The sequence below is a fragment of the Myotis nattereri genome (assembly GCF_964212035.1).
Source record: "Myotis nattereri genome assembly, chromosome: 6".
Taxonomy (NCBI): domain Eukaryota; kingdom Metazoa; phylum Chordata; class Mammalia; order Chiroptera; family Vespertilionidae; genus Myotis; species Myotis nattereri.
Genome location: NC_138081.1, coordinates 16,252,679 through 16,391,264, shown reverse-complemented (window position 1 = coordinate 16,391,264; position 138,586 = coordinate 16,252,679). Strand labels below are relative to the sequence as shown.

At 55.4% G+C, this 138,586-nt stretch overlaps 5 protein-coding genes across 10 annotated transcripts; 1 reads left to right on the top strand and 4 right to left on the bottom strand.

The window, feature by feature from the left end:
* Window positions 1-6,189: 6,189 nt before the first annotated feature.
* Window positions 6,190-16,295, bottom strand: SLC29A1 (solute carrier family 29 member 1 (Augustine blood group)). The gene is made up of 14 exons (XM_081093618.1): window positions 16,225-16,295; window positions 13,693-13,792; window positions 12,553-12,697; window positions 10,585-10,666; window positions 10,267-10,469; window positions 10,036-10,175; window positions 9,583-9,717; window positions 9,397-9,494; window positions 9,175-9,253; window positions 8,651-8,748; window positions 8,081-8,189; window positions 7,788-7,873; window positions 7,219-7,418; window positions 6,190-6,863 (listed from the first exon to the last, which is right to left on the bottom strand). Exons 3-14 carry the CDS (start codon window positions 12,579-12,581, stop codon window positions 6,752-6,754), a joined length of 1,371 nt encoding a protein of 456 aa, XP_080949744.1. The 5' UTR covers window positions 12,582-12,697; window positions 13,693-13,792; window positions 16,225-16,295; the 3' UTR covers window positions 6,190-6,751.
* Window positions 16,296-20,567: 4,272 nt separating this feature from the next.
* MYMX (myomixer, myoblast fusion factor) lies at window positions 20,568-20,822 on the bottom strand (the record flags this gene model as incomplete). The annotated part of the gene is made up of 1 exon (XM_081093591.1): window positions 20,568-20,822. The coding sequence occupies one exon, from the start codon at window positions 20,820-20,822 to the stop codon at window positions 20,568-20,570; it is 255 nt and encodes an 84-aa protein (XP_080949717.1).
* Window positions 20,823-43,759: 22,937 nt separating this feature from the next.
* CAPN11 (calpain 11) lies at window positions 43,760-56,574 on the bottom strand (the record flags this gene model as incomplete). The annotated part of the gene is made up of 21 exons (XM_081094641.1): window positions 43,760-43,877; window positions 43,989-44,047; window positions 44,490-44,606; window positions 44,699-44,777; window positions 45,172-45,240; window positions 45,529-45,593; window positions 45,712-45,769; window positions 45,836-45,901; window positions 46,254-46,293; window positions 46,828-47,039; window positions 47,334-47,345; window positions 48,776-48,945; window positions 49,184-49,344; window positions 49,496-49,570; window positions 49,795-49,880; window positions 49,976-50,059; window positions 52,121-52,289; window positions 52,483-52,616; window positions 53,470-53,588; window positions 55,918-55,987; window positions 56,347-56,574. 21 exons carry the CDS (start codon window positions 56,572-56,574, stop codon window positions 43,851-43,853), a joined length of 2,100 nt encoding a protein of 699 aa, XP_080950767.1. The 3' UTR covers window positions 43,760-43,850.
* Window positions 56,575-69,271: 12,697 nt separating this feature from the next.
* TMEM63B (transmembrane protein 63B) lies at window positions 69,272-92,807 on the bottom strand. Of its 2 annotated transcripts, XM_081093828.1 has the most exons (24): window positions 92,694-92,807; window positions 86,441-86,623; window positions 86,084-86,163; window positions 85,806-85,844; window positions 84,792-84,882; window positions 83,408-83,445; window positions 82,356-82,498; window positions 82,211-82,262; window positions 81,632-81,740; window positions 80,981-81,051; window positions 77,810-77,890; window positions 76,905-77,028; window positions 76,170-76,303; window positions 75,891-76,028; window positions 75,604-75,757; window positions 74,584-74,690; window positions 74,262-74,348; window positions 74,007-74,072; window positions 72,672-72,834; window positions 72,014-72,119; window positions 70,910-71,077; window positions 70,557-70,672; window positions 70,306-70,386; window positions 69,272-70,063 (listed from the first exon to the last, which is right to left on the bottom strand). In XM_081093828.1, the coding sequence occupies exons 2-24, from the start codon at window positions 86,597-86,599 to the stop codon at window positions 69,872-69,874; spliced, it is 2,499 nt and encodes an 832-aa protein (XP_080949954.1). In that variant the 5' UTR covers window positions 86,600-86,623; window positions 92,694-92,807; the 3' UTR covers window positions 69,272-69,871. The 2 variants fall into 2 exon arrangements, with proteins under 2 accessions (XP_080949954.1, XP_080949953.1); XM_081093827.1 differs by lacking the exon at window positions 85,806-85,844.
* Window positions 92,808-92,921: 114 nt separating this feature from the next.
* MRPL14 (mitochondrial ribosomal protein L14) lies at window positions 92,922-105,575 on the top strand. Of its 5 annotated transcripts, none has more exons than XM_081093823.1 (3): window positions 92,922-93,022; window positions 102,571-102,662; window positions 105,077-105,575. In XM_081093823.1, the coding sequence occupies exons 2-3, from the start codon at window positions 102,592-102,594 to the stop codon at window positions 105,441-105,443; spliced, it is 438 nt and encodes a 145-aa protein (XP_080949949.1). In that variant the 5' UTR covers window positions 92,922-93,022; window positions 102,571-102,591; the 3' UTR covers window positions 105,444-105,575. The 5 variants fall into 5 exon arrangements, with proteins under 5 accessions (XP_080949949.1, XP_080949950.1, XP_080949948.1 ...); XM_081093824.1 differs by lacking the exon at window positions 92,922-93,022 and adding an exon at window positions 93,031-93,146; XM_081093822.1 differs by lacking the exon at window positions 92,922-93,022 and adding an exon at window positions 96,829-96,847.
* The last annotated feature ends 33,011 nt before the right edge of the window (window positions 105,576-138,586 follow it).

Here is a 138,586-nt window from a genome sequence, read left to right as displayed (position 1 = left end):
TCAATTGGCTGCCTTCTGTACGTGCTCTGATTGGGGGGGTCGAACCTGTAACCCAGGTATATGCACTGACCAGGAATCAAACTGGCAACCTTTTGGTGTACAGGGCGACGCTCAACCAACTGAGCCACTCCAGCTGGGCTCCCCTTCTTAAAGGCCTTTTAAGAATTGTTATAATACTGGTTCGGTGGTAATGAACTCCTTTAGTTTCTTCTTGTCTGGTAATTTACATTTTTTATTTACTTATTTTTAAAATTTCTGCCATTTTATTTCTACTTTCTTTGGGTCAACCTGTTCTTTTTCTACTTTCTTAATTTTAATACTTAGCATACTCAGCCTTTCCCTTTTTCCAATATAAGGAATTAAGGCTGCAAATTTCTCAATTACTATTTTAGCTATATCCCACAAGTTTCAATTTATAATGTTTTTATTATAATTCTGCTTTAAGGATTTTCTAATTCTCCTATGTTATCTTCTTGATCACTTGAAAGTGTTTTACACTTTTACAGACCCCTGATCTAGCTAAAGCTTAGAGGTCTTGGAGGGAGTAGAGACTCAACCTGGGCAGAGGCCTCCCGCTGCTTCTCAGACTGAGAATTTTCAAATTTTTAAATATTATCCTTTAATTGTGTTGTAGACATACAATGTGGGGTGCATAATACTGGCTCTTTTGTGTTTGAGACTGTTTTTGTAAGCTAGAATGTGGAAAATAGTTATAAATGCCCTATGCATGCTTGAGAACAATATATATTATTTTATTGGGTAAAGGTCTAAATATGTTAAATCTATTAAGTCAAACCAGATAATTGTGCTGTTCAAAACAAACAAAAAACCACTTAGAGACTCCATGGGCATAGCGTGGAGAAAGGAGAGTCTGAAGTGGGGGAGATCGGACACGGTGGGGAGGAGGGGTGGGATAGAATGATAGAATGTGGGGGCTGAGAGGAGGGAAGGGGTGCCACTCTAGGTTGGAGGGGTCAGGAAGTCTGTTTTGGGGCACCTTGTGGGGCACCAAGGAGAGAAGTCCAGGAGGCAGAGGCTGATGGCTAAAGTCATGGGCACTCAAGGAAGTGTGGTGAGGCTAGAGATTGTGATCTAAACCATTCTGGAATTATAAATGGAGTGTCTTTGGTTTGCTCTATTAATACACATATGACTGTGCCTTGACTTTTCAAGGGTGTAGTATCAGTGGCCTAAGGAGTGTGTGACTCAGTCCTGCCCCTGTCAGCCCAGCCCCAGTGTCTGTCCTCTCCCTGCCATCATGCCCATCAGCCCAGCCCCAGTGTCTGTCCTCTCCCTGCCATCATGCCCACCAGCCCAGCCCCAGTGTCTGTCCTCTCCCTGCCATCATGCCCACCAGCCCAGCCCCAGTGTCTGTCCTCTCCCTGCCATCATGCCCACCAGGGTCCCTTTTTGTCTTGGGTGTTGTTCGGTGTTCCAGGCCCCCTTCGATGAAGAGAGTAAAACTTAACCCCAAATCGGTTCAGCCCAGAGCAGATTCTAGGCAGGGGAAGGTGCAGGAGGCACCACAAACAACCCTGACCCACTTAACTGCTCTCTCTGCCACCTGTTCAGCACTACACAAGTCACTCCTCCACGTGCAGGTCTAAACTGACTGGATTTCTGAGTCATTCCCTGGGCCCGGTGCCTGCCTGCCACCTGCACCCAGATAAGGGTCTAGCAGTGCTACTGGGAGGGACTGAGGTTAGGTGTCAGGAAGGACTTTGCTGGTCTCACCTGGGAAGGATGACATGGAGTTCAGGATTCTCGTTGGCTTGGGATCCCTGGGGAGGTGAAGAGACGATGCTTCCGGAAGGTTTTGGAGGCAGCGGGGAAAGTGCAGCAAGCCTACTTTGCCTGCCACAGGATCACATGAGGCCTGTGTCTTTCCACCTCCCCACTGCCTGGGAACTCTCCCACGTGTGTGTGTGTGTGTGTGTGTGTGTGTGTAAGAGAGATTAAGAGACATATTTATTTGGTGCTTTGCAGTTTACAAGGCATTTTTCCATCTTTAACCTATTCAGCCTCGATTTTCTGGAGTAAAATGGGCATAGCAATAGTCGGCATTTCAGAGGGTTGATAGACTCTAGGAGATAAGGTAGGAGTAAGACACAGGTGGCAGGTGAAAGTTATTATGTGAAAGGCGTTTCTCACCGGAGCGGGAGTGTGACTACCCTGCTTTGCGGATGGGTGTAGGCGCCTGGCTCACGGCCGCTGGGATTTGAGGGGCAGTGAATGGAGGGGGCCGGTGACACCGGCTGGTCTGCTTGGCCCGGGGTCAGGTGCGGCGGGCCGCGTGGGTGGGGACCGAGCTCCGCCAGGGGCGCGCAGACCGGTGACGCCACCCTCCCCCTCCCCGCGGGGCCGGGCCGAGCGGGACCCCGGCATCCAGCCCGGCTCGGCCCAGCTGTCCCGCGCCAGCCCGGGACCCAAGTGCGGCAGGGGAAATGAGGCCTGGTTCTGGAAGCTTCCTGGAGCTGGAGGTGCGGGGTTGCAGGACCCACGGCGCGTGGGGAGGCGCAGGGAGCCGCTTAGGTGGGCGGCGTGTCTCCGGGGCCCTCGCTGTGTCCGGCCTCTCCCGCAGCCTCCCTGAGTCCCCTTAGCAAGTCCACGGCACGTCGCCCCGTCTTAAATGCTTTTACATTGATTTTAGAGAGGAAGGGAGAGGGACGGAAACTGAATCCTGCTGCCTCCTGCGCGCCCCCTCCTGGCGATGAAGCCACAACCGGCCTGTGCCCTGACCTGGAATCAAACTGAACTGTTGGTTCATGGGTCCACGCTCAGCCAGAGCCACACGGGAGGTGGCGAGGGGGCGGGGGCTGTCACCCCCTTTTAAGAACAAGGAGCTGGGGCACAGCTGGTACCTAGACTGGGAAGGCGAACCACCCCACCACCCTTGGAAGGCCGGGGAGAAGGCAGCTGCCACGGGCAGAGGCTCCACATTGCGGGGTCCTGCTGACTCATTTAGCACTCGCCCTGCAGTCCGGAGCCCGAATGCCAGCTGGCTCATCGACAGGGGCACCGGGACTGCCAAGGCTGCAGAGGGCTCTGAGCGAGCACATCCTCTCAGAGGGGACCCAGGAGTGAGCCAGGTCACTGGAGACGGCGCCCAGCTAGGGCACAGACCACTGATGGGTTGGGGGGTGGGCATGAGTGCTGCCTGTCTGAGGTGCCCGTTGCCACACTCGCTGCCAACTTGCCTCGGGGACCAGACGGGCCCCGCTGCCAGCCGGGCCTCCCTGTCAGATCTGCTGTCTGGCTGACCTCCCCCAGACCTCCACTCTCCCCATGTGGAGATGTTTCTTTCAGGCAGGGCCTGCTGGCCAGGGAGCAGGGCTCTCTTTAAAGTGACCGCATTTCTCTACTTACACCCATTTTGGATCACTGTCATAGTTTAACGTTCTAATGATTTATTCCCAGTAATTATTTTCCTGTCAAGCCCGCCCCCCCCCCCCCCACCTCATTATACGGCCCTCACCACCCTCTTTCCATATTCACTTCAAAGAATAGATACGCAGATACATCCATCAGTTATACTTGAGGCTGACTGCTCATTTTACTGGGAGTCCTGGCTTTTTAAAAGCTTAAAGCCCCCCTCCCTCCCCAATTCACCATGTAAGCTTAAACTAGAGGAAAATTTCTGTGTTGGAACGGCAGCCACCCCAGGGAGGACAGCAGCTGAATACAGACTGATACTTCTGGCAGACATGCCACCTAGAAGGTGAGGACCAGCACAAGTCATGGCGGAACCAGGAATACCTGGCAGATTCTCACGCCCCAACCTCCCCACCTCACAGGAAGCAAAGTTCGAGGAGGAAAGTGATGAGGCCCAATAAAGTCCCACAGGTGGGGCAGGAGCGGGAGGAGGAGAGGGAAATCTGTAATACTTTCAACAACAAAGATAATAAATTAAAAAGAAATTTTTTAAAAATCCCACACAGTGTTGCGTGCAGAGCGCCTACTTGTGGTAGGAGCCATCCCCGCAGTGGCGCAGGCAGGAGGCCTGGGAGTTGCTTTTTCTAATTCCTACTCCTGTTGGTCAGGTGAAAACACGCAGGTCAGGAGAATGGAAATGAGTGGCCATGCAAACTTCTTGTCATTTGCATTAGAAAACCTCTGCCCTCCTGGGAGGAGTCTGAGACGGTATTTTTTTGGAAAAATATTCTAGTAATTTTCTTCAACATCAACATAAGTGCCTGAAGAGGGGAATGGCTCACCTAAAGGTCTTTTCCTCCTTCAAACCACTGCTGGGCTTGAGGAGCCTGCTTAACACCCAGCTCTACCCCCTGGGCACAGGCAGTGAAATGAGCGCGACCCCAGCTGGAGTCAGGTGTGTGGAGACTGTGTGAGAAGAATCAGCAGATGCACGCGGCAAACATTTCTGAAAACCTCTGTTGGTATTAGGGAAAGGGGGAGAGAGAAACATCAATGATGAGAGAAATGTTAATTCTATTTTATTACCTTTCTCTCATCATTGATGTTTCTATCTCTCCCTTTCCCTTCCTCTCTGAAATCAATAATAATAATAATAATAATAATAATAAAAAAGATGTCGTAACTGGTTTGGCTCAGTGGATAGAGCATCGGCCTGCGGACTGAAAGGTCCCAGGTTCAATTCCGGTCAAGGGCATGTACCTTGGTTGCGGGCACAGCCCCAGTGAGGGGTGTGCAGGAGGCGGCTGATCAATGTTTCTCTCTCATCGACGTTTCTGACTCTCTATCCCTCTCCCTTCCTCTCTGTAAAAAATCAATCAAAAAAAAAAAAAAGATACGTTGCAAAATTACAACAGTCCTGAGGTGCAGAGGGGGAAGGAATTACATAATCTGGCTGTTGCTGGTGGCGGTGGCTGATCTGGAAATGGTTGCCATGCTCCAGGGAGAGGGACCAGCATATAACGAAACTTGTTTTCAGATTCTCCCGTGGCCACGTGTGGGAGGGGTCAGAAGGAGACCTGGGCAGGAGTCCTGAGAGGCCAGGCATGAGGTGGTGAGGGGACCCAGGGACAAACACAGCGCCCCTGAAGGGCTGATGGTGCCGAGGAAGGAGCCAATGGGACGCTCCGGTTTGGGTCAGATGGGGGAACCGGGAGAGACGGAGGGTGAGGAGAGCGCAGGTGTATCTCACCGTTGCCAAAGGGCATTGCAAAGACTGGGGAGTCCTCGGGGGAACTCCTCCCTTTTGAACCTGGTAGGAAAGAAATACCTTGTTTTCCGCCAACCTCAGATACGCTCCCTGGTTTCACATGGAGCACACGGACTCCGGTGCCCCGACAGTACAATACTTAATTGCTCTTTAATGAGGCCTGAAGCCTTCAACTCAATTAGACCGAGAAAGGAAGCCCGGGCAGAGGTGCCAACTCGGTAGCACCTGCTGGTCAGGGGTCAGTGAGCAGGCTGGGCCGTGCGGGAAGGCCTCCTGCCCTTCTGGGAAGTCTGAGACATGTGCTGAGGACCAGGGCCCGTGAGGTGGGGAAGGAGGGTCCACCGTGGCCAGAGCTCTGGCCTCACTTTGTCGGGAAGAGTCATTTTTGAGAAGGGGGACCCAGCGGGATGGCCCCCTCCACTGGGACATTCTCATGGTCCCACCCCATCCCACCCCTCCCTCCTTAGGCCAGAGTTTGAGAAGAGAAGGGGAGGGCCCAGCTCCAATGAAAGGACACATAGGCCCCTTGTTCCGCAGGAAGTCTGAGCTTTGACATCAGGGCAGGGTGCCAGGCAGGGGAGAGCCCTCAGGCGCAGCCTGTTCTTGCTGGGAGGTGTGGGAGCACAACCGGGAGCCGGGTGCGGGGAGCCTGCGGGGGGCCAGCTGGCCAGCTTTGCAGAACTCATTCCCGGGACTGAGCAGTGAGGTCAGAGTGGAGGGTGTGATAGTGAAGATAACAAAAAAGGCAGGTGCTGTCTCCATCCCGTCTTATGGAGGAAGGAATGAAGCAGCAAAGAAAAATGGCCTTTCTTGGTCTCAGCTAACAGTGTGGGTGTCCTGGCTCCAGGCCTGTCCCTCCTCTGTGGCCCCAGCAGGGGACACTGCCGCCCCTCTGAGGTTAGGAGGACTAACCCTACCCCACCCCCCAACCTTGGGCCAGGCCTGGTGTTGGCCAAGACCCAGCTGGCTCATGCTCATCCCCACAGACGCAGGCTGCCATCCCGCTACCCTCTCCAGGGCATGAAGCCATGGCTGGAGTACACAGAGCCATGAGGGATAAAAAATATTTATTTAATCAGAGAGCCTCTGAAGGCACCTGGTTTCTGTTGAGTATAAAAAAAGGCAGTAAAATAGCAACTGTACAGGATACATGATAGACACAAGGCAGGGGGAGCAGGGAGGGACAGGGAGGTTGGGGGAGGAGGTTCAGGGAGAAGAGAGGGGTGCAATATCAGACTGGACCTTAGAACAGACAGTCCTGGCCCCTAGCCACCCCTGGTACAGACAGACAAACATACAGACACATAGACACACACACACTGAGCCTAGGAGCCTCTTCTGTCTGCTCAAGTAGGAATCAGAGCCAGATGTGGGGGATTCGAGGATACGCAGGGACTGTGTCCCCTCCCTCGACGCTGACCTGCATGCCCACAATGTCCCCACTGTCCACCGAGAGGCTCCCTCCTCGGGGCGTGGACACCGGGCCCAGCACAGGCCATGAGAAAGCAGAACTCAGCTAGAAGAGAAAAGCTCCGGCTCACCCCTGCCCACCCCTGAGGGACAAGGAAGGGGCAAGAGCTGGCGGCCAGCGCAGTCCTCTGTCCATCTGGGTCACACAATTGCCCGGAACAGGAAGGAGAAGACAGCCCCTAGCGCCAGGCCCAGAGACAGAAAGAAGGCCATGATGGCTCCAGCTGTCTCAGCCTCAGCCGGCTGCACTTTCCTAAAGGAGGGAGGCAAGGCTACCTTAGGATGGCCCCTACTCCAGCCCCACCCAGGGCATCAGGGTGGGGAGACTTGCCTGAGCACCCAGTTCTGCTGACCAACCCATCCTACCCTCCCAACCCCATCTGGGGGCTGTCTTCCTCCTTCCCTGAGAGTCCCCTCCCCCACCCCCCACCTAAGTGAGCCTGGACACCCCCACCCTGCCCTCCCGACCAGGACCAGGTGCCCCTCCCTGCGTGGCCCCTCAGCCTGGAAACCTTAAGCGCCAGGATCAGGGAGTCTCCCTTGCCCTCTCCCCCTCTGTGGAGTGCCCTCCCCCCCCACTGGAGCGCTAGGCCCTGCCCGACACTCACTTGGGCCCAAAGCACATGCAGAGACTGGCGAGGTAGCCATTGGAGAAGGCGAAGGCGGCTATGAAGATGGTGTACCACGCGTCGTGCTTGAAGATCACAGCCAGGTATTTGCGGGGGTGGACGTTGCACAGCAGCAGCAGGGGCACGAACACCAGCCGGGCCACCACCAGGCTTGGCAGCCAGCGGCTGTCCTTCCCAGGCTGTGGGGACCAGGCAGTGCCTCAGCCGGGCCGGCTCCCAGGCACACCCCGGCCCCCAGGGGCCACTCAGGATCTGCACTGAAACCTCAAAGCCGGGTTACCCCTATGGGTACGGATGGGGAGGGGGCAGAGTGGAACCTTCTGGAATGCTGGAAATGTTCTCCAGCTTGACCTGAGTGGTGATTACACAGGGGATGTACATATAGACATTAAGCTATACACTGAAGGCTTGTACACCTCACTATACATAATGTCTTGGTTTTTAAAAAAGCCTGGTCCCCTTGTCGCCATACTTTCTTGGTGCCCTTTATGGTGTCAGGGTGGGCTCTTGCTTCTCGCCGGAGCTTGGTGCCCTCTGCTTCCACTTACCCACATGGTTATGGTGGTGAGGCTCCGCCCCAGCCAGTCGAAGACATTGAAAGTCAAGAAGCAGGACACAGGAATGAAGTAGCGTCCTGGGGAAGGAAGAATCCATTAGGGGACGGGGATTAGGTCTGGAGGCAGACTTAGCCACCTTGACCCTCCCTGGGCCTGAGTGTCCCCAGGGAAGGGCAAGAGGACCAGGAGAGACTAGCCGGGGAGAGGGCAGCCCAGGTCTCTTTCCCCACCCCCAGTCCTGCTAGAGCCCGTCCATCCCCATCTGGGAGCCCCTGTGTCCTCACCCCAGGCGCTGCTGCCTGCAATGCTGGACTTGGCATCGGAGGTAACAGCAGGAAACACCCCAATGGTGACCGTGAAGACGAAGCAGACGGAGAGAGCTGGGACTAAAATCTGGAGGAAAGGACCCAGGCCCAGTCTTCAGGGCAGCCGTGCATTACAGAAACACACACACACGCCCAGTCTTCAGGGCAGCCATGCATTACAGAAACACACGCACACACACACACACACACACACACACACACGCCCAGTCTTCAGGGCAGCCATGCATTACAGAAACACACGCACGCACGCACACGCATGTGCACACACACCCAGGCCTAGTCTTCAGGGCAGCCATGCAGTACAGAACCACACACACACACACACACACACAGGCCCAGTCTTCAGGGCAGCCATGCATTACAGAAACACACACACACACACACACACACACACACACACACGCGCGCGCGCGCGCGCGAATTTAGGAGAGTGGCCAGAAAGGGATGGGATGGACTGTGTCGGGGAGGGTGGGTGGGTGGGTGGGTGAGGAGTGAGCAGAGAAAGGGTGAGGGGTAGAGGGCACTCACATTTTTGAGGATGGCCCAGATTGAGCGGCTATTGTTGGTGGGCTGAGAATTGGGGGCTGAAACTCCAAACTCCTTTTTGCCTGCTCTTGACGCCTCTCCTGGGGTGACAGGTTGTGGAAGGATTTCCAAATTGTAGGAAAGACAGCAACAGGAAATGACGTAAACATTCCCCAAAAGGGCTGGGGTTAGGTGGGGGTGGCACCTCCTTTCACAGTGCACAGGGCACCCTAACACCTATAGCGCAGACCTCCTCACAGTGCCAGTCCCTGTGCCCTGACCTCTCCCAGGAGCCTCAGCTCAGGCTACACCTTGTCCCAAAATCCGAAATTGCTTCCCACGAGCACCCAGGACCTCCCCCTGTTGTAGTTCCCACAGCTCTTATTTCCCAGTGTCCCCTCGCCCCACCCTGATCCCTCTGCCTCATCTCTGCCAGTAAATACAGGGCACCCATTCCTGCCCTCTGTGCTCAGCTGCCCCCTGCCAGGAGGCCCTCCTCCATCCCAGCTTCCTCGGGCTCTGCAGACCTTTACTGATGAGGTCCAGCTTGGTCTCCTGCTCTCCGGGCCCTTCGAGCTTGAGCTGCTGGTAGTAGCGGTAGAATTCCTATCAAGTGAGGAAGGCAAAGGTGCACTCAGAAACGGCATCTCCAGAATCTCCGCCTCCCCCAGGTGTCAGCCTCAGAACACCCGTGGTCCAGAGCCCTGGGCTCCCCAGACCCCCAACCCCCCCTTTCTCCTTTTGCTCACCAGCCGGGGCAGTCCCAGGTAACAAATGATGGTCAAAATGATGACCCCGCAGGCTGTGATAAAATAGCCGAAGGCGCTTTCTGACAGCTCTGAGCCACCTGGGGTGGAGGGTGTCTGCAGTGAGACAGGGCCCACCGCCTTCTCATGGCACACAGACGGGCAGATAAGATAGACAGCAAGACTTACTGGCGATGGCGCAGATCATGGCCACCGAGGCGAAGATGCCTGCCAGGCCCTGGCCACTCATGATGGGGGCCGTGTAGTGGGCAGGCAGGAGGCCAGCCAGACCAAACAGGCTGCCCTGCAGGATGGCACCGAATGCTGGGGGAACAGGATGGGCATCAGCAGGGGTGCGGGCAGGGTGGGGCTCACTTCCGCTGGGGGCTGTTGGGCTCATGGGGGAAACAGGTTCCTGTAACTCCTGCTTTACTGCCCGTGGGTCTTGCTGCCCAGGGGCCCTTCTCTCCGCCCCTCACTCGAAGCCCTGTCCCTGCGGCTCAGGCGCCTGAGCCCTCACTGCCCACGGCGTCCATTTCCTCTGGGGGTCGGAATGAGCTTCTCTGGCTGGCTGTGGGTCTGAAGGAAGGGTGGGGAGACGTGGGAAGATCTCTGCCCAGGTCCCCTCCCAGCCCCGCTTACAATTAATGAGCATGATCTTGATCATGGTGATGACGAAGAAGGGCAGGGCGTCCAGGGGCACCCTCACCAGGATAGCAGTGGTCAGGAACACCAGCAGGATGGCCACCAGGCTGCCCAGGATCCGAACGGACTGGGGGATCCTGCAGGGGAGGCCGAGGTGGCGGAGAGGCGTGGCTCAGCCCAGGGTACGCAGGAGGCAGCCAGGGGGTCAGGCTGTGCCTGGGCTCTCACCTCTGATGCAAGAAGGAGTTGAGGCAGGCGAAGATCAGCATGGGTAGCATGGCACACAAGGTCATGACATTGTTGAAGATGTCACGCAGATAATTCTGATCTGGAGAGGGTTCCGTGGGGGTGGCTGAGGCCTGGACGTCCCTGCTCAGGTTAGCAGTGCCCACGGACACGTTCTGGGGCTGGCCCAGCCGGTTTTTGAAATACTGTGGGGGATCCAGGGAGGAGTGTTAGCACCTCTCTCCCTGTGCCCACGAGTACAGGTCCGGGCCCTGCCTGCCCCGTGGACATGCCCCCTGGAGCCCCGTCCCCCCGTCTCACCAGAGTGGCTGTCATGAAGAAATTCCAGGGGAGCAGGGTCCCCAGACCCAGCATGAAGAAGATAAGCCAGACGGCTTTGTACCTGGGGATGGAGAGGAAAGAGGAGCCAAGTGACCCCCCATCCCCCGCCCCTTCCCTGATCAAACCCAGGGAAGCCCGCCCTCCTGCCCCTCAGGCTCTCCAGCCATCCCCGGGCACAGGGCATCTGTGTTTGCGTCCAAGTACATGTGTCCCCCTACGAGCGTAAGTGGAGGGGGAGGTGTCCTGGGATAGGGGACAGGGCCCAGCTGTGTCCAGAGGAGGAGGGGGGGACACAAGGCTGAAGGACATGGCCACAGGACGGTGGTTCTCAGCCCCTGAAGACTCAGGGGACCCTGCAGGCTTGGGAACCAGTGTGACCCACACATCTGGAGGTGGTTTTGGAAATCCTGCTCTACAGGCTGGGGGTGGCGGGTGAGCGAGAAGCAAACAGCAGTGTCTCCCTCCCCCGCCCGCCCGCCCGCAGCTGCTGGGAGTGACCGATGCAGCCTGGCCAGGGAGCATGCGGCTACCCAAAGAGAATTCTGAGGGCACGAAACTCCCAGACCATTCTGGACCTCATGGGGCAGGCAAGGTGCCTGAGGGCAGCGGGAAATGAGGGAACTGTTCTTTCCAGGCCCAGACAGAACCGGCTTTGTAGGTCACACCACCCAGGGTAGGCCAGGAGGTATCCGGCCGCTGAACGTCACCTGGTCCCCGGAGTGTAAATAAGTGCCACCCCTGGTTTTGCCAGGCCAACCCCAAGTCCTACACCTCAGGGCCTGTCTGGGATGGGCCAGCTTCCCCCAGGCAGCCCTGGGTGCTCCCACTACGGTCTCCAGATGTGGCTGCCCTACCCTCCCAACAGCCAACAGCTGCTTTCTTCACAGAGATGGCAGGGACAAAGCCCAAGGCAGTGAGGACAGGTCTGGCCAGAGTGCAGTGCCTGGCCTCACACAGGGAGGGCCTGGGTGAGCGCCCCAACTGGGCAGGTCTGAGTCATGACAACTGCAGTCCCCAACTCCCTCATATACCCTTGAAATAGAGAGCTAAGGGCTTGGTTCAGAGACCCAGGATGAAGGGAGAAACTGCCAGTCAAGGTCACACAGGAAAGGGTGGGGGGGGGTGGGATGAGTGCAACAGGTGATGGAGATGGGAGTGGTGAGGCTGGGAAGGGGCAGGCAAGCAGCCTGGGAGTAGGGACGAGGGAGGGCACGGCCTGTACTTACTGTCTCCTTAAATTCTCGCCCATCCAAATACACCTCACCTCTATTTCACAGGTGGGAAATGGTCCCAGGGAGGTAAGTGCCCAAGGACCCACAGCCAGAAATAGTCTAGTTCTGTGGCTTTTGGCACAGGGAGGGAGACAGAACGGGAGGGAGAGGTGAAGGGGTGAAGAGCTTTGGACCTGAGGCATGACTTCATCAACTTCCCAGACTCCTTGGAGAAGTTGAGTCAAGCGACAGCCTCTTCCCCCAAAACACGTATGCGGGTCTAACTTGAGGGAGTCACAGGCTCCAGAGGTGCAGAAGGGAGAGGAAGGTCTGAGCAAGGACCGAGTGCATCAAGGCCATGTGAGAGAGACGCAGCCCTGAGGAAGGGACTGTTCTGCCAGATGTGCTCTGTCTGGAATGAGGGGTGCTGCCACATGTCTCCCCAGGATGGTGGCAGGAGGGCCGGAAGCTGCTGGCCGGCTGGAGAGCAACAGCGGAAAAACTGACAGGCCAGGGAGGAGCTGCCACTCACCCACCGTGACTCTCCCCACAGACACCCCTGTCAGCACCCAGCCAGGGCAGGCATGGCCCCCACCCCCGACGCAGACCTGTCTCACAGTGGCCTGGCTGGAAGGCCAGTCGGCAGTGACAACTCCAAATTCCAAAGGTCACGTCACCCGGCCCCCTAGAGGCCCACTTCCACACCCCTGGGTCCCCAGCCCAGGTCTCCCAGTACCTGTCCTGAGGCTGGTGACTGGTTGTCATGGTGACGACGGTCCTGGTTTTGCCTGGCTGACTGCTCTCTCCCTCTGAGGCGCGCTGGGGGCAGAAGCAGTGTGAGGCCTTGTCTCCTCCTGGTTCCCCACAGGCTTCTTCAGGCTCTTGGGGGTAGGAGAGGGGGCAGGGCAGACAGAGCTTGCAAACCCCGATCCCAGCAGGAACCCCTCCTGGCCCTGCCTCTCAGGACTGCTCAGTCTGACCCCGCTGGCCAGTCCCGCTGGGCCCCCCTGCCTGCCCAGGCTCCACCTGGCAGCAGGCCTGGCCTGGCCGCTGTCACCGCTATTTTTACCCAGCAGCAAAGCCGTGTGTAAGCTGGCAAACCGGAGGGTGGAGAGCAGGAGGGAAGGAGGAGGACGTCTGATTGAGAGGGAGGGAAGAGACAGGCAAAGGCAGGGAAGAGGATGAGAGGGGTCAGGGACAGTGACGACAATGGAAGGAGGCACAGGAGGAGGGAAACAGAAAGGAGACAGAGTGGAGAGGGGGCTCCAAACTACCATCTGCAAGGAACGGGAGAGAGGCCTGCCCTGCCACCCTCCGGGGAAGCCCCTAGATTCCCGCCTGGGGTGGCTCTGGAGGACCTGTCCCCTCCTGGAGGCGCCCCAGACTCCAGCCTCTCTGCTGGTGGCACCTGAACCTTCCTTTCCAGCCACTGCCCAGGGACTTCCTAGTTCCTGGTCAGTTTTCCAGGAAAACCCTTTCCGATGGGTGTGGGACACAGCCGTTTCCACAACCTAGCCTGACCCCGCCCCCGCCCCCCCTCCCCCCCAGTCCTGGCCCGAGTCACCCCATCCCCCGCTGGTTCCTCTCACTCCCAGGCCCCTGAACTCTTCCCCTTTCTCAGAGCAAACCTGCAGGGAAGACTGGGGGATGGGGGCACAGGCCTGGCTAACTGCTAGTCCCAAAGCGCCTACCCGGCCCTCCGTGTCCCCCTCCTGCTCCCCCTGGTGTTACTCCCTTAGCTAGGACCTCTTTGGCACCAGCAGATAAAATGTGCTGGTGCACACACACCCGCCCCCCCCCCCCCAAAAGGGAGGGCCTCACTTTAGAGCCAGGAGGGAGGACTGGCTTCCCTCGCCCGCAGGGGGCCTGCACTCACCAGGTGCCCAGGCTTGCCAGGAGGATCAGAGCCGTGGAGGCCGGGCCGTCCCTGGGAGGTGGTCCTAGCTTCCGCTCAGGCAGGCCTTGTCCATGGGTTCCTACGTCAGGGTCCAGAATGAAGACAGTGCCCCAGGGCATATGGGGAGAGAACCCCCCTGGCCTGGCTGTGAGAGGCAGCTGCCCCATTCTGAGAAGCCTCACACCCCTCCTAAACCAGGGAGATAAAAAACCACCCTGCAGCTGGGGAGATAACGACCTAACGGTCTCAGCAGGGGAGCTGAGGGAATGGGTCCACGCACAGGTATAGCCAGTGCTCCAGGTCCCAGCCCCAGACAGACACCTTCAGGGACCCCATCCTCTCCACGGGCTTTCCTCCCCATCCCAGTATGGGCTTTCCTCCCCATCCCAGTACGCCACCCGCGCCTGGGTCATAGGACAGGCAGGGGAGGAGCAGAGCGGCACATCTCCATCTGGAGGCCGAGGGCTTTTTTCGTTCACCCTTTCAACAAATATTTACCAAGGGCTTTGCAGGCTAGCCAGGCTCTGTTCTAGGCCCTGGGGCAGAGTGGTGAACAACTTTTTACATTTTCTAGAGGGATGAGGGCAAGAGGGGGGAGGAGGCAATGGACAGAGAAGGCTCAGGACTCAAGTTTTCTATAGGGACCAGGGAGGGGAAACCCCAGCTTCTCACCTCAGCAGGCCCGGTGCCCCTCTCCACCCCCTCAGGCAAGATTCCTGGCAGTGCAGTTTCAAAGCGGGCCAGAGCCCAGTTTCCTTAGTGGAACGGGCCTTCGGGCCTTCGGCTCAGAGGAGTGTTCATTTCTGCCTTCTCCTGCAGCTTCACTCCTGCTTTCTGTTCTCAGTAAACCCACCCTAGTCCTGGGTACGATTCAACTCCAGGGGCAGCCCCTCCCCCTGCCCACATCCTGACACTCAGCAGGCCAGCCCAGGTGTTTTATTGTCTGCCTTTGCCCAGCAGCAAACAGGGATTTGATACCAGCTCAGAGCATCTGGTGTACCCCTGGCCGTGCCGTGGCCTGCCCACATGGGGCCCTGAGAGCAGCCGTCAAACTCGGGTTCCCTGCACCTCTCATGCACCCCAGCTTCCAGACACACCTCTGTGGTGGCATCAAATTCTCCACTCCCCAGGATCCTGTATGGGGCCAGCCTGCAGATAGCTCCCCTTCCCTTATAACCACCACAGCTAGTTCTAGATGGTCTCCTCTGAGCAGAGCGGGGCAGCTAATGTCCAGTGAGGCTGAGTCTCCTACCTGCAGTCACAGAGCAAGTGAAGGGGCGAGCTGGAATTCAAACTCAAGGTATAAAGCCTGCTTCCCAGCTGGCCCTGTATACGGGGAGGTGGGGGTGCTCCATCCAAATAAGGGGGGACATAAAGTGGTGGCCAAGGCTGACATGAGTGTCAAGTGTAAGGCACCCCTCTTCCATTACACACACATCCTGGCGTAGAGGCGTAGAGGGGGGGGTCTAAAGCAGCGGTTCTCAACCTGTGGGTCGCCACCCCTTTGGCGGTCGAAAGACCCTTTCACAGGGGTCGCCTAAGACCATCGGAAAACACATCTATAATTACATATCGTTTTTGTGATTAATCACTATGCTTTAATTATGTTCAATTTGTAACAATGAAAATATATCCTGCATATCAGATATTTACATGACGATTCATAGCAGTAGCAAAATTACAGTTATGAAGTAGCAACGAAAATAATGTTATGGTTGGGGGTCACCACCACATGAGGAACTGTATTAAAGGGCCGAGGCACGAGGAAGGTTGAGAACCGCTGCCTTCTCCCTCAGCTACACCCCTGCTTTCTGTTCTCAGTAAACCCACCCCAGTCCTGAGTACAATTCACCCCCAGGGGCAGCCCCTCCCCTGCCCACATCCTAGACTCTAAAGGTTACCAGGGAAATGGGCAGAGGGGCCGCCCAGGAGGGGCGAGGGGCAGGATGGCGCCAGCTCTCCGCTGGGAAGGAGGCCCGGAGGTGTGCGTCCGTGTCTTTCCCCGAGGAAGGAAGGGTCCTCTCTCTGGGAGTAAATGAGGACGCACCCCGCAAGGGGACCCCAGGGACGCGAGCCGGTCAATGACAGGCGGTGGCTAAAGAGCGCGCCTCTGCCCCGCGCGCCCGCAGCCCCGCTCTCCGCCTCCGGCGTCGCCAGCGGCCCGGCGCCCCCCTCCACCCACCAGATTCATGGAGATGACCGGGGCCCGCCCGCCCTTTGCGGAGGTCAGCTCCGCGACAGCTGGCTTCAGGCCCAGGAGCCAGGTCCCCCCGCCCGGCTCGGGTCCCTCTGCCACGCGGCACCCCTTTCCTGCCTTCCGGCACCCCTCTGGATCGCCACGTGCTGCGAGGCTCGACACACGGTGCGCCTGGGGCCCCACAGGACATCCCCGCTGCTCGCCGCGGAGCTGCCAGCCCCCGCCTCCCTGCCCTCGTGGCCGGCGGACAGCGGTGCCTTCCGCTCCGCCGGTCCCCGGCCCCCCAGTTCCCGGCCCCCGGCCCCCGGCAGCACCTGCAGTTAAGGGGTCCTCCTGCGCAGAGATCCCCGCTCTCTATCGCCGCTTCCCGCGCCCGCCGCTGCGCATTCAAACCCGCCTTCCCCCGGCCCACCCCGGGCACGCCCCGCCCCGCCCCGCCCGCCCCCTCCGCCCCCCTCGCCGCTCTCCCCGCCTCGCATCTCCGCGCGGCCCCGCCCCGGACGGCCCCGGCCAGACCCGCAGAGGCTCCCGCCCCGAGACCTTCGCCCCCAGGGCCGCTGACCCACACCTCGCCTTATTCCGGGGCTAGGACCTCTCTGGCCCCGGCTGCACCAAACCCTGCCCAGCCAGGGGCACGCGGCGTTGGAGGGTGCAGCCCCACAGGGGGTCCCCTACCTCCCCGGTGCTGGGGCTACACGCATCCTACACAACTGCCCTCAGGGCTCTCCCACCGACAAACCTGCCAGACAGGCCCGGGCGCCCCCAGCTCCACACTATCGGAGTGCGCCTGGCGGTGCCCTTATCGCTCCCCAAGCCCCTCCCAGCCACTCGCATCCACACTGCACCCTTTTCCTTCCAGGACCCCTCCTTTTCAGCGCCACTTTCTTCCTTTCACACCTGACCTGGTCTTTGCTCTTCCGCCCTCGACCCCACTCAGCCCTGGGATGCCTCCGACAACATGGGCATAATCAGGGACCTGTTTTCCCCTCTAACACACACAGCCCACATCCACACAAACACGCCACCCACAGCTCTGACTCCGAGAGGGATGTGTGGCTCTGTGTGTGCGGTGATGGGTGGAGGCTGCCCTGTGGCCCCCTCATGATTCACCCTTTCTAAATTCAGATCTTTGGAAAGAGGGAGGCACAGTTGGGGATGGGAAGAGAAAAAGCCGGGAACAGCCTTACATCCTGAGGAATCCTATTTCCTGACAGAGGCAGGGGCGGAAGCTTGCTGAGACCCACATCCTCCACCACCCGGCGAAGAGGGGGTAGGCGTGCTGAGGAGTGGTCGGTTGGAGTACCTCCAAGGGAGGGGGAGGGGGTGCCCTCCAGTTTCGCAGGTTAGTAAATCGGGGGGAAGGGGAATCGCTGCCCCTACAGCAGCTCTCAGTGCTGGAGGACAATCCAAAGGCAGAGAGGTGCCGAAGAGAGAAAATCCAATGCAGTCCCCAACCTCGCCCCCTCGGCCCAAGAGGCCTGTCCGTTGGGGAAGCCACAGACACTAATTAACAATTAGGAGTACTAATATCTTAGGGATGGGAGAGTCACACCCTCTCCCCAGAGCAGACTGGGCCCCAGGGGAGGAGTAGCTTTGCCACTCAAGGATCAGTGGACACTCCCAGGCTACTCCAGAAGGGTGTTGCCAGCCTTCGAGCTGCTTGTCCCAGAGACATGACACACCATCATCCCCCAGTCTTAACCAAACAGAGGGCAGGAAGAGGGGTATTGGTGGTATTTTTCTAGGCACTGCACCCTGGCTTAATGGGGATTGACACTGCATCTCCATTCCTACCCTGTGTTTGTCCAGTCTCTCTCTCTTCCTCTCCAGGCCGGCCTCTCCCATCTTTCTTGGCCCCTGTCTCTTTCCCCACCTCTGTTGACCAGCTTTGGACCTGTTGGGGTGGCAGGGCTTAGTGGTCAGACAGATCTGCCAGGCATGGCTAGGCTGGTGGCCAATGGCTGCAGTTGTGTGCAAAGGAGGCTGGAGTTGGAAAGAAATTGGAGGGAAGTGGTGAGGGTTCTAGGCCAGACCGGGGAGGGCTGGTTCCTTTCTCCATCCCCCCACGCCCCCCCGCCCCCTCCAAGCCTGGCCTGTTCCTTAGATGGCAACAGCCAGGGCTGTTATGGCTGGACACAAGCCCATCTGGCACTCGCCCTGCCTGGGCCCCCTGCCAGCACCGGTAGCCCTCCAGAGCCATTTCTCTGGGCAGAGATGATTGCTGGATACCAAGGCCCTCTGCTGGACAGCCTCAGAGCCCAACTCACCCAGCCTGTGCCTAGAGTATTTCAAGCCCCTTTCTGGGCTCCTTCAGGTCCCTGGCTCAGGTGTGGGGTGGGACCCTATTTGAAATTGTGGCTTGTCCCAGACTCCATCCAAGCCCGCCTCACCCCAGGCGGCCTCCCTCCAGCCTTGTTTGCTGGAAATGTTGGCTGGGCCCAGCATTCTGTCCCCAGCACATGCCTCACGACTGTATGCGTTCTCAGTTGTGTTTGTGACTACACCTCCATGGCTGGGCTGGGACTAGGGCAAGGCCAGGGAGGTACTTGCCTGAGATGCAACATTTAAGGGGGGGGGGGGGGGCGGGGGGGGGGCGGAGGGGGGAGGGGAAGGGATGCTGCCAAAAAATTCAGGAATCAAGATGAATAATATTGTCATGAAATACTCTTTAAAAATCCTAGTAAATGAAAAACATCCATGAACAAAACATCAACATTTAAAATAAAGACGGGATCTGGCCCTCACAGGGTCAGACTCGCCTCACCTTCCTTGAGAGTGGACAGGGCCTGGGCGTGCCCTTCTGGCCTAATTTCTCACACCTTTGCCCCTTCCTCTGCCCTGGGTGGGCTTCTGACCTTGCGTGGTCAGTCTGTGTTTGAGGCAAAGTCCCAGAAAGGTATGCCCTCCGCCGGAAACCGCAGATTCCCACCCGTGGCTGTCCCACCTCCAGCAGGAACCTAGCGCACCCTCCGCGGGGGGGGGGGGGGGGGGAAGGGGGGAGGGGTGGGGACCCGCGCAGACCCCGCCCGCCCCGCCTCTGCTCCCCGCACACCTGCGGGTACCTGGGAGGGGCATCGGGAGTTGCGGAGGGGATGGGCAGGAAATCCTTGGGCCCGCATGACCCTGGTGGCCCTCCGGGCCTCCTCATCTCGGGAGAGGGGCCGCAGCCGGAAACCGCAGCCCGCGCCGGGTCTGGCCGGTCTCCCCCGGGGCGGGAGAAGGGCTGCGACCCGCGATCCGAGCCGCCCCAGCTCCCGGCTCTGTCCCCGCCCGCGCAGCTCGGGAGCCGGGAGCGCTCCGGGGAGGCCGGCAGCAAGGCCCGGCGCAGAAAATAGGGGGGGAGGGGAGGCTCCCGTGGCCCCGGAGGGGAACAGGTTAGGGGACAAGGGGCTCTCACCCCCTGCACCCCGCTCCTCCCCGCAGGCCGCCTGCCCGAGGGGGGCGCGCACGTGCGCTGGCTTTGGCGGACCCAGAAGGAGCCCGCAGGGCAGGAACGGGGCTCACAGCGCTGGCCTCAGGCCTCGCCCTGGCCCTGGCCCTGGCGGCTGTGGGGACACGAGGGGGTCCTGTAAGACGCCCCTATTCCTTGCTGTGCCCCTCTGGCCCCAGAGCTTGTGGAAGGAGGAGGGCGGGAGGACTCTTGCTGGAGGACCCTAAACAAACGATCCGGAGGCTGAGATGCAAATACTAGTACATCTGACAACTCTCATTTGGCCGCTGACGGAAGTCCCCTTGGGGAGGAGGAAATGAAGCGGAGCGTTCCTCGGGTCCCCCCCCCCCCCTCCCGCCGCCCCAGCAGCACCTCCTCTGCCGGCAGAGTGCCCCTCAGGAGCAGGCATTCTGCACTGCTGCCCTCAGCCAACAAACCTCCCTCTTCCGCCACCAGGAGCTGAGAACGGCTCCGAACGCAGTCAGGACATTGTCCTCCTCACAACCACACTGTCGCCAAGAGGCCAGGACTGCGGCCGGCCGGCGTGGGGCCCGCTGCAGTGAGAAGAGGAGCAGCTTCCGGGAGGCGAGGCCCCACAGGCTCCATGGAGTCGGGTGGGAGGAAGCCTGGAGCTGTTCCTCACCCTCAGCCCCGGGCCAGGTGAGACTGTCAGGCAGCACAGGCACAGGCCAGGCCGCCTGAGTGTGGCTGATAAGAATGTCAAAGGCACCCCAGGAATTCAAAAATATTTACTGAGCACCTGCTGCATGCTGGGCTTTGGGGGCGGGACTGAGTCTCTGGGGAATCAAGGTTTCATGCTCTTAAGGTAAATCCTCAGCCGGGAAGACAATCTGGGTTAAAATCTTGCCTCTCCACTAAATGGTCAGTTGTCCCTGGTTAAGCAGTGTCCCTCCCCGGACGCCATGCCCACGCTTGTCTGGGGTAAGGAGGTGGGGAGAGCCGCTCCTTGCCCTGCGGAGGCCCCGGTGATGAGGAGAGGCCCTGAGGGGTGCAGGGAGGAGGTGAAGACCAGTTTTCTGCTAGATGGGGGGCCTGGTGTCAGTCATTGCTGCTGGGGCCGGGAGGCAGGCTTGTTCAGAGCCCTGTCATGCTCAGTCCCGAACCCCGGCTAATGCCCACTGGGCAGGCCTGGGTCAGTGATGGTGCCAGGACCGCCGTACTCCACAAGAAAGCAGTGCGTCCCTGCTGCTAGCAGGACTCGTGGCCTCATTTTTGCGGGGCTAACCTCTCCCTCCTCTCAGGGCGGGCCACTCTGGAGGCCTCTCCGGTGTCTGGCTGGTGTCTCTGGCTGAGGATGAACAACAGGCAGCTCAGCAAAGCCTCACGCAAGTCCTGGGAGCCCAGGCGGCGGGCCAATCGACGCAGCAGGGGCAGGAGGTGCTGGCGGGCCAGGCGGGCGGCGGGCAGCAGCAGGCGGGACAGCAGCATTCGAAGCAGGAGCGGGAGCAGCGGGGCGGGCATGGCCGGGTCAGTGACTTTGAAGGCAATCCAGAATCTGGGCTTGCCTCTCCTGCTCCCTCCTCACCTGCAAAGACATGGGGTGCTGGGCAGAATTCCCACCCACTCCGGTTTCCACCATCACACTCCCCAGACCTCAATTCATGGGTCTCTTTTGCTTTCCTGAAGCCCTTTCTGTTGGCGAGGTAGCTGGGGCAGGAGGGTTCTCCCTGTAGGGGAAAGCGGGGACCAGGACCGATAGCCGGCCATTCCCAGCCTCCAGGGCTCCCACAGTTCCCTGCACCCCTCCCTTCCCTGGTCACCCTCTCCTCTTGCACACACTCTCTGGACAGTCTCCATTCCTTTTCCCTCAATCCAGCAGAAGTTCCTCCCCAGGCAATCTAACTTTTCTTTTGTGGGCCCTTGATCCAGCCCGACCTGACACTCTTTTTTTTTTTTTTTTAATATATATTTTATTGATTTTTCACAGAGAGGAAGAGAGAGTGATAGAGAGCTAGAAACATCGATGAGAGAGAAACATCGATTCAGCTGCCTCCTGCACACACCCCAGTGGGGATGCACCCGCAACCAAGGTACATGCCCTTGACCGGAATCGAACCTGGGATCCTTCAGTCCTCAGGCTGACGCTCTATCCACTGAGCCAAACCGGTCAGGGCCCGACCTGACACTCTTTACCCTCCCAAACCCCCACCCCAGGGGCAGCAACTCTTACCAGTCAGGACCAGTGCTCTGGCTGAATTAGCTTGTGGGGACACAGCCTCCCAGGACACTCAGTACACAGGGCTGCCCCACCCAGCTCAGCCCAACCCAGGACAACTTGCCAGGGTGGGGGGAGCAAGGAAGAGACAGCTGTGTGCTGGCACCTGGTATCTGGAGGGGAGGGGGCAGCTGGGCTGCAAGAAGTGAAAGGAACAGATGCAGGAATTCTCCTGGCTGGGTTCAGACCTCAGAGACGGAACCTAGCCTGCACTTTGTAATGATGTGGCTGTATGCATGCTGATTCTTCGGGCTCCGGTCCCCTCCTCAGTTACCTTAGTACCTGGGCGGGGGGTTGGGGGTGGGAGACGACCTGGGAGGAGTAACTGGAGCGGGACTGTGTCTGAGACCCACTTGCCCAAATCTCAGAAGCAGCAGCCCAAACACACCAGGCATGCTCAGAGTGGGCTAGAACAGGACCTCGGCAGGCACTTGTGGGCCCTCCCATGGGGCAGAGGAGTGGGGTCACCGTCCATCTCACAGCTGGGCCCAGTTGGGAAGAGCTGGGCGGCACTCCAGCTGAGGAACAGGAAGAGGAATACCCACTTCAGGACCCTCTTCTCTACCTACTCCCCCACAACCCCAAGATTAAATTAAATTCCACATGGTAGCAAGATCTAGAGATAGCCTGGGTTTGTTTTGTGTGGCTGCATGACCAAGGGCAATCCCGAGTGGGGGGGTGAAAGGATTAAGGAAAAGACAGACAAGAGAATAATAGCTGGGTCTCGGTGGGACGCTGCCTCCCTGATGAGGAGGCAACGACAGCGCCCACAAGCCGTGTCTTTATTTTATAGCAGATGCCATGAGGCAAAGTAGGGGCGTGATCACATCGTTTACAGCATTCTCGTGCGCTCCAACCTCACTCAACTACGTGCACCTGAACTCTATCACAAGGCACGTGGGGCTACGTGTTTGGACCATAGGTTCAAGCTTACAACCACAGCCGTTGGCTATAATTGTGCTGGGGGGGCCCTGCCCTCCAGCTGGGACTTGCACGTGGCAATGAGAGGTTCCTGTCGTTTCATTAGTCCGAGGCTTGGACCTGGCCAAAACACCGTAGCCACGCCCCACAGTTTTGTTTTAAAATGTGTACCTCATTCTCTGCATAAAACGGACATAATTTCTGCCTTCTTGGACTCAGGTGAGATAATAGTTTGTGAAAGTGTTTCATAAACTTTAACCTAGCCTTGGGAATATGACCATTTATCATTGCTTCACCACCAGCCTCCACTGGCAGCATCACAGTTCCAAAATCCTCAAAGACCTTGAAGAAAGAAAACTTAACCATCTAAAGGGCCGGTTCCATTTCTATCTGGAGGAAGCAGGAGCCAGAGTTTAGCTTTTTTTTTTTTTAAATATATTTTATTGATTTTTTACAGAGAGGAAGGGAGAGAGATAGAGAGTTAGAAACATCGATCAGCTGCCTCCTGCACATCTACTGGGGATGTGCCCGCAACCCAGGTACATGCCCTTGACTGGAATCGAACCTGGGACCTTTCAGTCCACAGGCCGACGCTCTATCCACTGAGCCAAACCGGTTTCGGCCAGAGTTTAGCTTTATAGGCCTTGTTTTCCTCTCCTTCCAGTGTCTTCTTGAAGATTTGTGATGGCCATGTGTCAGTCCTGGGCCAGGGGTGGGATGGGTATTGGGTACACACGTGGGCCAAGCTGTGAGTTCATGATCTCTCTCAATTCTCACCACCACTCTGCAAGGGAGCAATTATTATACTCATTGATGAAGAAACAGGTTCAGCGTGCTTAAGCAACTTACCTAGAATCACACCACGACGGATGGCTGCTCTCCCTCCCAAACCTGCCCCTCCCTAAGGCTTTTCCATCTCTATAAGTGGCAGCTGTACCTTTCTAGTTACCCTGGCCAAAATCCTCAACTTCTCTCTTCCTGTCACAGTTCACTATCCACATTCGTAAATCCAGGTGGCTCTACTTTCTTCTATTCTGGAATATAAAGGTCTTTTTATTAAAGTACTAGAGGCCTGGCGCACAAAATTCATGCATGGGTATGGTCCCTAGGCCTAGCCTGCGATCAAAGCCTCTTCCCCAGCTGCCGACAGCCTGCCTCGCCCCCCACCGCCCCCAACCCGGGTTCCCAGTTTGCCATTGGGCGATCAGAGCCTGATGGCCTAGGGGGTGGGTGGAAGGACTGAGAGGTCAGCTGGTCCTGTGCTTGTGGCCCTGCCCCCATCGTGGGTCACTCTTTGTGTGTGGGGCGACCGATAGGACGGGGGCCTTGGCCTGGCACCACCCACATCCCCTGCCACCCATCCCCCAGGTCCCTGTTTGCCATCAGGCGTTGGGAGCCTGTCAGCCGGGGAAAAGGGACTGAGAGGTGGTCAGTGCACCTCATAGTGACGGGTGAGTGGTCTGCCATTATGATCGCTGGGCTTTTATTATATAGGATAGTTGACATACCATATTATATTAATTTCAGGTGTAAATGTAGTGATTTGACATTTATATTTCTAACCAGATAGATGGTCTGGTAACCATCTGTAACCATACAAAGGTATTGAGATATTGGCTGTATTTCCCCTGCTGTATTTTACATCTCTGTGACTTATCCTATCTAATAAAAGGGTAATATGCAAATTAACCGTCATTCCGTCACAAAATGGTGGCTCCCATAGCCACAAGATGGTGGCCCTGCTGAAGTCTCCTAGTCCCGGGGGGGGGGGGGGAGGGGGCGGCTGCTGAGAGTGGGCACCATGAGTGGCCTGGCAGAATGCTTGCTTTGTTGCTGCAACCACAGAGGGCCTCTGGGCAGCAGGCACGGAGCAGCCGGAGGGGGGGCGGGGGACACTTGCGTTCTGTGCCCAGCCGCGGAATGCCTTTGGCCAGGCTGGGCGCAGAATGCTTGCGTCATTGCAGGATAGGCTGAGGGGACCCCCGCTCCCCCTCCCATGCACGAATTTTGTGCACCGGGCCTCTAGTTTATTTATAAGTTTGTACCTCTTAATCCCCTTCACCGTTTTGCCCATCTGCCCACTACTCAACCTCCTGGCAACTATCAGTTTGTTCTCTGTATTTATGAGGTTTTTGTTTGTTCATTTGTTTAGTGTGTTTTTTTTAAAAGATATTTTTATTGATTTCAGAGAGGAAGGGTGTGGGAAAGAGAGATAGAAACATCAATGATGAGAGAGAATCATCAGTTGGCTTCCTCCTACACGCCCCACACTGGGGATGGAGCCCGTAACCATGGCATGTGCCCTGATGAGGAATCAAACCATGACCTCCTGGTTCATAGGTCAACCAGTGGACCATGCTGGTCGGGCTATCCATGCAATTTAAAAGTGCACTCCTTCCTCCCCATCTTCTGTTGCCTTCTCTCCATCCCTCCCTCTGTCTCCATAACAAATCATTGTCTGACATGCTATATATTTTCTTTTACTTCCTATCGTATTGCCCTCTGCCTCCCCCACTAGGATGTACACTCCATGAGAGTAGGGACTTACATCTGTTTTGTCAGCTGCTGTGTCCCCAGTGCCTGGTAGCAAACATAAGAATAAATGTAAGAATAAATAAATAAATAAGCCCAGCTAATGTGGCTCAGTGGTTGAGCATCAACCTATGAACCAGGAGATCATGGTTCGATTCTTAGTCAGGGCATTTGCCCAGGTTGCAGGCTTGATCCTCAGGGTGGGGCATGCAGGAGATAGCCAATCAATGATTCTCTCTCATTATTGATGTTTCTCTCTCTCCCATTCCCTTCCTCTCTGAAATCAATAAAAATATATTTGGGGGGAAAAAGATTTTTAAAAAGGATAAATAAATGAAAGTTCTGTGACAGGATCAAATCCAGGCCTGCTTGCCCCAGAGCCTGTGCCTCTAAGCCCCAGAGCTACATTGATCTGAACATACTTCTAGGATATGTGTGAGACCCCTGCAGGCCACACACAGCTGGAGAGAGTGCTTGGCGAGGAGGAACTGAGCATACTGAGCCAAAAAAAGGGAAGCCAGGCCTCGAGCCTCTCAGGGAACCTCCAAATTGTGTAATTTCCAGGGTACCATGGAACCTGACCAAGCTCTGGCCCACACCTGTAGTTGCTATGATCCTGGGTAAGTCACACCCCATCCCTCCCAGCCTCGCCTCCACAGCTGTGAGGCCTTCCAGTGGTGAGAACCTTGGACCTGGCCTGGGGCCAGATGCCTGAACCATCCCTGCCCCCCTGTAAGCAGAATGAGGGGCCCCAGGGACCTGGCAGGGTGAGGCGAGTGAAGGAGACAGCATGTTGTCTCTGGTAACAACGGGGAGCCCTGGAGGAGGTGGGGGCAGCGGCTGGCCCATGACAGGGATCTAGTCATAGTTTACTCTCCACCCCACCCCCTCCTGAGATGAACTCCCCTTTTCACCTCCTTTCCACCCTCAGCTGAGATAACCCTTACCCCCTGCCGCCCCCCCATGCCCCCCCCTTCCCAGCCTGCCCCATTTTCTCCAAAACAGAAAACCAAGGGCTCTGCTAAAGAGCCCCTCAGCTTTCCTGGAAAGACAACCGTTCTCTCTGGCAACCAAGTGGCCAGAGGCGGCTCCTTCTAGTTCCTGATTTTGCCTTGTCTAATGTGTCTGGCCCCACTGCCCTGACCTTTACCCCTCATCTTCTGCTGCCAGGCAACTTTGAGGAAATTGACCAACCCTCTTGTTTTTACAAGTCAATGAAAAAGGCTCTGGCCCCAGGTGACAAGTAGGTCATGCCCATACACCAGAGGTTTGCAGGTTTGATTCTCAGTCAGGGCACATACAAAGGTTGTGGGTTTGATCCCTGATCAGGGAGCTTGCAGGAGGCAACCGATTGATGTTTCTCTCTCTCTCTCTCTCTCTCTCTCTCTCTCTCTCTCTCTCTCTCTCTCTCTCTCTCCCTCTCTCTCTCTCTCTCGTCAATGAACATATCCCCTCAGATGAGGATAAAACATGTATCTGGGTGCCAGCTTGTGAAGTGGAGGCCGTGGGCTGGGCAGAATCTGGCCCCTGGGATCCTCCTCCCTCGTCCCCTCCCCCAGATCCGCAGGGTCATTTAGAAACATCCTGTCCCCCCCCCCCCCCCCATACATAGACGTCAGTTAATTGGGCCATTCATGTCAACAATAAGCACTGAGTGCCTACTGTGTGCCAGGCCTGCACAAGGTGCCAAGGGCCCAGCACAGACACACCAGGAGTCAGCAGAGAGACAGACCAGCGATGGGGAAATCCGGATGGGGTGGTGAGAGTTGTGATAGAGCTAATGGGTTCTTTCAAGACCTGGGAGTACTGGGCCTCCCGCTCTTAGCCCCTTCTGGCTGGTCCCCATCTAGGGGTCCGAACCACGCTACAAGCTGGCCACCACCTCTGCCACCGCCTGCACTGGGAGGCTGAGGGCGCTATGGGCCTTTCACTCAGGTCTGGACTCACCTGCTGGCTGGGGACCCTGTCTCAGGGCTGCTCTGGCTGCCTGAGCAGACTGTACGCCGCACAACCCAATGTGGGAACGGCCCTCTGGGGCTGTGCTGTGCGAGGCCCTCTTCCCTAAAAGGCAATGATCGTAACACCTGCCTCGGACAGCACCAAGGATGGGAGAACAGCAGGTCCAGAGCGCGGCTCCCAGAAGGTGTCCAATAAGCAAGCGTTTCCTTCCTTCCATCCTTTTGGGGTTTCCCTCCCAGTATACTCTCGGTCTGAGGCCAGCCCAGAGGCTGCTCCTTGAAGGCCTCCAGGCGGCATCCTGACCTCCTGAGGAGCCATGGAGAGTGGACACTGGGCTCAGCTAATGCTTCAAGGATCAGCGGAGCCTGGGTCCCCTCGAGGCCTGGCCCCTGGCTCTGCCATGTCTCACGTCCTGTTGTCCCCGCCAGGGCACCCTCACTGGCCTGAGCCCTTCCTGGTTGTGGGAGGTTGAGGGCAGCGCTGACCCCCAAAGAAGGAGTTCTGGAAAAGTGCGGGGAGGCTCCATGGAGGCAGGGAGTGCTGAGAAGCACAGGTGCCCAGGAGGAGGTGTGGAGGCCGGTCAGGTACGAAGGAAGGGTCAGGGAGAAGAGCAGAATAGCAGCTGGAATGGGAGGTCAGCCCTGCCGCTGCGACAGCGCTTCCCCGCCTGCGACAGAAGTTCTGAAACCGTCTACCTGAGTGGGGCTGTTGGGAGGATCTGAGGCCCAAATGGGTGACAGCTGCGGGAACACTGTGTGAACTCCAGCTCCTCAAGGGAAGGGGTTATGTGCGCGGGAGGGATGGTCCCTTACTCATGACCACCGCTCCTCTACCTGTTGTGGGTGGTGGGACCAGCACCAGGTGTTAGACCCGCAGGGTCAGACCTGACCTGGGTTCAGCAACGTCAGTATTTGAGTGCTGGCTAGGAAAGAATTCTGAGCCAAGACTCAAGCTACAAGAGAACGTTTATTTCGAAAATCACAGAGGTAGAAGGATTAATTTGCTGACAAAGTGGGCTGAGGAAACAAAATACGGAGAGAGGCAATGGAAGGGCCCTAGGAGCGTGGGAGTGAGGAAGGTAACCTAACATTTGTTGGGGGGGACGGGGGAGGGGAGAGGCGCTGGCCTGCTCCAGGGAGGGACAGCTCACTGGGTCCTCTCTCCTAAGGGTTTTAAGGAAGACATTCCAAGGGAAGATCTCAACAGAATATCCAGCAGCTTTCCAGCTGTGTCCTTTCAGCAGCTAGGTCAGCAGTCGCCAACCTTTCAGACCTCACGGACCACCAGAGGTCGGACCACTGGTTGGTGACCGCTGGTCTAGGTCACTACTGATCGATTGGTCAATGCAGGACGGGGGTCATTATTCAGTGCAGCTGGTCCTGAGGTCAGCCTTCGTCGTGGCATGCTTGTCTGGTTTTGCTGCTTTTCTGGGCCTGGAGCTGAAATACAACTGAGGCCTAAATGTTATCCCTGGGGAAAAAGGTAAGGGGTCCAAACCACATGACCATCGATATGCTGGTGGGGGTGAGGTCCCACCCTAAAATCGTCCTTTGCTAGGCACCTGGGGCTTTCCACCCTGGTGACCTGGCCCATCGTCCTTGCTCTGCTCACGTCTATCTAACTGCCTACCCCAGACCCACCTATGCAATGATAGGCCCATGAACAGGCAACTGGGCAGCATGACATGCGTCAGACATCTGGTAAGACACAGAGAAAGTGGGTCAGGGACTTAGATGTTGCCCGAAAGCGTCACAGAGCTGACAGGTGGGCTGACCCTATCCATAGGAACAGTTGCTGTGGCCAGAGAGGGAGCTGTATAGAATGCGGTCCATTGTGCCCATGAAACAACTGTCCCTCTCCCCACACTCAGCTGACACGACACAAGGTGGGAGTGTGTGCCCAGCCCTTCTGGCAAGGCCGCTCAGGGACAGTCAGCTGTGGGAGTGAGACAGCTGCTCCCTGGACAGTGCGAGGGAGGGGCATGGGCCGAGGGGCTGGAGTGGCAGTAAGGAAGGACATGCCTGGCATATTTGATGGGGGGAGGGCGAGCAGCAAAACCCACAGGCCCTGGGAATAAACCTAACGAAGATTGAGCAAGACCCTCGTGGAGGAAACAAACAAAATGTTTACAGAAAAGAAGACCTAAATGTTGGACGGATGTGCCCAAGTGATGGTCAGGAAAGCATCAGGTTATAAAGATGTTCGCTTTCCCCTCAAATTAATCTGGAAATTCAATGAGATTCCAGTTAAGAACCCAACAGTTGGTTCCCTTCCCTTCTGGAATTGGGTAAACTGAGCACAGAATTTATGTGGAAGGAAAAAAGGACCAAGACTTGGCTCAGTCGGTCTGAAGAAGAAAAAGAAGAGGGACAGGAATCTGGCTCCACAGACATCAATCTGGTGAGTCTGGTCATAAGGGAAGGAAAGCATGTGGCAAGCTGCAAGAATAGACATAGTGACGAAGGAATAAAATAGGGTTAGAAACAAATGCAAGAACATACGGGGCACGGGTGGAATTCCTGGTTCGAGGAGAGAGCACACACGGGATGAGACATGGGGCTGGGACAGCTGGCCACCCACGAGGGGAAGATACGATCCTCTGACAGACCAACTACAGGAATAAATTCCAGCGGCGTTAGAGATCCAAGTTTGGAAAGTAAAACTGTGAAATATAGGAGCCGAACTTTAGGAATGTGGGATAGTAGAGAATTATTTGTTTTATAAATTTCTACAACTTTTCGTTATGGTAATTTTCAAAAGTACACAAAAATAAAGATAATGGTATAACGAGCCCCCATGTATCAATCGCTCACCTGCAATAATTCCTCAAAAACTTTCAATTGACAAAAAGATACTACAAATGAAAAAAGAGTCCCTCACAGACTGGGAGAAGATATTTGCAATCCATATAACTGAAAAAGATACAGTACCAATCATAAATAACGTATTTTTATAATCAATAAGGACAACAAAAAAAACCCCCCAAAATTAATGAACCATATGAACAGGTTACCTCTTAAGGAGAATACAGGAGTGGCCCATAAATGTGCAAAGTTAGTCATCCACACTAACGCATGGGGAAGTATGTACAATGTCTAGAAAGAGCTACCGTTGCCCGACTGGTGTGGCTCAGCAGCTCAGGGGTTGAGTGTTGACCCAGGAACCAGGAGGTCACAGGTTTGATTCCCGGTGAGGGCACATGCCCGAGTTGCAGGTTCAGTCCCTAGTAGGGGGTGTGCAGGAGGCAGCTAATCCATGGTTCTCAGTCATTGATGTTTCTCTCTCTCTCCCTTCCTCTCTCTCTCTCAGATCAATAAAAACATCTTTTTTAAAAAGTCATGATGTTGAGTAACATATAATTAAGTGGCAAAAGAATATGAGCCAAATGATACTCTTTCTGTACAAAGGTAAAACACATGCACAATAGTACATATACCTGTGGATGCCTACCCACGTAGTGAAAGAAGAGACACGGATGTGACTTCAGACAATGACTTCCTGTAAGGGAGAAACACAGAGGAAATGAAGGTTCACCGGTGGGGGAGGGGATCATAGCTGTGTCTGTACTGTAGTACCCCGTTAAAGAAAATGAAGAAAGCTAAAGGAAATACGGCAAAATATTAACACTGTTTAATCTTGGTGGTGAATACATGGCAGTATTGTTATATCATTTCCTGCCTTTCTTTGTATTTTATTATTATTGTGCACATGATTCTTTAATAGTTGAATATGTGTTGGTCTCCCTGACCTCTTACCCTTTTCCTCTGGACTTTCCTAACTCTCTGTCATCTTTCCCTTCCTGCCTCCCACAAGTGTCTGACCCCCAGCAGTAAAGGCAGTGTGGTCTGGCAGGTAGGGAGTGTGGTGCTGGGAGGCAGGCTTCTTGCTTCTAGTTATCTCTTGGGGAACACCCTCCTTTCTATCCTCAGTCTCTCCTTGGGTGTCCAGAGCTAGCCTCCTTCTGCCCACCCTCCCTTCTCCCACCCCATAGGCAGAGTTGGTGCTTTGTGCCAGGATAAGGCTGGCGTCAGGGGAGTGGGAGCAGGACAGGCCAAGATGGGAGGGCGGGGGACTCTGCTTATGTAAAGGTGACTTTGCCACAGGGGGTCACAGGCTGCTCCCTGAGCCACAGGCCAGGAGGTGCCCTTCAAACCTCCACTTATCTCTCTTCTCCTGCCCTTTGTGAACCCAAGTGGAGACCCCACCCAGGCTGTCCTCGTCCCCTTCCCCTCACCCCGTCTCTCTCTTGTGAGGAAATTCTGAAAATGAGAGGGAAGGGGCTGGACACCTCATCCTAAGAGTATTTGGAGGACCTGGTGGGTTTGGGGAACACACATCCATCAAGACCACTGACCATAAGTCCCTGTCAATTTATAACAAAACAGACGCTGTTAAACTTCTCTGTTTAGTTCAACTGATGAGCATCCTCTTTGAATCTCACAATGTAAGTGTTGAATAACAGAAAATGTAGGCATGGTTCTTTCTAAAGAGCTACAATTTGAACACATCTTCATTCTTGGGATAAATAAATGGTCGTCTACACAAACATACACCTGCAAGATTACCATTGGAGTTAGAATCATGCGGGGAGAGGTCACACAACCCAATCAATTGATCATCAATCAATCAGTGGAAGAGGGCAGCTCTCAGACCAAATACTACTTCATTTGTCCCACTGACATTTACAAAGTATGTGACTCATGTGGTCCTTATAACTCCCCCCGGAGTGTTCTCGTCTCTAGACAGATGGAAACACTGAGGCTCAGAGAGGACCTGGGTGACAGTCGGAGAGGGGGGAAGGAAGACAGCGGAGGTAGAGGAGTTTGCATATTGGACCCAAGAGGGTTCCATTTCCAGCAGGGACACTCTGGCCCTTGGGGAGGTGTTCTCGTCGGAGAGCTTTGAAGGTTCAGAGTGTGGGGAGTGTTTACATCAGCTGGGAGAGCCATTCATTTCCTCAGTCAACAAAATTAATGTTCATATGTGCGTCAGTGAGAAAGCCCAGCGCCGGTATACGGTCAGTAGGGGAGCTGGGAGCAAACAGGAAAAGACAATACAGAGATACGTGCTCTGCCAGGGAGAGGGCCTGGTACCAGGGGAGTCCCCGGGTGCCCAGCCGGCATGGGGCCCCGGGGGCTGTGTCTGTGCAGGTGTCAGAGAAGGCCTCCTGGAGGGCAGAGCTTAAGCTGAGGTCTGAGGGAGGAGTGGCCAGGAAGGCAGGAGGACTCCGAGGAAGAGGATGTGCTGGGGGCAGAGGCAGAAGGCTGTGACACACAGCTGTGGGGAGACCCGCTGCAGAATGGGGGGCAGAGTCCAGACGAGGAAGAGCAGGAATAAAAACGGGAATGAATGCAGGAACTGTTTGGTGCATGTTGGCCAAAAACAATACTGGGCGAGCCGTGGACATTCTTCCTGGCTGGTGTCACTAAAGGCAGGAAACCAGGATCATGGGGGCGGGGGTGCAGGGGGGAGATGATGAACCCAGGTTTCCAAAACAATGTGGCTCTGAAGACTTGAGACATTGAGTCTGACGTCTTGGGCAGGAGTGTGGGCTTGGAAGGGGCTGGGGGAGGAGTGGCAGGAGAAATGAGGACAGGGTCCCGGAGGGACACGGAGGCTGCTGGGGGATGGGCAGGAGGGAAAGCTTCCTGCTTGCAGCAGCACTTTGAGTTGACCTCCTGGTGGAGGCAGAAGCAGCACAGAGCCATCCAAGAGCTGGGAACGTGAAGGTACAGACTTGACCTCCAGAGGGACTGGGTACAAGTAAGAAATTTATTTTTTTAAAAACCACACACACATGCAAACACACACACACACACACGCAAACACACATAGCCATGGATAAACAAGAAGTGGTTATTCTGGGAGGTGGAATAAAAGGGTGAGGCTTGTTTTTTTTTTCTTTTTTTGTGTGTGTGCTTTTCTGTTTTTCCCCCCACATTCTAATTAGAATGTGTGACCCCTAAAATCAGACGAGGTCATAATAAATGTTATTTACACACAGGAGGAGTCCCCAGGAAGAGTGAGGAACTAGCAGGGCTTTGGGATGTCGCTTTAAGAGGGGCCAGGAGGCCTGGAGAGGGCAGTTCTCTGGAGGGAAGGGGCAGAGTTCACGTGGCAGGCATTGAAAACCTAGTGGAAGGACAAATGACAAACAAAAATATTTGCAGCTTCAATGCAAAGGTCAGATTTCCTTAAAGTATAAACAGCTTAAAAAAAAAGAAGTATAAACAGCTCCTAGAATTTTATAGGATAAAACACACAAGGCCTGTGTAAAAATGGGCCACGAATATAAAGAGAGTTCACAGGAAATGAAATGTAAGCAAAACATGAATATTTGGCCCTAGCCAATTTGGCTCAGTGGATAGGGTGTCGGCTTGTGGACCAAAGGGTCCCGGGTTTGATTCCCGTCAAGGACACATGCCTGGGTTGTGGGCTCGATCCCCAGTAGGGGGCGTGCAGGAGCCAGCTGATCAATGATTCTCTCTCATCATTGATGTTTCTATCTCTCCTCCTCTCTTCCTCTCTGAAATAAATAAAAACATATTAGAAATGAATATTTGCTCAGTTTCACTTTCAATAAGAGAAATGAAAACTACATGGACACCGAGAAAACATTTTCCTTCTCTCAGACTAGAAATATCCAAAAGTTTGACCACACACCCTACTGATGAGACTGTGGGGAAATCTGTACGCTCTGATATTGCCGGGGGGAGAATAAATTGGTACCACCTTTATGGAGGGAAATTTAATATTTATCTGAATGACTTATGTGTATACTCTTTAGCTTAATATCCCACTTTAGAAGTGTATCCTATGGAAATATTTGTCCTGTATAAAATGACACATGCATAGTGTTATTCATTACAGTATTGTTTATAGTAGTGAGAAAACTTAAAAGAACCCTCAATAACCCTAGCTGGTTTTGACCAGTGGATAGAGTGTCAGCCTGCAGACTGAAGGGTCCCAGTTGGATTCTGATCAAGGGCACATGCCCAGATTTCAGGCTCCATCCCCAGTGGGGAGCATGCAGAAGGCAGCCGATCAGTGATTCCCTGTCATCATTGATGTTTCCATCTCTCCCTCTCCCTTCCTCTCTGAAATCAATAAACATATATTTTAAAAAAAGAACCCTCAATAAATAATAAATAAATGATGAAACTTCACTACAGTGGAAAACTATACAGCTATAAAAATCATAAGGAAGCTCGCTATATACTAGTAGAAAAATATCTACAAGATATATATGTTAATTACTTATATTTTAGAATAGTTTTAGACTTACAGGAAAATTGTGACGATAGTACAGAGAATTTCTGTATACCCCATACCAAATTTTCTCTGTAATCAGCACCTTGCCGTAGTAAAGTATATTTGTTACAGTTAAGGAACCAATATTGATCCATTAGTATGAACTGAAGTCCATATGTCATTCAGATCCCCTTCATTTTCCCGTAATGTCCCTTTTCTGGCCCAGGGCTTCCTCCAGGACAACACACCACACTTAGCGCTCCATCTCCTCAGGCTCCTCTGGGCTGGGGCCATTCTCGGACTTTCCTTGTTTTTGGTGGATCTTGTCAGTTTTGAGTACTGACCAGGTGTTTTGTAAAATGTTTTTCAAGTGAAATCTGTCTCATGTTTTCCCTCAAAATAGCCTGGGGTTTTGGAGAAGGAAACCACAGAGGTAAATGCTGTACTCCCCACATCACATCAAGGGCACATTCTATCGACATGACTCATCACTATTGATGTTGATTTCTTTTTAAAGATTTTTTATTGAATGATGAGAGAGAGAGAGAGAGAGAGAGAGAGAGAGAGAGAGAGAGAGAGAGAGATTGATTTGTTGTTCTATTTACTTGCATTCATTGGTTGATTCTTATAAGTGCCCTGACCAGGGATCGAACCCCAGGCCTTGGCATTTGGGGATGACACTCTAACCCAGTTAGCTACCTGGCCAGGGCGCTTATGTTGATCTGGATCACCTGCCTGAAGTAGTGTTTGTCATGTTTCTCCACCATAAAGTGGCTTGTTCCTCCCACTTTCCATATTGTCCTCTTTGGAAGGAAGTCACTGTGCGTCTCCCACCCTCAGGGGCAGAGAATTCAAGAAGGCACTTTGTGCTATAAGGACTCTTCAGACTGTGCATGCAGGGGTCAGTTTCATAGTTTGTTACTAGAAGCACTTTTAACTTTTCTTTCTTTTTGGGACCACTTCTGGGTTTTTGCCGACTAAGTTTTAGGTTTGCAAACCCTATGACCCTTGAATATCTATTATTTATTTCTAGCCAAAGACTCCAGACCTTTATTGAGTTTGTTCGAAATACTACATCAAGCAGGATAAGGAATAAAGTATGATGGGGTTACTATGTTAGGATGGTTTGTAGTGAGCTCCCTGGCCAGTGTGGCTCAGTTGGTTGGGCGTTGACTCATGTCCTAAAAGTTTATAGGTTCCGTTCCCCGCCGGAGCACATGCCCCAGTTGCAGGCTCCATCCCCAGTAGGGGACGTGCAGGAGGCAGCTGATCAGTTTCTCACATCGATGGTTCACTTTCTCCCCCTTCCTCTCTTCTTTAATATCAATAAAAAATCCTAAAAATAAAAAAGATGGATGGTGAGAAAAGGCCCAATAGGAGAGCTGAGACCATAAGAAATGAGAGTAAGTAGCATGGAAATCTGAGAAAGAGCAAGCAGAAAGCCAGGGCTGTGCGTGGGATGTTTGAGGGACGACTAGATCTGAGTGAGAGGGAAGACGCTGACGGTGAAGTCACAGGGGAGGAGCCGGATCACAGGGGCCTGCCAGGACAGAGTAAGACCTTGGGCTTCCAGCCTCGGTGAGATGCAAACTTGTTGGAGGGTGTGCGAGAGGATGGGACTTAGATTTTGAAAGGCTTGTTCTGCCTGCAGAAGAAGGAAGACAGGACACCAGGCAAAGCAGGTAGACAGCCGTGGATGGTTCAGGGGAAAGATGACAGTAGGTTGGCTGCTGTGTGGGCTCTGAAGGTAGTGATAAGTGGTCATTGCATGGCTATATTTTGACTATAACTCTAGGTTTTATATGGCCTAGTTTTTCTGATGCATCTTACATGTATGTAGCTGGTTATATATAAACTACATCTCAGTACTATTTGATACAAGTATGTTGGGGACACTTGTGCAGGTTTTGAAAGTCAGGCCAAAGACTTTTGCAAGTTTTTGAAAAGGGGGTAAAATGATTGGGTTGTAAGGTTCAGAATTCAAAACTAGATAAAGTTCAGGCCAGTATTGACTGAAGGTAGTGACTCAATATGTGGGCCACAGTCTGGGGCAGAATTGAGAGTATTTAGGAACTTTTAAAGACATTTGACAGAATAATTTTGTATTTGTTGTATACAAAAATAATATCTCATAACCTGAAAATCTCATAATAAAAAAGTTTAAAAACTGTAAAAAAAAAAAAAAAAAAGAGGTGGAGAATTATGCTCAAGCTTGGACATACTCCCATCATTGCATTTTAGTTTTGCTATTTTTAAAGCATTTCCCTGCTTTCTGGCATGCAGGATGCCCCAGGCTCATCTTATATTTTTCCTGCCCCTAGAATCAGACATTTCTCCAAGGGCCTTTTGTTATAATTATTGGGTAACGGTATTAAAAACCAAGTGCTGCACACTAGGCACGCTTGCTGCTACAAGGGTGTTGTTGTTTTGGGGGGAGGGCGGTCTAAGGAAATGCATGCGTGTATACCAGGGTGGGCAAACTTTTTGACTCGAGGGCCACAATGGGTTCTTAAACTGGACCGGAGGGCCGGAACAAAAGCATGGATGGAGTGTTTGTGTGAACTAATATAAATTCAAAGTAAACATCATTACATAAAAGGGTACGGTCTTTTTTTTTTTTTTTTTTTAGTTTTATTCATTTCAAACGGGCCGAATCCGGCCCGCGGGCTGTAGTTTGCCCACAGCTGGTGTATACTAACCTTGTATATGCATATATCTATAACTATATTTTATGTAACCATTAAGCTACACATGAATTCATATCAATATCTCCAAATCTAATCTATTACCACATAGATCATTCTCGCCTCTTCCCCTTGCTTATCCGGAATCTCCCCAAGATATATCCTATATAATAAAAGGCTAATATGCAAATCGACTGAACAGCAGAACGACTGGTCGCTATGGTATGCACTGTCCACCAGGGGGCAGACGCTCAATACAGGAGCTGCCCCCTGGTGGTCAGTGTGCTCCCACAGTGGAGGGGGGGGGCGGGGCGCCTCTCAGCCAGAAGCCGGACATCCCCCTGAGGGCTCCCGGACTGTGAGAGGGTGCAGGCCAGGCTGAGGGACTCCTCCCCCGCACCCCCCCCGCCCCCCGCTCACCCCAAGTGCACAAATTTTGTGCACCGGGCCTCTAGTATATATATATATATATATATATAGAGAGAGAGGGTGCAGACTGATGTGTATAATATATTTCCTTTTGTGCAAACAGGGTGGAGAAATAAGAGTATATACTGAGTGGCCAGATTATTATGACCACCTGACATTTGTAGGCAAATTAGCTATAATTTTGTGCTGAAGTTGCTGGAGGGCCAGACCATTATAAATAGGGAAGCAGGTTGTTTACCATGACAGAAGTGATTTTTTTCTGAAGATATGGGTAAACAATGCAATTTAACAGCCTTTGAACATGGGATATAGATATATGTATATATATATGTATTTAGAGGCCAGTTGCATGAAGAGATTCATACAATAGGCCTTCCCTTCCCCTGGCTGCCAGCACCGGTTTTCCTCCAGCACCCGGGACCCAGGCCTTCGCTCTGGCAGGAGCCTCCAGTCTTCGCTCTGCTGCTTTGCCCCTACATATGCAAATTAACCACCATCTTTTTTGGGTTAATTTGCATATTCTCCTGATTGGCTGGTGAGTGTAGCAGAGGGATGGTTAATTTACATGTTTGTCTATTATTAGGTAAGATATATATATATATATATATATATATATATATATATATATATATACTGAGTGGCCAGATTATTATGACCACCCCATCAGTACTTCATTGGGCCACCTTTTGCCTTCAATACTGCAGCAATTCTTCTTGGCATTGACTCCACAAGATGTTGAAAGGTGATGCGAGGAATCTGACACCATGCCTGATGAATAGCACTGTCCAGTTCTGTGAGATTTGATGGTTGTGGAACCAGCTGCCTGATGGCTCTTTTAACTTCGTCCCACAAAGGCTCAATTGGATTGAGATCTGGTGATTGTGGGGGCCACCTAAGCAAGGTAAAGTCTCCCTCATGTTCTTGAAACCACTCCTGCACAATACGAGCACCGTGGCATGGCGCACTGTCTTGTTGGAAGAAGCCATCTCCATTGGGATACGCCATCAACATGATAGGATGAACTTGATCAGCATATTAGGTATGTTGTGCTATTCAGACGTTGTTCCACACGAATTAAAGGGCCCAAATCATGCCAGGAAAACATGCCCCAAACCATAACACTGCCCCCACCAGTTTGAAGGGTTGTACTCATGCATGTGGGGTGCATGCTTTCATGCTGTTTCCGCCAAATTCTCACTCTGCCAGATGCATGATGCAACTGGAAACGTGATTCATCGGACCACATGACTTTTTTCCAATGCTCGACTGTCCAATCCTTGTGTTCCTGTGCGAATTGGAGACGTTTTATCTTGGTAACTGCAGATAGCAAAGGTGTTCGAACAGGCCTTCGGCTTCCATATCCCATACGATGCAGTGTACAGCTAATTTACCTACAAACATCAGGTGGTCATAATAATCTGGCTACTCAATATATATATATATATATATATATATATATATATATATATATATATATATATCACGTTCAAAGGCTGTTAAATTGCATTGTTTACCCATATCTTCAGAAAAAAATCACTTCTACTGTTGTGGTAAACAACCTGCTTCCCTATTTATAATGGTCTGGCCCTCTAGCAACTTCAGCGCGAAATTATAGCTAATTTGCCTACAAACATCAGGTGGTCATAATAATCTGGCCACTCAGTATACATATATATTTGTATTTGCGTAGGAAAACTCTAGAAAGATGTATACAAGTCTACCAGGAGAATAAAAATTGTATGTTCCCACAAAAATTTGTACACAACTGTTCATAGCAGCATTACTCAAGTAGTGGTGGTTGTGGTTACACAACTGTGAATGTGCTAATGTCATGGAAGCATACACTTACAAATGGTTAAGATGATACCCTAGCCAGATAGCTCAGTTGGTCAGAGCGTTGTCTTCATATACCAAGGTTGCAGGTTTGATCCCCAGGCAGGACACATACAAGAATTAACCAATGAATGCATAAATAAGTGGAACAACAAAATGATGCTTCTCTCGCTCTCTCCCTTCCTCTCTCTCTAAAAATAAAAATTTTTAAATAAGGATGTTAGATGAAGAATGGTAAAAGTTACATCACTTTCACAACCACTGCCAAGCTTACAACATCTACTTTATGAATGAAGGCTTATGTTTTTACACGTTGAGGCTCAACTTCTCAAAAATAGAAATTTAGTAACGTGAGAGGGAAGGATGTATGTCTATAAAAAAGGAAAAAGCCAAGTCAGCCCAATAAACAAATTACATCAAAGCAGAGCCCAGGGGTTTCCCCTTTAGTAGTACAGTGTGCTGCCAGGAAACATGGAGTCCTTAACAGGAGTTCCTTGCTAGTCCTTTAAAATATTGTTGACATTTCTTGATCTTTGGAAACAATGTCAAGGGGCAAATCAAAACCTAATATTGAACAAGGGAAGGGAGTGCCAAGCTGATGCCAAAGTCCTTTTGGTCAGCGTGACCACACATTCGGGTGGGAGCTTTGAGAACTTGTTGGGGCCACAGCAGGATACGTTGGCCCTAGAATGCTTCCGTATTTATATGTTTTGAGAAATGATCACCACAATAAATTTAGTTACCATTCATCACCACATATAGTCACATTTTTTTTTAATCTTTCGATATGAACTGTCAATGGAAGAAACATTCAAGTCTGTGAAGAATTTTTGTGAGTTTATTTGAGCCAAAGTGTCGACAACTGCCAGGAAGCATTATCTCTGAGATAATGCTTTGGAGAATGGCAGTTTTGCACCTTGTTTTATACATTACAATACAAAGAGGAGACATAAGTGGGTTACATGAAATCCACTGGTGGTAGATTAGGGAGGCGGGAGAAAGCCAAGCTGGGGAGGGGGACCTCTGGGATTGGATGAAAAGTGAAATGATAGATGCATGCTTCTTTTACTTAGGTGGCTATGGGATAGTTAGCAATTAACTCAATAACAGTGAGCGGTGCCTGTGCTTTGAGGGGTCTGGAAAAAGGAAAATTACTTTGACATTCTAATGATATGTTATCATAGATGCAAAAAGACAATGGACAGGCTCAGTGAGGGTAAAGATTGACCTTTGTCGGGGAAAATGCTGGCCTAGGACATCACTATCCACCATCAACTGCTTTTGGTTAAAAAGTTTTAATTTCAGACCATCCTTTGTGGTTACTTTAGGTCTCTGAATTTGCAAGGCCGCCACACAGGCCTTCCCTGAGCTGGTCAGGTTAGCTTGTGGCCCCTTTTCGTCCACAGAGCTTTTAAGATCTATTCTCCTGGCAACTTTCAAATATGCAGTACAGTATTGCTAACTACAGTCACCGCGCTGGACATGACATTCCCATGACTTATAACTGGGCGTTTGTATCTTCTGGCCACATTCACCCATTTCCCTCCACCCCTGCCTCTGGCAACCACCAGTTTGTTCTGTGTGTGTGTGTTGTTTTTGTTTGGATTTCACAGATAAGGGAGAGCATACGGTATTTATTTTTGTGTCTGACTTATTTCACTCCACATTTCATCCATGTGTTGCAATGGCAAGATTTTTAGCACATCTTAGACCCCTCTTCCTCAGAGACCAGAGGATGAAGCTGTGGGTGTATTCTGCTGGACCGAGAAGGCGCGCTGAGCTGTTCCTCTGTTGTGGCCTCATCTCTGCAGAGAAATTGGAGGCTGTGGGGAGGGACCAGGAGGAAGTGGGGGCAGCAGCTGTGGAGAATGGCAGTTTGTCAGAGAAGGGATCTGGATTGCCAGGTGGCCTCGGTTGAGTCACCCCAGCGTGAGTCGGGCCAGGTGCCGTCTGAGTGGTGTCGTGCCCTCCCCCAGCAGAACTCGGCGCCATGCAGGCCTGCCTCGAGCTTGTCAGGTTTAACATGCGGCCCCTTCCCCATCCTCGGTGCCAAGCACTGAGCACGCTGCTTCACTTTCCTTACCTCAGTTGTTCCCCCCACCCCGCCCCCACCTCCGAGATAGGCATTGCCACCCTTAATTGACAGAAGAGAAAAAGGCTGGCTGCTAGAGACGGAAAAGGACCTGTCCAAGGCCATCCAGCCAGCATCTCGCCTAGGGCCAGGAACGAAGGCCAGGCTCCCCAGGACCAACAGGGACTGCCGGGGCCTCTCAGGGGCTCAGAGGACCTGCCCAAAGGATCATTGTTTCCACCAGGGCCGCTCTGTGGGAAAGGGTGGCAGATGGTGGGGGTGGGGGAAATCAGTCTTTAAGAGACTCCTTCACAGAGTGTGACCTTCTCTCTCAGACAAGACAGCAGGGGGCAGAGGGAGGGAGAGCGGTGGGGGCGGCAATGGTGGGAGGGGCAGCAGATTCGGTTTAGTCTTTGAAGTCAGTGGGGGGGGGGGTAGGGAGCGGGGGAGGGGTGGGGGGAGGCTGATGCCAGTCAGTCACCAGATCAAGGGAGATCAGAACCACACACCCCACTAAGCCTGAGAGGTGTGGGTCAGAGCCAGTGGAGCAGGAAGCCAGCTACCCCGGGAAGCTGGAAGTGAGCACCCACCAGGACGGAGGGGGGCTCATTTGGGGTTGACAGGTCCCTGATTGAAGGGAATTTGGAGGCTGTCCCTATCCAAGTGGCTACAAAGCCCTCATGCCCAGGCCCCAGGCTGGGCTGGAGAGACCAGACTCCGGAACCATGGAGAGATGGAGGACTGAAGTGCCCTGGAGGCTTCAGCGGGCAGTCTCTGTGGGCTCCCGGCAGGAGGAGGCCGGGGTGAGGGTGGGGTGGGGAGGTAGGGCATCTAGGGCAGGCTTTAACATCAAGAACTGGTGGACTTAGTGAGGGGGGAAAATAAGACATTTTGGGGGCTTGCAATCTGAATGTGTGCCAGTAACCTAATGCACATTCCTGTTAGCCTATAGCCTAGTCCAGGGGTGGGCAAACTACGGCCCGCGGGCCGGATCCCGCCTGTTTGAAATGAATAAAAGTAAAAAAAAAAAAGACCGTACCCTTTTATGTAATGATGTTTACTTTGAATTTATATTAGTTCACACAAACACTCCATCCATGCTTTTGTTCCGGCTCTCCAGTCCAGTTTAAGAACCCATTGTGGCCCTGAGTCAAAAAGTTTGCCCACCCCTGGCCTAGTCACTGCCACTTCCTTAATGATCTGATCTTGTAAGACCTGTTTACCTAAGTACTACTCCCATTTTATAGAGGCCATAAACCATGAGCAATACACAACCCCCAGACAAGGTTATCAGTCATGGTGTTATCAGTGCTGGCTCCAGGCCAGGCCTTTAGGCGTGGTCTCAGGGTCCCCATCCCAACACCAACACAAGGGGCTTTATGCAAAGCCCGTGAAAGGTCCGGAAGTGTCATCCATATTTGGGGGACAAAGAAACCAAAAGGGTATAAAGGGAGAGCTTCCTTCATATTGGTTTGCTCAGAGTTTGGAGAGAAACGGTCTCCCCTGAGTCACTGTACCGGTACATGCGACACATCTGAAAATAAATGGGTTTTTCCTGTCACTCCGGTACTCCTGTGTATACTTTGGTCGCCTGGTAAATTCGGTAACACTAGGATTTCTTGATGCTTCCCGTGAGGGCACTAGTCTGGCAGGAGCAATTTTCTAACAATAATGATGATGCGAACCTGAGCACCTTCAGGGCAGGAGTGAACTGACCTGTGGCCACACTTCTCACCCCTTCCAGCCTCCAACTCAGGGAGTCAGTTCGTTTCTGACCTGCTGGCTTTTGCCGCTGCTGGATTTTTTTTTAACCTTTGAGGCACCTGCCATGCCACCTCCTGAGATCTCAGTTTGAGGGGTGAGATGAGAGAGGAGGCTCAGGGCCCTGGGGACCCCTAAGACGAGAGAGGAGGCTCAGGGCCCCCACGCAGCTCCAGCGGGAGGCTTGGTTGGCCCCTGGCTCAGACCGCCCCTCGATGTCGCTCCCTGGTACTCACAGGCTCCATACAGTTCCCAGGGCCTGCTGTGCGGAAAGCACCCCTGGCATTGCCCTCTGGCTTTGGTGACAACCGCACATGTCAAATGCTCCCTGGAGGCGGGTGGTACCGCTCCAACTGAACGCTACCGGGGCCCCTCTTTAGTCCCTGGGGAAGTGACTCCCGCTCCCGCCAGTCTATTCCTGGCATGGAAACAGAGACAGGAAGCGGGGACCGCGTGCCGCTTACTATATTAATGCCCCTGAGCGGGAGAGAGAGGCCATGCCAGGAGGGTGGGCAGCAGGCAGGGGTGGGCAGGACAGAAAGTGTGGAGAGCCTCCCCGCCAGGAGTCCGGGGGAAGTCTCACTTAGCCTTTAATAACGGGTGCTGAGAGGGAGAGGCTGTGGGGTGAATCCAGGAGCCGGGCTGGGGAAAAACAGAAACACTGAGCTGGGCGCTGGGGGCGGAGGTGCGAGGATGGAGTAGGCAGGGCCTCGGGGACCCAGCTGCCCATCCCACCAGCAGATGGCAGAGTTGAGAGTGTGAAGAGTGCCCGCCCCTCTGGGCGATTGGTGGTGGTGGTGGTGGTGGTAGGTAGCCAGGCTCCTGCAGCCCCTCTATCCCCACATGGTGATCTGCAGCCACTGTGGGGAGAGAAGAAGCAGGTGTGAGGGTGGAGGTGGGGCAGGACAGCTGGGGAGAGCAGAGGGCAGGGGAGCCAGGGGCGGGGGTACCGGAAGATCCCTCCCATGTACCTGGTCCAGGTCCAGCTGGATATGCCCAGTTTTCTTGGGGTCCATAGTTAGAAAGTATGCTGTTGGGGGAGGGGCGAGGGGAGAGGGTTGAGCGGAGTCAGTGGCTGTATCTGAGAAACCACTGCCAACCAGGGAGGGTGCAAGCAGCTGTCCCTGCCTACCCCCCAGCCCAGCAGGGGATTCATGAAGCCAGGCCCTGTTCTGAGTGATCTCCATACATACACCAACGCATCTCATCCGTACTTTCATCCTGTGAGGGCAGGGCCATCATTACTCCCATTTTATAGGCAAGGCAATGGAGGCACAAGAGAGAAAGTGACTCGCTTAAGGCACAGAGCAGCCACGGGGGGAGCTGGGATTTGAACCCAGACTGGCTGTGCCCTGTAAGGGGGAGTGGAGGGGGGCTTTGGAACAGCTTTCCGCATGTGAGTATGTGGGAGAAGGCCAGTGGTCCCGCCTGGGGTGGGCAAGGGAGGGGGAGCGGGCAGGTGCCTGACTCACTGAACATGGCCTTCAGCCTCAGGAAACAACTGATGAAGCTGTCGAAATCCATGAGCATGTCGTCATTCGCATACCTGGCCACCAGCACCTGTGTCACCTTGTTGTTCACCTTGATGCCTGGGAGAGAGAGGGGAGCAGAGGAGAGTCCGGTCCTCTGCCCACTGCCTCCCTCCTCCCGGCCCCAAAGCCCCCTCCTGGCCCCTGGCCACCTGCTTTCTCAATTGCCAAGCGCATCTCGTAGGAGTTCAAGGTGCCCGAGTTGTCCTCGTCACATTCTTGGAAGATGTCCTGAAAGGACCCCCAGATCAGGTGGGCCGTATGCGCAGCATGGTGGTGGCAATCATTACTTCGGTGTGGTTGACTCACAGCTGCTACCCGGGACCCTCGGGGCTCCCTGCCCTGGCTCATCCCCTGAGTGCCCACGATTCCTGTCTGCTGGTGACTGCGGGGTGGATTCCAGGCCTTGCAGGGTCTTGGCACCCTGCCAGGGCTCTGCGTGTTTGACACCAACGCTTCGGCAGATCCTGGCCTGCTGAGTGTGCATGTGTGTCCACGCATGAGCGTGTGTGCATGTGTGTGTCTAGTCAGAAGCTCCCCTTCTCGCTTCATCATTATTAGTCCCCATCCCTCTTGAGGCCCTCCCTCTCTCACCCCCATGAGGTGCCCCCTCCATGCCCGTTACCGTCCATTTCTTGATTTTTCTCCACAGGATCTGGAACTCCGGAAGCCCTAGCTTGCCAGAGCCATCTTTCTGGGGGGGTGGTCAAGGATATCTGAGAAGGGAGTGTGGGGGGGCTTCCGGGGGCCAGGGAAGTGGAGAGACTCAGGGGGTAGGGGAGGCATAAGACCAGGGGAGTCCTGATGGTAAGTGTGGAAAGAGCCAGAAGAGCTGGCGTCATTTGCTACCCCAGAGCCTACTCCCCATCAGGAGGGCGGGCATGGCTGGCCCGAGAGGCGGCCACATGGGGACCAGGCTGAGGGGTAGGGGGACAGGGGCAGGAGGGCACTGGACAGGACCGCCCACGGGGCAGGGGGATACGTCCATGATGTTGATCATGCAGCGGCACACGTCCACGCCAAAGCCCTTGCACTTGAAGTTTCTGACTGTGAGGGGGGAGGGCAGGAGGGGAAGGAGTGAGTGGGGGTGTGGGGGCGCAGACAGTGGTCCAGGTGGGGCCGTGCCGTAGGGAGTGGCCGGGAGTGGCGGGGCTGGAAGACTCACGTTTGGAGACCACCTTGTTGAGCAGCCTGTGGAGCGCGTACGTGCCGATCTCCAGGTCCTAGGAAGGGGGACTGTCACCCTGTGCAGCCCACTGAGCCCCAAGCCCCCGGCCCTCAGCCCTCACCTCTCCTGCCACTCTCTCAAACAGATGCTTGAAGTCCGGGTCTATGTCACTCTCCGAGATGACCTCCTGGAGGAAGAGGAATGGGAAAGGAACCCAGTCCAGAAAGTTCCTTCACACCCGCCAGAGGCTTCCTCCGATCCCCCCACCCCAGAGCCCCCCTCATCTCTCTCTCTCCTTTTTTTAAAGATATTTTTATTGATTTCAGAGCAGAAGGGAAAGGGAGAGAGAGATAGAAGCATTCATGATAAGAGAGAATCATTGATTGGCTGCCTCCTGAACGCCCCCCACTGGGGGGTCGAGCCTGAAAACCGGGCATGTGTCCTGACCAGGAATTGAACCGTGACTTCCTGGTTCATAGGTCAGTGCTCAACCACTGAGCTACGCCGGCTGGCACCCCCCCCCCCTCCACCCCCCTCACCTCCTGGAGTATCTCGGCACAGTTGGCTTCATCTAGTTCCCTGGGCAAGAGAGAAGGAAGCTTGGGGTTACCAGGGGTCAGGGAGACAGGGGTGTCCGTGGGGGTGGGCGGTGGGAGGGGAGCCAGTCATACATCTGAAGCAATATGGAATGGGCTCGTGGCAGCTGGGTTCCAGTTCTGCTTCTGCCACTAACTGGGACTTCCCCTCCTGTGCCTCAGTCTCCCTGACTGTAAAACAGGGACAAGGTTGGGGGGACCAGATGACTGCTCCCTGAACTTGATATCTTCTCTCTCTCTCTCTCTCTTTTGGTTAATCTTAAGGATATTTTTTCATTGATCTTTAGAAAGAGTGAAAGGGAGGGAGGGAAGGGGGGCAGAGAGAGAGAGACATCAGTGTGAGAGAGACACATCAATTGATTGCCCCTCCCCACTCCCAGCCCTGGCGGGGGCCAGGGCTCGAACCCACAACCCTTGGTTCATGAGCTAGTGCCCTAACCATTGAGCGGCACCGGCCGGGGCAGCTATCTCACACTCTTGAGCAGGTGGCCTTGGAGCAGCAAGGCGGGCCCCTCACCAGGACTCGCTGTGCTTCTCCGTGAAGACCCGGAGCAGGAAGTCGGCGTCCTTGTGCTGCTCGAAGGTGGAGGGGATGATGATGTATTCCCCCGGCGGCAGCTGGAGGTGGCTGCTCACCTCCCGCGAGGTGGTGAAGATCTCCGAGAAGCCATGGTCCGGGTACTTCAGGAAGAACTCCTTCTTCAGGTGAATATCCTGGGTGTCCTGCAACTATATGTGCCCTGGAGGTGGGTACAGGGCTGGCCTGGGGGAGCTGGGGGAGCGGGGCCTCCAAGGAGAAGCCTGGCTGGGCAGGGTTTCGGGGAGACATCCCCACCGACTGACCGGTTCTGGACACCACCCACCTGGTAGTGACCCTAGTGTGACCTCTTTTTCCCCTGGCTTCCACCCAGGGCTTAAGGGGGCTGGAATCCTAACCCAGTGGCCCCCAGAGCCCTTTGCCAAACTCCACCCTTGGCCCATCCACACGCGTCCTGGCCAGGATCAAGCCCACGTCTTCTGTACCTCCTTTGGCACCTGGGAAGGGAAGAGAGCGGAGGGTCAGGTCCCCAGGATGGTGAAGGGGCTCCAGCCTGTGGAAGCCATGTGAGAGGTGTGCATAGTGTGTGTGTGTGTGTGTGTGTGTGTGTGTGCGCGCGCGCGCACCCGCACGTAGGGATGTGTTAAGGACACCAGGGACTGGTGATGGGGTGAGGCATGGGCTCTGTTAAAAGTCCCAGCCTTTAGAGCCACTCAGCTTCGGCCAGCAGAGTACAGTTCACACAGTTTGCCAAGGGGAGAGCTTTACCACTGCAGGTTGAAGACAGAATACAGCCCGCAAGAGGTGAGGTGACATGCCCCGTGCACACTGCTTAGACTTGGAAGAGCTGGGGTGAAAGTCTAGAGCAGTGGTTCTCAGCCTTCCTCCTGCTGCGGCCCTTTAACACAGCTCCTCATGGTGTGGTGACCCCCAGTTTCATTGTTACACATTGAACATAATTAAAGCATAGTGATTAATCACAAAACAATAGGTAATTATATATGTGTTTTCCGATGGTCTTAGGCGACCCCTGTGACAGGGTCGTTCGACCCCCAAAGGGGTCGCGACCCACAGGTTGAGAACTGCTGCTCAGAGAGCATTTTCTTCACCATGAGCAGCTCCGCTGTCCTGCAGCAGACCGGTGCGGGCCATGACACTGAGGGCACACCGATATGTTTGCGAAAAGGTGAGATAAACCAAGACAAACAGGCTGCTCTCCAGCAGGGACGGCCAGGACTTCGCTATGCTGATGGCGCTGTAGCCTGGTGGTGGGCGGGGAGCAGCCGTGCCCCTGGAGGACTGCCCCAAACCTTGGCAATGCCTTACTACAGGTGTGTCTGTTAACTGGACAGACTCAGCCTAGAGGACGACCTGGCTTGTGTCCTGTTTTCGTCGCCGTTGAACCACTGGAGGCTGGACTGGGGCCTGGCAGACTCGGTGAATACGTGAGTGAACAAATAAATGGCCGTTTCTAGGATTTTGCAAAGCGTGGATGGGGAGACACTTGTCAGGGATTTCTCTTGGTCGCTGGAGTCAGCGCTCCTGCTGGGGCACCTGGGGGAGGCTTGGGGGGCTCGGGCCGACGTCTCCAAGTGCCTGGGAACCGGGACACAGGTTCTGCGGCTGCTGCGTGGAGGTGTGAGCTGGGGCAAGTGGCCTCACTTCTCTGGCCCCCATACTTTCCTTCCTCTTCATAAAAGGCGCTACTATTCACAGGGGCCTTTGGAAGGATGCCTGGCACAAAGGAAGTGCTACCTCAGTGTTAGATAAAATAATCTGTCAGAAGGAAACAGCTGGCCCCGCCTCAAAACACAATGCACCGACTCCAGACAGAGGCAGGGCGCGGAGCCTGTGGGGGAGGGGCCCTCCCGGGTGAGGCCGGGGGAGGGAACAGAGTGGCCGGGAGGGTCCCCCACCGGGTGCCCACCTTGTAGAGGACGAAGCCGATGGTGAGCAGCTGGGCCCCCTGGGGCCGCGCCTGCCGCCAGTTCTTCTGCATCAGGGCGACCAGGCAGGTGCAGATGACTTCATCCTCCTCTAGGTCGTCGTCCTCGTTGAGGAGAGAGATCCTAAACTGGGGGTTGGTCCAGAATGTGTCTGTGGAGGAAGCAGGTCAGGATGGCTCTGCCCTTCCCAGGTTGCCCCGGCTTCCCAGCCACACGCCTGCCTCCTCAACAGGTCTGACGGGGCCCCTGACCTCGTGGTGGACCCTGACCCCTGGGCCCCTGGGCCCCTGACCTCGTGGTGGACCCTGACCCCTGGGCCTCTGGGCCCCTGGGCCCCAGGCGGGGCTGTGTGGTGAGTCGGTGGCCCCTCCCGGGCCCCCTGCACCCACCGAGGTGGTTCCTGCAGCCCCCCGCCGTGCTGCCCCGCCGCCAGCTGCCCTCGTAGAAGGTGGTGTGCCAACAGCTCTTGTAGTCCCCCAAGAGCGCATCGGGCATCAGGCTGCAGATCTCCAGGGAAGTGAAATTCCTCATGAAGTCTTGGTAGGACATCCTGTGGTGGAGGGGTGGATGCAAGAGCCCATCATCGGCGCACCCACACCCATGGGACCCCTCTTCCCAGGACCCCCACATCCACCACCCAGTGGGAGCCGGGGAGGAAGCGGGGGGCTCAGGGGAGGAAAAGCCCATCAGGCTGCACTGACCAGAACTCCCCGTCCTCCATCTTGTGCAGCAGCTGCTTCCGAGTGTTTGGGGACACCTCTTCCCACTCCTTGGCACTGGAGCAGGGACAGGCAGTGAGGGGGGCAGGAGGTACCTCCTTTTCTCCCGGACATGCCCTCACCCCTGAGTGCCTGCCTACTGGGGTCCTGAGCTACATGGAGAATCTAGAGGGGAGGGGTGCACCTGGGTGCGCCCGTGGGTCCCTCTGTGGCATGGCCTTGCTCATGGGCCTGCTGTGTGCTCTGCCCCTTACCGGAGAGCACTGGTCCAGGGCACCTACTTGTCACTCCAGGCTCCATTCCACTCCATTCGGCCCCAGGGATTCCGGATCCGAATGAGGGTTTCCATATTGCCGCGGTAGGAGACCTGGGTGGGGGAGTGGGTCAAGGTCAGGGGCATGGGGGCAGGAGGAAGTTGCCTCCTCACGTGCCCCCCAGGTAAGGCGCAGTGGTCGGACTCACATCCCGGAGGCCGGTCACTGAGTAGGCATGTCCTCTCACCAGCATCCTCTGGGTCACGGATTCCAGCTGGCTCTCGCTGGTGATCTGCGGCACAGAGAGGAAGGAAAGGGATTCAGGATCCGGGCAGAGGGATTGGGGGGCTGAAGACAGGAGTCCTTGAAGATTATACTTTGCATTTTCAAAGAACTGAAGATGCAGCTGTAAGACAGAACACAGATCTCGTGCGCCCGCAGCCAGTTTCCCCTGCTTGGAACCTCTCACAGAGCTACTGCTCAATGTCAAAGCCAGGACGCTGGTGTGGATGCAATTGACCACTTTTATACAGACGCCCTCATTTTTACTAGTCCTCATGTGTGCGTTCTAAATAGTTGTATCACACGTGTAGTTTCGTGTATCCACCACCAGTGGTGATAGATCTCCGTCCCCCAAACACCTCTCTTGTCCTCTATGACCTCTTCTTGCTACCCTCCTCCCTAACCTCTGACAACTGCTAATCCAGTGGTTCTCAACCTTCCTCATGCCGCGACCCTTTAATACAGTTCCTCATGCTGTGGTGACCCCCAACCATAAAATTATTTTCGTTGCTACTTCGTAACTGTAATGTTGCTACTGTTATGAATCGTCATGTAAATATCTGATTTGCAGGATGTATTTTCATTGTTACAAATTGAACATAATTAAAGCATAGTGATTAATCACAAAAACAATATGTAATTATATATGTGTTTTCCAATGGTCTTAGGTGACCCCTGTGAAAGGGTCGTTCGACCGCCAAAGGGGTGGCGACCCACAGATTGAGAACCACTGCTCTAATCTGTTCTCCATTTTTCATTTGTCATTTCAAGACTGTCGTATAAATAGAATCATACAGCATGAAACCTTTTGGGATTGTTTTTTTAAAAATATATTTTTATTGATTTCCGAAAGGAAGAGAGAGATAGAAACATCAATGATGAGAAAGAATCATGGATTAGCCTGACCGGCATAGCTCAGTGGTTGAGCATTGACCTATGAACCAGGAGGTCATGGTTTGATTCCAGGTCAGGGCATGTGCCCAGGTTGCAGGCTCAATCCCCAGTGTGGGGCGTGCAGGAGGCAGCCAATCAATGATTCTCTCTCATCATTGATGTTTCTATCTCGCTCTCCCTCTCCCTTCCTCTCTGAAATCAATAAAAAAAATACTTAAAAAAAACAAAACAGAATCATGGATCGGCTGCCTCCCGGCACTGGTGATCGAGCCCTGATCTTCTGGTTCATAGGTCGGTGCTTAACCATTGAGCCATACTGGCCAGGCAGATTGTTTTTTAATTCAACATAACTCCTTTGAGATTTGCCTAAGTTGTTCACATGCCAATAGTTCATTTTATAAAATCCTCACCTGAGGATATCTTTTTTGTTGTTGTTCTCCCTTTTAGAGGGAGAAGAAGGGAGAGAAACATCAATGTGAGAGGAACATTGATAGGTTGCCTCTCCCACGCACCCCGACCAGGGATTGAACCTGAAACCTAGGTATGTGTCCTGACCAGGAATCGAACTTACAACCTCTTGGTACATGGGACGATGCTCCAACCAACTGAGCCACCTGGCCGGGGCCAGTTCATTGTTTCTTTTTATTGCTGAGTAGTGTGCTCCATGGTATGTGCGCCACTGTTTAACTATCCACCCTTCGAAGGACATCTAGGTTGTTTCCAGGGTCTGGCTATTATAAATAAAGTTTCTATACACATTTGTGTTCAGGCTTTTGTGTGAACATGTCTTTACTTCTCCGGGGTAAGTGCACAAGAACGCAATCGCCGAGTCATACGGCAGCACTCCAGGTGCGTTTGTCCAGCTGAGCAAGTGTTGGTTGAGTAGCCATTGCATACCAAGTGCCATCCTAGGGCCCAGGATCAGGCAGTGAATGGGACCAAGAAGTCAATGCCTTCATGGAATGTGAAAACTGGGTGCAGAAGAGACCGGGGTGTGAATAAATACACAGAGCAGAATTGTGTGTTGTCATTTCAGTGGGGGCCGGGGAAGCTGCTAGATTGGGAGGCAGGAGGGCCCACCCGAGGAAGGGGCACTTGAGCTGAAGTGTGCACGCGAAGGCGCCAGCAGTGCAGGTACCCGGGGGAAGGTCGTGAGGCAGGCCCACGCATGACTTACTTCGATGGAGCAGCCCATGAGAGAAGAGCGGTCTATGGCCTTCCGCAGCATCCTCAGCAGGTTCTTCGGGGGCTGCTGCAGCTCGAAGCTGTGGGTCACGCCCCCCGTGAAGTCCTCAAAGCCCTCCATCGTGTTGCCCCCCGACAGCGCCTCGTAGGACCCGCTCAGCCTGCGGGCACAGCGAGGGCACCGTGGGCTCCGGGATAGAGCTGCGAGCTTGGACACCAGGGGGTCAGGCGAGGGGAGGGAAGGATGCCCTGCCACCCCTCCCTCTGCCTTTCCCCTTGATTCCAGCTGCCCCATCGCTGCCAGCGGGCGGGCAGGTTTGGAGCAAGCCCAGTTCCTTGGCTCAGGGCACTCACTTGGCGTACGCCTTCTCCAGGAGGGCACTCCAGAACTCAGCGCGCTCGCCCGAGTGCACAAACAACAGCTTGCCGTTCTTTGTGGGTAGCCGGTCATCCACCACCACGTTGACCCACTGCCCAAACTGCCAAATCTGTGGGCAGCAAGGTGGGCCTCAGTGGGCCATGAGGCATCTGGCTCCTGTCTGCCACCCGCTTCCGCTAAGCACAAGCACACACACACACACACACACACACACACACACACACTTGCATGGGAACTCTGTTGCACCAGCGCCTCCTGGTGGCCAGATTCAGTGACACGTCAGTGTCAAAGGTGTGACTCCCCCAGAATGGCTGAGAGAGACTGAAAGAGGATGAGAAGCCTGAATTTCACCACCAGCCTCATCTGCAGGTCCTGCCATGGCCTCCAGGGGTACCCTGGCTGGACTTTTGACCTTGGCTGGACTTTAGGACTCCTGACGTCTTAAGTCTTAAAAATTCTTGTGATTCTCAGATATGTTTGTATGACATGGTGAATTTATCCACATGTTGCTAAATCTGAAGAGCAATTGTGATGAGACTCCCAATATCATACATACACACATATATGTATATGTATGTGTGTGTATGAGGGAGGGAGAGAGGGGGAGAGAGAGAGAGAGAGAGAGAGAGAGAGAGAGAGAGAGGGAGAGAGAGAGAGAGAGAGAGACATCGATGTGAGAAACGTCAATAGGCTGCCTTCTGCACATGCCCGGAATGGGGGTCAGGATTCGAACTCGAAACCTAGTATAAGCCCTGACTGGGATCAAACTCTTGACCTTTCGGTGAATGGAACAATGCTCCACATTTATGCTGAGGCATAAATGTCATTTTTCAAAAAGAGAAGAAAAAAGGCAAACTTCAAAGCACATAGTCATTCTTTCCCTCCCTCCCTCCATACTTCCCCGCCACACACACACACCCCCGCCCCCCACAAAGCCGCTCTGCCTTCCCATCGCCCTTCACCTGAAAATGGAAGATGCCAGCATAGTTTTTCTTGAAGCTCTGCCCCTTGGGCACCACGCGGTACAGCAGCTTGGGGCACGTGGTGAGGGAGCCGATGGCAGCCAGCAGCCAGCAGTCCCCTGCAAAGGCGGGCAGGGGCTCCCCCTGAGCGCTCCCACAGTGTGGGGGTCCAAATCCGACCACTGAGGAGCAGGAGCTGGCTCTGTGGCCCCTCCCCAGCTGGCCCTCCCACTGAGGAAGCTAATGGGGGGCGGGGAGCAGGGCAGGAGGGACAGCCTGTGCGGTGCGGGGGCAGTGAGCTTCTCCCCGTTTCTTTTAGGAGAGGGATTTGCCAATGAGAGCCGCTGCTTCTGTTTTGGGATCTGGGGAGGAGGCATTTTTGGCCTCGGTGTAGCTCCTCCCTCCGGGACCTGCCTCCTTTGGGAGAGAGCCAGTCATCTCCCAGGGCCCCCACCTCTCCCCCATGGTCACACTGGTGCGGCCACGACGTCTCTCCCTGATGTCACCCACGTAATATTGGAGACCCAAGGGGCTCAGCCTGCACCCCAGGTCTCTGGGGCCAGGTGTTGGGCAGTGTGCCCGGGCTGAGGCCATCCATTGCCATCTGTCCTCTGGGATCTCAGACCCCGTGGTGGGGCTGGGGGGCAGGTGGTGCCATGTGGTGAGTACCCTGGGCCAGGTGGAGGCTGAGGGCCCTGGGCCAGCGTCTGGGATGACCCACGGCCTCCAGGCTGCGAGGTGCCGGGGAGGGAGGCAGAGGGTGGGGAAGGGAGGTTAAGGACACATCAATCCTCCGTTGCCAAAAGGGCACCCAGGGAGGAGCCAGTTTTCTTCTCCAATAGCCCGGGGCTGCTCCAGCGCATGGGCCCGAGGACTCCTCGGCCTCTGCCCTGCCCACACCCTGCTCTTCCCACAGCCACAGGTCGGAGGGAACCTGCCCTGGCCTTCTCCCTGAAGATGCCAGGAGGCGTTTGGAGGAAACCATGGATAGGACCAGGTTTAGGGAGGACAATCTCTCTCGGGACTGTGCACGGGAGCCTGTGGGAGAGGGGCCAGGGGCCACGCTCTGCACCTGAGAGGCCAACGGGGAAGCCCTGACACCTGCCGAGGCTCCAAGAGGGGACTCTCTGCCCCCAGGAGGCGGGGCCTCCTCCCTCCCCTTCAGTGTGGGCGGGACTTCGTGCTGTGTGTGTGTGTGTGAGTGTGTGTGTGTGAGTGTGTGTGTTTGTGTGAGTGTGTGTGAGTGTGTGTGTTTGTGTGTGTGTGTGAGTGTGTGTGTGTGTGTGAGTGTGTGTATGTGTGAGTGTGTGTGTGTGTGTGTGAGAGTGTGTGTGTATGTGTGAGTGTGTGTGTGTGTGAGAGTGTGTATGTGTATGTGTGTGTTGTGTGTGTTGTGTGTATGTGCGTATATGTGTTGTGTGTGCGTGTTGTATGTGCATATATGTGTTGTGTGCGTGCATATATGTGTTGTATGTATGTGTATGTGTGTTGTGTGTTGTGTGTATGTATATATATGTGTTGTGAGTGTGTGTATGCATATGTTGTGTGTATGTGTGTATATATGTGTTGTGTGTATGCGTGTATGTTGTGTGTGTGTTGTGCGTGTATGTGTGCGTTGTGTGTATGTGTGTGTGTTGTGTGTGTGTGTGTGTGTGCGTGTGTTCTCCTGGGAATAGGTGGTAAGACATCACAGCTGCCCCCTTGTCTCTCTCAGATCACTCACACCGGGGAAGCTGGCTACCATTGTGGACGCGGATCCGCCAGCCCCGTCCAACCTTCAGGTGACCGCACCCCCGACTGGCGTGCTGACCGCAGCAGCCTCCCGAGGACCCCGCGCCAGCCCCCCCGCCCCCAGCGGTGCTGCTTCTGAGCTCCTGCCCCACAGAGACTTCAGGTGACAGCACATTTCTGGCTGTAGGTCACTGAGCCTGAGGTGAGTCATTGTGTTGTGGCCAATAGCGAATATCCCCCCCCCCCCAGCCTACCCCCTGGCCCAGAGGGCGGCGGGGAGGGCGGGACCCAGGTGAGGGGCAGCAGGAAGACCACCTGGCACCCTCACTGCCATCTCCTCAGAAGGGGGTGACAGGGAAACGGAAGGTGTTGTCTGAACCTAAGGGCTCCCAGTTCCCCAGCCTCGAAAGACACTTTGGGCCCAGCCAGCATGGCTCAGTGGCTGAGCGTTGACCTATGAACCACGAGGTCACGGTTCGATTCCCAGTCAGACACACGCCTGGGTTGCGGTCTCAATCCCCAGTAGGGGGCGTGCAGGAGGCAGCCAATCCATGATTCTCTCTCATCACTGATGTTTTTCTCTCCCTCGCCCTTCCTCTCCGAAATTAATAAAAATATATATTTTTTTAAAAAGACACCTTGGCACCCCCCACCTCCACGCTCCTCCCCAATTCATCCCGCCTCCAGGGGAGACCAGCCTCCCTGCTCCCCACTCACCCAGCACCCCCTGGCAGATGTCCGTGGGGCTGACCCCATTCATAATGAAGTGAGGGTTGCTTGTGATTTCCTGCAGTGAAGAAATAAAGGTGTCAGCGAGCCCAGGACACGCCCTCCCTCCTCCCTCCCAACGACGTTCCTGGGGAAGGGTTCCCACCTCCAAGTTCTAGGGGGAAACGTGGGTAGGGGCCGGGGAGGGACAGGACCCGCTTGGCACAGTTGTAGGCTGCGATAGTGAAGGTTGGCGAGGACTCTCCCGGGGGTTACTGAGAGGTTAGGCACGTGCAGAACTGTCCCCGGCCCTGATGGAGGTGGGGCCTCGTGCCAGGGCCAGCAGAGGGCTGAGGGGGCCTGGAGAGGATCGGAGGGAAAGGGCACCACGCGCTCCGCCCCGCCCCCAGGCGCCCGTGCTCCCCTCCCGGTGCCCACACTGGGCCTCCGCCAGCTGATGTTCTGCACTTTTTTGGAGTTGGGGCCCAGGTCCTTGAAGCCCAGAGAAGTGGGTTCGGCAGGAAACGCGGGGTCCTTGAACAGTTCCCCCTTCCTCAGACAGAGCTCCCGCAGGTCCTCAAAGCTCTGGTTTCCGTAGTTGTGGGCGTTGTTGTGTTGGCCCACGCCCTTGGCCTTGAGTCTGTTGTGGCTGATGTGAGCCGCCATCCCCTTATTGATGAACTCCGAATCCACTTGATCATGAAAAGACAAATAACCCCATTAAAAACACGGACACAAGCTCTCCACAGGTATTCTTCGGAAGAAGATACGTAAGTGGCCAATAACCACATGAAAAAGATGCTCCACCTCTTTAGTCACCAGACAGCTGCACATCAATGACAGACCACCCCACCAGGATGGCTGTAAACAAAGGCTGACAATGACAAGTGTTGGCCAGGAGGTGGAGACACTGGGGCCCTCCTACACTGCTGGCGGGAAGGCAAATGGTGCTGCCACTTCCAGGAAACAGTCTGGAGCAGCGGTTCTCAACCTGTGGGTCGCGACCCCTTTGGCGGTCGAATGACCCTTTCACAGGGGTCGCCTAAGACCATCCTGCATATCAGATATTTACATGACGATTCATCACAGTAGCAACATGACAGTGATGAAGTAGCAACGAAAATAATTTTATGGTTGGGTCACAACATGAGGAACTGTGTTTAAAGGGCCAGGAGGTTGAGAACCACTGGTCTGGAGGCTCCCCAGGCAGTCAAACATAGAATCACCACAGGACCCAGCAATTTCACCCCCAGCTATATATACCCACGAGAAATAAGAACACATGTCCACTCAAAACCCTGTACACAAATGTTCCCAGCAGCAATATTTACAATAGCCAAAAAGCGGGGTGGGGGGGGGGAACCCCAAATGCCCACCAGCTGATGTGTGGAATATACCTACAATGGAATATTTTTCAACATTTACTTGGCAACAAAAATAAATGAAGCATTGACACGTGCTACAGCATGGATGAACCTTGAAACCATGATGCTCAGTGAAGAAAGCATTCACAAAGATCGCACATTGTACGGTTCCAACAATATAAAGTGCCCCAAATAGGCCAAACTATATGGAAAGAAGATGAGGGGTTGCTGAGGACTTAGGAGGATGGAGGGGTTGGGGGTTGATGGCTAAAGGGTACGGGCTTCTTCTGGGGCGGGGAGAATGAAAATGTTCTACAATTGATTGTGGTGATGGTGGTACATAAATGTACGAAAACCGTTACATTCGTGAGCTGTATGGCATGTGAATCATATTTCAATAAAGCTGTTGAAAACATGATCCCCAGCCCTGGCCGGTGTGGCTCAGTTGGTTGGGCATCGTCCTGGGCACTGAAAGCACAGGTCCAGGTTGGGGGCTCGATCCCCAGTAGGGGGCGTGCAGGAGACAGCCAATGGATGTTTCACTCTCAGACCTCCCCCTCCCCCTCCCCCTCCCCCTCCCCCTCCCCTTCTCCCTCTCCCTCTCCCTCTCCCTCTCCCTTCCTCTCTAAAAAAACCCAAAAATCAATAAGAATGTTTTTTAAAAATGAGCCCCAGAGCTTGCAGCAGACTCTGCCTCTTGAGGAGCGTGGAGATAATGGAGGGCAGAGGGCAGGGGCTGCTCCCCGGGAGGGGGAGTCCAGGCGGGCGGTGGTGCTGAGCCTCTGACGGGAAAGGTCAGGCTGGCGGCTGGGGGCCGGGACACCTGCCGCACGGCCTCCCCTGGGACCACACGCTGCTGCGTCCCTTCCTGAGGACGAGGACGGCCTCCCACCCACACGCCGGGGACTGACTCCTGCTGTCACCAGCAGCGGACCACGGACAAGAGCCGGGAGGGGGAGGGAGGGGAGGGGAGGCCACATTGCCGAGATCACTCTGGATCTCCAGTCCTACCCTGCTGGCCCCCGGGGGTCCTTCCCCTGGAACAAGGAGGAGCTTAGGGGGAAGGGAGGAAGGACGAGGCCTGAACTAAGCAGAGCCCAGCTGGGGCCAGCGTCTGAGAGATCTGAATGAGGAAAAGGAGGGGACAGCTACAGAGAGGGCTGTCCAGAGGGGAGCCTGAGCCCCCCGAGGACTAGGGTCTCAGGGGCCAGAGCCGGGGTCTCCCCTATTCTCCCTCCCTCGAGCTGACCCCCAAGAAGAGCGGGAGCAGCAGAGCTAAGGGCCCTGAGCACCTGTTCTGTGCCCCGCACACGGCCCTGAGGTAGGGCCCTGCAGACCTCTGCTGACCAGAAGGGGAGGCAGGAGCCCAGAGGTCAAGTCGCTCGCCCAAGGTCACAGAAGGAAGGCTGGGCCTGGGACTAGGCCCTGACCTTTGCCCTTACCCCGCCTCCTGGAGGTGCCTGTCCTCAGCGGGGAGGCCTGTGGAGCCAGAGCCACCTTCCTCAGCTCGGGGGCTTCCCACCCAGCAACCCATTCTCCTGCCCACGTCAGCGTCCCCTTGGGACTTCCCGGGCCCAGTAATGACCCCTGTCATCTCCTCTTGTTGGCCTGACAAGCCCAAACCTTCGGGCACGGGCCGCCTAGGCCCAGCTGCGTCGGACTGTTCCCAGCTCCGTGCCTCTCCCAGAGCCGGTGCCCAGTAAGTGGTGGGACCTGCAGAGTCCGACCCAGCACTGCCCACAGGCCAGGCCTGGGCATTGGTGAGGGCAGTGAACGGAGGTCCGGCCGCAGCCGAAGGGCCTCGCTGGGGTCCCTGGGGGGTCCCTGGGGCCTGGAGGCTCTGGGGACCCACTAAGGAAAGCTTCTTGGCCGTGAGGATTAGGGTGGGTTTGCTGAAGAAAGACTTGGGGTCCTGTCCGTGGCTCCGGAATCCACAGCGCCTGTGGCTTTGGCGGCAAGATATTAGGAATCCTCCCTCAGAAAAGTGACTGGCCTGTATCACAGTAAGCGTTAATGGTCTCTGAGGGCTCGGCACAGGCGTGGCACGGTTAAAACGTGTTACACGCATGAACTCACCGAGTCCTCGCGACACCCTTTTGGCTAGGCTTACTATTGTCTCCCCGCTGCAGAGGGAGAAACCGAGGCACAGAGTGGTCGAGGCCACACACCTGGTGGGCAGCAGAGGCAGGGCCGCACCTGGGCAGGCCCGTCCGTGCTCTCACCCAGCACACCGGCTGCTCTCCTGGACGGAGCCTGTGGAGGAGCAGGTGCTGTGCTGGAGAGAGGGCGGAGGCCCATCCCTTCCTCCATCTCACTCCAGCCTCTGGCCTGGCCCCTCAGCTGTGGGGGGCGACAGAGATGGAGAAGGTGTTGGAAAAGGGGTTGGGAGGCAGCTGATTCCGCTTGAGCAGAGCTCTGCCCTGGGCTGCTCGGCCAGAGTGAGGAGCTGTGTGACCTTGGGCAAGTTGCTTTACATCTCTGGGCCTTGGTATAAAGAGGCTACTGTATCCTTCCTTGCAGGGTGTTTCAGGGTTAAGGGATGCGACGCCCATGGAAAAGATCGGTGTTTAGTAGGTTCTCAGAGAACGCTCCTCGCCTTCTCCCCACCGCCCTGGCTGGTCAACTGGTATTGATTGAGGGCCTCCTACGAGGATCACGTGGCTCCCTGAACACCCTCCTTCTTGGGACTCATGGGCCATAGGAGAGCAGCACACGCACTCATCACGGTGGGGACGTCTGTGTTCGTCTGTCTCCATCGTTAGGTTTGAGCGCGTCTCAGCCAGCCTTTGGGAATGTGTATTCTGTTCTGGGCCTGGAGGAGTCAGAAGTGGACAGTCCCCCACATGGACTCCGAGAAGCCCCTCCCCAGGCTGTCCCTCCGCACGGTCAGCTCGCGGGCCCCAGAGACAGGGGCCAGGGAAAGAGGCCGCTCAGGCCGGGGATCATCAGGGAGGTTCTGGGGAGTGACTGCCTCCTGTCACCTGCTCTGCGCCTGGGGTGGAGGGCACCAGGAGATCCTGGCTCTGGAAGAGTCGGGGTGGGGGGGGGGCGGGGCAGAGGGCGGTGCAGCCAGGCTGGGGAGTTTTCCTCTGGCCTTCTCTCCACCTCTCTCTTCCAGGCCGGCCCTCGGGGCTTCTCTTAGAAACGGTCCGTAACTCCTTCCCGCTCCCTCAGACGGGGGGAACAGGGGTGTGCTGGCGTGTCTGTGGAATGTGTGTGTGTGTGTTTCTGAGGAGTGTGTGTCTGTGAAGTGTGTGTGCCTGTGATGTGAATGTCTATGAAATGTGAATGTGTGTGTCTGTGAAGCATGTCTGTGAAAAGTGTGTGTGCCTGTGATATGTGAGTGTGTCTATGAAATGTGAATGTGTGTATCTGTGAAGTGTGGGTGTGTCTGTGAAGTATGTGTGTGTCTGTGAGGTGTGTGTGTGTGAAGTGTGTGTGTCTGTGAGGTGTGTGTGTGAGGTGTGTGTGTGAGTGTGTATGTGAAGTGTGTGTGTGTCTGTGAGGTGTGTCTGTGAGGTGTGTGTGTGTGAAGTGTGTGTCTGTGAGGTGTGTGTGTGTGAAGTGTGTGTGTGTGTGTGAGGTGTGTGTGTGTGAAGTGTGTGTGTGTGAGGTGTGTCTGTGAGGTGTGTCTGTGAGGTGTGTGTGTGAAGTGTGTGTGTGTGAGGTGTGTCTGTGAGGTGTGTGTGTGTGTGAAGTGTGTGTGTGTGTGAAGTGTGTGTGTGTGTGTCTGTGAGGTGTGTCTGTGAGGTGTGTGTGTGTGTGAAGTGTGTGTGTGTGTGAAGTGTGTGTGTGTGTGAAGTGTGTGTGTGTGTCTGTGAGGTGTGTCTGTGAGGTGTGTGTCTGTGAGGTGTGTCTGTGAGGGGTGTGTGTGTGAAGTGTGTGTGTGTCTGGGAGGTGTGAGTGTGTGTGTGAGTGTGTGTGTGTTGGGGGACACGTGGCTCACTTCTCTGCTAGGAGCCGGGGAAGGCTGTGAGGGGAGACCTGCAGGCCCTTCCCGAGGAGGGTCCGGAGGCGGTGGAGAACCCCGAGGGGACGAGAGGAGGAGCATGGAGAACCTGTTTGCTTCGTTGCCTGGCCTATCGCTGGGCTGGCAGGGCAGGAATGACTCCTTCTCGGGCCCAGGAGCCTCCCAGGGCCGCCCACAGAAGTCAGGTGGGTCAGTGGGGTCAGTGGTTATCAACCGGGGACGATCATGCCCCCAGGGAATGCTGGGAATGCGTCAGGGCGTTTTCGGTTGGCATAGCTGGGGAGCGGGGTGGGGTGCTCCTGGCATCCTGTGGGCAGAGGCCGTGGCTGCTGCTAACCATCCTAAGTGCCCGGGGCAGCCCCGTGACCGTGATCCTGCACACGTCAGGAGTGGCGAGGGTGGCGAACCTGGGCTAAGTGAATGGCGAAGGGCACCCACATGCCAGGCGAACTGCTCTGTGCCCAGGCTGTTCCCCGGCTGTGCAGAGGCCTCCTGGGGGCCTGGAGGACCCCGGAAGGTGCTGGTGCCAAGGGAACATCGGAGGGCAGACACGGCGATGACGGTGACGCCTCTTCCCTCATCTCCCTGGAGGCCTCCGCCCCAGTCAGCACCCAGCTCAGGAGCATTCTCACCGCCCTCACTGCAAACCTTGCTTGACATCCTGGACACCTAGTCCCCGGGGCACTCAGCCTGCTGGCAGGGAGGACTCATACACACACACACACACACACACACGCACACGCACACACGCACATGCACACGCGCGTGGACACACACGCGCACGCACACATGCACGCACGCACGCACACACTCCACCCCATTATCAACAAGCCTTCCCCAGATAGGGCACTGGCCCAAGCCCTGTTAGGTGGGCTAGGTGGGGGCATGGCCAGCAGACACGGACAGGGCAGGCTCTGGGAAGGACAGGCAGCCGGCGGAGCATGAGTGGCCAGGAAGCCTCTGTTCCAGCTCATGTCCTGTTTCCCCCCTCGGACTGGGCGTCATCTCAGAGAGTGGGGGCAGGGCTGTCCCCCATCAGACAGGACGGCTGAGGACCCACAGCTGGGAGGAACGAAGATGTTGACTGGATTCCCCGTTAGGGAGCTTCTGAGGAGCCAGGGCTGGGCTGAGGTCTGCTCCTGGGGCCAGGCCCAGGTGAGGCCCGAGAGGCTGGGAGGCGGGGTCTAGGGTGTCTCTGAGGCTGGCTCCGGGGCAGGGCTGAGCCCGCACAGGCTGGGGGCTCCCGCTGGCCACTTACCTCCCACCCACAGAACAACTCAGTTCTGCCCAGCCCTTCCTCTCCCCACTGCGGTCTGCTGTGCTCCCCGCGCTCCCCAGCCCCCACCCGTACCCCCAGCCGTGAGGCCTGGTGCCTGTGAGCCTGCTCCTGGGCCGCCGAAGGACCAGCCGGCCTGCTTTCCAGGCCGAGGACAGTTCTCTCTGTCCCCCGAGCTTTATTTCTGTTGCTGGGGTTCCCTCACGCCGGCCTTGTCCCCAGGCAGCTGTCACAGTGGTGAGCAGTCCCCCCCTCGCCCCAACGTCAGCCTCTCAGTGGGACCAGGAGAAAGCTCCTGTTTCTGAACCACAGCCTGTTCTCTCCCCAAGTGTCTGAGGAAGAGGACCCTCAAGGGGACACAGCCCCTTTTCCGGGGGGAGTGGGGGGGCCGGTCTGCAGAGCACAGGCCTGGGATGTGCCCCGGATCCTACCTGGGGAGGACATCATTTTGGTGGCTAGTCTGGTGCGTGACAGTTGAAGGTTCTGGGGGGAGGGGAGGAGGACCCCACCCCCGCCCAGAACGCTCCAATTGCAGTGGGTTCTTAGGTCGGTGGCTCCTTTTAACAGCTGCCTTTCCGGTCTCTCTCCTCCCCACCGCCCCCAGGGGGCGCTCTGAGGCCCTCTCCCCGCAGGGATGGGAGACTCAGCACCCACCCCAGGGGGCCTCTGCCGGGTGGGCTGTCCTCACGTACAGGATGGAGCAGAAGTAGGCTTACAGTTGTTCCTAGGAAAATAATACAATAATTAACAATAATACAAAAATAAACTCTGCTTTGTGGACTCATAACTGTAAACCTACTTTTGTCCCACTCTGCATATCCAATCAGGACAAGTTCTAGTCCGGCTCCTTCAGCCCAGGGCTTGCCCCTGACACCCCAGCCCGATTTTTTATCCTGAAACTTCCTCATTTCCAAAAGCCACTCCCTGCCTGTCCTGTTGCTCCTCTCACAGACGCCAGGTGTATAGGATGACAGGCCACCCTACCCCAGCATGACCAAACCTTAGCCCATTCCTTCTGCAACGACCCTATTTCCAAATAAGGGCATGTGCGGAGGTCCTGAGGTAGGACTTCAACGTATCTTTTTTCGGGGGACACAACGCCACCCTTGACCTCTCCAGGGCATGGTTAGCCTGCTGGCCTGGCTGTCAGGCCTCTCCCTGGGGAAGAGGGACTCTGGCAGGCAGTGCTGCCTGTGGCACAGTTTTCTAGCACAGAATGTAGGGCCATTGAGGACAGGGACTGTTGAGGTTGCCCGGTGCTCCTCGGCCCTGCCAGGCGGTGCATCAGGCACAGGGCGAACGCTCGGGCAACTGAATGGAATCCCAGAGCCTTGTTCCAAGTGGACTGCAGGCAAGCGCTCTCTGCCTCCCTTTTAGGTCTCAATTTCCTCATCTATAAGAATATAAATGACTAGAGGCCCGGTGCATGAAATTCGTGCATGGCAGGGGGGTGTGTGTCCTTCAGCCCAGCCTGCACCTTCTCCAATCCGGGACCCCTCGGGGGATGTCTGACTGCCTCTCGCAATCCGGAACCACTGGTTCCTAACCGCTTGCCCGCCTGCCTGCCTGTGTGATTGCCCCTAACTGCTCCCCTGCCGGCCTGATTGTCCCTAACCACCTCTGCCTTGCCCTGCACCTAGGACCCAGGATTCCCTCCCACTGGCCGGCTGCAGGCACCCAGGACCCTAGCTGGCTTCACCTGGGCTGGCCGCAGCCGCAGGGGACCGTGGGGCGGGCCACTTGTCCCTATCCCAGACTGCAGCCTGGCTGGTCCCCATTCCTCTCTCACGAGCTCATTTGTGCGTGGCTCATCCCCATTCCTCTCTCCCCAGTGTTGAGTGTCTGAGCTGTTATGGCGTGAGGGTGTGATGACCATTTGCATATTAGCTCTTTATTATATAAATTATAGTTTACTAAATTCTTTGTGTGGCAAACACTGGACTAAGAACTCTTCACTTCTTGAATCCTTAAAACAGCTCAAGGCCATGGTATCATTATTCCCATTTTATTGATGAAGAAAGTGAGGTCCAGAGGTGACACAGTAAAAAATATGTATTTGGTCTCTGCCCTGGTTCCTGACATAGAGCTCCGAAATCCCTAAGAGTTTCCTGAGGGATAGGAGCACCTTTTGTTTAATGAGGTGGCTCTTGGAGCCTTCTTGATGGCCTCAGGATGGGGGCTGTCGCCAGAATGTCTAAGCCATGAACTTTCAGCCCCAACCTCCTCCTCCAGGGAGGGCAGGGGTCTGGGGACTGAGTTAATAAGCCATCATGCCTAGACACAAGACGGAAGGAAGACGAAGCAGCCAATGAAAAGCAGGAACGTACAGGAAGAAGAAGAAGTGGAGGCAACAGAGAAGGGAGCTAAACCCAGCACCTGATTCCTCCCTTTGTCTGTGATGCAGACCAGGGATCGTCAACTGCTGTGTCACAAGCATTTTAAAACATGCAATACCTGACTATTTAGTCAGGGCACTGGCCTCTTTTCCCTTAGATTGTAAACAATATGGCAACAGCCAGCACAACCATAGCCATCCTATGTGAATGAATAAAAATTACACCTATTTTTTTTTTTTGTCAGGTTGGCAAAAAATTCAATTTATTTTTTTGTGTGCCACAGAATTTTAGTAATTAGTTTATGTGCCACGCGATGAAAAAGGTTGAAAACACCGATGTAGACGACACCTGCCTGTTAGTCACGTAGTAGCCGTCGTGGTTATCGGAGAAAGAGAGACCACATTTACATAAGTTATAATTGTCCTATTTTACCTTCAGTTATGGTTGTTCATCTCTTCCTGGGCCTAATCCATACGTTAAACTTTGTTATGTATCGGAAAACACAGACTCTATAGGGCTCAGTACAATCTGCAGTTCCAGGCACCCACTGGGGCCTCGGACCATGTTCCATGGATAAGGGGACGGCTGTAGTAGAATACAGTGCACACGTTATAATGCTGTTGTCACCAGGAACCAATACTTTCATTGTAAGAGACAAAGACACGAAAAATCAAAGAAAAAAAAAAATCTACCTTTCCTCTGTGATGAAACCTCCATAAAACTTCCGGAAGTACCGGGTTTAGAGAGCGTCTGGGTGGGGGACGTATCCACCTGCTGGAGGGTGGCACCTCCCAACCCCACAGGGACAGAAGCTCCGGGGTCCCTTCTGGGGTCCCTGTACTTCCTCATCGGGCTCTCCCCTTGTACCCTTCATCATGTCCTTATATAACACACTGCTACATGTAAGGAAGGTGTCCCTGAGTTCTGTGAGCCATCATAGCGAATTATGGAATCTGAGAAGGGGGTTGTGGGAACCCCTGCTTAGAGCTGGTCAGTCAGAAGTACAGGTGACACCCCAGGACTTGGGACTGGCGTCTGACGTGGGGGCAGTTTTGTGGGATGGAGCCCTGACCCCACAGGAGCTGATGCTGAAGCCTCCATCTTATATAAAAACTGCTGTTTGAAAGTTTAACCCTGCTATGTTGGCTTCTGTAAACGCTTGCTGGCTTGAATAATAAGGAAAATAAGCCTACTCCCATTCCAGAGAGGCCAAAAACTCTGCCCTGGACAGAATTGTCAGTGCTGGCACCAGGCCAGGCCTTGGGATATGGTCTCATGGCCCCTTCCCAGCACACAGGCCTTCTTTCTCAGGAGGCCCGGAAGTCTCATCCCAAATTTGGGAGACAAAGAACTAGAAAAAGTAGAACTAGGGAAGGTTTCCTCCATGTTGGGGGCTCAGAATTGGAAAGACACATTTTTCTCTGGGCCCGTGCATAATTATAATAACATGTAACTCCCCTTTCTCTAAGCGTTGCTTGGTTTTTCTCTGGTCTTCTGTAACAATGCTATCTTCAAGGAAGACAGTCCAGAGCTGAACTGGATTGCAGGACTCCCAGCTGGTGCCTGCAGAGCTGGAGGATTGGTTGGTGTGGGAAAAGCCCCCACCTCCCCTCACCCCCCCTCACACATTTGGCGTCAGCAGTACTTTGTGTGTAAAGAACACGAGTTCTCCTCTTTGAGACACCTTGCCCAAGGTCACACAGCTGGTACGTGGCCGAGCCGGGATTTGAACCATTATCTTCTGCTGGCCCCACTTAGAGAGGAAGTGAGGTGGGCTTTGGGGCCCGCTGTGGTCTCCGTCCTCCTTCAGGGATTCCACCATTCGCCTCTTGGCTCCTTTGCAGCACCCAGCACTAGGCTGGCACTCAATCCCTGCTCAGGAAATATTTGTCAAATGACAGTGTGGTAATCCCTCCTCGTGACCCGGGTTCTGCCCATGAGGAGGTGCCAGGGGCAGGGTGTGGGTGAGAGCAGGCGTCCTCCTCTCTGACAGCCCCCACCTGGGGCAGGGCTCTCCCGGGACCTTTGTTCTGCCTGCTGTTGGGGCCTTACCTGGAGTTTCACAGCGGAAACACTTGAACTTGGCCTTCAGCTCAGGTGCTTCCAGAAGACCCTTTAAGGCGGGGTTAGGGGAGACCCTCCCCCGAGAAGGGAAGGCATGCTGAGCAGTGAGGAACCAAGGGGTCTAGGCTGACGGTCTGGAGCCCAGGCTGAGGTCTGTCCAGGCCAGGCTTGCAGATAGACAATAGGGCTTGGCAGGCGGGTGACAAGGATGTGCCTGCCCCCTGTATGGGCACAGACTTCAGGAGCCCTGAGGGGCCTTCACGAGCCAACATGCTCGGTTCACAAGCACTCCGGCTGGCACTGTGCTCCCGCCCCTGGCCTGGCAGCTCCTGCAGCCCCAGGACTTTGGGACTCATTTCCCAGATCTGCAGATCTGACCTACGCCAGAAGGCCAGGCCCGGCCTTCATCTCCACTGTGCTTGGCCCACGTTTGCCCACGGCCAGCCAGCAGGAAATACTGGCCCTCCAAGCAGTTCCTTGTGCGGGTGGCTTCTCTCACCCCAGGCAGTTTGCTTCTGCCCCTTGCCGGCTCCTGGGCGATTGTTACTGTCTACTGTCTGCTGCTCCCACTGCTTGCGGTCCCTCGTAGACAGTCCGCAGGCCTTGGCAGGCCTGTTCCTCCTCCTCCTCTGAGCTCTCTTCTCCCCTGGGAGTTCCTGGACTCACTTTCTCCTTGTGTGGGTCCTGCTGGTAGGTGGGGGTTGGGTAAGAGGATGCCAGGGCCATAGGGGTCACCTGGTCACACTCCCTGATTTTGGAGGAGAGGTGGCTTTCCTGGGCTTGCACAGCGTCAGTGACAGAACCAGAGCTGGGGTCCACGTCTCCTGGCTCCTGCAGCACACAGTGTACACTCTTGTGCGTGTGGTCGGGGAAGGGGGTGACCACATGGCTCTGTGGGCCTCTGGAGGATGGGCTCCAGCAGTCACAGGAAATTTCTGTGTTTTTTGTTTTTGTTTTTAATATCTTTATTGATTTTAGAGAGGAAGGGAGAGACAGAAACATCAATGAAGAGCCCTAGCCAGCAGTGGATAGAGTGTCGGCCTGCAGACTGAAGGGTCCCAGGTTCGATTCTGGTCAAGGGCATATGCCTGGGTTGCGGATACAGGCTCCATCCCCAGTAGGGGGCATGCAGGAGGCAGCCAACCAATGATCCTCTCTCATCATTGATGTTTCTATTTCTCTCTCCCTCTCCCTTCCTCTCTGAAATAAATAAAAATATATTTTTTAAAAAAGAAACATCAATGGAGAGAATCATTGGCTGCCTCCTGCACACCCCCTACTGGGGATGGAGCCTGCAACCTGGGCATATGCTTTTGCCTGAAATTGAACCCAGGGCCCTTGAGTTCACAGGCCGACGCTCTATCCACTGAGCCAAACCGTGTAGGGCCATAGGAAATTTCTTAGAGAAGGTGCATTTGAGCTGGGTCTTAGAGGATGAATAAGAGTTGATGGAGGATGGGAGGGGGCTTTTGGGAAGGGCCTTGAACACTCATGAGGGTTAAGGAACAGATGGGCTGGGGGCAGTTCCCTGAGAGTCAGCAGGACCTTTCAAAGTCCCTCCCAGGCCGGTTTAACCTTGGCCAACCCCAAACCCTCCCTGGGCCTGTGTCTTCATCCACAAGAGGAAATCCACACGACTCTGTAGGTGCTATTCACGATCATAGTATTAACTATAATGGATGTTTATTGGGTGCTTATAAGTAAGTGCCAGGTGCTGGGCCAAGTGAACCCTTGACACATATTATGTAATCCTTGCAGCAAACCCACGCCCGACTCGAGCAAGGTCTCTGAGTAAATGCTTTACAGCATGTCATGGCCATTCAGCACAATCCCAGGCACATACTAACCCCTCAGTAAGTTGTGTAGCAATGACAACAAATCATGACGAGAGTTTGGTTGACGACTGCGGCGCTGTTTTCTTGCCTCTTCCCCTCCAGCGCGGTCTGCTGAGCCCCTTCCTGGAAGCAACTTTCTTGGGAACTTCCTCCTCCAGGAAGCCTTCCTAGACCAGCATGGCACTTGCGGCCTTTCACGGCCTTTCTACCCTGCATCTCTATTCTATGTGTATGGTTCTCGGGGATTCAGAATGTTGGCCTGTGTCCCTGTCCCTCAGTCTGAGTGGTCCCACAAGTTCCTCAGGGCAAGGGATGGAGGCAGAGTGGGCAGATGCAAGGGGAGGGAGGTGGCAATGTGAGCACAGCAGGCCCCTCCCCTGAGACCCCCAGAAGTCTCTGCACAGGAAGTCTACCCAGGGTCATGTGGGGACTCCAAACAGATCCTCCAGTCACAGAAGGGTGGCTGGCCCCCAGCCACGTGTCCAGGGCAGCAGCACAAACAGGACACCTGTCTCAGAGCTTTTCTTTCCATTTTTATTTTAAAGGAAAAAAAAAAAAAAAAAAACCAGTGCAAAAACCCATTTTCCAGTGTCAGCCATGCCCATCCCCCACCCCAGGTCACCCCCTGGTTCAGGCCTGACTCTTCCTCCCACTCGGCACCCCCTCCCCTCTCATGCAACCCTCAGGGCTGAGGCTCCACCTCCCTGGAGTGCCAGATCCCAGGGGGCCGTGGCGGGGAGGACAGAACTGGGGCTGCCCCGATCTGCCTGCACGCCCCCCCACTCCTCGTCTCCAGCCACGGCACCAGGTACCCACCTTGGCTCTCATTAACCCTTTTCTGACCACACGACTAGCCTGGGGCGGGGGCACTGATCTGGGGGAACTGTGTCCACACCCCTCTGCCCCGGGGCCGGCTCGGGGCTCTCCTCACTGAGGTTGGGGCTCTCTCTCCCCTCTGTGGTGGGGGAGAGCAGCAAACCCCCAGGTTTAAATACCTTAATGAAAGCAGGGCTGGGGGAGGAAGGGGCTTCAGATCTAATAAATTATTAGCGTTTTTTTAGTGTCCACGAGGGGTGGGTGGGTGGGGCAGGGCGTGGCCTCCAGGGCCCTCCCTCCCCTTACTGGTGAATCTCATTCTCTATGAGGCTGTCCTCGCAAGACTGGAAGTCTGTGTCCGTGAGGCCATCGGGTGGCATCAGCAGCTCCTCATCCTGGGACGAGGTGGACGGGGGCTCGTCCCCCGAGCTTCCAGGACCCCCATCCCCATCCCCGTCCGCCTCCGAGTCCTGCAGCACCTGAGCGATGTATTTCTGAAGGGGAAAAGGAGTGAGGCGTGAGGGTGGACAGCGGCCCCTTGTGGGGAGGGGTGACGGACGGGGAGTCGCGGGGCCTGCAGGGGAAGGGGCAGGACCCTGTGCCCAGGGGAGGCGGGCAGACCCCAGCGAAGCAGGTCTCTCCTGCCCCCATCCCCTTACTGCAGAACAATGGGTCAGCCCGCGCTGGGCTGTCTCCGAGGCCCCTCCCCACCCTGGCCATGGAGTGGAGCACTTACCGCAGATTTGGGGACAGCGGCAACAGTGGGGGGACGGCCATTGCTTCTGGAGTCCGCGGTATCTGTCTCTGTGTGCTCAATCTTGAGGGCCCGGGATGAGTCAGGGATTGGGGGGGTGTCCTTCCCCTCAGCCACCATCACGACCCCACACCCTTTCGGCACCCGCTGCCCCTGCCCTCAGCTCCCAGCCACCCCCCTGCACGTCCTGGAGCTCCTGCCCTGGGCCGCCCCCGGACCCCTTCGCCCCACACCTTGTAGTTGTGGGCACTGAGGTATTTGAAGTGTCCGAAGCAGACGTGGCAGAGACAGATGACAATGGTGATGACCAGGACCACGAATGTGAACATGGACGTGGGGGCTAGGAACCCTGTTATGGGGGAAGCAGGGGGCAAAGAACAGGCTGCTACCTCTCCTCTGGGCCCCTCCCAGGGGCTCCCACTCCGTTTTGCTACCTTCTGAATGCTGCCCCACATCCCATGTGCTGCCGCCTCTCCCTGGCCTGTCTGTGCCCCCTCCCCCACCACGGACCTTCCTGGGGCCTGCTCTGCCTGGACTCCGGAGGGGGCCCCGCGGCCCCACCCCAGCCCCGGGGGAGGGCCCTCACCCGTGCGCATGGTGGAGAAGAAGAGCAGCCAGAAGAGGCAGAGGATGGGCGCAGCCACCACCTGGTTCACAGCCCCCGAGTGGATCTTCTTGTCCAGCTTGGCCGGCAGGTAGGCGTAGTAGAGGTTGTACCTGTCTACCAGGTGCTTCAGCAGCATGTACATGAGCCCTGGGGGAAGCCACACGGGCCCTGACCTCGAACCAGCGCTGCCAGACCTCTGTGCGTCCGGCACAGGTTGTCCCGGTCCTTCCGCGGCCCCTGAAGGGCCGGCCTCCCTTCTCCTGCCTCGGCCCCACACAGGCGCGTGCCCCCAGCCCCTGCAGGCCCAGGCTCAGCGTCCTCTGCTGCCACCCCTCGTTCTGCGGCCCCTCACTGGCCACTCTACTATGAGACACCCGCTTGTTTGGGTCAACAAGCATCCTGTTAAAATCCACACTGTCTTTTCCTGCTCCTGTTCCTAAACAGACGAGTATACATTAGGAGGCACGTTCTATCGTCCTGGAGGCTGAGGGGATGGGAGCTTTGGGACGAGGACAAGGAGGTTAGTTTGGGAGTTTGGAGCCTTCAGTAACCGGGGAGGGTGGTTAATGGGTTAGGATGTTTTCGGGGGAAAGTAGAGGCCACTCGTGAGGGCAACAGTTGAAGAGAAACTTTGCTAAATTTCAGAAAGAAGAGGGACTGGCCTAAGTCACACAGCTCGGCCAGGCGCTGGAGGGATCCAGCCCCACCCTGGACGCAGGCCTTTCCTGAGTCTACACGGCTGTGTACAAGAGTGCCCACGGCTCCTGTGTGGCCGTGTGCGACGCCTCAGTGGGCATGTGACGTGTGTCCCAGTAGATCCCGTTGGGTGGAAGCCTTGGTGTGGGTGAGGATGGTCATGTTGGGGTGACTGTGCCCGGGGGTCCAGCCTGAGCTGAGATGGCTTTTCCCCTCCTCCCCCCAGGCCGGGTCCCAGACTGAGCCAGGAACCGGGTGGGAGGCCGGAGGGGCCGGTCTCCCAGCCAGGGCCCTGTCCACTCGGGGCGGCCTGCCTCACTAGAGTGGAGGGCGTGAGGTCCTGGGTCCCCCCGAGCAGGGCCCAGGTCCCGGCGCGGCGGTGCCTACCGAAGGGCACGATGATGGGGCAGGTGATACTGTAGGTCATGACCACCGTGAAGACGCACATCATCCAGGCGTAGGCTGCGCCAAACTGGAACTCGTAGGCCTGATGCTGGGGGGGAGATGGGCAGGAGGTGGCTCAGGGCGGGGAGGGAGAGCCTGGAGGGGCACAGGGCAGGTGGGAGGGGAGGGGCCAGGAAAGGCAGTGGGGAAAAGGAACCCATTTCCAGGGCAGGGCAGGGCAGGGCAGGGCAGATGAAGAGAGGAGCTGTGGCCGAGGAGGAGGTCAGGGTGGAGAGCGACAGGGCAGGGCGTGGGCAGGGGCCTTCAAGGGAGCAGCGACTGGCAGGGGGTGCACTTGGGAATGGATGCTCAGAGTCCTGTGGGGTTAGGACCAGGGGCCCTAGGGGTAGGGACCTGGCTCTCCCCCAGCCCCCACCACAGAGCACTAGACCCTCAGAACTGGCCAGGGCCCTCAGGGTTACTGGGTCGACTCATCACTGTACCTACGGTTAAACTGAGGCCCGGAAGGGGGGGGGGGACAGCCCAGGGCCGGGAATGGGGCTGCCCCAGCACCCGGAAGCCCCACACCCTAGCACTGCCGCTGTTTCTGGTCGGGCCCACCAGGGGGCGCTGTGCAGGCCGCTGCGCCGGGCGGCCGTACCCGCTTCACGTTGCGCCTCTCGGCGGCCGAGCGCGCCAGGCAGAGCCGGATCATGTACATGAGCAGGCCTGGGATGCGCAGCAGGTCCATGGCGTTGCCGATAAAGGCGGAGGCAATGACGTAGTTCACGAAGAAAGCGCCGTTGTCGGGCAGGAACACACACCTACGGGCACCGGGTGCTCCAGCACTGTACCCTGGGGGGCCTGGGGGCCTCCTGCCCACTGCACCAGCACCATACCCCCCTCCCCCCAGCTGCCTTGTGGGCACCAGGTGTCCCAGCTCAGCCGTCAAGCGCCTGGGTGGCCCAGTCCCCCCAGAGTGTGAGTCCCATAGGCAGACGGCAGGGTGTCAGCGACACCTCGGACACCCTCCATGTGCGTGTGCACCCAGAGGCGCCCTGAGAACCTGTGCCCCATAAAGCCCCATGGAGAGAGTGCTTGAGACCCCTAAGGCCACCAGTATTCAGGGTATGACTCCCGAGATCTCCAGAGACAACCCCTGAGACACCCCCCCCCCCCCACCAAAGATCCCTGAGAGTGTGCCCCGGAACACCCAGAAGGCTCCCCTCTGTAGGCCTTAACTGAACCTAAAGTTACCCCCGAGGATGAGCCTCAGTCACCCCTAGAACACAAGCTCAGAAATCCTCCCCTAGAGATGTTCAGAGGGAAGAGACCAGGACGCTCATGACGCCCCAAGTGTGAGCCCAAGATTCCCACAGGTGGCCCAGAGCAAGACCCCGAGAGCTGCACCCACAGTACAGCCATGGCACACACCCCTAAGACACCCTCCCAGGGACCCCCCGAGCAGGTGCCCAGAAAGAACGCCACAGTCACACCTCTGGACAGGAGCCTGAAGCGAGAAAGGTGTTCCCAGAACTTGTGCCCCGTAAGTACCCCAAAGTGTGAGCCCGAGTCCCCCACAGATACTCAAAAGCGTGGGCTCCAGAGACCCTCAAGGAGACCTCTAGGGACCCCCAAGATCCCACCACGCATACCTCTCCAAACCTCCCAAGGGACACTCTAGACTCCCAGAGTCCACCCAGAATACAAACCCAGAGACCTCAAGCGCCCGCCCGCCCCCCTCCGTGTGGCCTTAAATACACCTTGAGGGTGACCTTGGAGTGAGCCCCAACACAACCCCAGGGACAACTCCCAGGCAAACGCCTGAGACACGTGAGGGTCCTCTGGGATGATCCCGGCAGCCTGTGATGTGAGCCCCTCTTCCTCCGGCCGCAGGGGTAGGGAGCGTTCCTGTGCCCTCCCAGGGGCAGGAGGGGTCTCCCAGGCATTCCCATCCTCCTTCCAGTCTTCTTCCCTGGGGGCCCCGGTCACTCACTCAAACCGAATAGCTGCCTCAGCCAAGAATTTCTTGTCAAAGAGCCAGCGGAAGAAGAGGTCCAGGCTGGAGAGGAGGAGAGGTGTGGTGGGGGCTGGAGTAGGGATGGGGAGTTCCAGCCAGGAGCCTCTGAGGATGCCCCTAGACATGGGGTCCCTCACTTGGGAGCGGAGGTGGGAGCCTGAACTGCTCCCTCTCCCCATCCTGCGACACCCCCGTTCCCCCGGCAGCTCCCGTCCCTTCCTGCGGACCCACCTGCTCAGTCCCAGCGAGGGCAGGAGCAGCACCATGAAGATGAGGAAGGTGTAGCACTTGTGCATGGTGGTCCTGTTCTCCCCGGAGCTGAGGCCGGGGGCAGAGGGGCCGAGGTCAGGCGGGCCAGTCCCCATGCTGCTCCCCCAGCCAACACAGTGTCCCAGGAGGGGCCCCTGGGAAGAGGGGGCTTCCCAAGGTGAGGATGCTGGCACCATCCCTTCCCTGCCAGCTCTGGGACCCCGGGGGCAGGCAGCCTAAATGGCAAAGGGCTGTGCAGTGGCACGGGGGTGCCTCTAGGGGCCAGGACATGGAGGGGTCTCACCGTGTCCAGTGGGCTTCGAAGAAGGCAGAGTAGTAGACGATGGTGGGGAGCAGGGCGGAGAAGCACCACAGCAGCAGGGTGGGGAAGAACTGGGTGATGATGGGGTTCTGCAGTGGTACATGGGGCGGGGGGTGAGTCAGGTGAGGGAAGTCTAGTGGGTCCGGCTTGCTTTGCTTACCTGCCCCCCCCACCCCCCCGCCCCGAGCCCTGGGCCCCACATCAGGAGTCCAGAACACCTGGAGACCAAGGGTTGAGGGTTGGGGCCAGGGCCATAGGCACAACCCCAGGGTGAAATATATTAGTATTTGCTGAGTATGTACTATGTGCCAAGCACTGATCATGTACTTTACAAGTATTCCTCGTAACACTATTACTCCGTTTTACAGATGAGCAAATTGAGGCAAAACCCCCACACGATTTAATAGCTAATCCAGCTAGTAAGCAGTGGGGTGGGGATTTGAACCCAGGTAGCCTGGGCCTTATCTACTGTGCTCTTATCGCTCAGAGATTTCCAAACTATCCTTCTTTGAATGATGTGGCAGGAGGGGTGAGGGGAGACCAGGTGGAGTGTCCCCCACTCTATTGTCATCTGAGGAGCCTTGATTTTCCACATTGGGTTTCATGTAAGATTCCTTCTGATAAAAGCTCCAAGTCGGGAAGCCAACGACCTAGTCTGAACCTTCTATTCTACTGTTGGGGAGAACGAGGGGTGAGGGGTAGGACTTATCCAAGGTCACATGGTCAGTTAGGATGGGCCTGGGCTCCCTTTCTTCCCCGGGTGTCTCTCTGTGTGTGCACATGGAAGGTGGGCTCCCCTGGGGGAAGGTGGCGAGGAACCCAAGGGAAGCACACAGTGGGATTTGCAGCCCACGGTCACGGGGGAACTTCTTGGTGGGGCGGGGGGGGGGGGGGGGGGCTGGGCAGGAGGCATTCTGGTTCCCGCCCCTTCCCTGGAGGGATTCAGAGCCCGATTTCTGTGTCTTGAGACACACAGTGGAGGGGTGGGTTACGTGGCCTCACATTGAGGTACTCCACAGGCTTGGTGACGTTGAACTTGTCCATGGTGGTGATGATGATGGCCGGGGTGGTGAGGAAGAAGAGGAGGATGAAGAGGATGACATTGATGACCAGGCAGCGCAGCCACCAGATGAAGCCGCGGATGGAGAGGTGCTCCCTGGGAAGGAAGGGGAGGCAGTCACTCCAGGGACCGGATGCCTGGTTGGTCCCCAGGGACACCTAGCTCTCCCTCCCCTCCCCTCTGCCCATTGGAACCCACTCAGGTCCCATGAAGCCTGCCCTCTGCTCACCAATAGATGTTCTGGGGGTCAGGGGCGTAGGTCACGGTCCAGTTGGAGATGTGCAAGGACTCGCTGCAGGACGAGGAGCGTGGCTCCCCGCGGCAGGTGCAGCCCTGGCATTTACACACGTTGAAATCCTTCAGGATACTGTGGGGATGGACACCAGTTACCGGGGCACCAGCCGGTGGGGACCCCACTGCCGACAGCTGATGAGCCCAGGGACCTGGGAGTCCCTGCCGATCACTGGGGGCCTTGGGCTGGGGGAGGGCAGGCTGGGAGGAGGCTCACATGGCGGTGATGGTCTCATTGTGGAAGGTGACGAAGGCCATGCCAAGAGGCTTCTCGTTCACCTTCTCCCTCTCCCGCTGGTAGTCCTCCTTCAGCTTCTGCTCCAGCTTCGTGTAGTACTCGATGGCCTCCACCTGCCAGGGAGGGCGAGGCAGATCTGGGCAGAGAGCCCACAGCACCAGCCGGCACTGACCTACAGCTTCCTACAGGCCAGGCACTGCTTTGAGCTGTCTGTCTCTCACAATCCTATGAGGTAGGTACACTTAGCCCCATCTTACAGATGAGGAAACTGAGGCACAGAGCAGTTAAGAAACCTGCCTAAAAGCCAGTGAGCCAGTAAATACAGCACAACACTATCCTCTCGGCTCACCTCTTCTGATTCAGGGCTTGAAAATTTGGTCACTGTAGGGACAGGGGACAACCCAACCATGGGGATGGGGCTGCAAGGACTGGAGGAACAGGCGGGGGGCCGCTGAGAGAGGTGCTGCGCCCTGCCCTGGCCTGGCTCCAGACCGGCCTGGCCTCCTCTGGGAGTCTGTTTACCTTTGGGCATTATGTGCAGGGCCTGCTGATATGTGTGCTCCCAGCGTTGTGGGACATGCATCACAGGGAGCATCCATCTCTGCTGTGACCTGTCCCCTCAGGACCTTCCGACTCCTCCCCATGCCACCTGCAGCTTTGGGGCCCCGGTGTGAGCCCAGGCCAGGCACGCCCCTGGGCCAGCCCACCTCATACCTGCTCACAGCCTCGCACCACACAGCAGCAGAGGTGGCCGCAGGGCTTGGGGTTGATCATGGTGGGGACGTTATCTTTGCTCTGGAGGTTTGTGAAGTACAGCTTTCCCCGCTCAGCCTTCTTCCTGTGGAACCCAGGTGCCCAGTCACAGCCTGCCTGGCTGGGCTAGGGCTGGGGGCTGGGGCAGGGGCAGGGGCGGGGGCTGGGGAATAGGGCTGGGGCAGGGCTGGGGCTGGGAGGATGGGTAGGGGGCCCAGCTCAGGGGTCATTTAGTCCACTCCCCAAGGACGGGGCTATCTTGCATGGTTTAGGATACACGGTTCAAACAAGTCCCCATCCCAGGGTCTGCCTACCCATCCCTTGAAGGCCAGAAATTCTCCCTATAGCAGTGATAGCAAACCTATGACACGCGTGTCAGAGGTGACACGCGAACTCATTTTTTTGGGTTGATTTTTCTTTGTTAAATGGCATTTAAATATATAAAATAAATATCAAAAATAGAAGTCTTTGTTTTACTATGGTTGCAAATATCAAAAAATTTCTATATGTGACACGGCACCAGAGTTAAGTTAGGGTTTTTCAAAATGCTGACACGCCGAGCTCAAAAGGTTCGCTATCACTGGACTATCATCTGGCCTCCATTCCTGACTCTGTAGTTAAAGAAGGGTCTGTCCTCAGAGGGGGTGGGGACGAGGAGCCCCCTTCCTTTTGCAGCCAACTCTGACCTCTAGGCCTGGCTGTCTCCAGAGCTGACCTGATGAGCACTCCAGGGGCTGAATTAACATCAAATGCCTCGGGAAACCCCTGGCAGGGGAGCCAGGCTCCTCTGTGGATCCAAGACACCCTCCTCCATGGGCAGCAGGCCCGCGGGTGTCCCTCCCCACCTCCAGTCCCTGGCCCATTACCTCTCTGCGTCGAGGAACATGAGGCGAGCCACATTGTAACATGGGCGGGCTTCCAGGACCGTGCAGTTGGGGTAGGCCTCCCTGAAAGAGAGTCCACCATCATCTTCAGCAGGGACCCTGCCCACACGCCCCCCAACTTGCATGCATGACCCCATCACCGTCAAGACACACATCCCCAATTCAAGCAAGCTCTTTCCTAGTCTACACAAATGGGAGTTCTCCGAGAATACAACTTTGAAATTCCTCCTCATGCGGATCTGAGTCGGGGGAGTGTGCACAGACGTGTGGGGACTGTGTGAGCGCGTGTGAGCCGCCACGACTGGGGTCTGATTCTTGTTCAAGGCTGTGAACTCTACGTCGAGAGACTGTTTCTCCTCGTGGGTGGCTCCCTTTACCCTGTCCCCAGAACGTCTGGGTCCAGTTCAACAGTTAGCCTTGACCATGGACTGACCCCAACCAACCCCCAGCCCAGGCGACAGAGTGATCTCTGCCCCAAGCCCAACCAGAGGTCGATCCTGAACCCCGACCTAAGATTGACCTCTAACCCTGGAGAGAGACGGACCCTTTGCTCTGACCCAAACTGATCGGTAACCTAGACCCAAGAATGACCCTCTAACCCTGACCCTAGATGGACCCCAACCATGACTTGAGACTGACCACAGACTGTTCTTGGCTCTCGGTACCTGGTACCTGGCAGGGCTCACGGGGTACCTGCTGACTGGTCTTAATCCCTAATCTGGACTGAGCCCCATTAAACACTGTCATGAAGGGCCAGTAAGTGTTACAGATGCACGAGACACAGTTCCGAAGCAACCAGATGGACCACACAAACACACGAGGGTCTGGGTACTGAAATCTGGGCTGGGTTCTTGACAAGCACTTCCTGGACCTTCCCCCTGACAATGTCGTTTTCAAACCCTTTTAGGGGTCCTCTTCGGAAGGGCCTCGCCCCTGTGGCAGGGTGAGCCCTCGTTCTCACCAGACTAATCTCTAATCCCTTAATCCCCACCACACAGGCTCCCTGATTTTGCACACAGGATATTCCCTAACTCTGCTGGGCCCGTCCTCCAGTCCAGACAGACCCCAGGCCTGGACGAGCCCTGCCTAACACTGCCCACTGGCCCAGGGGCTCCACGGGGACAGGCAGCCTGTGTATCACCACATACCCATGCCTGAGCCAACAGCTCGCACACAGTAGGCGCCCAATGAACATGTGCTGAAGCCTGGACCAATGAAATGGCTACGCCATGATATTCACCCCATGTATCTCCCAAACTCCAATTAGGACCACCCCTGCTTATAGGCCAACCACCCATTTTAATCAAAGGCTATTTCCTAAAGAGAACCACAGCCCGACCCTTAACACAGACGACTTGGATCACGAGCTCCCCACAGACAGCCACCATGTCTGGATCTTTGTCTTCCTGGTATGACGCACACAGTAGGTGCACAACAAATGTGTGTGGAATGAATGGCTGCTCGGCTGTGGGGTTCACTCCCTCACTGCATGCAGGTCTCTGCTCAAATGTTCCCCTGTCAGAGTCCGCCCCCCCCGCCCCCCCCATCCCACCCAAATACCCTTCCTGACTCCTTTACTCTGCCCCTCTTCCAGCTTTGGTTTTCTTCTTCTTTTTAAAATATATTCTTATTGATTTCAGAAAGGAAGGGGGGGGGGGAGAGACATGAATGATGAGAGGGAATCATCAATGCGCTGCCTCCCGCCCTGGGGATGGAGCCCACAACCTGGGCATGTGCCCTGACTGGGAAATGAAGGCAACCTCCTGATTCATAGGTTGACGCTCAACCACTGAGCCACACCAGCCAGGCTGTTTCCTTCTTAGCACCTACCCCTACCTGACACAGTGTCTAATACCAGTTCATTTGCTTACTGTCCTCCTCAGCCCCCTAGAATGTAAGCAGGTGAAGGTGGGGACCTTTTCTTTTCTGTTTATTGTTATTTCTCCAGTTCCTACTTCAGCGAAGCCACAGGGCAGCTCAAGAGATACTTGTTATTAAAGGACTCATCAGTACAAGCCGACAGCTGACTCCAGTTGGACGGTAATATTAAGATGTCACCTAATTCGGAGCATACACTGTCCTTAATCCTGACGCAGACTGCCCCGTAATGCTGATCACGGCTTGAACGCCAGATAGGACCCAAATCATTCTCTCATACTGACCAACTTTGATTTAATGCTGACTGCTGTGAGGGCGGGCCTGTTTCTCATTTACTTATGCCTGGGGTATAGGAGGTGACTAATAGATGCCTATTGAGTGAATGAGTGTTTATCTACCCATGCTGATCACAACCCAGTCATTTTCCCATAACACAGAGGGAGGAACCTGACCTTGACCAGACTCACTCTCAACACTGTCCTGAGCCGGAACAGCGCCTGACCTCTGATCCCGGCCAATTGACAGTGAGTCCAGACCTCACCAAATCCCGATCCTGACACAGATAGCCCTGATTCAGATCATCAATGCCCCTTATCAACTCCTAATTCTGACCACAGACTGACCCCAGGCCACTCTGTGATCAGGCCCTGGACTGGCTCTTAAAGCTGACCTCCATATGGCGAACCCCCGAGAGCGCGACGATCCTTTATTCACACTTATAGGCCCACCACACTGACTTGTGCCTGAGCACCTGAGGAAGTTTGCTGAGTGGCCAGATGAATGATGCTAGGATCCCTGATCCTGCACACAGACCGTCTGGCACCTGGGGCTCCTGGAGGTGTACATGCCCCTCCCGGCTGAGACAGCCTTCCAGAGCTGGGAAGAGCCTCAGAGAGCACACAGCCAGGTGCTCCTGGGCTCCACGATGAAGCTTCTCCCCGCCAGGCTACACACAAAAGCTACACATCATGGACCCTCGGGCAACAACCCACGATCCAGCTCATGTCGGAAAACGGCGGGGGATGGAGGGGTCGGGGGTGGTTGTGTGGCACAGACTGGACTCACTCTCAAGTATTTCAAGTATTTCTCTTGTGTTCCTAGAGGTGCCGATCACCCAGCCCAAGTGTTAGGCCTTCCGAGAGCCAGAGAATTCTTTAGTCCAACCTCCACCCTCATGCGGCCCAGGCCTTGGAGGGAGAGGAGTGGGAGGCGCGTGAGGAGGGTCTTGGGAGTTGAAAGGCAAAGCAGGGCTGGGGTAGGAGTGTGGCTACTCACTCAAAATGCTTCTTGATCTTTTCTGACTCTGCATATTTGGAGATTCCATTGATGAAGAGAGTCCGCTTCACCTGGCGTGAGAGGCAGGTGAGAGGGATGGAAGATGCAGGGAGGGGTGGAGAATTGGAGAGCAGAGAGGAGCAGACAGAGGTGGACAGGCCTTGGTGAATTTCTAGTAGAAATCAGGCAGTGAGCCTAACGAAAGAGCCATCTGGCCCCTGCAAGTGAGGGCTTGCAAGTGAGGAGATGGGGTGCCAGTCTCAGATCCTCAGGCCGTGAAGACCCAGAGCAATGGCTGGCATGGAGTGTGGGCGTTTGCTACTAGTTTAGGGAATCAGTGGAGAAGGGGAGGGGATTTCACAATCATGGTGTTTCCTGAGCGCCAGCCACAGCACGGGTGCTGTCCATGCATCGCCTCACCTCACCTTCCCACCACCCTCAGGACAGGCGCTGCTGTTACTTCAGTCGTCGGAAGTTACCGCCCTAAGGAGGTAACAACTAACTTACAGGGTGGGGGCTCCTGAGCTGCTGAACCAGGAGTCCCACCGAGCTGGCCTGACTCTGGGGCTGATGTACCTCAAGCTGAGGCAAGAGAGGCCTGCAGGGGAGGGAAGAGGCGGGCACGGGTGGTCCCGGCGCTGCCCCACTCACCAGGTCATCCTCCTTGTAGCGCATCTTGGACGTGTGTCTGCGCATGCTGTAGACGGTGAGCAGCAGGTACAGGAAGGCGAAGGAGGTGTGCAGCCAGAGCAGGTGGTTCCTGGCAGAGCAGAGGGCGCAGAAGCCACAGGGGCTCGAAACCCACTCAGACAGCCCTGACTTCTCGGTGGTAATCAAACCCCGGTTCAGGGCCCCTCCACGGCCACGTCTTCTGGAACAGATACCCCACAGAGAGGGCCCACACCCCACATCCTCTAGACTCCGAGACGATCCCATTCCAACGGAAATGTCCCAGAGGTCACCTCTTCGTGCGCTGCCCCCTGGCTACGCTGCCCTCCCCCTGCCCCCAGGTGGCTCGCCGGCCTGGCCTGAGGCTGCATCCCCCTCTCTGTACCTGGTCCTTCCTGGCCACCCACAGCCGGTTCTGCCTCCTCTGCTTCCACCCCCAGCCTCCGGGCCCCACAGCCTCAGCCTCGGCCACTGTCCCCCGACACTCCCTCTCCTTCCCTCCTCGTCAGGGCTCAGCTCTGACCCGGACCCTGGCCTCACAGACCTGCTTCTCAAACTCACCCTGATTTCAAGTTAGCAATGGTGGTTCTCCCGAAGCTGTAGGCGTTGTTCTCTGGGGGGTGGGGAGAGGGAGAGGACGGCGGGCGTCAGGGCCTGTGGCCTCGGGCCCCTCCTCTCCGCCCCACCCATCCTGGCCCTCACGGACCCAGCAGGTCCCCTGAGAAGTTGACAGGCAGCACGATGCCCACGGAGAGGACGCCCACGACGACCAGCAGCCCGATGATGTGCCTCTGGAAGGACAGGTAGTGCACGGCGTCGCCCCCGCACTTGTCCCGGATCTCATCATCCCTGAGGTGCAGGGGACAGAGGCGGCAGGTGAGGACCAGGCCACGAGGGAGAGGGGCCTGCCTGCCCTTGCCCACCCCACCCCACCCCCACCCCCAGCCCCTGCCAATCTGGCAGCCGTGTGGGGCTGAAATGGGGTCTGAATCTCCTATTTGCTGGGAAGGGAGGGAGAAGGAGCGGGAAGGGAAAGGGGAAAAGAAGGATGAAGGGAGGGGGGAGGAAAAGGAAGAACAGAGAGAAGGTGAGGAATAACTGAGGGAACAGGAAGTAAGTTCGGAAGGAAGAGGGGAAGGAGAGAGGAGTAAAAGAAGAAAGAATGCACAGAGAAATGCGGGATGGAGAGAAAGGGAAAGGAACAGAGGGAGATGGGAAAAGTGGCGTTGAGGCAAAAGGAGAACCGGTGACAGGAAGAAGCAGCCGGAGGCTGGATGGGGGTTTGGGAAGCAGGCCCCTTATGGGTGCTGGTGCACGCAGTACGTGGCACACGTGGGGAGGGCCTGGGGGCTGCGGGTGGCGGCGGTGCTGACCTGTGCGGCTTCCTGCCTCTCTCAGCGCTCACTGCCTGCCTGCCGCACTCGCGATCTGCCTTCTGCTGGAGACTGGCTCCTGCCTGCTGCTGGCGGGCTGCTCCCCGCCTGCCTGCTGCTCCCACCCACAGGGGCAGGGAGAGCGGTGGGCGGAGTGGGCCTCCCAGGCAGGGGGCACAGGAGACCATGGGTGGTCGTGAGGCTAGCTCAGGGCTCCGCGGAAGCCAAGGCCCCAGGGCCAGGCTCCTGGAGGAGGAAGGAGGGTGCTGGGCTGGCTAGGAGCGCTAAGGCCCTCAACGCTGCTGGCCTCTGGATTTTGTGGGGAGATGACAAGTTCTGAAGTTTTTCTGTTTCTTTCTTTACAGCCTGAAGACCATTCACTTACTTTATCCTGAAGATGGCTGTCAGCCAGGAACAGAAACCCTGGGGGGACAGAGGGCCATCAGCGGCAGCCCCGGCCCCCACAGCCCTAAACCTCCCCCCGACTCAAGTCCCACTCACCCTGGCGCAGCTTCCACAACCTCCCCCCGACCCCCAAGAAACTGGCTCACCCCAGGGAGGGAGAGAGGGAAGGGCCAGCCTTCAAGGAAGAATGGGACCAAGGGCAAAAGGGACCATGCCCAGAGCTACAGTCCCCGTAAACACCCCACAGGGCAGCAGACTGGAGCAGGCCTTCAGCTGTGTGGCCAGGGTAGGGGTGGGTGGGATTTGGGGATCGAGGAAGAGCAGCAGGGACCTCCAGACCTGTAGCTAAGAAGGAGAGCTGGCAGCATGGCTGCCACAAGCAGCGGGCTGGGCCACACTGCCTGGGATCCTGCCACTTGTCTTCCGGCACACGTCAGAGGTCGCTGAGCTCCATCTCCCATCCACAAGTCCCCAGACCCGCCTTCCGGCAGAGCCCACACTCAGAGCGGGGGGATGCGGGAGAGGGCTGGGCAGGGAGAACCCTTCCCCACCTTCCTGCCAGGGAAAGGTCCAGGCTTCACACAGGCCGAGGAGAGAGCTACCCTCTGGCCAAGATGCAGGACTGTGCTACCTGTTGCCAATGTCACCGAGTCTGGGGACCATCTGGGCGCCTCTGGCTGGCAGGTGACGCCTTCGCTTAGCCACTTACCAGCAGGCGTCCAATTCAGGAAGCGGACAGACTTCTTCTGCTACAGCTATCTCAGCGGCTGCTGCCCAGGGGCCGCAGCCTAAGCGGGACTGACCAGGGCCACCCTAGGGCCTGAAGATTAGGGTCTGACCAGGACCTCACCCTGGCAGAACGCCAGGGCCAGGCAGGGAACGCCAGGGTGTTGGGTCTGATGTGAAAGGGGGTCTGGGGACGGCTGTGAATCCCTAAGGACAAGCCGTATCTTCAGGGGCCCCTGCCACTCGGCTCCAATCCGCCAGCCTGTCAACTGGCCCCACCCACCCAGCCTGCCTGCCTGCTGCCCCCTCTGAGCAGCACAGTGAGTTCTGTATGTCTTGTAAGCGGCATGGAAAGCTCATTATTGCTTCTAAGACCAGGTCTAAGGAAAAAGGGTTCCTTAGAATTAAGCAAGAGGCGGGCACTGAACGCTACAGTGGAACAAGTCTGAAATCACGAATTAGGCTGGTGCCAGCGTGGAGGCTGGCATGGAGGACAGCGCCAGGAGTTCTGGTCTGGGTGGTTATCCTGTGGCTCCCATAGCACCACAGGTCTGCCTGGTCACCGGAAGCTAGAGGCTGCAGTGCTCCCCTGCCCCAGAGGACCAGGGGTGGCTAAGAAGTCCGGGGAGGGCACTCACGTTGTCTCTTTGGTCAAAGTCGACGGAGCTGGAGACAGACGTGAGACGCTCATACCGGTCATGACTGTCCCCGTGCATAGCTGAGGCCACACTGGGGTGAGGAGACGAGAAATGAGAGAGCCTGGTAAGTCTGAGCCCCTGGCGAGCAGGGGTGAAGCGGGTGGGCTCCCCCTCCAGAGCTCCAGGCGTTAGACAAGGCACAGAAAGCGCAGTGGCTGAGCAGCAAGAAATGACTACCCTCTCCCTGCCTCCCGCCAGTCTACCTCTTCCCTTCAGTGGGGTCTGGGGAAGCAGACACAGGCCGCAGGGGGAAGGGAGGAGGGTGTCTTCATCATCGCCCCCTGGAGGTTGAAGTGAGCGTGTGAACCGGCCCTACCGGTCCGGAGCTGACAGGGCACAGGGCAATGGGGAGGTGAAGGCAAGGATGGAGTAGGAGAGCCCCAGAAGGTGGGATAAGGGGGGCGGGAGGGGGGGATGCCTCCCAGGTGGTCCTGATCCACCCTCTTCCCTGTCCCCAGCAGCTGCCGAAATTCCAACACCAGTCCTACAGACAAGAGACGGAGACGTGACACAAAGGGCCAGACTGGGGGCTCCTTGGGCAGCTCCCCTCTCAGGCCTCCAGGAGAAGTGAACAGAGAACCCTGGAATATGAAAAACCAGCTGTTAGGGAAGCCACAGGTGACACCCAATCTTGTCTCTGCCACCCACAGGGTGAGTGTATTTTGAATTTCCGGGAGGATGGCCGCTCCGCTCCAGCCAACCAGGGCCACGAAGGCTGGGTGCACGGGGAGGGCTTCTCCCAGGCAGAGCCAGGGGGAGAGATGGGGGGTAAGGCAGCGACAAGTTGGGGAGCCCCCTGCTCTGCAAAGCACACCGCCTGCGTTAATCCGAAAATGAGCCTGCAGAAGAGACAACTGCGAAGAGAAACCAGCAACTTGGCAGAAGAGGAGAGAAGCATGAGAGAAGGAAAGAGAAAGCTGGTTTAGTGGATGAGGGGGCTGGTGCCCCACATACTATTCCTGTTCCACTCGGTCCCTCTCCTGCCGCCGGAGCCTGGGGGCAGAGAACAGACAAAGTTAAGGGGGGGCGGGGGGAGGGAGGAGGGTCCCTGGACATGGCAAGGGACAAAGGCCCAACTGGGGGCCCTCATGCCCCCCTTGCCTGCTCTGGGACGGGCCCCTCTTTGTCCCCCCAACAAGGGGGGATGGCAGAGGGCTGGCCCTTTTCTAGAGGCCTGTGGGACAAGCTGTGTGCATGTGTAGGGGGGGAGGGGAGGAGCCCCAAAGCTTTACCTGTCTGCATCTGTCACCAAGGCCAGCCGCCCATAGTCCCAGGCTACCTTCCGGAGGATGGAGAACAAGAACAGCAATGCCTGAGGGAAGAGGAGGGGTTGGCGGGTGGAGAGGCCACTCACGCGCTGGACTAGCCAGAAGACCAGGGGCAGAGGGGCCAGCATCTTGTCCTAGAAGGGGGTGGCCCTGGCCTGGGTGAATGGTCAGAGGCTAGGCTTGGGCTGTGTGATGGGGATCCCTCCTGCAGTTAAGCCTGGGGAGTCAGGGTCAGGTGGGAGAGTGGTTAGAGCTTCAGGCATTAGCCAGCTCTGTACAGAGTGTGGGTGCCAAGGATGTGGGTGGCATGTGAGCACTCACAAGGAAGCACATGAAGTCGAGAGCCAGCACGGTGGGGACGCCCCCAAAGGGCAGGCCCTGCAGGACGGTGCTGCGGATGCGGGCGCTGTAGCAGTAGTCCTTGGGGTTGCTGTTGTTGAGGGCCGTGTTGCCCAGTGTGGCCAGCAGGAAGGGCAGCATGGCTGCTACTGCCGCATGGTCCTCCTGGGGAGAGGGCAGAGTGGTCAGCAGGGGCTTGGCCCCGGTCCCTCTCAGAGCTCTGGCAAGGTGGGTGAGGGGAGGGGGAAGCGAGGGCAGGCCACCGGGCTCCCTGGGTGGGTGGAAGCTCTGGCCTCCAGAGATAAGGGCCCGGGAAGGGGAGGGTTGAGTCACATACGTTTACCTTCACTGGCTCTCAGGCTGTGACGCCACCCGGGTCTGGGGAACTTGGCCCAGATCTGGACTGGGGAGACTGGTTTTTCTAAGCTAGAAGTCGTCTGCGGGCCTCTAATACCTACCACCCACCACCTCCACACACACTTGCAAATACTCTCCAAACACAGTGCCTCTGTCTCCTTCTTTCCCTGCGTGAGGCAGGGGGCCCGGCTGAGCCTGAGAGAAGATGGGGAGGGGTCCCAGGCCTGAGGATCCAAGGCTAAAAGGAGGGGTTTCTAGGCCAAGGGAGGGTGGGCCAGGAGCCAGCGACCGCACCCTGATCTTCTCTTTCTACCCCTATTAGAAAAATGGCACGTTTTCATTTGCTTTGAATTTTCAAGTGTAAATCACCTTCCCAATATAACTGACTTCAAAAATAAGATATTCATCTTCAGAGCTGCCCCCTCTGTCCCCAGAGTAGGGGGTCTGAGAATAGGGCCAGAGTGGGAAGTCGATTAAAAAGCAGGACTTCTGGATCTGTGTTACTTGATAACCCAGTCACTGTCGCTTACTCTCATTCCTTTTCCCCTGCCCAGGCAGCAGCTACCAGGGGTGGGCAAACTTTTTGACTCGAGTGCCACAATGGGTTCTTAAACTGGACCGGACTCCGGAACAAAAGCATGGATGGAGTGTTTGTGTGAACTAATATAAATTCAAAGTAAACATCATTACATAAAAGGGTACGGTCTTTTTTTTTTTTTTTTTTAGTTTTATTCATTTCAAACGGGCTGTAGTTTGCCCAGGGCTGCTACACCCTTCTCCACTAGACTGCCTCACCTCCAATTATTTCTGCACCGGAGTCACCTGAATGGTGTGGAGACTACAACTCCCAGAGTGCCCTGCTCCAGAGGCAGGAGCAGGGCAGGCTGGGAATGCCGTGCCTCCAGTGAGCTTTTCCATTGGCCAAGGAAGGGCGAGTGGGCGGGGGCCTCTTAGCCTGCCCAAAGCCCTGGCTGCCGGGTGCTGCCATCCAGTCTGGTTCCCTGCTACTGCAGGGCTGCCCAGCCCTGGATGGTCCGACGGTCCAGGGGGAGGGTGGGGAGAAGAGAAGAGACAGGCAGCCCAGATGCCTGGGTTCTGGAAGTGCCTGGGGACGGCCACGCAGGGCTCTGGGGAGGCGCCCAGGGAGAAGTGTGGCTGTGGCATCACTGCCCCACCCCGTTTCACTGGAGGGCCCCTGGGGCCCCCTCCTGCTGACAACACTGACGCTCTGCTTTGTGGGGGTGGGGAGGGGTGGTGTCTCCAGGGAAGAAAGGAAAGCAGACAAAGAGAACAACAAACTCAGAATTGGTGACTGCAACGCCGGGGTCGTGTCCCCACAGCCCCATGGGGTGACTCAGAGTTTTTCCTGCCCACCAATTCCTGCACACAACACCCCCCCCCCCCGCCCCCAACACTTAAACCACAGGGCAAGAGGCACGAACTCTTAGATGGAGGGAGAATTATGTGTTCCACTTGGTCCCCGGGAGTCTCTGAAAGCCCGGTAGGAAGGCTAAGGGAGTAACTGCCCCCGTGTGATACGCCTCCTCTTCCTTTCCAGCCTAAGTTGCCTTACCCTCCCCCCCCAGCCCCCCCCCCCCCCACACACACACACTAATTTAGTAATTGTAGCAGGTGTCATTTAAGAGTACCCACAGTTTCAAGAATACATATATGGCCAGAACCGGTTTGGCTCAGTGGATAGAGCGTCGGCCTGCAGACTCAAGGGTCCCGGGTTCCATTCCGGTCAAGGGCATGTACCTTGGTTGTGGGCACATCCCCAGTGGGGGGTGTGCAGGAGGCAGCTGATCAATGTTTCTCTCTCATTGATGTTTCTGGCTCTCTATCCCTCTCCCTTCCTGTGAAAAATCAATAAAATATATTTAAAAAAAAGAAAAGAATACATATATGATTTCATTTAATCCTTGACAATCCTGAATTAGATGACTTTGGCATTTTAAGATGAAGACATGGGGGCTCAAAAAAGTTAAGAAACTCCTTAAGTCACACTACTAACAAAACGATGGGCCTGGGATGCAAACCTAGTTCAACTTCTTTCTAAAGCTAGACCACTCTTCAGGGCACCACGGCGCTCTTCCGGTGCATAGGGCTAGCATAGGGCTCTGCAGACCACGGAAACGCGGAATATGCTCATTCAACGTCCTCTGGCGAGAGAACACGGGAGCACCATGGGTGCGCACCTAGGTTTGTAAATGCATGTTGATGCATTTATGTGTGTGGGGTGGGGTGGGGGTGGGGGGAAGCTAGGTGTCTGCATGGCAGCCCACAGAGATGGAGTGCGTGTTGGGCTCTAAGTGGGGTTGTCTGGGAGCCTGGATGTGTAAACACAAGGTGTCCAGAACTCCGGGGTACCAGGGGAGGTAAAAGGTAGGTATAGGTCACTTGGGTCTCTGGCAGTTGAGGGGCTTGTACATTAGTCCCCCCTGAACCCCCAACTCCAATGCACTCCAGAAATTAAGGTAGCCCATTCCCACTCCTTGTCTGTTTCTCTCCTCAACTCCAAGGCTCCACCAGGTCAGAAGGTGATGGGTACAAACCCCTGGAGCACCCCCCTACACGCATCTTCTCCAGTTGGAAAGACGTGGAATATTCTGGGAGCTTCTATATTAAGGGAACCAGGTAGGGTGCATGAGGAGGGTCCAGGTAGATGCTTAGTAACTGAAATCACCACGTGCATCCGGGGACTTCCTTTTTACAGTCACAAAGCACTCTGCCCCCCCCCCCCCCCAATTGCCTGATCTTCCCACCAATCCATGAGGAAAGCAGGGCAGGCACGATCAGAGCACTATCCCCATTTTCAGGGACCCAGGGAGGAGAAGCCCCTCAAAGGAGGTCACAGGACAGGTAGGATGGAGCCAGGGCTGGTGGCTCTGTTTGCTGACAGGGTTACTCCACACTCTTAATTGTGGGGATGGGTTTGCTGGGCTGTTTCACCCAGGGCAGCTGTTTCCTCACTGAGAGCAGCAGAGAGGGAAGAGAATGAGGCAGAATTTTTTTTTCGGGGGGTGAGGGGGGTTGGTAGTAGGGGAGCAGGAGAGTTCCTCCACTCCATGGGGTTTCCAGAGCCAGCTGTATCCCGGAATGTCTCTCATCTGATGCAGGCTTTTAGCTGGAAGTGTGTAGAGAGTGATGGAAGATTTTATTTATGGCTAACTGAAGGCTGTTGTTTTACCATTAAGAAGAGTGTGCATGGCAGGGGTGGGTGAGTTATAAGTTACAAGTCTGTTCTTACAGAGTTACTTGGGAAGATTTAATTTAGGGCTTGAAATCCTAGGAAGATAGTGTGATCTAACGGGAGGAGATGAAGCCGGAGGCTACTCTGTTACTATGTAACCTGGGCCTCAGCCTTCTAATCTGCAACAGAATTAATAGCCTCTCTCTGTTCCTACCAACTTCAGAGGGATGGGCAAAAATGTATCCACAAATGAGCAGGAAAAGAATGCATTTATCAAATACTTCTTTAACTCTTATTCTGTGCCAGGCACTGTTCTAAGCACTTTACAAATATTAGCTCATTCACTCCACATCACAACTCTGGGAGGACAGTGAGGTACCGAGAGGGTACGTAACTTGCCCAATGTCACACAGCCAGTCTGTGGTAGATCCGGAAATGGACTGAGGCAACCCAGTTGAAGTCTATGTTCTTAACCACTGCACTTTGCTGCCTGGGCCAACAGAGGAGCCACTTCTACCAGGGAGCTGGGGGCTGCCAGCTATCACTCTGGAAAATGCCACACCCTATTTTCTACCTGTTTGCCTTCCCTCTTGCTTGTAGCTCCCCACGCGCCCCCCCCCCTCCCCACACACACACTCAGCCTTGGGTTTGTGATTTTAGGTTCTGGGGCAGGTGTAGGAAACAAGGCACAAAGCCTGGCGGGTAAAAGCACAGGCTCGAGGATGAGACAGATCGGGCCTGACCTGGGCAAATTACCATCCTGGGCCTCAGTTCCTTCATGCGTAAAATGGGGCAATAATGCAGTCGTGTGGTTGTTTTGAGGATTAAACAAGATGACTTACGTAAAGCTCTTAATACGGGTCAAGGTACATAATTGGTTCTAAAAAAATTACCTTCTGTTATTAATAAAGTGTGGGGAAAAAAACTGTTCAAAATAAAAAAACAAACAAACATATAATTTAATATGACAGAGCCCCTCAGTCAGGATGGGCTTCTTGTTTCCACCTACGGGCTTATACCACATTCGGGACTCTGCCACTGAGAGGCAGGGAATGTTCCCCAACTCTTCAATCGTACCCACTCCCTGGGGAGTGGGTACTGGGGGAGTACAGGAGGGTGATGCTATGCTAGAATGGGTCAGAAGTTCAGAGAAGAGAACCCATTATTGATCAACTACCAGGCAGGGTGCCAGACTCTACCTGTGTTATCTACTTTGATCCCCATGATAAATCTTGAAAGGAAGTGATAGCAAACACACTTTTTAACTGAAACTGAAGTTCAGACAGGTGAGGTAACTTGTCAAGGTCACACAGCTCAAGAATGGCAGAGCCGGAATTTGAACTGAAGTCTCTAAGACTGTTATAATTGGAGGGAACTTGTGGGATGTCTAAAAGGGGGTTCTTAGCGACCCTCCACCTGCCTTGTGCCTTGCAACATCCCCACCCACCCACCCATGGACCAAGATTGAGTCGGATGAGCCAACAGCAGGCCTCAGCATGTGCCACCTGGGGCATGTCAGGGCTTGGACCCTCTGGTGCCCTGGAGGACGGCCATGCTGCCAGCACACCCCCACTGGAAGCCTGGCAGACACTCCCACTCCCCTGCTCACAAGTGCCTGGGAGGCAGGGCCAGGGGCCCTCCTCGGAGAGGTTAGGCTCAGCCTCATCTTCCTAGGCTGCTGCAGACCCAGAGTGAGGCTGGAGAGTGGTATGGAGCCGAGAACCCCAGGCCCCCTCCCTTCTCCCCTGGGGAAGCATAGTGCTCAACGGCCAGACCTCTGCCCAGGGGACCCAGGCAGGTGGCAGCACAGAGCAGTCCGACCAAGGGCAGTCGGCCCCTCTGACCTCTCCTCTCCACTTCCCAAGCGTCCTACTCTTCTGGGACACAAGGCGCCAAAGCTGTGAGACTGTCCTCCCACGGTGGTCAAGAAGGCCAGGAGGGACAAAGCGCGCCTCCTCCCAGCTGGGCCTTTGCCCCACTCCCGGTTCCGCGCTGACTCCTTTCTCCACCGCAGGCCCGGGCGGCTCATGAATGAACTGCACTGTGTGGGGCGCAGGGAGAGGACGCACGCTCCCGGGGCTCGCCGCCTCCCCAGCCTGCCGACCGGTCCCCAGACCGGCTGGGGGCAGCGGCCGGCCTCGTGCCAGCACCCGCGAAACCTGCGCTTCCCCGAACTCGAACCCCTGCCCTGGGATCGGCCTCGGGGGTACTTGGACCCGGGAGCACAAGAAAATATAAAAGAAACCGAGGCCATCGGACTTGGAGACCCTGGAATCCAAAACTCGGGGGCGGGGGCGGCGGGTTCCCCACAGCGGCGGCGGGTGGACTGGGCGCAGCTGGAACCCCGGAGGGCCGCGGAGGGGAGGCGCACCTGGCCCGGGCAGCAGGGAGAAGAGTGGTTCTAGGGTGGTGGGGGTCCCACCCCTCCGGGTCTCCGGAGGGGTGGGGACAGAAGGCGGTGCACATCTGGAGCCCTGGCAGGGGTCGGAGGGCTCGCATCTGGCTCAAGATGGTGTGGGGTTAGGGGCAGCGCGCGGCACCAGCAGGTCCCGCGGGCCCGGGCACCTCTGGGTCCAGCCGGAGGTGGAAGGGAGGGGACGCGCAGCTGAGTCTGGGGTTTTTCCTTGGGTGGCGGCGGATCGTCAAAGAGGAGAGAGGGGGGCTGGGGAAGGGTCGCGTACTCACCCCCAGGCGCAGACTCGGCTCCGGCTCGGAGCCCCTGGTTGGGGCGGGGCGGGGCTGGGGGAGGGGGAGGGGGAGTCGCTGGGCGGCTCGAGCTCCCGGCTCCTGCGGCGGCCGCGGCAGTGTCCCGGGAGGGGGGCGGAGGAGGGGGACGGGGCGGGGCCACGCAGGGCCCACCCCCACGCCAGCACACGCAGGGCGCGCGCGCACTCGGAGCGGGGCCCGCCCAGCCGAGCCGGGCGCAGGCGCAGGGAGCGGCCGCGTGGGGTGCGGGGGGAGGCGGCGCTTGGCCGGAGGGGCCCGCGGCGGGATATTCCGGGGCGGCGAGAGCGGTACGGAGGGGAGGCGGGGGTGGGGGCGTCCTGCTCCGAACTCTTTACTTCCTCCGCTTTCCCTGCCGGCAGTGGGGGAGGCGCACTTCCCGGGTGGGTGAGCGGAGGCCGGAGAGGGCTGAGGGTAGGCGCATTGGGGCACAGGGGCTGTGGGAGGGGAGGCGAGGCCTCGGGCCCGGACCCTCCTCCCTCCCACCCCCACGGGCGGCGCGGGGCTCCCGTGGCTTCTGCGCCCCGCGCCCGGGCGGCGCTCACCTGCTTCCCAGGAGTTTGGGGCCGGCGGCCCGGGCAGGGGCGGGCTGCGGTCAGGCCTTGGCGAGGTGTCCTCGGCCGGTCCCTCCGGCGCGGCGCGTCCCGCCGAGTCTGTCTGCTTCTCTCGCCCCCGCTCCCCTTCCCAGCTTGGGTCTGGAGATAACTTGGTGACTTGTCGGTCAGGCGCTTTGTGGTGTGGAGAGTGAGTCCACTGCTTTCGCTGTCATGCGAGGAGTGCCTCCGCGGCTCCCGGGGGTTCCCTGGTTTCTCATTTCATCGGAGGCGGCGTCTGCCAGGGATTAAGGCTGGATGGAGAGCTGAGCGAGAGATTGTGCGCGCGCGCGCGGGTGTGCGGACACAGGCACAGGAGCGTATCACCCACACAAACAGGCACAGAGCACCAACTGGTTCACTTAATTGTGGGTTCCTTCCTGGAAGGTTTTCTTCCCTTCAGTCTTGAAGGGGCTTGGTTTGGAGACAGAAAGGCAAGCATTGCTTTTCACAGAGGGCAGCACATGAACTTCGCCAGCCTAAGAGATGGAATGGGCTGCATTTATAAAGAGGTTAACAGAAGGGCCTATGGCAGAGTCATTTGGGGTTACTGGGATATTGGGAAAAGCTGGGAGGTTGGGAGATGCTTAACCCTGGGCTGCCGGACCTGGGAAGGGCACTGCCCACCTGCCGGGTGTGTCTCTGGGGGCTTTTTGAAGCGTTCGTTAGTAGCTTGTGGAATGAGGTGATCAGTTTTGATCTAGTGCAATTCAGACTGAGCTCCCAGTCAGAGTCTCACTGATGAGTTGGAAATCAGTTTAGTGGATCACAACCATCATTAAAGAAAAAGAAATAGAAGATATCGGAGTGCGTTGTCCTTGTAAGGGTAAATATCGTTTCTTGACACTTGTTTCAGGTACACACACGTGTTAGTGCATTAAGAGATGTTAGAAAATGTTTCTGTGCCTAACAGAAAAGCCAGAAACATTGGTTACCTGTTTGCCCTCTTGCCTTCTTTAACCTGAGTTTTCATTAATTTAAACCTGTCCTGGAGGATGCAGTTAGCACACCAGGAATATACAGTAAAGAACAGAGTGGGTCTCCTTCAGGAGTTGACTGCCCAAGAAGAAAGGCGGTCAGTCCTTCTTCACTCATTGGAAACGCGTGCGATTGGAGAACAGGATTTTGTTGGAGTAGGAGCAAGCCGTTTAGATGAAAAGGCAGCTACTCTAGTTTTTGTTTGTTTGTTTGTTTTTTGGATGGAATTGTCCATTTTACCATCAGAGCTTCTTGGATGTGTATTTCCTATGAAACTTTTTACATCTGTTGACTCTATGGCCGTAAAGCTGCCGTGATCCATGGCCAAGTAGCACTTGTGACGGATATCTGGGAAGTGGACACGGAGGATCACTTCCTGGTTCATGGGTCATTTGTTATGTATTATTATTTTTAAGAATGCAGTTATCAGTCTGAACGTGTGGTGGGTTCCTGATCTGCTCCTGCCAGTGCCTAACTAGGGTCTCCACGTGTTAACAGACAGGTGAGAAGAGTATTAAGGGCATTGTGGAACCCTGGAAGGAACAGTGGCCAGAGTGTTTTATTATTGCTCCTGAATACGAAGGGTAAAAATCTCTTCTGGAGTCCATTTTTTCAGGAGGTACTCTCATGGGCAGGCTCTCCTCAGCAACTAGAATCTTAGATGATGCAGGAGTTCTTACAGCCTGTCCTGCCCCACTTCTGTCTTGGGGATGATGACACCTGGACCCACATTAGGTGGTTCTTCCTATTGCTTTTATGGTTGTGTGAGAGCTTAGGAGGGTCTCAATAACCCGTAATGATTTCACCGTCTTTTTAAAGGCCGATGGCTTGTTCTGGGTTGTACCTCACTCTGGTGCGATTTTACAGTCACAGCCAGCATGTAAGAAAGAACTGTGATCCACATCCCAGAAATGTTGCTCTGGTTCAGTAATATGCTCTCTTATTAAGAAAGGTACTGGGTTGCTTGTTATTCACGAGTGAAACAGCTCAGAGTTGGAAAGTCTCCCTGTCCAAACCTTCAAAAAAAAAAAAAAATCACCTATGTCCCTAGAAAAGAGAGGGAGTACTTTTCCATGGTGACTTTAACTTGAAAAACACTTTGAGGCCAGGCCAGTGTGCCTCAGTGGCTGAGTGTCGACCCATGAACCAGGAAGTTACGGTTCGATTCCCAGTCGGGGCACATGCTTAGGTTGCCGGTTCGATCCCTAGTAGGGGGCATGCAGGAGGCAGCCGATCAATGATTCTGTCTCATCATTGACGTTTCTCTCTCTCCCTCTCCCTTCCTCTCTCTGAAGTAAATAAAAACATTAAAAAAAAAAAGAAAAAAGAAAACCACACACAAACTTTTAGGACGGAGTGATCTTAAAGAGACACGAATTCATAGTGCCGCCCTGAGAACAGGGAGTGAGGATTTGGGAAGCTAACTGCTTATCCTGCAGACTTGGCCCCTGGTCCCTGCCTGCTCAGTGTAGAAAGGGACTCCCCCCTTTAAAGGGACCACTTACATGAATGAACCTAAAGCACAGCCACTTCCGTGCCTCTGTTCTTCCCAGTTACCCTTGCTTGGCAGAGAGTCATTGAGGCCTGGAGCAGTGGTTCCCAAGGTCACAGACTTAGCAGAGGAGGGGAGGCAGGGTGGAGGCAATACGCTTCTATCAGCAGCATTTCCTGTTTGAGTCCAGGGACTCCTCTAGGCTTTTCCTCCTTTGCTCATCGCCCCATCTGACAGCGCCATAAACCTGGCTTCTTGCCGCTGGCCCACGAGAGGTGGTAATAGGAAGGAAATGCGTACACGGTTGAGTAGAACTGAGCTTTGTGCACTTGCTCTGAGTTTGCCCATACTGATTATTACAAACTTATTTTTGGACTATAGATGTTTGGATACCTGTGAAGTCGGGATCGAGGGGGCGTTTGAATGATTGAGAATTGTCAGGTATATTTTTAAAGTATTTCTAAATACTTTTGTGAAAAGGCGGGGAGAGGCGAATAAATAAATGCAGGACAAGAGTTCTGGGAACATTTTTCTTTGGTGAATCAGATTGAGGAATGGGGTCTTCAGTGGCAGCCCTGGCACGCACAGCTCCTCATGCTGACGAAGACACTGTGAAGACTCAGGTTGGCAGGGAAATCGGGTCAGCTCAGCTCTTTTCCTGGGCTGTGCTGGGTGTAGTACAGATAGTTATTGAAAAGACAGCTTTTTAATTCCCGAGTTTTTAAAGATTACACGGCAGCCTCGATGGAGAAGAATGAGCCCTTGTCCTGTGTGGGGCGTGTTTTCTGTGAGTTTTATTAGTGGTGGAAGCAGCATCTTAGCTGTGCAGGTATTGTGCAGGGTGTGATAGGCACGGCCTTCTAATCTTGAACAGGTCAACAAGTCACTCAGCATTTCAGGCTTCATTTCTAGTCTGCAAAATGGTACTTGCCTTACTGAGCCCCCAGAACCATTCAGAATCCTTAGCTGATTCAGCCCCTTGCAGATGGTTGCCCTTTGTTATTTGTTTTTGTGTTTCCGTTGGGTGCTCAGGAATGAAATCATCCAAGAAGGTAATCTGCGTGAAAGTACTTTGAGAATTGTAACATGCTATACTTGTGTGAGGTTAAAGAAGATTCCTGAAAGAGGGCTGTTGGACAACAAAACAGGAATGAGTTTTTAAGCAACAAATAAGAGTACTTGTTGGTCCAGAATGACTGGGGTGAAACCTGCAGGAGATGGCAGGGTCCCGGGATTTCTTTTCCTTGCTTCCTCGAAGCTGGCAAGCCTGTGCGTTTTCCTGCTCTAGCTAAGAGGACACTTACATCCGCAGGCTGGTGGAGTTTCTCCTTGTTGTGTGTGGGTGCATGCTGCATTTGATTTCTTTCTTTGCTTTTAAAATATATATATATATATTGATTTTAGAGCGAGAGGAAGGGAGAGGGAGCTAGAAACATCCATGATGAGAGAGAACCATGGATCGGCTGCCCCTTGCACGCCTCACACTGGGGATAGAGCCCACAACCTGGGCATGTGCCCTTGACTGGAATCGAACCCGGGACCCTTCAGTCCTCAGGCTGACGCTCTATCCACAGAGCCAAACCGGCTAGGGCTGCATTTGATTTCTTAGTGTTTCTTTTCCTTCCTGTTACTTAGTAGCAGAATCTCCTGTAAGCACTCCTTTATGATTGTGGAACTTTTATTCGTTTAGTCTCTTTTCTGTAGAGCCCATTCCTGTGGAAAGGCCTTTGACATGTATGTAACATGCCTGACCTAAAGATGGAAATGGTTCATGTGGAAACAATGCACAGTTACACATAGGGCTGTGATACGAAGTACATTTCCCTGATCCTCAAGTAATGGTGCTTTCCAGTTTTCCACAAAGCACCCATTGTTTTTCAGTCAGACTCTGTGTATTAAAATTAGTTAAAAATGAGCTCTCAGTGGGTAGGAGGCCCCCCTAAGTCACTGGGAGACAGGCACAAGCAAGACCACCAATCCCCCTACACAGAGCCTTCTGGAGCTGGGGGATGAATTGCAATTGCAGATTAATTTTATTCATTTGACAGATACTCACTGAGCTGCATTTGTGTGCCAGGCGCTGTTCTGGGTCCTGAGGGTGCAGCACTGTACAGGGCAGGCAGGCAGGCAGGCACGGCCCTGCCCTGCCCTGCCCTCACTGAGCGCCCTTCCCATGGGACCTATAAGGTGATGCCAAGTGAAAAACTCACCTATGTGTACCTGAAGTGTACAGTCCTCCCTGGCTTCCACCACTTAATGTTAAGAAGGCAGATCTTAACGTTAAATCAGGTGGAAATGGGCATGGTTCTTGGGTTGTAAGTAATTTATTCTTGTAAGTAATTTGTCATTTCCTTCCTTCCTTCCTTCCTTTCTTCTTTCCTTCCTTCCTTCCTTCCTTCCTTCCTTCCTTCCTTCCTTCCTTCCTTCCTTTTCTTTTTTAAAATATATTTTTATTGATTTCAGAGAGGAAGGAAGAGGGAGAGAGAGTTAGAAACATCAGTGATGAGAGAGAATCATTGATCAGCTGCCTCCTGCACGCCCCTTACGGGGGATCGAGCCTGCAGCCCGGACATGTGCCCCTGACCCGAATCGAACCTGGGATCTTACAGTCCCCAGGCCAGTGCACTATCCACTGAGCCAAACCAGCTAGGGCTTCTTTTCTTTCTTTCCCTCCCCTCCCTCTCCTCCCTCCCTCTCTCTGTCCTTCCTTCTCTCCCTTTCTCCCTCCCTCCCTCCCTCCCTTTCTTCCTTCGCCCTCCCCTCCCTTTACTTTCCCCTCCCTCCTCCTTTCCCCTTCCCCGTTTTGGAGAGGTTGTGGTTCATAGTCCCAACCGGAAGGGCAGTACTCACTGCTGACCAGAAAGTGGCATGAAAAGCCACCGCTGGCCCTGGAGCCGTGCGAACACCTGGCCGCCCTGAGTGAGAGTGTTGGAGAGGAGGAAGTATCATTGGGGTTATTTTCCGTGCACACATAGGACTCCGTGTGGAAATAAAGCATTATATATAGACTACATTTGAAGTGAATCAGGGCCTGTGTCTACAGGATGGATTTATGTTAGGAAATAACATCAAGGCCAATCAAAGTTACTTTGAAGTAAATTGCTGCCTCCATTATCCTTCCTTGATTCAAACCAGTCATTTAGTGGTGGGATGAGGTGTTTTTCTGCAGTGGGCAGTGTGGGCACCAGGCCTGGGAGATGATTCCGGGGGCCTGTAAGCATAGCATGGGCTAATCCTGCCACCACGGCACTGTGGTTCTCCTAAAGCATGTTTGCGTGTGATGTCCTGGTTCCCGACAGACAGATAAGAGCTCTACAGCAGTGGCCGCCAACCTTTCGGACCTCACGGATTACCAGTGGTCCGTGGACCACCGGTTGCTGGCCGCTGCTCTACAGTGTGTCTGGAGCCGTGAGTAGGGATGTCTTCTCTTTGGCTACTTTATTTATTTCATTCAACCAGTGTTTATTGCACTTCTCCAGGAGGACCTGCTGAGGTCTTTTGCTAGGGTGGGAGTAGAGGAGGCCACAGACTTTTTTTTTTAAGGAATAAAGGATACACACACACACACACACACACACACACACACACACTGAGTACATTTGGTTCTTTTGTGCTTTCAAGTTCGTAGGAAGGCCCTTCCTTGTGAAACTGTAAGAGCTGCTTGGAGACGGGAATGTGTACTCTTGTGTCTGAGGACAGCACAATTATTCCTCATGATCTGAGTCTGTGCGGTTCCTGAATTCCTGCAGTGAGTTCAGACTCCACGTTATCAAGATTTCTGTGGTTTCTGAGTTTGAGATAGTGGCAAGAACTAGAATGTTAAGGGTTATTAGCCTTAAGAAAAGAACAACAACAAAAAACCCCACAAGGGATATCAGCTTTATTTTTTAAAAAGTACCTAAATTTGCCCGGCCGATGTGGCTCAGTGGTTGAGCATCAACCCATGAACCAGAAGGTCACGGTTCAATTCCCGGTTGGGGCACATGCCGGGGTTGTGGGTTCGATCCCCATGGGGGGTGTGCAGGAGGCAGCTGATTGATGATTCTCTCTCATCATTGATGTTCTCTTCCTCCCTCCCTCCCTCCCTCCCTCCCTCCCTCCCTATCCCTTTCTCTCTCTGAAAGCAATAAAAACATATTTTTAAAAAGTACCTAAATTTATTCACTGTTTGAGTTTGGATCCTGAAAGTGGGAGCAATGAGAGATCTTGGCACGGGCTGCCCAGATGTCCTCATTGCCCAGGAGGGGCACATCTGATGCTGCAGTTTTGCATGAGGCTTCATGGAGGAACTGCCCTTGGAGTTGGGTCAGACTTAGCCGGGCAGAGATGGGCATCGGCTGTGGGGCTTGTGAGCAAGGCACTGCGAGGCCTGGATGTGTTTGTGCACACACTGCCCTGGAGAGTTTAGGCACCTTGAAGGTGGGGCTTGTTACACTCAAGTCAGGAAAGTTCTGGGAAGCCCCAGGCACTTCTGCAGTTCTCGGACTAACATGAGTGTTATTGAGGAAACAGAGTGGTGTGAAGAGGCAGGTGTCTCCTCAGGAGAGGACGTGTGGGTTGTGGGTGGTGCTGGGCTAATCTTCAGGGCTCCGTGGAGGAGCTGAGGAGCCACCTTTCTCAGCAGCGAGGCCGAGATGGGCGGTAACTGCAGCCTGACCAGGACTGCTTTTCAGAGCAGGTTCTTTCAAAGCCGATAGTCAGTTATTGCTCCAATATGGCGCTCTTGCCACCCATACCACAGATTGTCTCAGAAACTTAAATTGGGTTAAAATGAATAATTTTAACCTGATGTTCATCTATATTTCAGTTGATTCAGCAAACGTCGAGTTGGGTATGAGTAAAATGTGCATGGAACAAGGATGATTTAACAGTTGGAAAAAAATATTAATTTTTAAATTAAAGTTACCATGTTAACGCTGTTGACCAAGAGCAGGGGCTCAGGAGGCCGGCGATTTGGGTTTAAGTTACAGCTCTGTCACTCCTGGCTGTGTGGCCTGGGCCACGTTACCTCACGTCTCTGGGCCTCGTTTCCTCATGCACAGCCTGGGGCCAGTGACAGCGCCCATTTCATAGGGTTGTGTGAGGCTTCAATGGGATGATACTGTAAAGCATTTAGTCTAGTGCCTGGTACATAATACTCAATAAGTACTCAATAAATGTTCATAAAGGGAACAGAAAAAGACCAGATTACCCTTACAGCTGCTCCTGACCCTGAGCTTCCTTGTGTGACGTGAGTTGTGTACGGTAGAGTGAGGCTGTAGGGTGTGGTAAAGGGAAGCTTGGATGGAAGCTGGGCCCACTTCTGGTTCTGGTTCGGCCCTGGGCTAGTTGTGGGGCTTTACGTAAGTCACTCCATCTCTCTGTGTCTCAGTTTCCTAATCTGTGGAATGAGATGTGACTAGATGATGAGGACGATGACGATGAGGACAGCTAATAGGTACCGAGTGCCAGACACCGCGCCCTGTGCTCTGAACGGCTCTCGCCGTGACCACCTCTGAGGATGTGTTGCAGATGGGGACACGGGAGCTCCGGTCCTTCTGCAGGGGTGCCGCGCTCTCCAGGTAAAGCCTGCCCCATCCAGTGGTCCTCAGTGCTGTGCATTGGATGTGAGTAGTTCTGCAAGTTAGCCGACTCCCTCTGCATTTAGTCTTGTGGCCATGCTTCCATTTTGGCCAGTGCTTACTGGGTTGTCATAGGGAAAACACTGGAGAATAGGCCTGAGATCTGAGGCTAACTTACAGTTCAAAAGCATTTCTAAAGTGTTAGATATTCCTGTGGAGGTAAATGTGGGTTCCCCGCCCCCCACACCCTTCTGAAATGAAGTCTCACTTGAGGTGCTTTGAACTTGGGCAGGGCTGATGTAAACACTTCAGCGGGGAGCCGCTCTCCGCAGGGCTCTCAAACGAGGCCCTCTGCAGCCAGACATTTGGAGGGAAGAACGGGCGTGTTTTGCAGTTGGAAATACTAGCTGGCTGCCGGTTTTTCTTAAACACACCCCTCACGGACGCCCAGGTATTGCAGGAAATGGGGTACCAGGTTCTAGGGAGCCACTGGGCTGCGGCTGTGCAAGCTGGAGCCATGAGTGTCCCGTCGGGGTTTGCTCTCCCGTACCCCACGTGAGCTGCAGGGTGGGGCAGGTCGTTTTTCTGCGTTATAATGTTGTTTGGAATTCTGACCCAAATGGAAACTTTGGTCAGTGACTTGTCAAAGGCATCATCTGGCTCCACTTTGCGAGCCTTGAGGTGTCCAAATGTTCTGGCGTTTACATGACATTTGGGGGAAAGGTGATGTGACAGACAACCTGGGCAGTGGCTCAGATAATCTGCTTTCTCTCTGGGAGTAGAAGTTCTGGTTTCAGGCGGCCATGAGTGTCAATATTGTGCAGGTTTCCTCTGTGGGGACCTGGAACGTGGATGCCGGCTGGGTTTGTAGCAGGGATCGATGCTTCCCTCCGGCCGGTGGGAGTGATGTGGTGATGAAGGCACTGTCTGTGCTGTTGCAGTCCTTATGGCGAGAACTGCTCTGGGTCATTCCGGCTCTCTGACCCCAGTTAGAATATGAATCAGCAGAATTGCAGCTGGAGTTCCAGCTAATCACCTGCGTATCTTTTAACCACTAAGATTTATATTTAGTGGCTAATGATCTTGTGCTGGAAGTGCCATCTCCCACACAAGTCCCCAACAGTCTTTCATTAAAAAACAACAACGAAGAAAACTGGCTCTGCGTAAGGCCACTGACTTAAAAATAACATTTTCCCCCTTTCCTTTTTCTGCAGGATCTGCCCTCTTGGGATCCCATGGCTTTCTTTCCTGGGCTGAGGGGCCCTTTCACCCACATCAGCAGAGCCCTCAGCCAGCGCTGTTTCAGGTAACTTTCCCCAGGAAGTTCTTCAAGCTGCATCTTTGATAAGCCTCCCTCCCATCAGGGCTGGGTATTATGGTGACTAGAACGGGAGCGGAAACTCAGGGAAGTGGGCCGTGGGTCAGGAAACTGAAAGAATCAGACCGGGCTGGGGCCTGGTGAGGTCAGGTCAGGTCAGGTACGGAGGTGACGGTGCTGTGAGAGGCGGGATAGGGAAAGGCATGTGGTGGAAGATGGAACTGTTCAGTCCTTGCCAGACTTCAGTGAATCTGACATCTCTTAACCCTACCGTGTCCCCCCCCCAGTGCATTGAAACCTATTTGAAAACTGGAATCATTTTTAAAAGTTACTTACTACCAAAATCTCAAGCACGACAGAAGTGTGACAGCCTGCCCTCCTTTTAGACGCTAACCCAGCGGGAGAGCACAGCTACATTCCTGTTGGCAAACATGCCTTTTGGCCCCCTCCGTGCACTCATTTCACAAGCGCTCACTGAGCACCGTGTCTGGGGTTGGTAATAGAGAGATGAATGAGAATTGCTTCCTGCCCGGGAAGAGTTCTCACAGTTGGCCATGGGAGCAGACTTGGAAACAAATAACTGGAAGGAAATGTGACCAGTGTAATAATAGAGGTTTGTGTGGTGCTGTGGAAGGCCCGAGACCAGAGCTGCTGATGGAGGAGGAGGAGGAGGAGGAGGAGGAGGAGGAAAGGAGAGTGGAGGCGGCCTTCCCAGAAGGGAGGAGGGAGCAGGCCCTGGGCAGGCCTCGGGGAGGGCTGCGAGGGGTGTGTGCTTGGCGAGCTCCAGAGCTTCCCGGCCACTGGGGCACAGGGCGGGTGTGTAGGTGGTAGGAGGTGGTACCTTCGAGGGCAGGTACAACGGGGCCAGGTTGTTGACAGGTAGAGAGTGGGAAGCCATTGAACACTCCTAAGCAGGGGGGTGGCCTCAGTTTATATTCTAAAAAGAGCTGCTGGTTGGCATAGTGAGGTGCACTGGGAGCCAGTTAGGACACAGTGTCTTCATCTTGGTGTGAGAGAGTGAGCTGCTGAACCTAGGAAGTGTTGATGGGGTGCAGGGAGAGGGCAGAGCTGCTGAGGAGGCAGTAATATTGGGACGTAGCTGCAGCGGAGGGTGATGGAGAGAGAGGTGTATGGCTTGGGCGCTGGAGCTTCTGGAGAAGCCATTGCCTCGATGGGAAATGCAGCTGCAGGAGGAGGAGCGCCAGGGGAGGCGACAAGATGCGTGTGGGGCCTCCTGTGCAGTAGCTGTAGGATGTGTAGTGAGTTTAGAGCGGAAACACAGGACTAGAGCACAGGAGACAAGTGGGGCTGGAGGTGGAAGTTACTAGTTGGAAGCAATGGGCATAGATAGAATTGCCCAGAATAGGCATGTGGGGGAAGGGGAGAGGACCTGGGGCTACCTGGGGAACACCAGCACGTAAGGGGCCAGCATCAGGAAAATGGAAACCCACTGTCATCAGGTTACTTAATGATAGCTTGCCTGCCTTCAATAGGTACCTGTTTAAAAAACAAATTTCTAAAAATCTACACTAATAAAAGAGAAAGATGCAAATTGACTGCACCTTCACGACACCCAACAGCCAGTCAGGAGTGAGTATGCAGATTAACCCAACAAAGATGGTGGGTTAATTTGCATAGCAGGTGCTGAGCGGCTGGGGGGTGGGGCGGGATGCAGGCATTCCGCACAGCCCCAGCCACTCTGGGCCTCTGGGCAGCGTGGGAAGGCGGAAAGGTGCTTCCAGGCCGCAGTGAAGGCAGAAAGGTGGCTTCGGCCAGAGCAAAGGCGGTGCTGGCAGCCAGGGGAAGGAAGGCCCATTCTTGCACGAATCTTCGTGCATCGGGCCTCTAGTAAAATAATAATAATAAACCACAAATTTATTTCGAGTGGGGGAAACTGCATTAAAACAGAAGACTGTTCCCTTGACATATTTCCTGTCTCTGCTTTGTGGTGTCAACAGACTCCCTTAGCAAACCTACTCACTCATCTCTCTGGTTCCCAGCAACATATAGATGAGAAAATTTGGGAATCAGTACAGTCTGGGGGAGCAGGTTTGGCAGGCTAGGCGGTGGGTGAGGCCTGGCCCATGAGGTATTCCCTTAATACTCAGAGTCCTTTTGGAAATCAAAGGCTTTCAATGAAGGCTGCCATGAAGTTTGTTGTAACAGAAAAGCAGGTTCTCTTTAAAACCATCCGAGTGAAGTTCTTGACCCGGCAGCGGGAGCTCCTGTCTGTGCCGAAACTGTCGCGGGTACAGAGGAGCCCTCAGCAGCACCTGCCTCCCCGTCAGAGCTTGGGTGGTGTTCTGTTCAGCGTGTTGTTGCTAACGTGCGCTCTCTCCCATCCCGGCCTCCGCACTGGACCGGGGGAGGTGCCGACCTCAGACTTTTCTCTTTCCCACCAGCACCACCGGGACCCTGGGTGCAATTCAGAAGATGACGCGGGTGCGTGTGGTGGACAACAGTACCCTGGGGAACACCCCGTACCATCGCCCTCCTCGCTGCATCCACGTCTACACCAAGAATGGGGTGGGCAAGGTGGGTGACCGGATACTGCTGGCCATCAAGGGACAGAAGAAGAAGGCGCTCATTGTGGGGCACCGCATGCCTGGTCCTCGGATGACCCCCAGGTTCGACTCCAATAACGTGGTCCTCATTGAGGACAACGGGAACCCGGTGGGGACCCGCATTAAGACACCCATCCCCACCAGCCTGCGCCGGAGGGAAGGCGAGTTTTCCAAGGTGCTGGCCATTGCTCAGAACTTTGTGTGAGCAGAGCCCAGCCGCCGCGGCCGTGGGGCTCCTGAAGGGGCAGTTCCGATAACCGCGCCCTTGCTGGCGGGGGGTTTGAGGCCCCGTGGCTGGGGAACAGTGTCCTGTGAGGAATAAACATTGTCACATGTGTCTCCTTCTTGAGCTTTCTGGAATGTGGTGGTGACGTCAGTGGCACGGGAGCAGTTACAAGGTGGCCAACCTCTGTCAGGCCACAGACGGCAGTGTCTGCCCGGAGCAGCCCCCGAGATCTCCCAGGAGCCTCAGGCTCTGGGCGATGCGGTGCAACCCAGTGCCGGTCTGTAAACGTACAGGGGGATCCGTCACTTCTGACCAGGCAGGCTCTTCCCCCAGTCACAGGGTCCTGTCCCCGTGTCAGAGGGCGGGGCTGTCCGGTGGGTGTGAAGAGGCCTGGGCGGCCCTGAACAGGAGCAGAGTGACTTGTTGGATGTAGTGGGTGTTGCCTTTCGGCTCTGACGGGACCCAGGCAGCCATCCTTCCTCTGCCGTGGAGCCCCCCCTGCCAGGGGCCAGAGCCACCCCTAGGCCCACGGCAGGAGGCTTCCTTCCCTGCGTGTGGGGAGAGGGACTAGCCCTGTGTTTTGTGGGTGACTGATCTTGGGCCTGGGCAGGGGATTCAATGGCAGTTTATCTTCCATTTATTTATGGGTCTCCTTGGGGCGGTTTGGGGCCTCTCTTGGTTCCTTTGATGGAACCTCATTAACTCCTTTATGAATTCATTCATTCAACATATCGTGGGCACAAACTCATTAAATAACCCAGTGGCCTCTGTGAGGCAGAGTCGCCTAATGATCAAGAACTCTGTTCTGTAGCCAGACTGTCTGGCTTTTATGGTGACTTTGAGCCAGTTCTCTAACTCCTCTGTCCCTCAGTTTCCTTCCCAGTAAAATGGGGTTATAATAATGATACCTACTCATGGGCTAATGTGAGAGTTTTATGAGTTAGTACCTGTGAATGCCTGGCAGTAATAAGCACGCGACAGGTATTAGCTATTTTAAAAATACATATATATATTTTATTGATTTTTTACAGAGAGGAAGGGAGAGGGATAGAGAGTTAGAAACATCGATGAGAGAGAAACACCGATCAGCTGCCTCCTGCACACTCCCCACTGGGGATGTGCCCACAAGCAAGGTACATGCCCTTGACTGGAATCGAACCTGGGACCCTTGAGTCTGCAGCTCCGACGCTCTATCCACTGAGCCAAACCGGTTAGGGTGGTATTAGCTATTTTCTATGATCATTGCTGAGCATGTGCAAGCACAGGGAAACAGGTGAGTCTAAGCAGATATGGTCCTTGTTCTTGTGGGGCTGACAGTGTCCTAGGGGACGTCGACACAGATCACACAGTTAGTAGTAAATGCAAATTCCTCGGTGTAAACAAGGGCCTACGAATGAGGAATTCAACTTTTCCAGGGGGATTGGAGGCAGCTTCCTGAGAAAGGGTTGCATCAGCTGCATTCTGAAGAATGAACAGGCATTGTGGTAGGAGTCACAGCAGCGGTTACCAGGGAGTGGGGAGGAGTATAGACTGAAAAGGGTGCAGGAGGCTGCTGTATGGGTGCTGGATTGTTTGAGGTCTGGGTGGAAGTTGCATGAATGTGTACATCTGTAACTAGGAAGCTGTGTACTCTGATGCACTTTATGCACTTTACTAGAGGCCTGGTGCACGAAATTCGTGCATGGGGGCGTGTGTGTCCCTCATCCCAGCCTGCACCCTCTCCAATCTGGGACTCCTCGAGGGATGTCCGACTGCCCGTTTAGGCCCAATCCCAGTGGGCAGTTGGACATCCCTCTCACAATCCAGGATTGCTGGCTAACCGCTTCTGCCTGCCAGCCTGATCACCCCTAATCACTCCCATGCCAGCCTGATTGACACCTAACTGCTCCCCTGCCAGCCCAATTGCCCCCAACTGCCCTCCCCTGCCGGCCTGGTCGCCCCTAACTTCCCTCCCTTGCCAGCCTGGTCGCCCCTAACTGCCCTCCCCTGCAGGCCATCTTTGACCACATGGGGCGGCCATCTTGTGTGTTGGAGTGATGGTCAATTTGCATATTACCTCTTTATTATATAGGATACCTTAGTAAACATAAATGGAGAGGCATTAGCTATGTGAGAGGGAGCCGTATTTCAGGCCGAGGGAAGAGCATGTGCAAAACCCTGTGATAGGAGAGAATGGGGTAACCACCGGGGGCGGAAGGAAAAGCCAGTGTGGCTGGAGCAGGGAGCGCAGAGTGAGCACGGTGCAGGGTGAGGCTGCAGGAGGAGCGTGGGGAGGAGGGTTCCTTTTCGGAGGGCCTGGGGTACTGCTGTGGAGTCTTTAGCTAGCAGGGCAGGGTGTTGGGAGGGAAGCATGGTTCTGTTTGCTCTGTGGAGAGGGCTGGGGGAGGCCAGACGGATGGACATAGGCTTTGTTGGAGACTGCAAGAGGACGACATATGTTGGACTAGGATGGGTGATGGAAGGGAGTAGAATTAGGTGGTCGAGTTGACTGGGCCTGGAAATGCGTTAATACAGCAGGGGAGGGCCAAGAGTGGGTCCTGGGTTTCTGGCTTCCATCCATGTCTGTACGGTTCCTGACCAGCCCTGAACTGGGGTGCCCTAGGAGAGGCCTGAGCGTGGGGGAGGGAGAGCAGCTGGGGGCATCTGAGTGGGGGTGCCTTTGAGACAGCCAGCAGATGTCAAGTAGGTAGCTGGATATAAATAAATGCTTAAATTGGAATAGCACTTCGCATCTATTTTGAAAGCATCTATGTGTATATGCATATTCTTGGTGCTCCTCAGACCTTAGGTTTGGCAGACACCGGTCCTGTTTTTTAGATGGAGACGCTGAGTTTCAGAGGCCACATGATTTCTTAGGGTCTCCACGCCTAGTAGGTGCTCAGGCTGGTCTGAGTCCAGTCCCGTGACTTCCAACACAGGTCGTCCCACACCGTGAGGGCGGTTTGCTGCCGAGGAGCCCTTCCCATCTCGAGTCGATTCTCACTGGCTGTGACCCTAGAGAATGGCCCCGTTCTCCCGTGTTTAGTGTGCACGCTGGGAGCCTCTGGCCTGCTAAGCCTTGACTGCAAGGAGGCGAACACGGGCTTTTAGCGTCTGTCTTCCCGGTTGAGTGGCGCACTGCTCCCCGGGCCTCCCCGACGGAGCTCGATTCCGGGCACGTCCGGGTATTTTAGGAGCTGACATCCCTCTCCATCTGGCCTCTGGAAGGGCCAGTAGACTCCGTGGTGCGGTCGCTGCAGTGGCGCCTGGCCCAGGAGGAGGCATCACGCCCAGGCCAGGCCGGCTTCGCTCACGGTGAGTGTCTTCAGCAGCAGCAGCTGGGACTCAGCGAGCTCTTCCTTTCTGTTCCTGGGCTGCTTCCCAAAGCCTGCAGGAGGAGGAGACCCTGTCCCGAGGCAAAGGAGAGGTAGGATTGGCATTCTCATCCTGGCACCGTCTGCCCAGGGGCTGGGCCTTTGCTCCAACCGGGCAGCTTGACCTGAGTTGCCGTCTAGCTTTGCAGGTCACTTGCTTTCTGGGGTCGGGCTCACTCCTTTCTCTATGCTTGGTCAGCAGAACGTGTGCTCATCCTTTCACGAGTTCCCAGGCCACTGGCTGCTCAGCTGCATCCCCTCACCCCCTTCACGTGTTCAGGCAGGTTTACCCAAGTCACTCAAACGACTGTCCTCGCTGCCCCGCTCCTGGTCTTCCGTGGGCTCACCGCTCCTCCCAAGGTGTTCTTGCTGCCTGCTGGAAGGCTGCGGTTTCCACAAAGCCGCTGGCCAGAGCCCACACTCTGACGCAGGCCCGCGCCGCACACAGCCCAGAATAGCCTGAGTTACTGCTCTTCCAGCTGCCCTATCACTTTGCACACCGGGCTCCAATTTGCTGTCCACCCTCCACACCCCGGACTCTCAGCCAGTACTGCTTTCTTTGCTCATCAAATATTTATAATCACAGATTATGTTTCCCTATGAGTATAAACTTGCTTTTGTTTTTTCCCCTTCCGTGCCCTGAAGAAGCTGCCCCTGGCAGGTCAACGAGCCTCCTTTCTCTGGGTTCACAGCCTTGGCTGCAGTGGCCGCTGACGTGCCTGCCGAGGCGTCTGGCCCCGCTCCGCCCCGCTCCGCCCCGCTCCGGGTCGGACTCCCTCTCCTGCACTGTCGCGGAGGGAAGGGGGTGGGAAGGGCTGCAGACTTGGAGGCTGTGGTTGGGAGACCTGGGCTGCAGTCGGGCCTGTGCTGCGAACTCCAGGTGCCACTCTGGGCAAGCCACAGCTTCGGGGGTGGCGTGGAGGCCTGGTGCACGGGACCCAGCAGTGGGGCGCCCCGCTGGAGCAGACCAGGCCTGGCTCTGACTGCAGCCCTTGCCCCAGCCACCTTGAAGGGCGTGCCCTTGGCTGCAGATGGGGACCTGGCCAAGAATGTGCAGAGATCATCCCGTCACCCTGAGCACTCCTGGAAAAGCGGCCAGGCCACTTCCTGGAGCTCTCGAGCTCAGCCTGGTCTCGGTGCCCGCAGCCGAGGGCAGTGAGAGCGCTCGCTGTTACAGGCAGAACGCACCGAGGCACGAGGCATGCCGCCTCCCCAGCAGGGGGGCGCGTCCCAGGCCTGGGGGGGCCGGTGGGGTCCTCTAGCCTCGCCTGGGCTCAGCCTCCTGAGGTTCCCTCCTCCACCTTCTCATCGCCTTTCTTGGCTTCTCATGTTCTCTCATGTTCTTTGAGAATTCTTGTTTTTGAAGAAAATTGCATGATACTGGAATACTTCTCTGAAATTCAAATCTGTCCAGCAGCTGCATTCCTTTCCTCCCTCTAATTTGGTAACTCAATCTTTAACAAAAAGGTTCGGGGCTTTGTTTTTGTCTTTCCCACCTGGAGGATGGCTGCAGATCAGAGTTCAGTTCCCCCTCAGCAGTTTACACAATTGCCGAATTGTTTTGCTAAATATTAGTAATTTTCCAAATTATTTGGGCTTCCGAAGCTGAAAATGGTCATAAGTTTGCTTCTCAGTTTTCAACATCAAGCCAGTTTCTTTGTGTTTCGGCCAGTGGGTTCCACCCTGACTCAGGAATAGGGATAATCAGTTGTCATTTGCTCGATATTGTGACAGGCGACCTCATAAGACACACCAGGTGTCAAGCAGTCCATCTAAAAAGGAAAGGCAATTTAAACGCATTTTATTTTGAGAATTTCACAAGAGCACTTGAATAATTGGGATGCCCTTGGATATTATGAAACCTTGATTGGCAGTTGATTTTAGGCCAGATGTTTACTTGGCAACTAGAGTCACCTCTTGGTCAATTAGGACTGATCAAAGCCACCCGTCCTGCTCCCCACTGCTGGTACCACCTCCCGAGGGCAGGGACGGGAGAGAGGAGAGGCCTTGGAGAAGCTCTCCCACGCCTGGCCTTTGCAGGGATGCCGTGCCTGGCCCCCGGTGGACTTCCTGGGCTGGGAGTGGGCTGGCCGCCCCATCCCACAGGCTAACCCAGTGCCCTTGTAGGGTGGTTCCCACAGGCCAGGGACCAGAGCTCTCATTTGTCCACTTACCTCACTGGCACTGTCCTTAGCCAACTAAGTTACCTCATCATTTTGCTGCCAGCTCTGGTGAAAGGTTTGCTGGTGAAGAAGAATGAAACCCTTGCTTGAAATGGGGTTTTAGGGTTGTCCGTGAATTTTGTTTCTCTGGGCCGGTCCCCACAATGTGCCAACACTGGAGGATCGGTTGTAGACTTCTCCACTTATTTTTCAGCCTTTGCTGCAGGTCTTCTGTCCCATAGGCTTCCCTTTGTACTTAATTAAGTTGCTTTCTGGCAGGTAACTGCTTGCAGAGAGACAGTACATTGTACTCATATTTTTTCTTCCTTTTGTTACACATAAAAGTTAATTTTAGTCTTACCCATTCCCTATATAAAATGTATTTATGTTTTTTAATTTAAAATATTTTTATTGATTTTTTTTTGTGTGTGTGTGTGTGTGTGAGAGAGAGAGAGAGAGAGAGAGAGAGAGAAACATCAATGTGAGGATGCCTCCTTGCATGACCCCTACTGGGGATCGAGCCCACAGCCAGGGCATGTGCCCTGATCAGGAATCAAACCAGCAACTTTTATTTATTTTTTGTTAATCGTGACCTGAGAATATATTTTTCCATTGATTTTTTTGAGACTAGAAGGGGGAGGGAGGGAGGGAGAGAGGGAGGGAAGGGGAGAGAGAAAGAGAGAGAGAGGAGAGAGAATATCGGTGTGAGTGAGACGCATTCTTTGGTTGCCTCCTGCATATGCTCCGACTGGGGCTGGGGATCAAACCTGCAACCCGGGTACACACCTTTGGTGAGCAGGCCGATGCTCTAATCGCTGAGCAACACTGTCCAGGGCTGAATCGGCAACTTTTGGTGCACAGGACGATGACCAACCACCTGAGCCTCGTTGGCCAGGGCTGTTTTTTAAGAGCCTGATGCTGAGTGAATTAGGAGTGAATTGTCATGATGTCTGCAAAAAAAATTACCTACTGATGAATCTAAATGAGTATATGGTGATTGTGCCATTCTTTCCACCTTTTTTTACATTTAACATTTTCAAAAAACAATGTTAAGGATAAAAGAAATAGAAAGGAATTGTTGCTTTAAAAATTCTGATGAAAAATAGAAGAAATAAAAAGGAATTTTTGCTTTTCAAAAAATTCTGATAAAACCAAACCTATGTTTGAAATGTGTTCCCCTGGCCAGGGCCCAGGCTGGGTCCGCTGAGCTTGTAGCTCTGCACTGACCACTGGGGATTGGACAGTTCAGAAGCAGGAGTCCGGGTTGCGGAGTCCACCTGCCCGCTGCCCACACTCCAGCTCCTGGCCCCGCCCTTCACACCACCCTCCCCTCTCCCTGTGGCCTGGGCTTGGGCTGTAGTCTTTCCTTCTTTCAGTTTAGGAACATGACTATTGTATTTCTTTTAACTCTGTGTTCAGAACATCTGGCACATAGTAGGTATGCAGTAAATGTCATTACTAAATTGCTTCTGTTCAAGTTTGTGGTGCATTGTTTTTTAAAAGTATATATTTTCATTGATTTCAAAGAGGAAGGGAGAGGGAGAGAGAGATAGAAACATCATTCATTGATGAGAGAGAATCATTGATCGGTTGCCTCCTGCATGCCCCCTACTGGGGTTCGAGTCCATAACCCGGACAAGTGTCCTGACTGGGAATTGAACGGTGACCTCCTGGTTCAACCACGGAGCCACGCCGGGCAGGGCTGTGGTGAGTTTTTAAGGGAAGGGAGAACTTTGTGCTCCCTAAGTAACCACTGTGGAGAGTGTGTACTTCATTTCCCGTTGGTGACACGTGGTTGGGAACGCACAGGTGCCTTTCTCACTGGGCAAGGGCTTGCCAGAGCTCACCACCTGTGAGTTCATTTCACTCTGACCATGTGGAGGTGGGGGCTGAGGAGGCCCCCGAACTTCCCAGGTGGAAGTAGAAGACTCAGGATGAGAACTCAGCTTTTCTGGCTCCCAGTCCAGTTCTTTTCAGCCCCTCACAGCGTCAGTGAGCACTATTTCTTTTTTAACCACTGAGTTTAAACACTTTGGACTAAAGTGGGGTTTTTAAAATCTTCACCGTGCCTGCTGAGCCCGTGGGGCGGCGGGGGGAGCAGCTGCTTGTGAGGAGTCGGGAGGATCTCGGCTGCCCTGCCAAGCCCGTGTTCCCGAGATGACGTGGCGGTTTGGTGTGCGTGGCGATGGGCCGCGGAGCAGCAGAACGCTTGTGCTGCGGCGGTCTGAAGCCTCCCTCTGGCCCCCTCATTCCCACGGGGTCCCCCAGCTTCAGAGCCTGTCTCACTGCTTTCTCTTCCTCCTGAACAGCAGGGCGCTTCCTCAGGGGGTCCTTGTGGTTTCTGAGCACCACGGGGCAACCGCGACCTCTGCCAGCGCTCTTCCTGCACCGCAGTCTCACCTCTGCCACTCACCTCCCGCTGGCTGCGAGGTTTCCTCCGGCCTCGGTGACAGCTGCGGGTGGCAGGTCGGGCTGCTGTCCTTATTTTATAGACAGAACGCTTAGCGCGCAGTGGTCTCTTTATTACTCTGTGGCCCTGCTGTGCCCACACGCCAGCTTGGCACGCTCACACCTTTGTCAGTGTCAGGCCCCCTGGCTCTGAGCAGGGTCTGGCTGCTCACTGCTGTTCCGCCCTGCTTCATGGGTGCACAAAACATTGGCAGCTCCGAAGTTAAAATTTGGATTCTCAATTTAGGAGCTGCCTCCTATGGGAGTTGGCAAAAACGAAGACGTTTACGGAGTATGTCCAAGGACCGCTGCTGGACAGGGTTGCTTATCTCCGTGTAGATCCTTACCCGGTGGATTTCACCCACACTGGCCGGTCGCCCAGTGTTTCCTGCTCACAGGACACCTCCCCATGCCAGGGCCCGGCTGATAACCTGTTACACTGGAGTGCGCATTCATGTGCAAAGAATCAATGTGTGACTTTTTGGAGAGGACCCAGGGTGAGGTGTGGCTTTTGGCCATGCCTTTGATGTCTGACCAGGACGAGCCAGGAGGACAAGGAGCCCTTACCTGGAACTTGGTGTCTTTCTTTTCCAAATATAAAATACTGTACCTTGCTTGCCCTGGCTGGTGTGGCTCCGGTGGCTGAGTGTCGTCCGATGCACTGAAAGGTCGCTGGTACAATTCCTGGTTATGGCACATGTCTGGGTTTCGGGTTTGATCCCTGGTTGGGGTGCATGCGGGAGGCAATTGATCAATGTCTCTCACATCAATATTTCTCTCCCCCCACCTCTCTCAAAATCAATAAAAACACATTTTAAAAAGAACTGTACCCTATCCTGAACTTGCTTTCGATCACAAACATTTTAATACCTTCAACTGTTCGGGCAACAATAAAAAAGACAGCTACGGGTGGTTGTGGGGCAGGCTTTCTGCAGCGGTTCAGAGGGCAGCACTCCCTTCAGGCGGGGGGTATGGGAGGGTCGAAGGGACAAGGCGAATTTAAACAGCTCCATCCTGGGCTCACATTCATTGGTGTCCTAGGAGGCCGTCAGCAGTCGGGCTTAGGCAGGGACAGGAAGAAGGGAGTAAAAGTAGGAAACCGACAGGAAGATGCAGGTGATGGCAAGTGACGATGCAGCTCCGTAAGCTGGCCTCAGCGCTCTTCAGGCCCAGGTGTTGGTTGCTTCTTGCTGACAAAGCTCTGCCACCTTCCTCCATCTTATTTCCCCCCCCCCCCCCCCAGGGCTATGGAATAAATGTGCTGACTAATGGGCTAAAGTGGGATTTTTAGGAGGAAAGAAAGCTGTGTAAGGGATAAGGCAGTGGTCCCCAACTGGGGACATTTGTTTGGAGACATCGTTGGTGGTTAGAACCCGGGGTGGCATCTAGTGGATAGGAGCCAGGGAAGCTGCCGGAGGTGCTGTGATATACAGGGTAGCACCCCCCCCCCCTCCCGCCCCCGAACAAGGCCATCCAGACAAGGTCCAGGTGAGGAACCCTGGGGTGAGACTAGGTGGGACCTAGTGTAGGGAACAGAGGATATCTGGGAGTCAGAGTGAACTGTCGGTTCCTAAATAATGGTGTAGGATTATAGGAATGCAATCCACACTAAAATCCATGAAACTGCACTTGATCACTATTTATCTGCCCATGACCCTGACTTGGGCCTTAAAGGTGGAGCAGGTAAGTCCTCTGGCGTAGCTCAGTAGTTGAGCGTGGACTTATGAACCAGGAGGTGACGGTTCCATTTCAGTCAGGGCACATACCTGGGTTGCAGGCTGGATCCCCAGTGTGGGGTGTGCAAGAGGCAGCCAATCACTGATTCTCTCTCATCATTGATGCTTTTATCTCTCTCTCTCTCTCTCTCTCTCTCTCTCTCTCTCTCTCTCTCTCTCTCCCCCCCTCTCCCTCTCTGAAATAAATAAAAATATATATATTTTTAAAAAGGTAGAGCAGGCAATGGGGAATTCAGAAGGGCTGCAGCTTACTGAAGAGTTGAGAAATAGACCAACAGCGTCAAGGCCAGCAGAGCACGGGGCACTTGGCTCACAGAGTGCAGATGGAAGAACTTGGTCCACGTGAGGGCTCCGGGGGGGGGGGGGGGAAAGCGCTGAGGTCAAGGCTGCCGTTGGACTCAGCCACTTGCTGTGGTTGGGTCAACTGGGCTGGTCACTGTCTCAGAGCTTCTGCCCATGTCCTCATTCTCCGTGACTGTCACAGCCGTGGCACCACATCCTTCCTACCTCACAAATCCTACAACTGTGGGGTCACTTGTGGCTTTGTCCCACTTTTCCTCATCCACTTTTAGTTTTCAGGAAGTGCTGCCCGTTCTGCAATGGTAGAAGCGGCCCTCCTCCTCGTCGCCCATCTCAGGGCCCTCACCGCCTTGCCACACTGCGGCCAGGTTCCTGAGACAGTCCCGCTGCGCCCCCCACCCCCAGTCCGGGTCCAGCACGTGGTTGTAGGAGCAGAGAAGAGACACCAGTGTCCCGAGGGCATCCTTGTGTCTGTTGTGCTTGGGCTTCACAGGCTCTGTTCCAGGTGGTCCTCACGATGACGTGGTGATCGCTGTGCCTGACGCGAGTCTGAGAAGAGGGAGGGGGCAGGCAGTGTGTGGCAGGTGGGGATCTGCAGGCAGGCCCGCCCGACCTCACAGCTCCTGCTCTTTTCCGCTGCGTGGACCTGCGGTGGAAATCTTTCCTGGTCCCGTGCCCTCCCTCAGCTATGGAAGTCGTCCTCCGGGAGCACCCGCTGGGTGCCCACTGCAGACACTCGCCGTTGCTCCGGTTGCCACTCGGTCAGCTCCTTCCAGCGGCCACGGCAGTGCTCCCCGCTGGAAGCCCGCTCCTCGCCTATGTGTCAGCACCGGCTCCTGGCCCTGTCAACTCGAGCATCTGCTCCGGCCAAGGACATGGCCTCTGCCTTCCGCTCTGTGCGCCCAGCCAGCGGGGGGCTCCCTGGGCTCGGCGTGCAGCCGCAGCAGCAGGACTGAGCGGGCGCTCCCTGTGTGCTGGGTGTGTGTCCTCCTCACCTCCAGGCCAGGCGGCCTCTGCTTCTCCAAACCCATCTCCCGGCTGGAGCTCCCAGGCAGGGAAGGCCAGCCGCACAGCTCGCTCAGCGGCCTCCAGGGGGCGGTGGGTTTGTCAGCTCACTCTTGGTTTCCCCAACCCCGCTGCTGCCTCCATAAACATTTGCTGTGTGGCCCCCGCGGGAGGCAGGCGGAGCCCAGCGCGGGGCAGGCTGCACCTGTTCGGCTGGAAAGGTCCTTCCCCCTGGAGAGGTGGCCCCTCATCCCGCGCAGCCCCCTCAGTCATCCCCTCCGTTAAGTTCTGGTCCACTGACAGCTATGGAGCCCCGGGACTGACATCTGGATTTGTCCTCCAGGGCCCCTCATGCCCCTTCCCACCTGCTTTGTGCCCTGAGCCCGGAGACTGGCCCGTGTGGACTGCGTGAGGCTCCAGGCCTCTGGCTTCCAGCCGGGCGTGGCCAGTGGCAGGGGCAGCAGGAGGTGGAAGGACAGGAGGAAAGAAAGGGCTTGGGGTATTTATCACTGCCCGCACCCTCTCTCCCCGCATCCCCCGCCCCCACCACTTGCCCCTCTCTCCTGGCAGGCTGGTCATATGCCACCACACTCCCCCCAGGGGCCATGGCCCCAGGGCACTGCGGTCCCGCTGCACTGGCCCACACCTTTGCAGAGAGTCCCTTTGTTAAACGCTCCTCAGATGACCCTAACCGGAGTGGCCCGGCTGCTACTGCGGGGACCCAGAGGGCACACCTGCTTCCTGCCGGGAGGAGCTGCGGGGAGGTGCGGGACGGGTTCACTCCACGGTGAGTGTCCGGATGCCTGTGGGCGTGACCCGTTAGCCCGGGCAAGTCAGAAAGGCTTCCCGAGGAGATGCCCGGAAGCTGGAGGATTAGGCAGGCCGTCAGGTGATGGTCTGCAGTGCCGGCGCCTTTCAGCCCGGCCCAAGCCAGGGTGCCCCCCAGTGGGAGGCACCTGGACCTGCCAGCCATTCGGGGCTCCAGGAGGCGGCAGTGAGTGAGGTGGCAGGGGGGAGGGGGGTGTCACATTTAGACCTTGTCGCTGCCCGTCCTTAATGCCCAGTGGCTCCTCTTCCCAGGCATGCGTTTGTCAAGCTTGCCCAGCGGCTGTGCAGAGGAGCCCTCTGAGGGGCCGGCTTGGGGCCAGGCCGGCGGCAGGGGGTCAGTAAGTTCAAGAGATGGTGAGAGCATCAGGGCAGAGCAAGTCAGGGATGGAGGGTGGGGTCAAGAGAAACTGGGGGGAATTGGTATTTAACAGGTTGAGATAGTTCGGCGTAGAGGAGTCAGGCTGGAGGCAGGGCAGTGGGCCAGAAATTCAGGTTGGCACCGCCAAGCTATTGGGGGACAAGTTATTGAGGGGTGAGCTTTGTATCCAGAGGAACTGTGTGGTGGGAAACCAACTCGGCCAGCTCGGGGGTGGCTGGTGGTGGCCTGGGCCGAGGAGGGCAGGAGTGGTGCCCCCACAGCCCTGTGGTGGGGAGACCTGCTCCCACTGCCGTCCTCTGTGCTTCCCGGCCCCGCCCTCGCCACGTCCTTGGAATAAGGTGCAGCCGTGCGCCCTGCACCGTGAGTGTTAAAGCTGCTGGGCCACCCGCTGTCAAACTGGCCCAGAGGTGGACGAGGCCGGACCTGGTGAGTGAGTGGAGGTGGAAGGAGGCCAGGCGTCTTCTTCCTAGGTCTCCCAGTGTGGGCTGCGGGTGGGGCCCCTCAGGGGTTCTGGGGAGAGGCTCTGAGAGGAGGGAGTTCTTCTCTGGCTGTTGAGTTGGAGGGTTTGGGGGACAGTGGGCTACACTAAACACAGTCAGGAGAGAGAGCACGCGGGACCTTTCACAGCCCTCAGGACATGCATGGTTCTTGACCATGAGGTCACCGGAGGAGAGGAGATGGGAGGGAGAAAGGAGCAGTGAGGTAAGAGGTGGGAGTGGGGCCCAGCCAGTGTGGCTCAGTGGTTGAGCATCTGCCCATAAGCCAGGTCACAGTTCGATTCCTGATCAGGGCACATGCCCACATAGAAGGCTCGATCCCCAGTAGGAGGCATGCAGGAGGCAGCCGATCGATGGTTCTCATTTCTATCCCTCTCCCTTCCTCTCTCTGAAATCAATAAATATGTATTTTTTTTAAAAAAAGAGAAAAGAGGTGGGTGAAGGAGGAGGAAGCTGGACAGGAGGTCGAGAAGCAGTGGTCAGGGAGGAGGAAGAGGCTGCCGAGTGGAGTCTTGGAGGCAGCGGGTGAGGGGCAGGAGGGAGTGTCCCTTGGCCAGATGCGGTGGGGGCCATTTGACGTGACCACATGGCCGTCATTGGCGGAGGGCTGGTCAGAGGCACCGCAGTGGGTTAAAAAGAGGATTAGAAGGGGGTGTCCCCGGGAGTGTGGGGGACTTCTTCAAGCGTGTGGGCTGTGGCTAGAGGGCCACAAAGAGGAGAGTTTTAGGCTGGGAGAGACCTGAGCACCTTTGCAGACATGCGGGTTCTTCCCCTCACTGTGAGGGGATCTTCGGGGAGATGTTAGCAGGTGTTAAAATAAACCACAAACGGAGACCAGCCTTGAAGATTTCCCAAGGAGACAAACCAGTTTAATCACACAAGCAAAGCTTAATTGTAAGCTCACCGTGGGAGTCTCCCGTGCCCTGTGGCATTTCCTGTTTATGCTCTGGGATTCAAAAGCAAAATGTGAACTGTTTCCTCAGGTGGATAGGAGGTATCCCCTGCCCAATGCCTGCCACTTCAGAAAATACTAATATTGTAACCCAAATCTGTGAAGAAGAGACAGGCACTGCCTTCTCACTACATGAGCTGCTTTACAGCACAAGCCCCCGGCCTCAGTCCGTGTCCGGTCTGCGCGCTCCCGGTTTGCGGGCTGTCTTTCTGGTGCGCGCACAGTAAGCGTTGACTGATGGCTGCTTGGCGACTCAGTGGTTTACTTCTGTCATTTCTGACTGCTGACGCTGGTGAGCGCTAAGAGGTCAGCGTTGGTGTGAGAAGACCCACTAGCGCCGTCTGTGTTTCACTCCTCCCAGTCACCCAGCCCGGGAAGCTGACCCCTGGGAGGACCATGGAACAAACCGCCTGCTGGCGAGACAGGCCCCGGGGGGAGGCGGCAGACACCCCAGGAAGGATGGATGTGGGTTGCAGCTGACTTAGACGGCAGGATGACTGGATGGGGACAGTAGACGGCCGTGCGGTGCCACCCTCAGGTTCTGCATCCTGACCCCCAATGACCATTGACGGTGCCTTGTGCCCTGTCAGACACTGTGGGGGTGCCTCGGGGTTCAAGCAACAGCAAGCACAGCCGGTGCACACCCGCCCGCAGCTCCCTTCCAGGGGCTCACCTTGTCTTCCCAGCGCCGTAGGTCTGTCTGTTCCCCTGGGTTTGCCGGTGCTGCAGATGCGGGAACCAAAGCTCAGGCCGGTGGAGTAACTGTGTAAGGTCCCGGGGCGGGGGGCTGGCGGTGCTGGCGTGCTTAGCCTCTGCAATGCTGCTGGAGGAGGCCCCGGCCCAGGGAGACCAGGGGTGCCCAAGCAAGCACAGGGCACCCTGAGCCTGGAGGCAAGCGCAGGGGGGTGGGACAGGAGGTTGAAGTCGTGCACCCTAAAGGCCTTGGAGAGGGAGGCTGTCCACTGAGTGTGGGGGTTCAGAAGGAGGGAAAGTCGAGGATGGAGAAAGGTTTTCCACCTGTGCACTGGAGCGGGCTGTCCAGCAGGGCTCAGTGGCCGTCTGGGGGTGGGGGAGGTGAGGGAGTGGCTGGGTCATCCTGGGTCAGGGTCTGAAGGGCCCCACAGGCAAGTGCCCCTGTCTCCCAACAGGTTTGTGGCCCCAGGACAGAGTTAATGCCAACTCCTCTTCTCCCCCTGTGTCTGAGTTTGTCTGTTCCTGGGCACCATGCACGGAGCTGTGCGTGTTGAAGTAGGAGTCTGACTCCAGGGCAGCGTCCTGTCAGACTCCAGAGCAGTGGTTCTCAACCTTCTGGACCTTTAAATACAGTTCCTCATGTTGTGACCCAACCATAAGATTATTTTCGTTGCTACTTCATAAGTGTAATGTTGCTACTGCTATGAATCGTAATGTAAATATCTGATATGCAGGATGGTCTTAGGTGACCCCTGTGAAAGGGTCGTTCGACCGCCAGAGGGGTCGTGACCCACAGGTTGAGAACCGCTGCTCTAGGAGGAAACAGAAAAGGATGTGTCTTGCTCTGTCGCCAGCACTTGAAAGGATGCTAGCACCAGGGACCTCGCTTACCCCCAACTGTCCAGTTTTTGTCCCCCGGCGCCTAGTAGGTGACCTCAAATCTGTCCCGCCATCACAAAAGGGCCCCATGCTAACCTGACTAGCTCATGGAAGGCCTTGCAAACTCAGAGACTTTAGGTAGCAGCAAAGGATGGTCCGAAATGAAAACTTTTTAACTAAGAGCAGTTTATGGTGGGTAGTCATGTCCTAGGCCGGTATCTTCCCTGAAAAAGGTCAATCTTTACCTTAACCGAGCCTGTCTATTGTCTTACTGCATCTACGATAACATATCTTTGGATGTCAAAGTAATTGTCCCTTTTCCGGACCCCTCAAAGCACAGGCACCCTCTGCAGAGACCACAGGTCCCCTCAGTGTCACTGAGTTAATTGTTGACTTAACTATCCCTCACCCACCTGTGTAAAAGACGCATGTGTCTGTCATTTTACTCCTTATCCCTGTCCCAGAGGTTTCCCCATTTTGCTTTCTCCCGCCTCCCTAATCTATCACCAGTGGATTTCATGTAACACACATAAGTCTCCTCCTTTGATTGTAGTGTTAAAACAAGGTGCAAAACTGCCATTCTCCGGAGCATTTATCTCAGTCCCTTGAGATTCTGCTTCCCGGCAATTGTCGACAGTTTGGGCTCAAATAAACTCACAAAAATTCCTCACAGGTTTGAGTGTTTCTTATGTTCACAAGGGGAAGGGCTGGGGCTTCTGTCTCTCTGGAAACCCTGAGGATAGGGTTTACACATACACACACATACACACACACACGCTTCAGTCGGAGCTGCCCAGAGCAGGACCTCTCTGGGCCCAGGGCTTGTCCCAGGCCTCCCTGGGGCCGCACTGTGGTGTGACCCAGAGCGGGCGGGCAGGGAATCTGCTCCCAGCATAATCGCTCCTCAATTTGTCCATGGCGGGTTTAGACTGAGCGTAAGGGGCTGTGGGCTCCGGGTGAGCCTTGATGCCTGCCCTTGAGAAGGTTCTGGTTGCCGACAGGGCGTGGCCAGCAGAGAAGGAGGCCGAGGCAGGGACACACAGCAGCACCTACTGTGTGCTCTAGACGAGTTCATTCACTCCTCATACCTGTGAAGCACATTGTAAAGTGGAAACTGAGGCTCAGGTGTTAATTAGTTGCCCACGGCAGGAATGGAGCCAGGATTTGGGCCTCGGTCTGGCTTCAAAGGTCCTCTCAACCCTAGATGGACTTCTTGTCAGCAAAACCGCTGGGAGGAAGAGGCTCCGCAGCCCACCCCGTTGCTCTGAGCACATGACACGCCATTGCTACGGAGAGAGAGGCACAGAATTAACAGGGGTCAGCGCTTCTTAGCTGTTAGGGCCCTTTGAAAGCCTGGGACCCGGTAGGGATGACGGACCCTCTCCCCTAACAGGCCATTCACGCAGAGGCACGCACAGATAGCTTTGGGCACGATTTCAGGGGTTCGAGGCCCCCGAGGCCCCCAGTGGTTCCCAGGTTGAGCGTTCCCATGAGAGATGTTCCTTAGCAGCGTGATAGACGAGAAGAGGTGACTGTCCATGCCCCGCACAGGACACGCATCACTGTGCACGTGGAGGTCTGCTCGTGCGCGCTCATTTCAGCCCCGGTTTTAATAGCAAGACCTGGACCCAACGTGATGACCACCGGTAGTGGCTGGTTCCATAAGCAAGCGCCACACACAGCTCCGGGAAAGGATGGCGCGGGCACACATAGAGCTCCTCTCCCAGGCATGTTGTTGAGTGGGCGGGGGGGGGAGGGGGGAAGCATGTTGAAGCGTGATACGCACACACATCACTTATGCAAAATAAAACACAATAAAAGCACTCAACAATAGCACTTATTTCCTACACATGCAGATAAATATACGTGAAGGCATGTATAATGGCCTGGAGATATCCGGGACGCTGCTAATAGCGAGGGTACTTTGGGGAGGGTAGAAGGTCCTGGACAAAGGTGACACAGCCTGTCTATAGTGCTGTAAATTTTTTATAAGGAGAATATAACCCTTTATTATTTGTATACTCCATACTAACTTTATTTCTTATTTCAGAGAAGAAAGGAGAGAGAGAGAGAGATAGTAACTTCACTGGTGAGAGAGAATCATTGATCAGCTACCTCCTGCACACCCCACACTGGATTGAGCCCACAACCTGAGCATGTGCCCTGACTGGGAATCGAACCTTGACATCTTGGTTCATAGGTTGATGCTCAACCACTGAGCCAAACCAGCCAGGCCTTAATACTAACTTTAAAATTTGGCACACACAATGGGTATATGGGAAAGGAGGAAGGGATGCTGAAAGAGGTAGTGTGGGGTAGGGAAAAGCCTTCATGTTGGACAACATTGTCTTCCAGTCCTGACCTTGACAATTACCTGCCAGTGACCTTGGGCAAGTCATTGGGCTTGAACTTTGAGTTCTTGAGGCTTGAGGTTGAACTCTCTGAGCCTCAACTTCCTCGTCTGTGTAATGGGATGATAATGTTTCCCTTTCAGGGAAAAATAACTCATAGCACATAGGAGGTACTTGATGAATTATAGCCATTATTGTTATTTCAATTTTCAGCTGAAAAGATATGAGCTATTACTAGGTGACAGTTGGGTTAGGACTTAGGGACCATCTGATTCAATCTGAGATGACTTCCTGGAGGAAGAGGAGGAGTTTGAGCTACTTAAGGGGGAAATAGGGCAGAAGTGAGTCAGAGAGAAGGCTGTGTGCAAAGGCCAAGAGGGATATCACAGACAAGGACACTTGGAGTTTCTAAATTAGTTGCCCATAGACACAGAGTGAGGAAGTGCAGAACTGATCATACGGAAGGAGTGAGCTTAGGAGGAGAACTTGGGAAAATGCAGAAGCTGGGATGGATCTGCGGGAGGGAGAAGAGGGCAGAATGGGCTTTGGTACCAGAAAGACTCCTGAAGACAGGGGTGTGGGCATTTAATGGCCAGTGCGGCCTGGGTGAGCACTCCGTGAGGGTGGGGAGGGCCGGCCTCGGGAAGACAGCAGGACCTAAGGTCTTATATTTGCAAGATGCGTTTGACAGAGGCCCCGACCGGCAGCCCTCCTGCTCCCCCGAGGCCCGAGCGGGAGGACTCGGGAGGCATGGCCCCTCTCGGGAGGCTGCTGTCTTTCCCCAGGAGCCTCCTCAGGTGGGTGAGTTGAGCGCTGGCTGGTGGTGCTACACCACCTTCAGTCGACGTGTACCCTGTGACCTGGCAACTCTGCTCCGAGGTTCTCAGGCCCACAGGAGCCACGCGCAGTGGTGCTCACGCCAGATTACTGAGGGCTGTTGAGGGAACCTCGGTGCCCAGCACCCACAGCGTGAAGGGTGCCCACCGGGGACTAAATATGCCCATCGCCACATGGATGGGGTTTTTAAATACTAAAACTGAAAAATACGTGCTCATGTTTTGCAAAAAACGCATACAAATGGTTGGCTAGGGGGTGGGGTGAGGAATGGGGACAGAAGTGAGATAAACGCAAAGGGTATGAGGTGAGAATCAGTCTTTAGGGGAGAGGGGAGGCAAGCCCTCATTTCTGTGTGCATCTCGCCATCTAGTGGGCATGGTGGCTCCCTGCTCCCTGGGTCCCAGAGTAGGTGTGCAACCTTGGTGCCAGGGCACCTGGGGCAGCGGGGGCGGGAGGGGGGGCCTGGCTGGGTTGGGTGTGGGCAGGCTTCCAGGTCGGGGGTGGGGGGTGCACCAGTGCAGGGTGGGAGAGGGTGGACGGGCTTGCCCTGCTTCCCCCGAGGGCCCTCTGCGCCAGGGGGCCACCCCAGCTGTTGCAGGCAGGCAGGTGTTCCCGAGGGGCCAGAGCATGAGGCCCAGATGCAAACGTGTCACACACAGCCGTCACTCTGGCAGGGTCGTCATGAAAGCAAAGAGCGGCGAGGAGAGAGGGCAGAGACGCTCAGAGCCCAGCGAGAACGAGGGCTAACCGGAGACCCCCTCGCCGAGCAGCGTCCACACCCCCCGACCCGGCACCAGGTGGCCAGGGTTCCAACCCCTTGGACAGTTTCCCCTCCTTGGAACACGATGGTGTTTACCTCGCGGGGATGTGGTGAAGATGAAATAGGTGAGAGTAAAACACGGAGATCAGGCCCCCCTTGGCGAGGGCTGTTACGGGCTGGCTGCTATCAGTATCTGAGGGTCACCCAACCCTGTGAAGCCAACACCCCACCCTTTATGCTCCCAGATAATGGGGGCTGGGCCTGAACGAACAGCTCTGGGCTGCTCGGGGGGTCACTGGCAGCAGGGCCTGTGGCTATTGGCTGAGAATGGATGAAGGACCCAGGCCAGGCCTGAGGTGAGGGTGGGGTCCCGGGCTGGGGCACCCCAGATTTGGGGTCTGCAAAAACCCCTCCTTCCCTGCTGCCGAGCTCTGAGCTCCGCTGCTCGCCCAGGCCTGCCAGGCCGTGGCGGTTAAGTGTGATCAGGATAATACACCACGTGGGCGGGGACTAACAGTGCTGGTTATTTTGGGGTGTGAGGGGCCCACCCTGCCTCCCCACCTCCCGCTGCCGTTCAGGACTCGCCGCTTCGCTCTTTCCTTCTCTCCTTTCCTCGTGTACTTTAGCCGTCCCTCCCCCAGCCCAGCCGTTCCTGGCTCCGGCACCCAAGGTGCTTTCCGAGAGCACAGACTAGCTCAGCCCGCTCGAGAGCCTGCCTTTCCTTCTCCTTGCCCGCGAGTCAGTCCCGATGTCCTGACAGGCATCCGGTCCTGTTGTCTGGCCAAGGGCGCTCCCACACCTGTCACCGTGATGTCCCTTCTCCCCAGCTCATCACCTCCACCCTCCAGGCAGGGCCTGGGCCCCCATCTCTGCCTTTGCTCGGCTTTCCGCCTCCTCCGCACGTCTCACCTGGTGAAGTCCTCCTCCTTCGAGGCCGGGTCCCATTGCTAGCTCCTCCACAGAGACTCCCCCGGCACACCGGCCACCCCGTGCCCCCGTCGTTAAGTCAAGCGTCATGAATCACTCACAGTCACCACGCTTGGAACAGCCAGCCCAGTGCCTGCTCAGAGGGTAGGAGAAGAATACCGTGTGTGCTTGGGCGTCAGGTGGCAAGGTGGGCTCTCAGCTTGGCCGCTCTCCAGCTGTGTGACCTGGGCAGGGTAGTTAACCTCTCTGAGTCTCGGTTTTCTTATCTGCTAAATGGGGATAAGCTCTTATGACCTAAATTCCTGACCTCAGCCTGCAAGGCCTTGCCTGCCCCAGCTCCTTCCTCTCTCCCGGGTTCCGCGCTGCAGCCACACCAGCCTCCCTCTTGTCCTGGAACCACGGAGACCTTCTTGCCTCCTGGCCTTTGCCTGCCGCTCTCCACCTAGAACACTTCCTCCTCAGCCTCCTCCACCTCGTCTTTAATGTCACCTCCTCAGAGAGGTCCTCTAAACACCTTCTAAATCCCCGCCTGTGTCGCACCTTCTCTCTTTCCTCCTAGGGCTTTCCCAGTCCGCACGTTTCCTTCTTTCTGAATTGGTTGTCAACCCTGTGAGGATGAGGCCATTGTCCCTGGGATTATGGGGATGAACAGACTTGACGAGTGTCAGTCCTGGCCTCGCCTCTTCCACCCACTCATCTCGGGTGTGTCTCTTGTGTCTGCATTTGGGCACCGGGCACCGGGCACTGGGCCTGGCCCAGAGTGGGCCCTCCATCTGCCCTCTCATCCTCTTCTCTCCCTTCTTTTCCCTTCACGCCCCTCAAGGCCAGCTCATGGCTTCTGATGCATGTCAGGCAGAGGGGGCTGTGCTGGACAGGCCCAGGTCTCTTTGCTTCCAAGCCAAAGACAGGATTTTAAGCGGGAGTGTGGGGTCCATTCCTGGCTGTCGTACAGAGACCTTGGCCATGCCCTCAGGACAGCGACCCCTTGCAGGTGGGGGAGCGTGGGCTGGGAGCTGCCCAGGAGGAGTGAAGAGGCCTCCTTTGGTTCACAGAAAAATTGGTCCCTGGACATGGGTTGTCCCTTCGTAAGCCAAACTGGAGGTCTTCCCCGAGGTCACCCCCTCTGCGGCTGGAGGACAGGAGCCCGCACGCAGGCGCAGTCTGTTGGTGTATAGAGGCTGCCTGGAGGCTGTGGCACTCAGCCCGCCTGAAGGCAGTCCATGGCTATGGACACGAAGGGGTGGGGAGCTGAAAAAGCCACCCCTGCAAGGAGGATGCCAGGGCCGCCCTCCTCCCACTCACTGGGCAGGTGAGGCCGGATGCAGCCCCTGCCTGAAGAGAGAGGCTTGTGATGGGCCGTAGGGCCAGGCTCCTTGCATTTGAAGATTTACTGATAAAATTTCAGGAAGTGATGGAAGGGCTGCTGGCACCTTATTTTGTTAAGTAAAGACATAAGGGCAATGAAAAAATAATTTCCTATTATTACATCCTAAAAGTTGAACACTTTAATACCACCCCCCCCCCCACCACCACCAAATTGAAATAACGACGAGTCCTTCCCAAGAACAGTGGATAGGCACCCTTACACCGGCCTTCTGAGCTGTGGGCAGGTGAGGACACGAGGGAGCAGCTCTCGGGAATTCTTGGCTCAGGGGTGTGTGTGCGCGCGCGTGTGCGCATGTGTGTGCGTGTGCATGTGCATGTGTGTGTGCGTGCGTGTGCGTGTGCGTATTGAAATCCTATGGGAGCAGGTAGCTGCCTAAGGGTTGTGACTGGAGGGAAAAGGGAGTGCCCCTTCACCCTAAAATTTCTAGGGTGAGACCAGGAATTCTTTACTTCCTTGTATCACTTAGCTTTCTGTGGATTAACAGGTTTCTCTTTGAAAGTGCAAACACCCCACGGGTAGGGCCCATCAGGGACCCGGACAAACACCTCCGGGAAGGTGTTTGTCCAGGTGAAATCTGGTTGGGATAAATGTCAAGGGCGTGTGTGGGTAAAGGGAGGGAGGAGAGGGCCCGGCCACGGCTGAGCCTCCCTGCGTGCCAGGCACTCTGCCCCGGCTATTCCACATGTGTGAACTCAGTGAATTCTCCCAAAGACATGGAGAGCTGCTGCTCCATCTTCCAGGTGAGAAAACTGAGTCCCAGAAAGGCACAGTGCCTGTCCCAGGCCACACAACCCTGGGGGAGCCAACAGGCTGTACAATCCAGGCTTCTCTGGATCCAGAGCCAGAGCTCTTGCTTCTGAGTGGGCCAAGGCACAGGAATGTTTAAGAACGACTTGAGTCCGGCTTCTGTGGCAGCAGAGTGTCTGGTAGACGTGTGTCAGGTTTACGCTGTCCGTCCCTGTGCCAGCTGCTCCCAGGCCTGTGGGGGAATGTCAAGAACTGGTCTGTCCAGGCTCTGCCCTTAATCACTTAAAATGTTTTTAAAATAACACAAAATTTACCATCTTAACCATCTGAACGTGTGTGCTTCCAGTGTACGGGATTCAGAAGCGTTTAGTGCGTGTACCATGCTGAGCCACCAGCTGTCTAGTTCCGGGACCATTACGTGGTCACTCCCTGGTCCTCCTCCCCAGCCCCTGGCAACCACCAATCTGCTGTCTATGGATTTGCCTATTCTGAACATTTCACGTAAATGGGATCATACAATAGGTGGCCTTCTGTGACTGGCTTCTTTTACTCTATGTCTCAGCATAGATAAATATTATGTAGCCTTTGTACGGCTACACTAGGAGCCCAGTGCTCGAATTCATGCACTTTCAAAGGAACTGTGGGCCATGAGGCTGCAGTGGGCACAGGAGCGTGTCTCAGCCCATCCTCAGCGCCCCCCACCCAGCCTCTCCCACTGCAACCCCCTGTCTGCTGGCAGCCCTGCTCCCACCGCTGCTCCTACATGCTGGTGGTGCAGAGCAATTGGGGCCGGCACCAGTAGCAGGTGAGAGCGGGGCAGCACCATCAGCGGGCGTGAGCGGTGGCTGCTGCCCCGATCGCCCCACAGGAGCAGGGGGAGGTGGAGAACCTGCTGGTGCCGAGTGATCGGGGTCAGCGCCAGGCACCGGCACAAGCACCCGGTGGGACCATGGTGTGCAGGAGCAAAGAATTTTCAGTAACCACCAGAGGCTTGCCCCGATGACAACGACCAGCACCCTGCCTTGGTTTGGCGCCCCTGCTTACCTGCTCCACCATCCCACTGCAGCCGATGCCCACCATGTTCCACATGCACCCCCTGGTGGTCAGCACATGTCATAGCAACCAGTTGTTCGGTTGTTCCACCGTTCAGTCTTTTCCACATTAGCCTTTTATTATATAGGATTATTATATAGGATAATGTTCCATGGTATATGATGTGCCACATTTTGCTTATCTATTTAGCAGTTGATGGGCATTTAGGTTGTTTCTACTTTTTAGCTCTGTGAATAGTGCTCTTGTGAACGTTCTTGTCCAAATTTGGGTCTGAACACTTGATCTCAATTTTTGGGGTACGTACTAGGAGTGGGATTGTTGGGTCATATGATAATTCTATGTTGAACTTATTGAGGAACAGCTGTACTGTTTGCTACATCATTCGACATTCCCACCAGCAGTGTGTGAGGGGACAATTTCTCCCGTCCTTTGCCAACATTTGTTCTCCCCCCCGCCTCTTTTTTTTAATCCTCACCTGAGGATATTTTTTCCATTGCCTTTTAGAGAAAGTGGAAGAGAGAGGGAGAGACAGAGAGAAACATCGATGTGAGAGAAACACATCAATTGGTTGCCTCCTGCACATGCCCTGACCAGGGCTGGGGAGGAGCCTGGGCTGGGGAGGAGCCTGCAGCCGAGGTACATGCTCTTGACCAGAATCAAACCCAGGACCCTTTAGTCCACAGGCCAACACTCTATTCACTGAGCCAAGCTAGAGCTGTTCTTTTCCTTTTTACAGCCATCCTAGTGGGTGCAAAATGTGTCTCACTGTGGGTTTCCTTTGCATTTTTAAATGAGTGATGATATTGATCATCTTTGCCCTGAACTCTTTGGGGGGTGTCTCAAGCAGGTCCCTCACTCTGTCTATTGCCTGAGTTTCCTCATGTTGAAATCAGGGCACTACCTAGGGTAGTTGTGAGGATGAAATGAGTGAATCATGAAAAGAAGAGCATCCGTGCTGGAGGGGCACATAGTAGGGATGCTCAAGACCATCTCGGGTTGTCCGAGCCCACTCTTGCTCAGCTAGGGGAGAGGCTGGCCTCTCAGGGGACCTTCTGGCTCTGACGAGCTGGGACTCTGTGGGGCAAATTAGAGCTGCTCCCCTCTGCCTGACAGTCCCCACCCCCTCTCCATCCTGAACGACATAGGGAACCATGAGCCTTCTGAGGCTGGACCAGGACTGCTTTCCACTCATCCCAGGAGACATTTATGGAGTGTGGCAGAGCCCCAAGACCCCTTTTCCATCTCTGTGCATGCTCCCTGCCCTCTGTGCACTTTCCCTTCTGTGTGCACACTCTGCAGACTGCCCACAGCTACGGGAGCACCATGGATGTGCTGGAAGTTCATCCCACAAGGAAGTCCTTAGCCAATGACTGGCGTGCAGGAGGGGGAGGTCTCAGCTCCCTTGCTTCCAAGGGAGCAACCCTGAGGTGGAACTTACACGTCTGGGTCCCCTGGGGGACAGGCATCCTCTGCCCCTTGTGGCCTCTCCCTCTCCCATCCTGCTTCCCCCAGTCCCGCTCCTGTGTGTGGGGGCGGGGGGTCACTCCCTCAGGGACTCCCTCAGCCTGGAGTCCCCGGCTCAGGCTCTGCTTCTGGGGAACTCCACCTAAGACACAGTATCTACTGTTGCTAAATCCTGTGGAAAATGCTGAGAAAGACAAAGACAGACAAGATGCAGTTTCTTCCCCAGGGGAGCTGACAGCTTGGTTGGGGCTGGTTCTGATATCAGTGGTGATGCTAACAGCCAACGTTGCACACTTTCTATGTGGCAGGCACCGGACTGATTGCTTTAAATACATCACTTCATTTGAACTTTGTAACAAGCCTGTGAGGGGACGGTATTGTCCCCACTTTACAGATGAGGCCCAGAGAGGTTAACCAACATGTGGCCTCCGGTTGCAGAGCTGGGAAGTGGCAGCACTCACCGGAGCCCCAGCTTTGTCTGCCTCCAAGACCGTGCTCTGCCCACTGTACCCCGAGCCATTCCTCCTGAGGGGGACAAGCTTCAGGGGGAGGGGAGCGGAGGCCCCAACTCCCATTTAACAGGGGGCAGAGGTTCTCCAGGGCCGCTCTGCGACCGGTTGTGAGGGGGTTTCTCAAGTAACTTGTTACTGATCTCGGTTAACTTTCTGTGAATGATTTTAATAAAGAAAAAATAAGTGAATTTAGGCCCATCTCTCTGATGCTGTCCCTTCCCTTTCACTCTGTTTGCTGAGCAAGAACAAGAGCCGAGTGCAGGTCCTGTCCACACGCTGGTGCTGCTGCCCTGGGTAAGGACCCTACTACGTGCTGTGGTGTAAACAGGGTACCAGCTGCTGCCTGGCCTCCCCACCATCTGAGCTCCCATGAGGCAGATGGGGAGGGGGTGTGGCCATTGGCCCATGACCTTTGTGACAAAGCACCGCCCCACTGTCAACAGCCATCAGACCCCTGGGCAATCGGAAGTACGGTCTTTGGGGAAGCCGGGTTCGCAGTCTGAGTGCACTGGGTGGTTAAGAGCACAGACTCGGGGCAGACTGCCTGGGACCCAGTCCCAGCTCTGCTGTTTACGAGCTGAGTGACTTTGAGAAAGTTATATACTCACCCAGAGCCTCAGTTCCCCCATCTGTGAAGTGGAAACAGTGACAACTTGGCCTCTTAGGATCCTTTGAGAATTAATTGAGATCATATTCACAAGGCAGACAGAACACGGCCTTGTACACACACTAGTCCCCTTATCTGCTGGGGATACGTCCCAAGACCCCCAGTGGATGCTGACACTGCGGACAGCATGAGCCCTGTATATGCTATGCTTTTTCATATATATATATATATATATATATATATATATATATATATAATCAATCTTTACTTTATTTTTTAAAATAAATCTTTATTGTTCAGATTATTACAGATGTTCCTCTTTTTTCCCCCATAGCTCCCCTCCACCGGGTTCCCACCCCACCCCATGCCCTTACCCCCCGCCCCCACTGTCCTCATCCATAGTTGTAAGATTTTTGTCCAGTCTCTTCCCGCAACCCCCACACCCCTTTCCACCCTGAGAATTGTCAGTCCACTCCCTTCCTATGTCCCTGATTCTATGATAGTCACCTGTTTATTCTGTTCATCAGACTTTTTATTCACTTGATTTTTAGATTCACTTGTTGATAGATGTGTATTTGCTGTCCCTTTGTTGTTCATAATGTTTATCTTTACCTTTTTCTTCTTCTTCTTAAAGATTAAATTTAATTTATAAATTAGGCACAGTAGGAGATTAACAACAAGAACTAATCATAAAATAGGACAATTATAATATACTGCAGTAAAAGTTTGTGAATGAGCCATAATTAAGTAAAATAAGGGTTACTTGAACGCGAGCAGGACGTTACTGGGACAGTTGATCTGATAACTAGGAACTGACTTAACGGGCAGGTGGTGTATATGGTGTGAAGGCACCGGACAAAGGGGGGCTCCCATCCCGGTGGGACGGGGCCAGATTTCATCACGCTACTCAGAACGCGTGCCATTTAAAACGTGTGAACTGTTTCTTTCTGAAAATTTCCATTTAATATCTTCAGACCGCGGTTGACTGCAGGTAACGGAAACCACAGAGGGCAAAGCCACAGAGAAGGGGGGGCTACCATAGTAGGAACCCTGAGGGTGTGGGCTCTTGTTACGACTACTGTCATGAAGGGAGCGGCTAGGCGTGGCCAAGACCCCTGACCTAGAGGCGCCCCCCCGCCCCCAGCTCCCGGGAGCCCGGGAGTCTGGACACACCCACCCAGACAGACATCTGTGGGTCCCTCTGTGAGTCCCTCTGTGTTCCCAGGGGCAGGATAAGGGCCTCTGCCTCCCTCCTTCCCCAGCCCGCCTCTCCCTGGCTTGCATCTCCCCCAGGCAGGGCTCCTGGGGGCTCCGGTAGTGGGACTGGGGGCTGGAGGAGCTGGTTCCAGGCATCCCACCCTGGACTCTGACCCAGGGCCCTTGGTCTCCCAGCCCAGAGGCCTCATGGTGGTGGTGATGGCGGGGGTGGGGGTGGGGGGCGGGGGGAGGTTGGCAGCTGGTAGCCGTGAATAAGTCAGCTCGACCACTACCTGGCTACGTGGCCTTGGCTCCCTTCTCGGTCCTGGTGACAGTATTTATGAAATATTACCTCATTATTCCTCAACGTCACCAGGATTCTCATTCTCATTATCCGACGTGGAAGCTGTGGCAGCACGAGGTGAGTAACCACAATAGGAACAGAGACTTGAGCCCTAGCTGGTGTGGTTCAGTGGCTAGAGCGTCAGCCTGCAGGCTGAAGGGTCCCGGGTTTGATCCCCATCAAGGGCACATGCCTGGGTTGTGGGCTCGATTCCTACTAGGGGGTGTGCAGGAGGCAGCCAATCAGTGATTCTCTCTCATCATTGATGTTTCTATCTCTCTCCCTCTCCCTTCCTCTCTGAAATCAATGAAAATATATTTAAAAAAAACACAAAAGAACAGAGACTTGGTCGGGGGCGGCTGGGCTTCTCCCCACGGACAGGAGTGGGTTCCCCGTGCCCCTCTGTTCCAGGCACGGGCTGTGAAGGTAGAGCTGGAACCAGACCCAGGTCTGCGTGGATAGGGGTCCAGGCCTCAGTGCGGGGACCAGGCCTCTGTCCACATGTGGCCCCTGGGAGCAGGGAGGCCTGGCCACACAGAAGCAGGGGGCTGCCTCTCCCCAATCAGAGTGGGGCTCCCTGAGTCAGGGGCTCATCCCCTCACATGACTGACTTTCTCCCTGGGAACTTTTTTTTAAAGTTTCTACCATGGAAACTCTCGAGCATACACGTAAGTAGAGATCAAGCATAATAAACCCCACGCACCCACTGGCAGGTGTGGCAGCCGTCATTCATGGCCAATCTGGCTTCACCAATCCCCCGCTCCTTGCCCCCCCACCCCTTAGGTGATTTTGAAGCGCATCTCAGACTCCATATCATTTCACCGCTGTTTCTAAATGTGTGTCTAGAGATAAAGACTCTTCAAGAAAAGGGAAAACCCCTTAATTATAGAGACTTGCGAAGCCAAGAACTTGCTTCTCATGTGCCCCCTGCACCCGGCCCAGGCAAGCCCACTGCCCCAGGTCTGAGGCTATTCAGCGGCCGTGTCCAGGGAAGAGAGCCGCGCAAGCTGTGGGGGCTGCGTGAGCATCCGATTGACTCCGGCCAGACCTTCTCCTGCCAGGCCGTGGGGTGGGGACCTCTGGGGTCAGCCCAGCCCTGATCTCACGCCTGTGAGCCTGTGCCAGGTCCCGGGCCCATCCCCTCCGGGGCCTCAGGTGCGGAGCTGGCCTCCCTCAGGCACAGCAGGTGCATTGGCACCACCGGCCTTTCGTGTTTTGTTTGTATGTTTATTCCTTTGCATCCCCTTCCCACACCTTCTTTCTCTCAGTGTTTGCTGCCCAGCTTTCTGCTTGTAGGTTTTCTTGCCAACGGGTATTGCTGTTTTATAAACACGGTTTTAATTTTTTTACTTTGGTAAATGCCATTGTGAAATAGATCTTCGCTCAGCACTGTTTTAAAAATCTACCGTGTTGCTTCAAAACAGTTTCCTCGCACTCAGTGATGTGCAAACCCACACATTTCTGCCCTCCCCCCTCCCCCGCCCCCCATGAACAAGCTGCCTGGCTCCCCCGGCCTGGGCTGAGATTCTGGGACGCAGTCAGGAGTGGCGCTGCTGGTCACAGGACACACTGGTGTTTCCTTTCATTAAGCACGACTAACCCCGGTGGCTGACGCGGCCACACCCGCCGAGCAAAGGGCTTCTGTGTCCCCACAGCCGGCCAGCGCTGGGCTCCGGCCAGCTCTCCCGCTTTGCTCATCCGCGGGAGGTAAAGGGGTGTCTGATTTTCAGCGCCCTTTCTCAGGCGTGTGAGCTTTGGGGTCTTGTCTCCTTGGGCTGCCTATTCATTTTCGGCCTCTCACCCGTTTTCGGGGCAGGGCTGCTTCCTCGTACTGCTCTGCTCGCAGGTGCTCCTTGTGTCTAGGATGTGAATCCTTTGTCAGGCTCCATCCGGCCGGCGCTCACCGTCATTCTGTCATCTTCAGGCCCTTTGAAACCTAACTCCGCTCCCTCCTGCCTGCCGCCCGGCCTGTTCTGAGTGGATGGCACAGGTGAGGCCCTTCTCACTGTCCCTGCCCTTTTGGTAAATGCCAGGCGTCCGGAACAGGGTACAGCCTGCACCAGGAACTTGCTCTTAGCACGGGGCCTCGGGGGAGGGGGGGAGGGAGACTGGCCAGGGCAGGGCAGCAGCTGCCCCAAAGCCCCGTGCCTACCCCGTGGCTGCCCTTGCCCCTGGCAGGTCGAGGCCCAACTCATCAAGGTTCCTTCATCCCACACGCACCAGCACTGGCTGCAACCTGGCTTCGGGTCTGGGGCCTCCATTTGACGAAGGCTGGGGCCTGGCCTCAACAGCTCCAGCTCAGCGAGGAAAACAACTTTTTCACTGAGCCGGGAGGCAGCTGGGCCTCAGAGAGAGGGCCCTGCGAGACACAGCTTGGGCCACTGCTGGTGCTGGTCAGGGAGGGCCTCCCAGAGGAGGCGCCTTTGGGCTTTGGAGGCAGCACAAGGTTCTGCAGGCCTCAGCACAGTCTTAGTTAAAACCCTGAGTGGGAAGAGAAGGGCAGCTTGTCACCTCCACTCCAGGGGACATGATTTCTTTTGTCATGGCCTTTGAGGTAAAGTGAGCTCACCTAGACACCCCCACTGTTTCCAGATCAACTCCTACCTACTGTCCCCTCCGCAACGCCCCACAGGACCCCTTTCCTGCTGGAGCCCCCTTGGCCCCTGCCCTGGCTTTCCTTCTGAACCGGGGGCCAGGGCATCACAGGGCAGAGGAGGATGGCGTGGGGCTAGCCGAGCTGCCTTTGGCCCTCACTCTTGGAGGGACCTTGGGCAAGTCCCTTTTCCTCTGTGGCCTTGGCCCCTGTGTGAGCGACGAGGGTGCAGGGTGGAGAGCAGCTCCCCAGGGCCCTCTGGGATCCCCTGGAATGGAGTCAGCATGGAGGTGGTGACGGTCTTGCCTTTCTCTGCCCTGTCACTCCCTTCCAGGGCTGGGGCACTGAGGGCACCGGTGGCCTGAGCCCATGGCCCGGCCCTCCTGCCTCTCTGCTCTGCCGATGCCCCTCCCGCGGCCCCAGGACAGGCTCCACTTCCTTTTCCGGGTTTGCGCTCCGAGCCTTTCTGGGTTTTCCTCATCACAGCTCCTGGGAGTTGAGCAGGACCTGTGCGCACCGGGCACTGTGCTTCATGTGTTACAACCATGACCTCACTCACTTCCCACAAGTCTGTGAGGTGGGGGCTAGTATCCCCATTTTGCAGAGGGGCTCAGAGAGGGTAAGCCACCTGCCCAAGGTCCCCCAGCGTATCTGTAGCAGGACAAGGATTTCACCCAGCTTTGCCTGCTCCAGAATCCGTTTCCTAATCACCCCTTCCATTCCAGGCCCGATGGTCTTCCCTTCCCTAGACTCCAGCTGCCCTGTTAGAATCCCTTGGCTGAGCTCTTTCCACACTGCTCGATTCCAATCCACGGCCTCACATAGACACCCCACTGCTTCCAGATCAACTCCTACTTACTGGCCCCTCTGCAGGCCCCCATAGGACCCCTTTCCTGCCTGAGATCCCTGGGCCCCCGTCGAGCCTCCTTGTTTCTCTGCATCTCCCTGGAGTGTGCCCAGGGGCTGGGCGCCCGTGAAGCCAGGGGGTCCCCGAGGCTCCTCATTAAGCCCCCGCCCTGCTGCATATGCTGGCTCTGAGGAGGGGCCTGGGTGGGGGCTCTGGGCCTCATATCCTGGGGAGTCAGTCACCCCTTCCTGAGATGGAGAAGGGTCAGCCATGGAGGACGTCACCCTCTGGGGCCCAGAGGGGCTGGGAACCTGGGCCTCGGCAATGGCCTGGCACGTGCCAGACGTGGCCAGCCTGAGGGGCCGTACCGGGCCTGCTGGAAGCTGCTGGGCTACTGGAGGGGAGTGAGGGGGCTGGGACACCTGGGACGTGCAGGGACTCATGCCGCCTGGGGGTGTGTGTGCGCGTGCGCGTGCATGTGCCGGCTGTGCTAGCCCAGGGCACTGCAGGCCGGCCCCACGGGAGGTGGTGGGCGTTCTGGCTTTAACACCTGACTCTCCTGTAGTCAAACTCTGCAGTGTCTGGGAGCCAGCAGGCCTCTGACCTGTCCGCACTGCTATTATTTTTATGGTTAGGAGCCTAAATCTCATTTGCTTTCCCCCTGGGCAAAGCCTGTTTTCCACATGAAACCCCAGCTGGTGGAGGGCTGGGAGTGGGTACCTAGAGGGAGCGCTGGGCTGAGAAGGCAGCAACTGGGCTGAGCGCTGACTCCACCTTCTCCCAGCCGCAAAGCGTTCACCTCTCCTCTCTGAGCCTCAGCTTCCACCCTGCAGGAGGGCCAGCACCCCCCAGAGGGAGCTGGGAGTCTGAAACGAAACGAAACCTGCGGGAAAACTGCACACATGCCACAGTCAGGGCAGCATGAATGTGAGGGTGCTGCTGGTCAGCGTCTTTTCCTTCCACTCGTGCTGTGCGGGGCCCAGAAAGGGTGATGGATGGACCGGACTCCATTTGTTAAGGATGTAGCTCATGCCCTTGAAAATGGGTGGTGTTGCCTGGGCCCCTAAGATGTGGAAGATGGTTGGGTGAGGTTCACCTGATACATGAATGAAGACATGAAGAGGCGTCCATCAGTGCGGGTGCTGAGGCAGAAGGCGGCCCCCCTCTGAGAGATCATGGGGTCCTGAGTCATATGACATTGGAGGAGACTTCCCACTGCTGCTCCTGTCCTGGTTCTGTGACTTGAACTGAGTTCTGCGCACCTTCGAAGAACTGCTCGCTCCCAAGCCTTTCCGTGGCTGGTGCTGAGCTGGGCACAGTACCTTCTGTGCCCACATGGTCCTTCCCTCAGGGGTTCCTGGGTCAAGGTATAGGGCAAACCCACAGCTAGCAGAGTTGAAACCCATACAAGACCTATGTGATGGGCCAGGGGTGAGGCAAGGGAGAGAAGAGCATCGTTTAAGGTTAAGGCTGGGTGTGTGTGGGCACTGCCAACCCTTTGTGGATCAGCCTGGAAGGCTTCCTGGAGGAAGCAGTATTGAATCTCATTTTGGGAGACAGAGCGGGCCCCTGGTCCCGGCTGCACAGGCTTGTGGAGACTAGGATACACCTGCTCTCTGCTTGTCCCCTGGTGCCCAGTCCATGGCCCTGGAGGGCAGGAGGGAGGGGTGTTCTGCTGTGGTAGCAGAGGGGCTCGGGCCCAGGTGAGCACGGGAACTCTGAGCCTCCAGTTCCTTTCTCATTGGCTCTCCGGGGGCTGTTAGGTGTGGTTCTGACACTGGCTGACCTTGACGGGTTCTAATCTCTCAGAACCCATTTCCCCCCTTGCAAAAAAGCGGTTTGCAAAGGTGACCATCCAGGGACCCCAGTGTTAGGACTCTGGGTGGGGGTCTGCTGGGAACGACCTGGTCAGCTCAGCCCTGGGGTGAGCTGGGGGTGAGGGTGACTTCTCTCTTTGTAGCTGCACCTACTGGAGGGCCTTTTGGGGGGGGGGAAGAATCCCCAGCAAAGTTCACCCCCTGACATCTGCCCCCCTCCAGGTCCCTCTGCCCCATTTGTCCCTTTGGTGTTACATTCCACAGAGGAAAGTGATCCCTCACTCAAGGCCGAGGATTACAGGTCGGAGAGAAGCCGGCGTTGCCCTGGGAACCCTCACGTGGTCCTTTCTCAGTGGTGCCCTGCTCCTCCCGCAAAAGGCCAGGGTGGGGCGATGACCCTGACACACTGCAGGCTGAGTGAGCAGCAGGGCCTCTGGGGGTGGGGGGT

What these genes read in the sequence shown, in the direction of transcription:
- SLC29A1 (XM_081093618.1), bottom strand. Translation starts at nt 12,581, where the DNA reads ATGACAACCAGTCACCAGCCTCAGGACAG. An exon ending in TCTTCATGACAGCCACTCTG is followed by an intron (nt 10,470 to 10,584) that starts GTGAGACGGGGG and finishes GATCCCCCACAG; the next exon opens with TATTTCAAAAACCGGCTGGG. An exon ending in TCTGGGCCATCCTCAAAAAT is followed by an intron (nt 8,190 to 8,650) that starts GTGAGTGCCCTC and finishes CCTTTCCTCCAG; the next exon opens with ATTTTAGTCCCAGCTCTCTC.
- TMEM63B (XM_081093828.1), bottom strand. Translation starts at nt 86,599, where the DNA reads ATGCTGCCCTTCCTGCTGGCCACACTGGGCAACACGGCCCTCAACAAC. An exon ending in GACCGAGTGGAACAGGAATA is followed by an intron (nt 84,883 to 85,805) that starts GTATGTGGGGCA and finishes TCCTCACCCCAG; the next exon opens with TGTGGCCTCAGCTATGCACG. An exon ending in GACCCCCAGAACATCTATTG is followed by an intron (nt 75,758 to 75,890) that starts GTGAGCAGAGGG and finishes CTTCCTTCCCAG; the next exon opens with GGAGCACCTCTCCATCCGCG.
- MRPL14 (XM_081093822.1), top strand. An exon ending in CTCAGCCAGCGCTGTTTCAG is followed by an intron (nt 102,663 to 105,076) that starts GTAACTTTCCCC and finishes CTTTCCCACCAG; the next exon opens with CACCACCGGGACCCTGGGTG.